Source organism: Thermobia domestica, chromosome 12 (assembly GCF_964235325.1).
Source record: "Thermobia domestica chromosome 12, izTheDome1.hap1.1, whole genome shotgun sequence".
Lineage (NCBI taxonomy): Eukaryota > Metazoa > Arthropoda > Insecta > Zygentoma > Lepismatidae > Thermobia > Thermobia domestica.
In genome coordinates this window covers 165,077,184-165,221,362 of record NC_137465.1, presented here as the reverse complement: position 1 = coordinate 165,221,362, position 144,179 = coordinate 165,077,184, and the positions used below count along the sequence as shown (strand labels likewise).

General features: G+C 37.3%; 2 protein-coding genes, 1 long non-coding RNA gene and 1 pseudogene across 3 annotated transcripts; 2 read left to right on the top strand and 2 right to left on the bottom strand.

Moving 5' to 3' along the window:
* Nucleotides 1-14,337, top strand: part of LOC145666171 (NADH-ubiquinone oxidoreductase chain 4 pseudogene) — a 16,442-nt pseudogene extending 2,105 nt beyond the window's left edge.
* Nucleotides 14,338-24,593: 10,256 nt separating this feature from the next.
* Nucleotides 24,594-25,943, top strand: LOC145666170 (uncharacterized). Its single transcript, XM_081733248.1, has one exon. It carries the CDS (start codon nt 24,594-24,596, stop codon nt 25,941-25,943), a length of 1,350 nt encoding a protein of 449 aa, XP_081589374.1.
* Nucleotides 25,944-54,528: 28,585 nt separating this feature from the next.
* Nucleotides 54,529-128,371, bottom strand: LOC145665811 (oxytocin-neurophysin 1-like). The gene is made up of 4 exons (XM_081732923.1): nt 128,184-128,371; nt 83,482-83,624; nt 68,387-68,591; nt 54,529-56,465 (listed from the first exon to the last, which is right to left on the bottom strand). The coding sequence occupies exons 2-4, from the start codon at nt 83,620-83,622 to the stop codon at nt 56,332-56,334; spliced, it is 480 nt and encodes a 159-aa protein (XP_081589049.1). The 5' UTR covers nt 83,623-83,624; nt 128,184-128,371; the 3' UTR covers nt 54,529-56,331.
* LOC145665810 (uncharacterized) lies at nt 108,529-121,598 on the bottom strand. Its single transcript, XR_014127660.1, has 3 exons — nt 121,484-121,598; nt 113,373-113,511; nt 108,529-108,682 (listed from the first exon to the last, which is right to left on the bottom strand). It is a non-coding gene; the product is annotated as an uncharacterized LOC145665810 (long non-coding RNA).
* Nucleotides 128,372-144,179: the final 15,808 nt, after the last annotated feature.

The window sequence follows — 144,179 nt, the reverse complement described above, 5'->3', positions numbered from 1 at the left end:
GATTTGTATCTAAATACTAAAAGCGAGTTGACTGTTGACTTCGGTAGTCGTGAAGTCTAGGAGGGAAGGCATTATTCACGTGGTTCTGGGTCTGATTTCTGAAGGAGCAAGTATTTGGGCTCGAACCAAAAATCGTTACAAGTTAGAGAGCGCCGGCCAAACAAGTTCAAAACTGCTCGGCTCGGGTTTAGGGTTCTGAACGGCTCGAGCGGGTCGGCTTACAGCTCATTCACTATCGAGTCGAGCCGACAGCTCACTCAACAGAGCAGCCATTGGTAGAGATTAGAATTTCAGTATAAGGCAAGGTCATGGGAAAAGGAAAACTATCAGATTAAATCAGAGTATTTGTTAAAATATCAAAATATAAATTGCATAGTTGGTTGGCTTGGAATCTAGCGTCCCTTTTCAACATCAAAGCTGTACGAGATGTCGCCGTACGGTTTAAGATGGAATGTAAGCTACCGTTATGAGTAGAAACTTTTTAATGATCTTCCACCAAGATTCAAACCTGGAACCCCATGCTTCAAAGACATGTGCTCTGGCTATTCTGCAAAGTGTTGGAATTTATTTATTGGGGTTTAATGTTGGTTTTCGGTACCGAGGATATCTCAAACAAATTTCCTGTTGCTCAGGCTCTTGCGACTATATCAGCGGGGCCACATCAGATGCGAACTATAGCTTAACGTGGGATCCGAAGCACATAACCTGCAAGGAAACGAACCCGGGTCTACCACGCCAAAGGTACGTACGCTAACCGCTTTGTCAGGGAGGAGCTGCAAATATTGATCGAAACAAGACCGAGACTGATACGTTGTTTTTCGTATACAGACACATATATTAATATGGATGTAGGAATAAATTCAAAATGACAATATAACACCAACTAAATTATTTTCCAAGTTTGATTAAGATAAATAAGCTGTTTTGGTCGTTTACTTTGTTTATACCTAGTTCAACAAAGGGGAAAAAATTTCGTGACAAAGTTTCCTATATGCTAATGCTGTGGTGATAAATTTACCGATGACAAAATTACTGTGTAAAATTTTCCGGTGACGAAATTACCTATATGCTAATATTTTGGTGAAAAAATTACCACTGACGAAATTACTGTGACAAAATTTTCGGTGACAAAATTACCTGTTCGGCAAATTGCCAAGAATGGAAGTGAAAAATGGCCAGCTTTAAGTAAATTTGGTGCAAGTTGTTCGATGTCAAGTTGACATACAGCCCTTAAATGGGCCTTTTATCTAGTTAATTTTGAAACCAGATACACGATCATTATGATAGCGCTAAATTTGGACAACATAATTCAAACCATCTTCGAGAGAAATATCTGTAAATAAACGTTTACATGTGGACGCATAAGTTACATTCGTTCAGCTTAATAAAGCTTAGTTGACTGATTAAGTTTAACGAGGTTTATGAAAGGGAAACCTCTATATTAATTTGGAATCTAAATTAGATGACTTGCCAGTTCCCACTGGTGATCACACCACTTCTCCTGAACCCTAAGTCTTGTCTCGTCTTGTATAAATTCTCGAAAACTTCTTTCTTGTCTGGATTCTCGAGGATTCACTTCTCGTCTCGTTTTGTAAATTTAAGTACAAAATGTATTCCTTTATCTAATAGTTCTCAGAATCCTTCTGCTTCAGGAGAGAAGTCTAAGAAGGATGTAATTTAACAATATTTAAACCATATTTCTTATTGGAGTATATTGTGTAATGATTTGAATATCTTAGGCGTTCCTTCCTATATGCTCTTCATTGTGATCGTATATTTACTTTTATAATTTATAGGTTTTATATACGGATCATTTAGCACTGAAATGATGTTTGAAATCTAAGACTTGGATGAGCTAGTGTTGCTCACGAGACTCGAAAAATTTCTCGTCTCGTAGAGAAAATTGTAAGAGTGATAACGGTGACGAGGTTCAAAAAGTGTTATTTTCAACAGTAACTTTCAACATATTGTTTCTTATAATTATTAACAATAAAGAGAGATATAAAATTTATATAAAGGATTGAGTTAGTAATTTGCACGAAATTAGTTTAGTAAATTTCGTTTAAAATTCCAGCAATAATACTCTTTGTAATAGGCCTATATGGTATATATTTCTTATGTGGAAAATTCTTTGATCCACTTTTTAAAATTTGAATACAATACGCACCACAGAAGACACCTGCACTAAATTCAAAGAAATCTCTGCAGCACGGGACGAAGGGTCATTCGCCGCTCCCCACTGGCAGACCATCGCAGAAATCTTTCACTGCCCCTCCCTCCCAGGAGCCCGTCCTAGATCAGGGCCTAGATTTCAATAATAGATTACCTGTAGGCGTTATAGCTGCAGATAAAAGGTTTTCTTTGGGTAAAGTGAATACACAGAAACATTATGTTCGTTCTGATTGCTTTTCCAAGAAATGTATACAGCTTCGTGAGTAGGTGATATTGTTTAAGACAAAGATCATCCAGTACCGTAAGACGGGGTTACTTTGCAGCAGATGTAATGATTTTTAAAGAAAATCGCATGTAACTTATAAACGTAATGATTTAGAACATTATATTTTAAACATATAATAGCTAGATATATAAGGAAAACATTCGTGCAAATGCATTTGTAAACATTCACGATGACCGTGATTACTATAATATAAACTTTGGTGCAAAGTAACATCATAGGTCAGGATACTTTGCACCACATACAAAAAATATGTTGAACATAGGACCATAATGTTTCTGTGCAATGTTTTCCCTTCAGTATTTATACATTTCACTTCCTACACAAAACTGCATGAAATCTACAAATATTGATATTAGAATCATGGTACTGGTATCAGTACTCAGTATGATTTATCGATATTTGTAAAGAAAATTGTGTATTTTCTGGACAGGCACAGGAACCACATTCTGATTTTTTAGCATATATCCAACAAAAATGTCAACTCAGGAACGAAAAAAAAAATCCCCGTGAACTGATTTCCCTTGGTAGCTCTTTGTGCCCAAGAATATCATCCAACCGTAATCATTGGAAGGTTTACGGGGTTTGGGGATTTCAGGCTGAAGCCTAGCCAAATTTCAGGATTTCTTTTTTTTTAAAAAAAAATAATGTTAGTAAGTCCTATGTGTGTAAGCTTCAAGCCCCCCAAAACGTCCAGCGATTAAAAACAAAAAAAAAAAAGAAAAAAAGAAAAACAAAGAAAGAAAAAAAGAAAAGAAAGAAAGAAAAAGCTAAGCCTTACTGAGTGAAGCGAATGAAGCGGATCCGCCATTGTTCGCAATTTATTTTCCGACAAGAAATTAATTCCAACATCTACCTTTATAGGATATTTACCTAAAATTAAAAAGTAGGAGGTGCCAGTAGTAATAATTCCCTCTCTAAGCTATATTTTGGACCGGTGGAAAGTAACCCCTGATTAAAGGCTGAAGCCGCCTACTCCCAGTTTTATTTTTTCTATGTAAACTTTGAGTATTTCTTGCGAAGATTATTTGCAAAATACATCTCCAGGAGGAAAGTACAGAATAGAAGACTTTCGCAAGTATAAAAATTACATATGTTAATTAGTCTTGTTACATTGTATGTTCTAAATAAAAGAAAATTTAATATTCGAATTTTACGTTCCACGCTTATAGGCTACTGTGTAGGGTACAGAAGAGGGCGACGATGACATGAACGAAGAGGAGTAGTGATGAGCAAATGCAAGACTAAGACCAAGACCCAGGTGGTCTTGGTCTTGCACACCGAGTCTTGGTCTTGGTCTTGCACTGGCACACTTGATCTTGGTCTTGGTCTTGGTCTTGCATCGGGATTCCTGGTTTTGGTCTTGGTGAAGACTCTTGTAAAAACTGCAAGACAAAGACTCTTGCGCTCATCACTAAAGAGGAGGAATGTAAAAATAATAGGAGGAAACGGGACAATCCGAGAAAACTCACGCACGCGGTGTTTGTCAACCACAAACCCATTTTGCACAAGCTGGAATCGAACCAGAGACTCCACTCGCAAGAGATGATCCCTCTACTACTGACTCACCGCGATCTAAATAAAGTTTTGATATAATCAGTGAGAGATGGATTATTCTTTCTTGCCTTGTTAAATATTAGCTACTTCTTTGTCCAAGTATGTCTATTTCTTTATTCTTTTTCTCAACAACACAACATTGATAGTACCTGCATTTAAAACCATTGCTTCAAAAGTAATGTTTGAAGGACACTTCATGTTGTGCTAACTTTAGAATATTTTCTGCAAGCCTATGTAATTGGTTGTTTTTTAAGTCAATAATTTATTGAAGTAAAGTAATATTTAGGGCGTTCAGAGGACAATGAATCCAAGTTCATTTTCAATAAAGTTCAATTTTGCTCAGCAAATTAATTTTATTTAAAAACCTAATGTCTTCGCAGTCAAGAGTCCGAAGTAAATGTAACTAAAACCATATGAAAGGGCGTGGAATAGCTTCATATTGCAGCCGCTAGACAGAGGTGCCAGTGGGGCAGGAGGGCAGTCGCCCCACCCCCACTCTGAATTTTAGATTTTGGGACCAGTAAACCAGTTTTAGAAATATTTTGATAAGCGAAGTCCAACAGAAAACGGTTGGAGATAAATAAACATAATAAAAAGTGAAACAGGAAAATGACACGGGGCCACCCAAAACATCGCGTGGACAAAACCTCGCCGCCAAAACCTCGTGGGTCCTGAGATCAAGCCAACGTTCAAGAATTATCCAAACTTCAACACTCCCTTACGAGGAGTATTTTGCAACATACCTTCTTATGGTACAAGGAGAAGATTTGTACCAAAACGTAAAGGTTCTATGCTTAGTAGTTTTTTTAGATCTGGAGAACAGCAAAATTCATTCAAGGCATTCCATTCCATTCCATTCCTCCTTAGGGCATGCATTTCGCAAAATATTGTCTTATCTGGAGCTAGTGCTCTTGTGGAGCAAGAAGATTTATACAAAATGTCAAGTTTCAAAACCTAATAAGTTTTGTAAATCTGGCGATAGAACATTCTACATTGAAGAAATCGTCGTGAAGAGGTTTTATCCTGACAACATTTCTTCCCAGGCGACACTACGTCTCGCTTAATTTAGACCAGGCGAGATTCTGTGTCGCGCGATCATTACAACCAGGTTTTGGTTAGGCGAGATTTTGGGTATGGCGATATTTTGGGACGCGAGGTTATGGCAAGGCGAGGTTTTGGCCCGGCGAGATTTTGGCCCGCGAGGTTTTGGCCAGGCGAGGTTTCGGCCCGGCGGGATTTTGGGCCGCGAGGTTTTGGGAGGCGAGGTTTTGGCCAGGCGAGGTTTTGGTCCGCGAGGTTGTCGCCGCGAGTTTCTGGCCTCGAGGTTTTGGCCAGGCGGGGTTTTGGCCCGGCGAGATTTTGTCCCGCGAGGTTTTGGGCGGCGAGGTCTTGGCCGGGCGAGGTTTCGGCCCGGCGAGATTTTGGGCCGCGAGGTTTTGTACCCAAGCCGTTCCCTCTGTCTTTGGGTTCTTCCCAGTTGCGGACGCTGCTGTTATCTGTTAAAATCTTTCCCAGTTGCGGACGCACAGGTGTTGCTTGGAATTTCCATGACTCGATTACGAAGCAGCCAGACTTGTTAGTCCCAATTGCGGACGCGTGCGGGAAAAGAGGTAAGATCTATTGATAACAAGCAGCAACGTTGCCACATTTTTCATTTCATTACATTTACTACCCTGCCCTCAGCAACGAGAAGGACTTTTTGGTGCAAGAATACAATTTGCTGAAATGAGATAGATTCATTCAGGAGTGTAGCTAGTAAGTTCTTATAGGAGGCATGACTTTTTCAGCGGCCTTAGTCTTTTTACAATGTCGAAATAAAGTGGGAACCGCTCTCCACACACAAGATTTCGTACCCTCTATGCAACTTCCCTTCACATTTAACCAGGCTTAGGACTGGCAGTGTCAATGTTGAAACTATTGGCACTGGCGTGTTTACAAGTTGCAGGAGAATAGCCACTGTCGAATATTATGCCTATATGAGAATGAGCTTGCAGTTCTTCTTTATCAGGTAGTGAATTATATACAATATTTACACAAACCAATTATATACAGTATTTACACAAAGCTACTCAAGTGTCTGAACATATGCTATGCATCGCAAACTCTTCTTGATGTTACCAGTATCCTGAAATTCCACAAGAATTCTATGCATTCTTTTGTCTAATAGTATTGCCGATTTCTTTCTTCTTTTCCCGCCAAGTCGCTGTGCCGAGCTTCATCCGTGAGAACTCGGACTAACTCTGAGACATTTGAGTGTGCTTTGTTTGTAATAGAACGCACTCTGTTGTGCCAGCCTTCGAGTGCGTTGTTCGTCCAGTGCCTTGTGTTATGGCATTCCAAATCGCTGTAGTAAAAGTCGAGTTCTCCAACCACTGGGCGACGAAATAATCATAAAATTGCTGCAATTTATTGTTGCATGGTGTGTCTTCTTGAATACACAGCCAACCATCAACGACTTTATCTACTGGCAAGTGTGCCAAAGCAGCACACATTCTAATGCACAACCTAACCTCATCATCATTTGTGTGTTCTTGTATATACAAGCTCAGTGCAGGAGGAATAAAAATGGAAGTGTTATTTTGGGCTAGCATATACAAAAATTTCTCTCACTAAAAATTTGCTGGGATAAATGAAATTAAATAATGCACAAATCTGCAAAATAATTACAGGAATTCTGATGTAATTTACATGTATTGCATATGTAATTAATGGATAAACTAGTGGTTAGCAGTATCTCTAATATTACATAGCTTTATAATTATAGATGCTCGTATACTGACAGACTTGAATTCTTTATATCGAGGCAGGGTAGTAAATGTAATGAAATAAAAAATGTGGCAACGTTGCTGCTTGTTATCAATAGATCTTACCTCTTCTCCTGCACGCGTCCGCAATTGGGACTAACAAGTCTGGTTGCATCGTAATCGAGGCATGGAAATTCCATACAACACCTGTGCGTCTGCAACTGGGAATGATTTTAACAGATAAGAGCAGCGTCCGCAACTGCGACGTCCGCAACTGGCACGGATTCCTGTCTTTACGGTGTATCTGAATTGCCACAACCAGGTAGTATGGTTGGATATACACACCAACAATTGACCTTCGCCTTATCTCCACTCGCATTCAATTCACGGTGTGAGGTCCAATTGAACACAGACATCCACGAAAAGGGACAGAACTTTCTTGGTTACCTTTATAGTTATGCACAAAAGTATAGCGTTTGGTCCCGGACAGTAGTTCTTGATTAAGCATAATAAAAACTATCTTGAATATAATTTATGGATAATAATAATAATAATAATAATAATAATAATAATAATAATAATAATAATAATAATAATAATAATAATAATAATAATAATAAGAAGAAGAAGAAGAAGAAGAAGAAGCTAAAATAGTGTTTTTAGTTTTCCAGAAGGAAACCAAAATTTTCCTTTCTTTCAGGCCTCAAAAACACTAGCAGTAACACATTTTTTTGGCTTTATACATTGTAGCTGCCCCCCCCTCAAAAACGACGGACCCCCCTACACAAACCTGCTGGCTACACCCCTGCCCATTTGATACGAGCTGCGATCGAACCAGATACCTCACGCACCAGAGATGAACCTTCTACTACTGAGCCATCACAATCTAAATAAAAATTTGATATAATCAGTGAAAGTTGGATTATCCTTCCTTGTCTAATATTAAAATCCTATTCCTTGTCCAAACATATCTATTTCTTTAGCGTCTTTTCTTTATTCTTTTTCTCAACAATATAACATTGGTAGTACCCGCCCTTAAAACTTTGCTTTCGATCGATCCATTCTGCAACTGCTTTCCTCAGCTTATATGCGTAAATTCATGCACAATGCATGAACTGCATGACGCGCATAAACTCACATCGTTAGTTTACGCGCGTAAACATACGGTAGTGTATAGCTGAGCTTATGTTGCAGACCGACATTAAACAGGTGTTTGCTTCAGGAATAAAATATAAGAAATGTATTCCAAGTCCAAACGACCTGCAAGATTTTAACCGCTATGCAAACGAAAATGAAGGAAAAGTGCATTCTGTACTATCTGAAATGTATTATATTTATCCACTCGACGAATGTTTGACATCTGACCTGTGATCTCATTGTCGAAACATCTTTGGGAATGGAAATCCCATTTTTTCATACTTATTATCAGTGGTGTTTGAGGCTGGCATTTGTTTTTGTTTTGCAAATTCCATGGCCATTTTCTTTTTCTAATAGATCATAGAGTAAGGAAACTTCTTGACCCTACAAGGTAAGAAATTTATATATAGCAACTAATGTGAAGCTTACGTTCATAGAAAAGTCGAGCGAAATATGTATTATTTTAATTGTAGGTTCTTTAAATCTCAACAAACAAGAGTAGCTCTTAATAGTGTTAAATACATGTAACATAATTTTTTCTTAGCTTATTAATTTATATTACGAAACATTTTATTTATTCTTAAAAAAAAAAAAAACAGTTTTAGCAAGTAATTTTACTGAATTCTTCTTGAGATCTTTAAATGTATTTTACGCGAAATTTAATTACTGCACTATGTAATTTTAATATTTATTTTTAAAAAACTGAAGCAATATTATATTTATATTTTAGAAAATTTGAAAGCAAGGGACACTTAAATAGACCAGAAGGAGAAATATACAGGGTGTCCAATATACAATGCAACCCGGAGTTTGGGATAGAACTTTTGAACCTGAAGTAATACATGAATAATGGTTATACCAAAGTGAAGCTTTGTTCATGCATATATTTTTAAACTAGGAAGCAACGATTGAAGTACACTAGAAACCACACAGTGTTGCCAGATGTAATTAAAGGTGTAATTTTTTTTTTTTTTTTTTTTTTTTTTTTTGCAAAACATGTAAATTGACACATAACTCATATGTTTGGATGTTCTTCGTTAATTTTCAGTTTGTTTAGTTGGAGTAGCTTGGAAAGTATGGAGCAGAAAAAAGAATTTTTCATTACCACCGATAACTAATCGGATGAGACCTCTGTAAGGGGTAACTAGGGAAATCGTAGTTTTCATAAATTAACACTCTGAATTGGCAACTTTACTGCTGTTTCAGTGCATCAAAAGGTGTGTTAAGGATCTAATTACATTATGCAATTCCTGAAAACAATGAAAAACAAACTTTGAAATAATAATGAAATTTGTTTTTACTTATATGCATCCGGCAACACTGCTATTCATTTCTATGGGGCTATTTAAAGGAAGAGGCATACAAGAACAAATCTCGAACTATTCAAGACCTGGAAACGAACATTCGCGGTGCCATTGAGAACATTAACACTTCTAATCTTCGTAAAGTTGTTGCCAACCTGGTGAAACGTGTGAACCAGTGTTTGAATCAAAACAGAGGACACTCCCAGCATCCGCTGTAGAGCTGGTAACTCATTTCTAATAGTAGCAGTGTTACCGGGTGCATGTAAGTAAACGTTTTATCATGATAATTTCAAAGTTTGTTTTTCATTGTTTTCAGGAATTGAATAACGTAGACAGATCCTTAACACACCTTTTGATGCATTGAAACATCAGCAGTTGCCAATTCAGTGTGTTAATTTATGAAAAATACGATTTCCCTAGTAACCCCTTACAGGGGCCTCATCCGATTAGTTATCGGTGGAAATGAAAAATTCTTTTTTCTGCTCCATACTTTCCAAGCTACTCCAACTAAACAAACTGAAAATTAACGACAGAACATCCATACGTATAAGTTACGATTCAATTAACATATTTTGCAAAAAAATTGATTTACACCTTCGGTTACATGTAACAACACTGTGTGGTTCCTAGTGTACTTCAATCTATGCTTCCTAGTTTAAAAGTATATACATGAACAAGGCTTCATTTTGGTATAAACATTATTCGTGTATCACTTCAGGTTCAAAAGTTCTACTATCCCAAACTCCGCGTTGCATTGTATATTGGATACCCTGTATATACATACATACATACATACACACTTCCTTCCTTTAAAGTCTTTTTATTTTATTTTTTATTTATTTATTTATTTTTTTTTTCGAAATCTACTCTGAAACGATAGCATTCAGTTTGCCACTACTCGATTTTGGTGTTGTTTGTCACAATATTTTCATACGGATTTATCAGATCATATTACAGTGAAGTTTAGCACATACCTAACTAAACAGCTAAGGGTTACCAGGCATTTATATTCATATTGATTTAATGTGATTAAGTGGTATGTATTCTCGTCTTCCGGACAAATGAGGTATCGTATACTAATTGATAAAAAAAAAAAAAAAAAAAAAAAAAAGAACGCAAAACATCCTAAATTTTACGATAGCTTCGTCAATTGACATAATTGTTTAAATAGTAAGGTAGTTAGGGATCTCTTGCCTGTCAGATGTCAATTAACAGATTAATAATTTTTTTCTACAACAAGCAAGACTTTATTTTACATGAATTAAAGACCAAATACAAATTCAATTTATGCTCTTTCGCAGGAGACCAATTCGACAAGCTTGGAGCCTTATATAAATGACAGCGTTTTGGTACTAATGAAAAATACAACTTACGGTATAAATGTTAATTTTCGACCCATGTTGTGTAGATGCTGGTCGATTACTCGACGAGATGCTGGTTGGTTGCTGAGATGATCCTTGGTCCTCTCCCTTACCTTTTTATATTGTATAAATTTCGTCAGTCAGACCCTGAGGTTCTCCATAACAGCCTTGTTAGTTCACTTAATTACTTTTTACGCTACGTGACTGCCGGAGAACCTCATTAATCCACGATAAGTGTGACTGTTTATTCAAAAATTCTTTTGTAACCTAATTTAAGTACACATACATTTTTTACATATAATTACTAGAAAACAATGCTAGTTATTTCACTAAACTTTTTTGATATATTCCTTTTTGCAATATGTTGAGCTAACTTTTTTTTTTCAACTCATGTCATAGTTTCAATACAGTCCCCCACTGATGAGGAACTGTTCCTGAACATCACCGTAGTGTGTGTCACTTCTTTTTTTTTTTTTTTTCAACTACAGTTGTGTAATGAAACTATGACATGAGTTGAGGAAAAAAAAAGGAGTGACACACACTACGGTGATGTTCAGGAACAGTTCCTCATCAGTGGAGGACTGTAATGGAACTATGACATGAGTTGAGAAAAAAAAAGCTCAACATATTGCAAAAAGGAATATATCAAAAAAGTTTAGTGAAATAACTAGCATTGTTTTCTAGTAATTATATGTAAAAAAAAATGTGTATGTGTACTTAAATTAGGTTACAAGAGAATTTTGGAAAAACAGTCACACTTATCGTGGACTAATGAGGTTCTCCGGCAGTCACGCAGCGTAAAAGGTAATTAAGTGAACTAACAAGGCTGTTATGGAGAACCTCAGGGTCTGACTGACGAAATTTATACAATATAAAAAGGTAAGGGAGAGGACCAAGGATCATCTCAGCAACCAACCAGCATCTCGTCGAGTAATCGACCAGCATCTACACAACATGGGTCGAAAATTAACATTTATACAGTAAGTTGTATTTTTCATTTGTACCAACTCGCTGTCATTTATATAAGGCTCCAAGCTTGTCGGATTGGTCTCCTGCGAAAGAGCATAATCTGAATTTATATTTTGGTCTTTAATTCATGTAAAATAAAGTCTTGCTTGTTATAGAAGGAAATTATTAATCTGTTAATTGACATCTGACAGGCAAGAGATTCCAAACTACCTCAATATCTTAACATAATTGTATTTCCTGTTTTAACGCAGTTCGTAAAATTACCTCATTTTATATAATGTAGCTACTATTTTTTCCGTTATGTTATGCGATTTAAAAACTGGCATTTATATACTTAAAGAAATGTAAAGATGAATCGAAAACTAGAACCACATTATGCTTATCATTATCATTATCATTATGCTTATCATATATAACTTCTTGACTCAAAGTGATATTATGATGTAAGTTTCATATTCACAAACATCTTGCTTGACCTTTCATTAACTTGTAATTTTCTTTGATAGGTGTTGTTTTAACAAATTACAGGCTATAATCAACGCACAATTTCAAAAATTCAGTTTTAATACTCTTAAATTTGACTTAAATTAAGAAATGTTCATATTTACTGTATTGTAACAGGACAATATGCCTTCAAACAGCAAACACATAATTAAAAGTAGAGGCTGCTCCGGAGGGAAGTCACCGTTAAAAAATTAGTTTTCTTTCTTCAAGTGAGAGAATAAAGATAACCTAATGGACTTACAAGACGTGGGACTCGATTAGAAACACTATTTTACGGGCCCCAGGTTTCCAACTAACTTGCATATATATATATATGAAGGGCTTGGAGTAATATAACTTTAAGCCACATTTATACGTATTGTGCAACGAAATTTATCGCTGCACTACAATACAAATTAATGAAGGCAAGAACACCATTTACGATATTTACTGCCATCTAATCTCAATTTTTGCAAATTTGTCAACAGCAACGGGTAGATTTTGTTTTTACAAATGCGGCTTAGCACTATATTGCCCCAAGCCAATTATTTATCTATCTATCTATCTATATATATATATATATATATATATATATATATATATATATATATATATATATATATATATATATATATATATATATATATATATGTAGGGTGCAAATTACCGGGAGAGATGAGGGGGAATTTCCCCCTCAATCACATTTTCTTCCCCCCCAAAGAAGTCAGCTGAAGTATATCCACCGGGGATGCTCGCTTCCCCCCCAAACTATGCTCAGTATAACTCATGATCGGAATGATCGATGCAAACTATTCAGTTTTGGTCATTTCTACTTAAACCTGATTGTCCACTATTTTCAACGTTGTTTAATTGAACTATATTATTATGACTATGGTTGTTACTTGCAACTGTACCTTCGTACCCTTCAGTTCGTCATCGTTCGTGAATTTGAATGTACTAATTGCGTATAACAAAGCCACATATGGATTTATAAATGTTCGTAGCGGTTGGTCAAGAAGAAGTAAACAAATAGCTTCTTCCACCATACTTGGCGAAGTTCGGACATGCCATATTCATCCTCTACATTTGTATCGATTATCATCTTATTTTAATTTTTGTTATAACATGTTATTTCATTTTCCAGTGTACTCTTTGTTAGTACATGCTCTTCATTCCCTAGTAGTTTGTGTGTATGCAACTCAAAAGTTGCAATTAATTTGTGATAGCATAGCAATTACTGCCTTTACAGCTTACGGAAATGAACTTTTGAAACTGTACTCAAAATCTGAGTACATCATTCGTCGTTATAGGTATTCTCTCGTAAGTATATGTTAACGTACACGCTGGGGATTCGCTCCTAGTGAGCAGACATGTTAGTGAAGGTGATTTTTAGGTGAATAAGCGCATAATTGAAGATTTGTTTCAGCATTTGTTAATACGACTGGTTCTCCGTGTCATTGTCCGTGTCTGTATCATAGGTGTCCAAACTCGCGAGCCCGACGCTCGTGAGCTCGGCACTCACGCTCAACCGGGCTCGGGCTCAATAATTGAGCGCGAGCCCGAGTGAGCGCGAGCCCACTTGAGATTAATGAGCGCGAGCCCCAGTGAGCGCGAACCCAATCGAGAGAAGTAAGTGCGAGCACGAGTGAGCGCGCGCCCAGTTGAGGGAAGTGATCGCGAGCGCGAGTGAGCGCGAGCCCAATTAAGAGAAATGAGCGCGAGTGCGAATGAGCGCGAGCCCAGTTGGGAGAAGTGATCGCGAGCCCGAGTGAGCGCGAGCCCAGCTGGGAGAAGTGATCGCGAGCTCAAGTGAGCGCGAGCCCAGTTAGGAAAAGTGAGCGCGAGCCCGAGTGAGTGCGAGCCCAGTCCAGAGAGATGAGCGCGAGCCCGAGTGAGTGCGAGCCCAGTTAGGAGAAGTGAGCGCGAGCGCGAGTGAGCGCGAGCCCAGTCCAGAGAGATGAGCGCGAGCCCGAGTGAGTGCGAGCCCAGTTAGGAGAAGTGAGCGCGAGCGCGAGTGAGCGCGAGCCCAGTCCAGAGAGATGAGCGCGAGCTCGAGTGAGTGCGAGCTCAGTTGAGAGAAGTGAGCGCGAGCGCGAGCGAGCCCAATGGAAAATGGCCATCTATGGTTAGCAGACCTTGGTATCAGACACATTACTTCTACTCCATATTATCCCCAGGGAGAGATGGCAGAAGTAGCAGTAAAGGCAACCGTACGTTTACTGCGTAAATTGTGTCATGATAACCAAAGATTGTGGCCCAAACACTTAGAGAAAATAGAGAAGTGTGAATTCTGCGAAACACTTGACCACTGGCGTGTCAGCCTATGAATGCCATTTTGGACAGTCTATGTCTAGAGACATAGCTAGGCTCTTCGAAATCCCAGAAGTGGATGAGCGCCATGATGTGCAGTACTACATTGATATTGCTAAGAAAAATCACAAAAAGAATGCTGCTGCACGAAAGAGAAATTTCGACAAGTCACACCGTACAGTAGAGTACAATGTGGGTGATCTTGTATTATCTAGAGTTTTCCCGAAGTCGGATGCTCTAGCAGGTGTTTCTAAGAAACTCTTACTCTTATTTTCTGGACCGTGGAAAATTGTCGCTACCACGGGGAAAAACATGTACACGCTAGCGGATCCTGCGACAGATGAGGTCAAAATGACCAGAAATGCTTACCTACTCAAAAGGTATGTGGCTAGAGAAGAAGCAAACAACGATGGTACTGGTGCAATAGAGAAGCAATAGAAATCACACATGACGCATCGAACCCCGGACTTGACAATTTGTGTAAATAGTGTAGTGCTATAGTGATATGTTAGTGTATTAATGTATTGTGTGTATTATGGGGATCTTAAGTAATTCAGGTCAAGTAAGTTAGAGCTTAATGAATTCTCTGCATTTAGGTTTGTTTATTTTATTGTAATTATGTTTATTGTGTTTTACTTTGTGATTTACTTTGTATGTTTAATTTTTTCTTTTACCTATGTAATATTTTGCTTAAGTTTCAGGAACATAAATGTGCCCTCATTATGATCTACGTCCTGTATTAGCAAATACAGCACCTAGTATCATAGGGGGAAACTGTAGAAGGCCGAGTTCCTTCTCCTTCATCTGCATATCAAAATGCAGATGAGGGGCACATTTACATATTATTATGTAAATAGATTAATTTGTGGTTAAATTAATTGCTTGGAAATTAGTGTGCAATTTAAATATTACCTTGTTATTATGAATAAAAATGGGTAAACACCGAGCGTAGTACGGAAATATTAATACAATATTGTTGTATATTGTATTTAATCATGTATGTTATTTCCTTTATAGGTAAATGAACTTTTACTGTATTGCGTGCATCTCATTACTGGGACATTGTATTGTACATACTACATATGGAGATGAAGGGAGATGGTTATTATACTATACTACATTTGGATTAATTAAAGAAGGAATAAACGCATATTCTACGGATTCATGCATTAAAGTTGGAACTTTGGAAGACGGAGCTACGTTGACAGAGATTTTTTTTTGCCGGCGACTCTTCGCCGCCTGGAGAACTGTATGTAAGGTCCATGACAACTCACGCTTGCAGAAAACACCAAATGAGCATGAGAATATGACTCATTACATACAGGAAGGATCCTGTTCACCTCCTCTAGTAAAGCAAAGCTGGATTGGAAATATTGCTGACTGGCGCTCAACATCCTTTGTTGAAAATGTTGTAAAAATTTTAGCGTCAACATGCTAGATTTTGAATTTGTATAGGTGTGATTTCTTTGCGTTTTACCAGAATTTCTCGAGTAGCAAGCTCAAAGCGTCATTCCAACCCCCTTCTCCAATGTCCGGTACTCCGTCAGCGAACGGGCCTAGGAAATTTTCCCAGGATGAACAGCAGTTTTGAAAATTTGTACTTTATTTTGATTCATGTTATATGTAAAATATTAATATTAACGTATTACGCTCACTAGTTCTTGGAAAGACCGTTCTAAATTCATGACTACTTTTGTCAACGTGTTTCCCTTTCGATCAAGACATTTTGCTCTTGTAATTTTCAAAATTAATAATAACAAAAGATGTTTTCTTCTCTCTCTCTTACAAACATGGCTGCGGATTGGTAGCAGACAGTTTGAAGGGAAGCCAAAGGAAAATGGACTTCCTTCACATACTACGAGAGATGACAGTTTATTACAATAATAAAAATGTATTCTGTGTATATCTTTCTTTATGTTTGTATATAATATCATGTGTTTCTATTATCCTAAGTGTTCGTTTTAAGTGAAAATAGTTATGTTTATGTGTAAACTCTATGGACTTCTGTTTTGATCAGAAGCTTTTAAAATGTTACCGCCATTGCAACATGAGAGCAGCACTTATCAAAGGATCCTGGTGAACTATGCAGTTTTAAGCAAGTTTCCGTGGTCTGTTTGCGGAAGACCACCCAGTAGTCATAGCCTGCGGCATCAAACCCTTTGTTGGAAGACTCAAAGATAGAGCGAGTCCTGCTTTTCTTAGAATTGGTATAGTTTAATATACTTGTTCAGTGGCTGAACAAGGGTAGTTGTTTGATAGCTCGAAGAGAGTACACATCTTACGATCGTGTTGGGAAGTCTCCTATACTTCCCAAGTACCGGGCAGTTTGACCCAGGAAAAGTGTGAGAATCGTTCTCCCGTGGATTCCTGTGAAATACATGGACCGACATGTATCGGGCACTATTTTGTTTTAGTGACCAGTGCTACGACTCATCAATTTTATTGTGACTTGCATCAAGTGTATCGAACAGTGCTAACCTTAAAAATTTCTAAAACTGAGTCATACTCAATTGCGACGTCTGAACATGACAGTGACGATTAGAATTTTAAATATAGCTCCTTGCTATCTGTTAAGCAACAGTGCTAAGTAGACATTAATTGTCTATAAACTTTCCCAGTAGCACAGTGGTACAGTTATTAACTTCTAGGATGGAAGTAGAAATATAAATATAAAAATCTCTATCTAAGAGATTACAGGCCTGTCAAGCTATTACGGCAGTTCCTCCTTGGACTTTAGTACAAGGACACAAGCATTAGTTCAGTTCTTGTTTACTGACATTCTTTATGTCAGCTTCAGCATAGCTGTATCGTCCAGCCGATTAAAATCGTCAGAAACATTTCCTTGGTTTTCAGTGGAATAATAATGTGGACATACCCGTGGTGATTATCAAGTAGGAACTGTGTATCCCGTCTGAAGATGAACAGTGCAACGAATATATATAAATATTGATAAATTTCTTTTATTTTATTCTACGTCTAAAGTGTGTATTATTATGTTTGTGATCTTATCATCCTCCTCTCTGAGAGACTGTCAGAGACAGTAAACTAAAAATAATGAGGAGCTCATATTTAATGTAGAATATCCAATCATTTCTGAGATCAAACAGATCTCCTGTGTAAATCAAGTCAACAAAATCTTCTTTTAATTTTTTTTATAAAGCTATCAGTGGCAATGTTGTGTGAAAATTTAAATTCAAAGTGTGTGTGAGTGGTGCACCATAAATAAGAGAAATTCAATATCTGTTGTGTTAAAGAAGTGTAAGTGTATCAACATCCACCAATGGTCTACCAAAACCGAAATAAACCGCCATCTATCCAAAGTATTCATAGAGATCTGTTTTTCCTGAATGGTGAGTACCTGGTACTAATTCCAATGTTTTGTTTTCAGGAGTGTGAGTCAAGGAAGCATTTCCCCTTGTCTTTGTACATCTGACATCTCCCTGAATGGGGCCCAGGGAGAATTACGCCCATAGAACTAACAGAACTCAGTCATGAGTATAGTGAGTAATTAAACCGGCTGCTACCTGTTTGTTTATAACTAGATTTTTTTTCTTATGTTTATTTTGAAAACTCACTATAATTAGCTGCCAGACCATGACTGTAGTACAGGGTGCCCTGAGATTATTTGTTTATCTATATTAATTTTCATATTGCTCTACCGACTTTACGTGTGGCAGTGGCGGCTTCTACAGGAGATCAACTTTATCTCCAAGCAGGGAATCAAGTATTCTAATACATCTCTTTTGCATTTTATGTAAATTTCTACATTAATTTGAATATTCCCAGCCACTCCACCTCATTATTATCATTTTATTTGTGGTGGTGTTTTTTTTGGTATGCTTAGTTTCGGCTCTGGCTACCTGCACCTCACAGAAGAGGGGTGTAGAAATGCGCAGGAAGGAAAAGTGGGGGAATTTTCTAAACTAAAATAATTAGCTAACTAAAATTACTGTAATATGTAACAATGATCGAAGTTGAGTATATTTTACATGCAAATCAAAAGGAATGAATGGAGCACTATTTCTTTTAAAGGGTTTCCCTCGATCTATCTGTCTGTCTGTCTCTCCCTCAAAGTATATGAGATCTATATATATTACGTCCTAACCTAGTTAAAATCTGTACATAATCTGTGAAAATATTTAGAAATAAAATAGCATCATCATCATTATTATTATTATTATTATTATTATTATTATTATTATTATTATTATTATTATTGGTAACTAGTATTTTGCAACATCAAAAAAAGTGAATTGTGAAAAGGATTATAATTTTAATAATATATATAACATATTCAAGTAGATATAGATATTTTATAGGAATACCTTAATTGTCATTATATATATACATAGCTTATATGTTGTAAAATTCGTCTTATTTAACCAACAGATATTATTATTATTAATAATAATAACACTATCAGTGGTAGAAATGTAGTTTTATGCAACATTATTAATACCACCACTGTTATATCAAGCCAAGATTGCGATAGAAATATAAATATTCGTATTCCAGCAAGTAACATCTGAGAAAATCAAATTAAATTGTCACAAAAGAATATAATATTTAATAAATCAGGTTTAATAAATATTCAAATCTATATTTGAAAAAAAATTCGTAAGCCATTCACATTTGTTACTGGAGGATCATTCTAAATTGGAGTACGGTAACCTCACCAGGGTGTCTCTGGCTAAAGAGGGTGACTTTGAAAAAAAAAAAAAGAGAAAAGGGGAGGTCTTTGTTAAGAAACAGGAGAGAAACCAATGAAAAGAGAGGGTGGTCAAGAAAAGGGAGAGAAAGCAATAAGATAGCAAATGAAACAAACTAAAAAGAACATTATTGGGTAAATTAGGAAAGGGGTGTGTCAGTGCGTAGAAAAATGGTCAGAGTGTGTAAAGGACAAATAGAAAAGGAGAAACAAAAGTGAATACGTAATTAGTGTGAAATAATAAAAGAAGAGGACAAAAAGAGGACATGCAGAGTTTTTTGGCTAGGTTCAGAGCAGTTAAGTGGTTGAGATCATCGTACCGCGAAGTCCAGACTTCAATTATAAGGGTAACAACCCGTCGAATAAGAAATCTTCGCGCCCTGAGAGTTCGAAAACAGTTTTAGTGGGGCAACTGGCGGTAGAAATGCGGGAGGCCGCAAGAGTACGCTATTTCGGGCTGTGATAAAAGGACAGTAGTTGCAATTCCATCTTATAACGGAAGACCAGATACTAAGTATAATATTTTAATCAACGTTTTATAAAAGTGCAACATTGCCTGTAGTGATAAAACTCACAAGTAAACCTTACGTTTGGGTGAATCGAGTTGCTGACTGAGACACATATAAGAAAGTAGTACTAAATGTGGTCAGTATTTCAGTGAAGTTGTAGGTGCGAAGCTCCAGGGGTTTAGGAGATACAGCTACCAGAACATCACATGGAAGTACAGAATAGTCTTCATACAGTTGGAGGTAAAAGCTCTGTAAGACCTCTTGTAACGACAAAAGGTGAATAACAAATATATGGGTGTATATATTAGGACTAGGGGAAGTCATATAGTAAGGGTATACCTGACGGCGGCCATCTTGAAATCCGCCATTTTGAATTAAAGTTAAGTTTTTAAAATAGGAATAGGGTTATGTGATACATGATTTAAGGCGCAAATTTATTCAGAAGAACAATGGTCACGTTAATTTTGAGTTACGCACAGTTGGTAAAATGTTACAAGGAAATTAAATATTATTGCAGCATATGTATTAGTCCTTTACCCCACCTTGTAAATGTTGTGTTAATGATAATAATTAAATAAAAAGCAGGTGGATAAATATTAGGTCTATGGTAAGAGATGTTCAAATCTGCCATTTTGAAGCAGACAAAAGTTTTAAACAAAACGCATTACATTGACACCTTATTAATAGCAAATTTTACCATAAATCCAACGGTATAACCATTTTTGCTTTATCATGAACCAGCATTTGTTATCGCATTCACAAGTTGCTAATTTAAGGAAAAGTGACCAAAGAGGAATTGATTCATAATTGAACTTGGGTCTTTCTTCCAGAAAAGTTCTCAATTAGTACAATCAATATGTAGTTCAGAAAAGAGTGCATCACTTGCACAAATGCTCTGCTGACAGTGAGCACACCTGACAAAGGCAATCGAGTTACACTTGACACATCTGTCGTTAACAATTCCGTCAAAGCAGTAGTCGTAAGGAGCGATCCATTTAATTTTGTGCTGGTTAATGATAAAGCAAAAATGGTTATACCGTTGGAGTTATGGTAAAATTTGCTATTCATAAGGTATCACTGTTATGCGTTTTGTTTAAAAATTTTGTCTGCTTCAAAATGGCGGATTTGAACATGGCCACCATCAAGGCAACTCTTACTATAGACATAATATTTATCCACCTGCTTTTTATTTAATTATTATCATTAAAACAAAATTTACAAGGTGGGGTAAAGGACTAATACATATGCTACAACAATATTTTATTTTCCTGTAACTTTTTACCAGTTGTGCGTAACTCAAAATTAACGTGACCATTGTTCTTCTTATTAAATTTGCGCCTTAAATCATGTATCACATGACCCTATTCCTATTTTAAAAACTTAACTTTAATTCAAAATGGCGGATTTCAAGATGGCCACCGTCAGGTATACCCTTACTATATGACTTCCCCTAGTCCTAATATATACCCATATATTTGCTATTCACCTTTTGTCGTTACAAGAGGTCTTACAGGGCTTTTACCTCCAACTGTATGAAGACTATTCTGTACTTCCATGTGATGTTCTGGTAGCTGTATCTCCTAAACTCCTGGAGATTCGCACCTACAACTTCACTGAAATACTGACCACATTTAGTACTACTTTCTCATATGTGTCTCAGTCAGCAACTCGATTCACCCAAACGTAAGGTTTACTTGTCAGTAAGCGGAGTTAGCGTTTGGAACTCGGAGGACTTTCCAGGAGTGTGAACTGTCTGAAAACTTTCCGGGTAACGGGTCAACAAAAGCAACACGGAAACCTTCCACAGAGAGACAGCGAAGCTACCTTGCTGGAAGAAAAGGAAGATGTTCAATGGACAGTAATCAGAAAGGAGGTAAAGTGGCAGACATTTTATTAACTGAATTTTGAGTACAGTGTGCGATAAAACTAAAAATCCAAATGACACACCCTCGATTTAAAGTCATTTATAATTTGAGTAAAATTAAATTTCCTTCCTTTTGTTTTGCAAAATCAATGTAATTATTGGTGTTAAAGAAAAGGCCAACTTAAATTCTTGTGTTAGGTGCAGTATAAAATATTTTCAATCAACTTGTAAATTTAATAAGAGTTAAATAGAATTTTTCAATTAACATAAAGCTGTTATTCTACAAACAACACTATTATTCAACATCGTGATAACTGTATTTATATTTGTAAATTTTATTTTATCTCTAATTTCAATTATTAAAGTAGCTAAAGTAAACAATGGAGTTTTCATTAACCATAATTTATTGTTGAGCAAATAAAGAGTTATGGTACAGGCAGTGGCGTATTTACGATTTTGTTTCGGGAGGGGCTTTGCTAACTTTCGGGGGGGGGCTTTGCCTGAAAATGTGAAAATTCTGCAAGATATTTCATATACTTTACTATAGTAAGTAAGATTTCGGAGGGGGCTTAAGCCCGGAAGCCCCCCCCCTAAATACGCCACTGGGTACAGGTAACTTTAGATGGAAAGCTAGCAGCAAACGGAGGCTCGACAGAAGCCCGAGGCCATGAAACCCTGAGATAAAAGTGATTAATGTATTACTAGCTGAACCTGCGCTCTCTACACAACACATCATTCGCATATGAGCATAAATCTCCTTCTCATTCCTCACAACATATGTACATGTCCCTTTACAGACACAAGTGAAAGACGTCTTGATTTTAAAAAAATCGGCAAGGGGTTTCATAAAGGGGAGATTTTTTCGATTATTTTTTCTCAATGTCTCGCACCGTTTGCAAGATTTGAGCCTACTTCCGGTTGGAGTTTCTAATTCATGTATGACCATTATTGTCATTCTTCTTGCATGCAGTATGTAATAAGCAAATACATTACATATACATTTAATTATAATGTCAGTTATAGGCCTATATGGTGTTCATTGGGCAAAACACTCAAAAAATAAAGATTTATCTTAGACTCGAGAAATGGTTATCCTTCCTTTTTCATTATTATTTAGCCATGAAACATACGCCTGAGACATATACAACTCCAATATACAACAATGTGGTGTTCGAATATATAACGCGTAGGATATGATGCTTTAGTTTTTTAAAATTTCAACGCTTCCAGTGTACCCTAAAAATGTAATAAAGAAATAATGCCCATGTTTTTTTAAATATTCAATTAAAACTGGACAATCTACGCAAAATTTCCAATCGATCAGTGAAAACGTCATCTTTCTAGAGCCTGTAGTTTCCGAGATCTCATTGTCGAAAGGATTGACCACAAACATATAAATATCCTCAACTTATAGTTTAAAAGAACTCGGAAGATGGAAGCACAACTCACATGCATTGATTTTAGAGAAGACTTATTAAAATACAAAGGCTTTGAACAGTAATTTTATATCATAAACTTTATGAAAAAGATATAGTTAATTAATTTAGACTATTTAAAGTTCAAATACTTAAAATGTTTGTCTCTGTTAAACGTGAAATCACACATAACCGTAAATGAAAGAATTGGAAGCCAAAGTTATAGGTTGGAGCTCAGGCATTTTTAATCATACTTAACCAGCTGGCGCAGTACAGCTTTCGTAAGAAGTCTAGACTGTTTTCTTTGCATACGTGTGGACGCACGGCGATCGGAATTCAGTTTCGGGCGATAGATTACAAGAGATCGAGGGTTTCACCCAAGTGGAAGCCTGCTGAAGTACACTATTTGTGTATTTTTTCCCTCATTTCTTATTATTACTTCGTTTCGCTTCGCTTCCATCACTTCAGCGTTAGCTGTGTATAACTTCTCATCGCTTATGGTATCTGGCTATGGATACCGGACAGGCTTCAGGACCATCAGCTTCCCGACCTTCTACTATCTCGACGAAGACGGAAAAGCGGAAGCCTCGTAGGGAAAAGTCTACAGCAGAAACAAGCCCAGATCGATCTCGCTTACCTCTTAGCTGCCCAGTACCGTCGTCAAGATCGCCACCATCCAAGAAATACCATGCAGATGCCCACAGCATCTCTAGTTCAGACGATGACCGTCTCATCATTGACGAGGAATTTCCTCCTCTGCCTCCTCCAAAGCTGCAACCGGACATATAAAGCTTTCTTCTTAAAAATTACGATCCTAAGTACCGGAATTCGAAACTCCTTCTTCAACAAATTCTGAAATACCGACCACGCTCTGAGATATCACAAATAGTAGAAACCAATAACGGCTTCATCATTAAGTCATCATCACCAAACTTTGCTACAACCATCCGAGATAAACATAGCTTCGAAATCTTCGGAAAAACCGCAACACTGTCTCCACTCACTAACAATAAGCAGAAACAGCGCCCACCCCCACGCCAACCACCTACCATGTCGGTAGTGGTCCGCGGGGTTGATCCGTCGACAACAGATGCAGAGATTGAAGATGAACTACGAGAGGAAGCCTATTCCTTCAAAAAATGTATACGTATTCAGAATAACCAGGGGCCTACCTACATGGTCCGGATCTTGACCACTTCACAAGAAACGATCAACGATCTACTGGATAATGGAGTATTCATCTACAAAAAGAGACATCGTGTAGAACCGTCACGAACACAAGCACCACTTCCTCTTAGATGCGAAAGATGCCAGGAATACAATACGCACTCCACTGATCGCTGCACAAATCAATTCAAATGCGGCTATTGCTCTGGACCTCATCCAACTCGCACCTGCACTAATCTTCAACAAGCTCCTACTTGTAATACTTGCCACGAAAGATCTCATCCAACTTACAGTTATAAATGTAAATCTCGGCCTACTCCAGAAGAGAATAAACCAGAACTAGTAGTACCATTACGTACTCACGACGTTTAGAATCAAACAGTGGATACACCACTGGAACCCAATCAATATGTCATCCTTCATCAATTATTAGCATTCATCACTTTGACCCTTCAGAACGTACATCCTTTTGCACGGCCACTCATGTTACAGCATGTTCAACATGCCGCTCGCAACCTTTTCCATCTTGACTTCCATGCCACCTATAATGGCCCCTACGTACATTTCCATGCCACTCCACTTACAACTGCTGTCTAAATCTATCTTCACTATGGCTTTTATCATGGCCCTCATATTCTTATTCTTCAACATCCGCTCATTTTTCACTCATAAAATTCTGTTTGAACAACTTCTACTAGAAGAAAAAGTCAATACTTTCCTTCTGAATGAAACGCACCTTACACCCAAGCTCACTTGCCGCCTTCCAGGATATCGCATTCTTCGCCAGGATAGTACCATACCAGCCCGACGTGCTAATGGCGGCGTTGCAATAGGTTTTTCACCTCATATACCTCATCGTATTCATTCTGCTCCGATTCAAAATCTACCAGAACATCTCATTACTACTCTCTATTATAAGTCATTATGTGTAACAGTAGCCACCATTTATGTTCGTCCCGGTCACACAATTCCACTCTCATTCCTTTACTACATCTCTAACAACTTCCGTCATTACATCATTTTAGCAGACATTAACTTTCACAGCCGCTCTGATAGAGATAAGACAACTTTCACGAATTTCATTGTCATAACTACGACCGGTATAATTCATCCTTTACCTAAACACGCCCGCCCAGAATCCAATACTCCTCCAGACGTCGCCACAACTTCATCCTCTTTATCACACCGTATTCACATAGATATCTTAGATCCAATAGGAAGCGATCATGTCCCAATTAAACTCAGCCTCCGAGTATCCACTACCTCTATCACCAACACACCACCCCCTCCCAGACTCATTCCCCGCTATGATAAAGCAGATTGGTCGAAGTATCGCACTTACTTAAGTCACTCTCTTGAGCAATGCGTTGCTCCCAGTACGGAAGATGAGTTATACTCTACCCTGGATCATATCACTAAACATATACAAATTGCCTCCGAACAGTTCATTCCTAAATCTACATATTCACCCCATAAACCTAAACTACCCCCACACTATCTTACTCTCATACAGCGCTCCCGTCAGTTTTATAAAGAATATGTGCGATCTGGAAACCGTGAAGCTCTTCAACACCATCGAGCCCTCCACCGTACAGTCTCAAACTATGTTAAAGCTTATAAATTACGACAATGGATCAAGGCTTGCAATTCTCTTTCTGATACATCCCACCCTACAAAATATTGGAAGCGTTTCAACGCACTCACCGGAAAATTCACCAGAACATCCTATCCTCTCATTCATCAAGATCAAGCACTCCACTCAGACCAAGATAAAGCTAATTCCTTCGCTACCTATTTACAGGATATCTTTACGCCTTTATCAGCTACACGTCATTTTCGTCATCATCCTACAGAGCACTTTAACTTTTGGTCTCCACATCTTCAACCCAACGTGAATCACACAGTCTCTTCTCACAAAGCTCTCACTGCCCCATCACTCCTCTCGAGATCTAGCATGTAGTTACCCGCAAACGCAACACTGCACCTGGCATCGATAACATCTCGTAACGCCATGTGAAAGAAAGCCCAACTGTTCTGATAAATATTCTTGCCCTGATCTATACTTTTATCCTTCGTACTGGCTATATACCCGCTCCGTGGAAAACGTCTAAAGTTCTTATGTTTCTTAAACCAGAGAAACCTCCCGACCAAGTATCCTCTTACCGTCCGATTCAGCTAACCCCGGTTTTCACTAAAATTCTGGAAAAAATCATAGTACAACGCCTTCATCTCCATCTTTCACGCTACAATCTCTTACCAAGCAGGATTCCGCCCACAGTTCAGTATTAACGATCAGCTCATGCGTCTTCTAAACTACATTACTAATCACTACAATACGGCAAAACCATCCTGCCTGGTCCTTTTTGATCTGGAAAAGGCATTTGATAAAGTTTGGCATCAAGGACTTCTCTCTAAGTTACTCAATTTTCGCCTTCCTCTCGCACACATTCGATTCATTTATAATTTCTTGTCTGGACGCCTCGCATACGTTTTCATCAATCAACAATCATCTCATCCTATCTTCCTACATTCCGGTGTACCACAGGGCTCTTCGCTCTCTCCCCTACTCGACCTGCTATATGTTGCGGATATGCCTCCACTTCCTACCAACGTTAATTTATTTCAATACGCCGACGACACAGCCTTGCTTGCCGTAGGTCGCACTGTTCACCAACTAAACACAGCACTGCAGGAGGCGATAGATACATTTGTCCTCTGGTGTGATAAATGGAGGCTTAAGATCAATGCCAGTAAAACACAAACTACAGTATTCCTACCACCCTATAAAAGCGCCAAAGTCCACCGCAATCCATCTCTATTAAGTCTCACAGTTAACGACACTCGTCTTCAGCTTTCTAAAACAGTCAAATACCTGGGACTTACATTGGACAGACACCTTTCTTGGAAAGCACACCTGCAGGATGTTACAGCAAAAGCTTACCGTCGACTTAACTTACTTAAACGTCTAATTGGTACCACTTGGAGTCTTCATTCCGAACTTCTTTTAAACACCTACAAAGTATTTCTTCGCCCAGTGCTGACTTTCGGACATCCTGCCTGGATTGCATCTCCCCCTTCCTATTATCACAAACTTAAAGTTCTCGAACGACACGCCCTTCGTATAGCATACCGCATCAAACTTCCCAGTCCAACTCAGATTCTATACGACCGACTGCCTTTTCCTCACATCTTATTCCATCTCGAACAACTTCGCCTTAAGTACTTTCAGACACGTCTCAATCTTCATCACCCGCTCCTCCGAGCGCTCATACCAACTTCGATCTTCCACATCCCATCACACATTCTCCTCTTTCCCTCCTTTTCACACTGTATCATTACTCTCTACCACCCGACCACCCTGATCTTCCACTGACTCGTACTTTTCTCATCGACCATCCTCCACCTCGTATCACACCGTCATATTCCGCACAGTAGTCCTCTGTTCCTAACAGGGCTTCCCTTTGTCTCTCACCAATGCTTGGAGCAGCCCCCAAGCGAGAAGATTAACTTGCATCTGTCCTCTAACAATCACCCTCGTGTTGTATTGTCTAGTGCACCTCATCTCATAGTCATCTCATTCTTCTCTTCTCCCATATAGAAAGTCTTCTCCACTCTTAAACTCAATCTTGCAATACCGACATTCCCCTACCTCATGATTGCTATCGCAAAGATAGCAATATCCACCTGCTGAATAATAATAAATTTTATGGAATAAAGTGATAATAAAATAATGAAAATTCCCTTAGACCATCTCCCAGTCCTTTCCTCCCAATTCCCAAACTTCTCTTTCCCCATGGAAGGCGTAACCCTCGGGCGGGTAGCAAAAAAAAAAATAAATAAATAAATAAATAAATAAAACACAGGTATTGTAGCATTTTAATAGATAGATGGTAAGTCTCAGCAATATTTTGACTTTTAATACAAGAGCTACTCTTGTTTATTGGGATTTAAAGAAGCTACAATTAAACAATACATATTTCGCACGACTTTTCTATGAACGCACAGCATCATTAGTTGCTAGTATATAAATTTCCTACTTTGCAAGGTCAAGCAATTTCCTTACTCTATGATCTTAATAATAAAAAGCTTGGGTCATGGAAGTTGTTACTAAAACAACAAAAACAAATACCTGTCTCAAACAAATACCATCCCCTCATAATAGCCATGAAAAAGTCGGTTTTCTATCGAAAGGTGTTTGAAGTTCTTTGGACAATAAAATAACAGCTCAGACCTCAAGAATGTGGTTTTTCTTTTCGTAAAGTTGTTTCAATCTTCCTTTTCTATTCTGCACATGAAATGCGTTTCCTATCTTTTTGACTCTGAACGAAATGAGTCCACGTGAGTGCGAAGTGAGCGCGCTCGCTCAGGCTCACGCTCAATTCTCTCAACTGAGCTTGCATTCACTTGGGCTCGCGCTCATTTCTCTCAACAAGGCTTTCGCTCACTCGGGCACGCACTCATTTCTTTCAACTCGGGCTCGAGCTCACTTCCCTCAACTGGGCTCGCGCTCACTTGATTTAGCGATCACTTTTCCCAAGTGGGCTCGCACTCACTCGGGCTCGCGATCACTTTTCCCAAGTGGACTCGCGCTCATTCACACTGGCGATCACTTTTCTCAACTGGGCTCGCGCTCATTCGGGATCACGATCACTTTCCTGAACTGGGCTCGCGATCACTTGAGCTTGCGATCCCTTCTCTCTACTGGGCTGGCGGTCACTCGGGCTCGTGATCACTTCTCTCAACTGAGCTCGCGCTCATTCGCATTCGCGATCATTTCTCTTAACTGGGCGCGCTCACTTGAGCTCGCGATCACTTTTCCCAAGTGGACTCGCACTCGGGCTCGAGCTCACTTTCCTCAACTGGGCTCGCGCTCACTTGATTTAGCGATCACTTTTCCCAAGTGGGCTCGCACTCACTCGGGCTCGCGATCACTTTTCCCAAGTGGACTCGCGCTCATTCACACTGGCGATCACTTTTCTCAACTGGGCTCGCGCTCATTCGGGATCACGATCACTTCCCTGAACTGGGCTCGCGATCACTTGAGCTTGCGATCCCTTCTCTCTATTGGGCTGGCGGTCACTCGGGCTCGTGATCACTTCTCTCAACTGAGCTCGCGCTCATTCGCACTCGCGATCATTTCTCTTAACTGGGCTCGCGCTCACTTGAGCTTGCATTCACTTCTCTCGATTGGGTTCGCGCTCACTAATCTCAAGTGGGCTCGCGCTCACTCGAACTCGCGCTCAATGCGCGACTGCCGAGCTCACGAGTGTCGGGCTGGCGAGTTTAGACACTTATGGTGGAGAGAGGGAAATACTTCTTTAACTCTACTACTATTGTAATTTTTTGAGTAACACTAAATATCAAATGTTTACCTGAGACTTCAAGTGCATTTAAATACTTTTTTTTAAACATTTTTACAGTATTATATTCTTGTAGTAAATACAATGTTTCATACATATTAGATTCTAATTGGTAAATGTATTGTTTATATATAGAAAATACACTGTTTTTAAAGCAGAATAAAGCTTTTTGTGCAGTATTCATGAATTTATCCACTCTCTCTCTCTCTCTATCCCTATATATAGTCTTTTAAACTTGGTTCCCCCCCCCCCCCCGAAAAAAGTGGCTACGTGCTTGGGTGCGGAATCTTTCTTGAATCTACTGTGTATGCTATGCTCAGTTGTGTCTAGAAATAAAGGCAGGGGGAACTAATCCTGGAGGTGAGGCGACGCCGAGATGTCAAGTTCCACCAAAGTTTGCTTGGACATCCCTAGGAAGGATGTCTTTGATTTAATCGTTACTAGGTTTTCTGAAAAGTAACACACATCCTCGAACTGGTCTTCTCAAAATTATTCACAAATCGGCACCACTGGATAAAGGTGATTCGTAGCATATTAAGAAGTGGACATCAAGTTTAGGAAGAAGTAATTTTAATATTAATATTAATATTTTAGATTTTAATATTAATATTTTAAAAAAGTAACTTTGAACTTCCCAATGAATATTTCGATTATGCCCTCAATATCTCAGGTTTCAGAACTCAGTCTTCTGTGTTATTAGTTCTGAACAACGGTTATTCTCACGACCGAACTGACGATTTTTTGTACATGTTTGGCCAGTTATGAAAGACATATGAGAGAAGTAAGAGAAGAAAAAATAAACATACTACTTACCCAGGCCTGCTTTAGCGGCTAGAGGCTGATTGGCAGACACAGCACCATGTTTCACAATAAGGTTAGGTCGCCGCGACGTAAAATGTTGTAATCCATCCATTACGAACTCCTAAGTAGCACAAGATAAGCGACAACATAGTATTAATGAATGACTAAGCGTCTTTAATTTATCTCGCATTCATAAGATGTTTTCTTTCAGAGACAACCACAACCTACTACACACATGATTAGAGTTCGCTTTGCGTGAGAACATCGTTAAAGAGACATGTGTACAGCAGCACATATGATTAGTGCGACCTTGGTGTGAGAATCACATACGCCGAGAAATACTAACATAACTAATAGAGCTATGAGGCTTCTAGATCTCCTATTAAGCTTTAAAATGTAGTATTGTGAAGTTATTATATTATCATTTCTTAAAGAAAAATATTGGCACAAATATTGTTTACGTTTGAATCTTTTTTTTTTTTTTTCTTTGAAACATCTGAGACATATGGAACATGCCCAAGTAACATTTTCGTTGTCAAACAGTGTTCCAACCGTTGTCTATTTGTAGGCATCATTGGCAAAGCCACTATCAAAATGCCAACGTCAAATTCGACAATCCATCAACCATCGATGCCAACAAGCGAAAACAAAATAGTGGTTCAACGTAGGTGCATCGTTGTTTCGGCAATGCATCGAAAGACGATGTTCTATTTTGTTGTCACACTGTTGGCGTTATGTAGGATAACGATCGTTGGCCAACAGTTTTTTTCACGTTGGTGTATTGTTGGCATTCCATTGGCCCAACCACACCATAGTTGGTAGATTGTAGGGTAACAATCGTTGGCTAACTGTGATTTTCTCGTTGGCATTTTGTTGGAATTTCGTTGGCCCAACTACTCCATGGTTGGCACTCTGTCGTCCATTGGTTAGTTGGCCAACTGTACACAATCTTCTGTTGGCCCAACATTGCAAACATTGCAAATAATTGTTGGCATAATGATTTGCAGTACCGCCAAAATCACCGTTGGCCAACCAACTATGGTCGGTTGGCCCAACCATTTGCCAACCCAAAATGCTTCTTGGGTGTGGTCTAAATCACGGTTAGAACTTCAATGATATGCAGTTGGTGCGTGCACAGACCATCATTCAAGCTCACACAATATTTCACCTTCAAGAGAATTTGTTTAGAGAACTGCGTCACCGCCAATTGTTTGAATAAAGTGTTAATTTTGTTTTCGGCACCAAGGCTATATGTGACATGAACCTATACTTTAAGATTGAATCCGAAACACTGAGTTCAAATTTTAATGCTGTCACACCGGAGAATGCACTAACCACTAAATCAGCGGGAGAGGGTGAATACAGTATTTATCACAAAAGGTAAAGTAGTGAAAGGATGTGTGAGTCCTGTCCCAAAAGTTATTTGTTCGTCTTCTTAAGGCCGTAGAACTACTTACCCATTTTCGTTTCTCAGTTTTTTCTTCCTTTTCCAAATAAATTGGAATTAATTAATGGTTACACTTTTCTGCCTTGTCCTACAAATTCATTTGAATATCCTCTTTCTTGTACATTTCAGCGGGAGCGCACTTATCTCTCGTGCGTGGTGTCCCTGGTTCAATCCATGTCTAAGTAAGTTTGTGGTGGAGAACATTAAGTCTGAGTTTTTCGGGGTACTTCTGTTTCCTCCCATTTTCTCATTCCACCAATTTCTTCCATCATCATTCACTCGCCTTAATCATCGTCTCTTTTAACCTAAAAGGGCATAACCGTGGGACGTTAAACTGAGAGATTTAATTTCATTTCAAAAAATTAAATTTCATTTGAATTTAAGAATGCATCTCTCTATATAAAAAGAATTGGTAAGTGAGTGACTTATCAAAACTTAAGCCAAACTTAAAATTTGAACAAAATACAGGGTGGCCCATATGTCTTAGTACAGTGGATTATTTTGGAAACAAACATGATTAAAGCAATCTGACTAGCGGAGGGCGGACTTGGATGGAGGAGGTACTGATTGATGTATGTGTGGTGAATGGCGGCCATCTTAGATCCAGATTATTTTTTTCAAATAGGAAGGTAGGCATGTGACACATCAATTAACTCTTTTTTTTTTTTTTTTTTTTTTTTGCAGGGGAATGCAGTCCGCAAGAGAAATGCGTTATCATGTCTCGTTCCAAAGTTATGACGCCGCAAAGTTGACGGTTTTCTGTTTTCTTGTAGGGAGAGCGACATGGCACTAAGGCTTCGTAAAAGGCGTGAGCCCCAGATTTGACAAGTTTTCTTTTCGTTGCAGATAGAGCGAGATGGCACTGACGAAGCAGATAAGAATTGAGATCATCCTCATGTATGGGGAAAGAAGTAGTAGTGTGATTGCCCAGAACTTCAACGCGCGCCACCCCCAAAGACTTGCAATAAGCCACAACACCGTTAGCTACCTCATTAGGAAATTCAGTGTAACTGGTAATGTTGCTGACAGACCACGGTCAGGTCCTCCAAGAACCGTGATAGATGAGGAGACATCCAATGGTGCTTGCTGCGTGTGTGAAAAGTCCGAAGCGCAGCCCAAGACAACTATCAGAAGCGTACCACATGTTTTCGTGATGAGGATTCTTCATATGAACAAGTGGCATCCCTTCAAGTCGCAGTTTGTCCACAACCTTTCAGAGGATGATCAAGACCAGCGCATGGAATTCGCCAATTGGGCTTTGCCAAAATATGACCGAGATCCACATTTCCCAGCCAGCGACCTCTTTACAAACGAGGCAAACTTTCATTTGGATGGGGAAGTGAATCGCCAGAACATGCAATATTGATCGGATGCAAACCCACATGCGATCAATCCCTGAAAGAGGGTTACCCTTGCTCGTATCATGGTGTGGTGTGGCATATGGAACACGTCGATCATAGGATCCTTATTTATACCTAGTATCCTAAATGCTGTCCGATATCTGGACATGTGACAGGAGTTGATATTTCCGTTGCTTCTCCGCCCTGATGCCACCTTGCCGCGATATTTTCAGCAAGATGGTGCAACACCGCACTATGCGATGCCTGTGCGGGAATGTTTGGATCTGCATTTTCCTGGATGTTGGATCGGTCGCCGAGGCTCTGTGGGGTGGCCAGCTCGGTCGCCGGACCTCACTCCCTTGGATTTTTTTTATCGGAACACTTAAAACATCTGGTGTATCAGGAGAAAATTCGGGATGTTGCACACCTACAGGGACGTATTCAGGACGCCTGTGATAGCATCAACCTTCTGTGTTATTACGGGTTCAGAAGGACTGGATTAAGAGACTCCGGTTGTGTGTTGCAATGGACGGGCAACAGTTGGAGTACATCCTGTAGGTGGGACTTTAGGGCGTCATAACTTTGGAACGTTACATGATAACGTATTTCTGCATGCCGGACTGCATTCCTCTGCAAAACCAGTGTTAATTGATGTGTCACATGCCTGCCTTCCTATTTGAAAAAAATAACTTGGATCCAAGATGGCTGCCATTCACCACGCATGCATCAATCGGTACCTCCTTTACCCAAGTCCGTCCTCCGCTAGCCAGATTTGCTTTAATCATGTTTGTTTCCAAATATTCCACTTTACTAAGACTTATGGACCACCCTGTACACAGAATCTGGGTACCAGTAAGGAAGGATTTTGGGAAATTCGACGCAGAAGAGGGGAAAATGGTAGCTGCAAGCATTATAGTAAAATGTCAGTATCCCAAAATTCTTTAAGCTAAGAGACAATAAATTTTGCATTTGTACTTTCATTCAAAATAATTGAACACATGCTTCTGCGTTTATATATATATATATATATATATATATATATATATATATATATATATATATATATATATATATATATATATTCGTCCTTGAAAACGAGAAAAGAGGTGGGGTTGTAATTATAATAACAACATGTCGATATCTCGGAACTCCTTAAAGTTAAAGACATGGACTTTAGTATTTACACTTCTTATTTAAAATATTAAACATGTGTTTCAGCGCTTTTGAATGACTTAGAATCGAAGAAAAGATGTGGTGGTTTGCTAAAAATGCCCATGTGAAGCGTACGAATTTCATGCAAGACTTCGAATTCAGACGAATTTTATATGAGAAGTAAAGAAGAAAGGATGCAAAACATTGCCCGCAGTTACACATCAGGACATTTGCTAGTTTGTACATAAAACAAATTTATTTCAGCAAATAAGGGATTTGGTGAAGAAAAAAGTAAACTTAAACCATAAAAATCAACGTTCATTTCACAGAGAGAACAAAAGAACAGTTATTTAAGTAAATTAATAAGCTAAGAAATCAAGTTAGCGTAGGGATTCAACAATCTTAAACCAATTTATACCTATAGCAAAACGTATGTCTCGGCAACTATTCTTTACAATTACTGGGGTGACTAGTGCAGTTGTGACGAGAAGGAGGACAGAGGTCGGGTTAGGACTATTGTCGTTACTAGGAAACGTAGGAGGGCGTGGTCCTAGTAAGAATTGCAAGAAATTACCATAGTTTCAGTCTTTAGTCCAACTGGATTGTAGGAGATTAACAATGTTCTAGGAGGGTCTCCTACCCCTGTCGCCTTTTCTAGTTACGCCTATGGTCAGAACTTGAGAGCAAATTAAGTAATTTAGTTAACGTCACTTGAAATTAACAATATATTTGATAATCAGAAATAAAATCTTTCAGTTTAACGTCCCACGACTATGCCCATTAGGTTAAGGGTGACGGATAATTAAGGCAGGTAAATGATAGAAAAAATGATGGAATGAAATTGTGGGAGGAAACAAGAGTACCCTGAGAAAACTCACGGAGAGGATGTTGTCCACCACAAACTTACTTAGCGGAAGATTGAATTAGGAACCCCACGCAAAAGAGGTAAGCACTCTACCACTAAACCACCGTGATAATAAAATTTAAATATTATTCGTAAGATAGACTCTACATACAGTTCACAATATCCAGGCCGGTATCCACTGGAGGTCTAGGATACCCCCCCTCTAAAATTTTCACGATAGGCTTGCAAATGAACTATAGTATGGTGATAAACTATAATATGGTTGGATTCCTCCCCCCCTACATTTTGGGGCTTGCTACCGGCCTGACAATATCAAATAACTTTTATATAAACTCGGAACCTTAATCAATGTGTGTCAGGCCATTCCTTTACATGAGTTTGCCGCGGTGGCTCAGTGGTACCGGTGGCAATAGCTAACTAATCTCGAGCGCAATCCATAGAGGGTTCGAGTCCTTCTGAAGAGCATGGGAGGAAATGAAATCTTTAAGTTTTACGTCCCACGCATATACCGGTTAGGCTAAAGGAGACCATGAATGAAATGGTGGAATAAAGAAAGTGGGATGAAACGGGAGAACCCCGAGAAAACCAACCACAAAGTCCACACGGTGCGAGCTGCGATCGAACCAGGGACCCCAAGCACCGGAGGTGAAATCTCTACCACTGAGCCACCGCGCCCCCCAAAAGCACGGGAGGGTAGTTTTTCATAACAAATATATATATATACCCAGGTTTTCAGACTAAAGAACCGAGACGGGGACACCATAAAAATTTACGCTAAAAACCGGAATATTCTCCAAAATATACAGTTATACACTTGCTTTTTGTTGAAGTATCAGCATTAATGAAATAATAAGTTAAGGCTCAACAAAAACGAGTGATAGTATTTCTATTAATTGAGTACCGGTATCGATAACTAATAATACCGGTAAGTCGTGTGAATAATACAATTCGAAAAAAAGAGGTCATATGGAGTTTTGAACAATTGTTATTGGTGATGTAAATTCGGGATTGTTCCACCTAATCCGGGACTCTGGGAGCCCTAGGCCTATATTTTATATTGGATATCGTCCTTTTCCATATTGGAATCTCCTGATTTCGTTGCTGGTACGTATGGGGAAAATGAAAGCAGTATCAGCGCGAGAGAACAGAAATACAATGGTCGGTTTTCGAGACAGGGAACATTCTTATGAACTGTCCCTACCTCAGCACAAAACTAAAATTTGGAATTATTTGATATTTTGATAATTTCTCTGTTCTGTCCGTATGGATGGGCACGAGCGAGTTCGAGCGAGTTTTCATTGAAACTCGACTCGACTCGAAAGAAACATCTTTGAGCTCGACTCGAGAACTCGGGTCGAAAAATTTCATCCAACTCGACTCGAATTTGACTGGAGTTTCGAGTCAAGTCGAGGCAAAACAAGCCAAATGCTGTGTGTAGTTTCAAGTATTTTCTTCAAGTATCATACATAGACAACATAATTATTACCAATGATACTACTACTATTGTAACATTATTATTATTATTATTATTATTATTATTATTATTATTATTATTATTATTATTATTATTATTATTATTATTATTATTATTATTATTATAACAACACCGTGTATAAACATGAAAGATAGGTGGTTTGTATCTGAATACTAAAAATTAGTTGACTGCTGACCTCGGTAGTCGTGAAGTCTAGGAGGCAAGGATATGGTTCACGAGGTTCTGGGTTTGAGTTCCGGAGAAGCAAGTATCCAGGCTCGAACCAAAAATCGTTAAAAGTTAGAGGGCCACGGCCACACATTTTCAAAACTGCTTGGTCCGGGTTTAGGGTTCTCAATGGCTCGAGCAGCTCGGCTCACATCCATTCCCTATCGAGCCGAGCCAGCAGCTCACCCACCCAAACCGATACGAGCCGAAACAAACCGAGCTGATGGCTCACCCCTACTGAGCCGGCTCGAGACGATGGCTCACCTGAGCCGAGTCGGTGCTTCATCTTAACCAAGCCGGCTCGAGCTGTTCGCTCAGTTGACCGGAGCTGGTTAACATCCCTACACGCGTTAGGTTTCTGCTTCGGCTCAAAACTTTCACCGTCCAGGTCTCAGCCTTGGTGGTGAGAACTACAGTATATACTTACAGTATGTTAGTGCTCACGACATTTGAGGCTGTCTCATTATAAAAATCCATTATCGTCTTGTTAATCGAGACGAGGCGAGATGCGAGTAGTGTCTCAACTCGTGAGCAACACTAAAAATATTCCACATTACTGCTTACATTTCTAATAGCTTTCGCTTTCCAGTCTAATCAGGCAATGATTTCAAAACGAGTTAAAACGAGCTAAACGAGCGAGCCATTTTTCAAACTGGACTCAACTCGAAACTCGACCACAAAACAATGACTCGACTCGGAACTCGACTGGAGAAAATTACCTTTGACTCGACTCGAAACTTGACTCGAATTCGCTTCGAGTTTTGAGTCGAGTTAAATTTTAGCTCGACTCGTGCCGATCCCTATCTGTCCGTGATAAACCCTTAGGACTATTTTACAAAACCTCCTTAATACTTTTCCCACTTAGAAAATAGGAGAGTCTGTGAGTCCTCAAGCTACGACAAATCCACAAGCTACGTCTTGTATTTCTGGTATTTAATATACGTGGTTTGTTATATTATGTACACATTTTCGCGAGCCAGTGGGAGTGGCCCCCATCCTGCCCCCACCTTCGGGCGCCCATGCTTACAGCCCTAACTATACTCCGGATTGTGTTTTGATCCAAACATTCAACAATTTCTCTACTTTGCCTATAAAGCAGCTATTTTTTTTTTTTTTTTTTTTTTTTTTTTTTTATATATAGATGGGTATAGTATTATTTTTCTAATTAAGTCTTCTTACGTCTCAACTCGTCAATTTCAGGTCTCCAATAATTGAGACCTCAACACTAGGCCCATGCACATAAGCAGAAATTTAATTCGGGAGGATTCAAATTCAATATGAAGATAATTTATATTACAATTTGTAAAATCACTCCCGGGCCTAAAATTAAACTAAATTTATAGAAAAATCAGGATTTCGGAGGGGGGCTGGACAATCAAGATCCACCCCTACGTACGTTCCTGACTAGGCCATTACTGTGCAACACAAAGATATTTCATTGATGCAGTATTAATTCCAAGATGTGTTATTATAGGTTTCGGTCTCCTCACCTATTATTGAGACCAGGCCCGTAGCCAGCTCAAAAATTTAGGGGGCGCCGGTAGAAGTTAGGGGGGGCGACCCAATCATATTATACGTCACCATATTATAGTTCATTTGCAAGCCTACCGTGAAATTTTATGGGGGCAAGCCAAAATTTAGAGGGGCCCCGCCCCCTCTTGCCCCCCCCCCCGTGGATACGGGCCTGATTGAGACCACAACCTAGGCCGCTACTGCACAAGGGCAATCTATTGAATATTACTCAGAAATGTAGTGATAAGCTACCGGAAACAGGTTTCCTTGTGAGCAGAATTCTAAGTTAAAAATACTTCCATACAATTATTGCCTTTAGCATCATTATTCAATATTAAGTTAGTAACTTCTTACTTACCTGTTCAGAAAATTTTAACAGTGACAAGAGTGTAATCAATAAAAATCGAGGGTATCTTCGTTGCAACATTGTACGATGATATTTCTTACGATACAAATGCAACAATCAACAATTTTGCACAGAGCCACCTGTCGTAATTTTCTTACTTGAAAATACTTGATACTACGTCATCGTCTATCATCCTTCATGCAGGACTGAGCTGCTTCTATAGCATAACTGTCATTAGCTTGATTCAGTCACAGCAAAAAATCATTATTATTACGTATAAGCTTCCCGCCATCACCATCAACAGCTACAAAAAGCAATTGTCACTCGCAATGTTACATGTTGTGCGAAAGAAACTTAGTCTCCACAGTAGAGTCAGATGTCACACGGCTGTGAATAATCTTCCTAGCCAGAGTGCGGAAACTACGAGCAGCTGTTCCATAGCGTCAGTGGCGTAGCTAGAATTTTTTCAGGGCGGCCAATGAAGGACTCAAGAAAATTTTGAGGGGGCCTTCTCCAATGAATGAAAAATGTTATTCACATACACACACATAACACGTGTGTTCAAGGTGAATGTTTTTACTCTTTTAGGTCTACTGTGAAAATGTAAGAATTTACTACCTCAAACAACTAAGATACAAAAATACAATTGATTTCTAATATAACTAAGTAGCTATTTAATCACTGCGTTTAAAATATGTGTGGCTGGTTGATGATGTAAGTGGAAGCAGAGAAATACGCTTTTACAGGTAAAGAAAATAACTTATAGGTTCATGCCTCTACTTAAAAGAGAATCTTTCTATTCTTGTGGACAGCAGAAAACTTATCAACAACTTCTTCATGATCTAACAAATTAGAAATGTTCTTCAATATAAAGTAATCCTAAGTTTTTCAACCTATCATCAGTCATTGAATTGCCTATAAAAAAAAAAAAAAAAAAAAAAAAAAAAAAAGTATGTCGTTAATCTTTTCAAACACGAGAATGGCCTTTCACATGTAGCACTAGAAACTGATATAGTCACAGAAATTATATCTAGCTTGTAGGTTTCTAGAAATGCGTTTTTGTAGACGCAAAGATGAACGAAATTCATCAATGAATCAACTTTGGTTTTCTCTCTTCATTCAACTTAATTGTGTTTGGGAGGATTTTGAGTTCACATTTGAATATTTCCAGATCACTTCCATAATACTGGGCTATAGGATCCACAATGTTGTAACTTAGGAAGTTTTTACTTTTTGGATGTAGAGTGGTGATTGATCTAATGATTTTGCTACATGATCCAAAGCGTTTTTCCGTCTCAGTGATTGCCTTATCAATAGTACGCAGAAAAATGTCTCTTAGTATATTATCTTTAGAAAATTGTTTTCCGTCTCCAAGGAAGGAAGAGATTCATCTAAAATGAATTTATGATATTTCGATGGCGAATGTTTAGTTAGTTCTACGAGGAATCCCTATATCCTATCTGTTTCTGTCTCTGGAATTTCAAGACCATTTTCTTTGCAAATCTCCAAACATTCTTGATGAATTTGTTCGAATGTTGTTCGTCGAGACATATTCTCCAGACATCTTCGACAGCGTTTCAACTAGTGATCTACAAAAATAAAACCTTCCGACATGTCTGCATCTACTTGAGATAAGGCGAAGCTCAAAGTTATAACATAGCAGTAGTCATCTCAAATTTTACCAGCCCGAAAACATTTCTCTCGCACAGATCATACTAATTTGCCGAATGGAATAATGGAAGTAAATAAATATCACAAGTTCCAGATTTGGTTTAATACCGCATAATAATATAAATAGTTGTTTGTTGATAAACTTTATTATTATTATTATTAATAATAATAATAATAATAATAATAATAATAATAATAATAATAATAATAATAATAATAAAGTAAAACGTGATGGACAAGGACAAACGTTATTAAGAGACAAACGTCGCACAGAAACAGTAACTAATCTCTAACAGGACACTAATTTGTCGCCCCAGCCCACTTTAAATTTTAAGCCTTGCTCTTGATCTTAAGTTTCTTAGTATATTACTAAGTATATTAAAGTAAACTGCCAATAATTATCATGTATTCTTAATATTTCAGAAAATATCCCGATTTCACGCTCTAAAAATATGTAGTCTAATCAGCGACGAAACTAGACATTGGTACCCAGGGGTAAATTTTGCTATTAGTATCCCCTTGATCTACATCTACACCAATAAACACACGTATTAGTTTGCTGTCGCCCTTTGCAACTGCCCGTTGCAGCATATTGTTTGATCTGGCCATAGTTCAATTATTTTTGGTTACTTTTACCCTTGAGCTCTAAAACTGAGTAATGAATGTGCCTTTACTTTATTAAAATGATGAAGTGACTCTTTGAAACAAAAAAAAAAAAAAAAAAAAGTGCTTTTCCTTTCCCTAATATCAAACAGTGTTAGAACAGACATTCATCGGACTCCTTACAGCAAAAGAAGTATAAGTTGCCTTTTTCTTTCTTTCGTTTGTTTACTTTCACTAGTTTTTAGAATTTGACGTGAATTCAAATACACAAACACTTCACACCCACACCGAATGGCCCAAGCTCAGCGGTAGAAGATTAGCTTAAGATTCCGAAGATGGTGTGATCGATCGCTCGTGGATAAATATTTCGACTGAGGAGATTACCAAGATTCTTCCTCGGTGTAACTAGGAAAATTTTTATGACCCTATTGCTCATTTCCCTCATTTCTATCCTCTGAGCTTCGGATGTTTCAAAGCCTTAAAATAAATTCAAATGTAGTTGAAATAACTTAACGCTACTACCTTGTAGTCGATGCTAAATAAATATTGTTAGTTTTAAGATTAGATTTGAAGGAAGGGCATTAATTAGCATATCCTGTTGAAAATTCATTTCACCACTGATTTACTATTCCTACAATGCAATTTTCTCAGAAGTGCTTAATGTTTAATTTTTTCAGAAATGCATATTTTGACGGAGAACAAATATAAATCTGTGACAAAAATGGGTATTCACTGACTGAACTTACTGAATGGAATATCTGTGGACCAGTCCCACAAACTCCTGATATATCTCTGATTACTAAACATCAAATAACGGGATGATACAACCTGGTCACTGGAGTACCTACCATTTTTACACAAAATAGCATTACTGCCTCGACCAAGTTGCATCATCTCGGTATCTTACCTGATGGTTAGTAATCAGGAGATTGTAGATATGGCTCTGTGATAACTTTCGGAATTTCTCTAGCAGTAGCAGTTTTGGGATTAAGCTACAGTTAGAATCGTTTAAAAGACAATACTTCTGACCGATTCTTATGTATAAAAAATCACTGATTTTTGTTAGCCTCATTTCCCCAGGCTTTAGTTAGTAGTATAAGTCCACCAAGTGCTGACTTTGTTTTCCTTGGAGATCTCTATTACCGCTTATTCACAGTGCAGCAGGTTTCTACTGAGTTGCCACGGCCAAGAGCGTTAGGAAACTAGACGTACTAGAGACAAGGAGAACCGGTATCAGTAGCAAATACAGTAGTAGGTGTTGGTAGTATTCAGTATCTTAATTTTCTCAAACGATTGAGATACGAACAACAGAGAGAATGACAGAGATAATAAAAACTTCTGCTCTCTTCTTTTACTGTGTATTAAACAAGACGGCTCGATATTATTTAATAATAATAATAATAATAATAATAATAATAATAATAATAATAATAATAATAATAATAATAATAATAATAATAATAATAATAATAATAATAATACCAAATGATTTAATGGGTGCTATGGATTTGTTCTATGTCGCCATAATAGATGGAAATTAATTACTTAGTGTACGATGACTTCTTTCGTCCAACACAAGTGTAATGTTTTACTGCAGTGCATGCTAAGGATCTCTTAGCTAATGAGAATGTCGACTGAGTTTGCTTTCTTTTCTGATTCTTTGTCGAAAACAAAGAAGATAAGCAGATAAGGGACAGAGGTTAAAAAGAACGTTCAGATGGTGAGGTAAATGCATGCATTTTACTGATTTCGATGAATTAGATCTTGCTGTACTACAAACAAAAACGAGCCTGGAGCTTTTTACTTGGAACGCAGACTATTGCAACATACGGTATTCTGCAGTTGGTAACTCTGTTGTCGAGACAAGTTTCGGTAGTAGTTTCACTTGTGGCCACTATCAACACATCGTTTGTCGACCTATAGCAATATCACTGTGTGTAGGGGGGGGGGGCAAGAATTTGATCAAGGGGGCCTGGCCCCCAGGCCCTCTTTTGGCTCCGCCACTGCATAGCGTAAATTGGTTGAAGTTTTATATATATATTTTACTCGAGAAAAAAACTTGCGTGTTTAATATGAGGACTATAGAAAAAGGGAGGCAAATGGAGTCATCTTCCCGGGATGACTGATCCGTTTGTTCCTGTCTAAACTACTTGTTTCTTTCTAATCCCAGTATATTTTAGAGATACGCAACCTTTATTCATTATGCCCTCATCAAAATCATCCTTATTTCGATGATATCATGATGATGAGGACAAGTGTTCGTAAGTTTCCTTAAGGAAATTTCCCTCGACTGACAGAAAATTTTCCCTTTTCTTATCAAATTTTCCCTAGTTTTGTTGAATGTCCAATTCCTATGACAGTAGTTATGTGATGATAAGATTAATTTAGTCATATTACAGGAAGTGCCAACCACATTTGAATAGTTCATTTGTTTTTTGCTTCTATTTATTTTACTATTTTCTTCATTTTTTGCAAAAATAAATACAAATATACAGGATATTCCTCATTTTCACGTTTTATCGAAAAATATCCTTTTACCTTTTTGCTAAATTTACCTACGAAATTTCCCTAGATTAGGGAACTTTCCCTCAAACTAGGAACACTGTAAGATCATCAATATTGTGGTAAAGCTAAGGCAGTGATGCCAGACTGGAACCCTATAAAATCCCATCTTGAAAGGCAGAAATTCCAATTTCTCACGCATTATACTAATTACATTTTTTTTTTTAATTGTAAAGTATGGAAGTTGAAACCACAGTATGTCACTTTTTTTAAAATTTTTGAGTGAATTACTCGTATTTTCCCTAAATAACAAAAAAAAAAAAAAAAAAAAAATTGAAATTAATGATGAAAACAAGCCCATTTTATTGTCAGAATTTAGTATTTTCATCGCGCTTTTATGCCATAATGTTCTACTAACATAATAAAACTAGACAAACTTCATTCTCCAATTATTCCATGTGGGATATTTTAGAAATTGGCTGTTTCTCTTTTGGTAATTTACTTTTTTTTCGTTAATGATTAAAAAAACCTCCAGAGTATAATTTACGTTCCTTGTTCCTTCTTTCTTGAGATTCATAAGTTTCTGCATGAATCACTTTCACACTAACATGCAATTTCCAATAACAAACATTCACAGTTAGCACTAACTTTACCTTTATTTGTCATTAGCCTATTTCCCGCTCATACATAATTTCGTTGGCATCAATGAAATAAATATATGAGAAATCACACATGTGCTGCCAATTTTCATGAAAATTCTCTTTATCCCTATTCTCAAAATTAATGTTTAAAAATCCCACAAAATGGAATTTTTTCCATGGGTTGGCATCACTGAGCTAAGGGCGAGTGTGTGTGATTGTATGAGGGTGAGGGAAAGTGAGGTTTAGAGAAAATGGCCATCTCTTGTCTATTGGTATTCTTTTCGTAGCTTTATGATGACAAAAGTACTACAGATATACCACATTGACTTGACACCTAGTCTTACCTTCCAAGCACTGCTATCGGCTGAAGGAATTCCACTGCCTTTCGCTAAGGCTTAGCAACAACTGAACCCTTATTGGCTCAACGCGTGGGTGTCAAGGATGTGAGCTTTAGTTCGCATTTTTGCCACGGCTCAAGACATTTTGGCAGCACTATAGCTCTCTGCGCGTATGATTGCGGGATCGTTTGGATGTAAAATGTTTGGATATAAATCGAAAGCAGTAGATGCATCTCACTTTAATAATTAGTTCCTGTTACATAACTTCATAGTAGAAGTAGGCTTAAAAACGTAAAAACCAAATCACAAATAGGCCTATGTTTTTATCTTTTGTTAGTTGAATTCGACTTTAACGTCCCTTTTCAACACCGAGGCTATATGAGACGTGGACCTACAGCTTAACGAACGTGGAAACCAACCCACATAAGCTCCAACCAAATTGAACCCGAGTCTGCCGGGCCAAACACACGTATCTCGTCGTTATACTCTTTAATAAACCAAAGGAGGCGGATGAGTATTGAAAATGAATAATTATGAGAGATCAAGTGGAGTGAAAATACGAGAAGCAACGGAAAACTCACTTCACCTGGGATCGAACCAAGGACTCATCGCAAAGAAATGAACACACTTCCACTTTTTCTTTTTTTTTAAATAACTTTTCTTACTCTAGTTTCATTTTCTTTTACCGTACTTATGACTACCACACTCGATAGGGACATAAACACAGAAGCCCCGTCTCATATAGCCTCGCTGCTGAAAGAGACGTTAAACTCAAAATCAACTCAACTCAAGCAACACAGAAGCACCGACAGTTAAAAACGCCCATGCTCTTTAGAGGAAACCGAATCCCGGATGGATTGTACCCATCACTTCAGATTTGCTTGGGGAGTGAAAAGAACCTTCGATGTTAGCGGTGTTTACCGCTTTTGATTGTTATATTATTACCCTATTGATTAAAATGTAGGTCTATGTAAGTCTCAAACTCAGAGGTTTAAAGGAGCCTCAAACGGCGCCACTGATTGCACTTCATGATTCGAAGTCGAACGGCAGAGACCTCTAGGGCTTTTTTTTTTCACTAGTCCACTGAACCACTGAGCTTCTCGTAAAGCCAAATTACAAATTGGTCTGAAGAAAGCGAGAAGAAGACCAGAAAAGAAAGATCTTCAGTACGCTTTAATTCTTTATCACCCAGACCTGTTTTAGTTTGAGAAAGATATGTTGATATTTGATTGACGAAGAATAACTTATGTCATTGCTGGATTTTCTTCTGATTCCCAATCTTAACTTCTATATCTATAATTTATCATGTATTTACTGACGTTTCTGAAACACGTGTATTTAATTGGAACTTACCTTAGTTTGTATACAATTGCTCAACTGCTACTGCGCAAAAATTCATCCGATACAAGGTCGTCTTGTCTTCTACAACTTGCCACGTACTTCGCGACGCATAGTGGGATATTATTTGACCAATTTGGGCGGCTAAAAATCGATTTCGTAAAAATCAATGCAGGAAGGAAAACAAAGCATAGAAAACAGAAGCCATCAGAAGGGTGAAACGTACTTCCTGTTAGACAGAAGTTGACTATTGCATCTTAGATATACAGATGTTTTGAACGTTTAAAGTGCATATTCGTGTTTCAATTTACAATTGTAAGTAAATGTTATAGAGAATACAGAAGAAGTAAGTGTGTATATTTTTCAATGTCTTGATAAGAGAAAATTAGTCATAGGTGTGTAATAACAAAAACTATTTAATTTATTCACATTTTCCAAAATCCGATTCAATTAGTTAGACTTCTCAGCAAACATTTTCTTTTCATCAATGAATCTATTCTTCGTAGTTTATGTTCTGTTAAAAGTAGCCATCAGTGTTTTTTTGTGAAAGAAATACTACACAAGAATTGAAGATGAACCCTTTTAAAATTAGGATTTTCGAGATGAAGTCTGAGACTTTTATTGAAGAAACTGTTGATTATATCATAATTACCTTAGGTCCATGGCCAATACATTATTATCTTTAGAATGATTTTACGCTTCGGTATTATACATGCATTTCGAAGAGAAAAGTCAGGAGAAATTCGGTCATTTTCAAATTAGGTCAACTTTTATCGAGATCCAACAGGGAGGGAGGCAGGGCGTGGGTATTTCCACGAATAGCATATATATTCGTGGTATTTAGTATAGGTATTCTGCCATTACTGGTAGGTATTCTGCCATTATTGGTAGGTATTCTGCCATTATTGGTAGGTATTCTGCCATTACTGGTAGGTAACTTCCCACAACTGAGAAGCTTTCATGAACAACAGTCTTCGATTTTCAAGTAGCAATTTTGTTTTAATACCGTTCATGAATTGCAGCGTCTTTCGCTTCCTCCCTCTTTATCCTGCCATCATACCTTCTAGCACATTCCTAGTACTTCCTTCTCAGTCAATGTCACAACCACTTTCTCTTCCTCATTCCAATTACATTTAAAATCGTTCTTTTCTCCCCCAATATTTATAACACCTTATTCGATTTCCGTTCTCATCATTCTTCTCCACACCTACATTTCGAAAGCTTCCAACCTTTTTAAATCGCTTTTGTTTAATGTCCATGTTTCGATCCCAATGAATTTCCGAGAAATGTATACATGAATTTGATGTATCACTTACACCTATTCCCATTTGATAAAACGAAAGTTGAGTCCAATATGGCGGATCCAAGATGGCGACCGTGGTAAACAACATGTGTCAGAGAAGCAGTACTTGATCCAATTTGTTTTGCAAATGCCACATTCATATCCAGTTACATCTAAAGAAACTAAAAGCAATTTTGTGTCCGAGCGTTATTGTAGTGTATGATTGAATTTCGGATATATGAAGGCCCATAAATGTGCAAATTACCGGTATGGACCACTAAAATTAGTACAATACACATTGGGCTGCGGTGAACTCTGCATTTGAATCAATTTTACACGAATCCCGAGGGGACACTTCGCGAATGTACAGTACCTTGTCAGACAATGTCAGATTATGTAGGAAGTATCAACATTCTGGCTAAATATGAACAGGTGTTACTAGGAAATTGTAAAATGTTCTTTGCCTCCTATTATGTAGGGATTTCATAAGGAAAGAATTATTATTATTATTATTATTATTATTATTATTATTATTATTATTATTATTATTATTATTATTATTATTATTATTATTATTATTATTATTATAAGACCTTTAGTATCCTTTGTTGAGAAGTAGGGGTGGAGGAAAGAAATTTTATCTTGGTTTCTATTGAGTCCTAAAGGATTGTTAGAACCTGTTTGGTGGAGAAATAAAAAATCTACATTGAGGATATTCGTAGAATAGGAGCACCTATGAGACAAATATTCCTTACTTTGTCATGTTTAAATGTAGTTAATTTGGAATTACGTGGTATACCATTTTTGGCGAGGTTATATTCTAAGGCAGTGGCGTAACTAGTTTTACTGCGCCCTGGATCGATGGATCATCGATTTACTCAAACCCGCTCCCTGCCCCCTCGCATTTCAGCTGCTGCGTTATATAACAGTATACAAAGTTATCTTTATTAAGAATCCTGAAGTTTTTACTTATCCTTTTTCATAAGTTGAGGTGAGGTGATTTTGAGTTTTACGTCCCGTTCAGCAGCGAGGCTATATGAGACGTGGAGCTACTGATTAACGTGGAGTCCGAACCACATGAGCTCCCGCCGGGAATCGAACCCAGGTCTCCCTCGCCAAAGGCGCGTACGCTAACCGCTTAGCCACGAAGGAGCTCGTTTTTAATAAGTTATCACTACATACTCAATATGAATTATGTTCATAGAAATTAAATTAAAAATGGTTTACTGTACTTAATCCAATTGAATAAAAAAATTACTCATTATGCAAAATTTTCACTAGGCAGTTAGCTAGATAAACATTGCAGTGACAATTGTCCGGGTATCGCCCAGTGGGGATCCAGAAAGGAGGCGCGGGGCTCGCGCATCCCTCCATGAGGAGTAAAATATATAAATTAATCCCTAATGAAGCGCTTGTTCAAAGGCTGTGGGAAAAGAAAGTTTTAAAATTTCTCTCAAAAGGAAGATTCTGAGTGCATTCTCCACAATATTGCAGATAATCCATGCTTTTCTAGTTTATGGTAATCCTGGATTCTCTCGTGTTGAACAACATACCTTTCCTCAATACCGCCTTCAGGAGGGCGGAGATAAATAAGTATTATGAAGCACTGCAGTCCACATTTTTATTTAATGAGCCAAATGTCGAATGCAAGGTTTACATTTAAAAAAGATTTGTAATTGCAGTGTATTATGTAATAATTGTCGTATCTTTTAAACGCTGATGCTATTTTAATTTAATTACAATCATTTTATCAATTTGTAGTTTTTATTGCGTGAATCACGTAACAATAAAACGTTGTTTGCAATTTAAGGATCCTTATAAATCTTAAATAAAGTTTTGTAGATACGTACATCTACAACTAAAAGAACAAATCTTCTATAAACTCTTTTGCTGCCTCATAATTCAGTTAACAGAATACATGGCACATTCTGCTAATTTCCGCTGTTAATGATATCCTATGATAGTAGATTAAATGAACATCCTCCAAAAGAGAAATGTGTCTTAAACTCCTAAACACAAGATTATAATACTTCCGACTTACAATGTGTCTGCAGACATTTTAATAGTGCAAATCGTGATAATGTGCGGCTTCATCACAGTTGTATTCATTCAATCACACTCAATAACAGAATGCGCTATTTCCCGTTTTTGGTACTTTGAGATAATAAACAGGTGAATTATCAACGTGCAGTTTTTATGGACCCGTGAAGGTCGTAATGTCGTAACACTTCACACTTATTGTTCAAGCTTTCATGAGGTTTTTTTTTTTTTTTTTTTTTTTTTTTTTTTTTTTTTTTGTTGGTCTCGTGGTTCAAGTAATTATCTCAAAAGAAGACAGAAAACAAAGGGAAAGAAAACCAACAGTCTCACGTTATTTCCTCTGGTATTACATTGGTGCGAAAGAAATGTCTGTCTTGGGCGCACCATTTCCGAGAGCCAAAATATATATTTAATACGAGTTTATTGAGTCTTATTCCCCTAAAATGGTTTCATATCAGTCCAAAGTAACCTATGAGAAAAATTAACACAATTGAATAATACAGTGTGTTTATAAATTAATTACGCGGTTTTAAAAATTAATAATAAATTTATTTATTATCTTCTATGGGGGGGGGGGGGCACGCCTTACAGCATAAGCAGCAGCAACTACCCAAGTTTCTGATGCATTAATCACAATCATTCAATACGTGCACCCTTGATCATACGACACACATTTACTTGGGTAATCAAATTCTTCCCCTCTAGGTGTAGATCGTCCGCTGTGATGATCTGCAGTGAATGCGTTATCAGATCACAAACTTTTTCAAAGGACACGGCAATTGGTGGTACATAAACTCTGTCTTCAACAAACCACGAAAGAAAGATTATCGCATGGTGTTAAATCTGGCGAACGGGGTGGCGAGGGAAGAAGGTTGTTGTCTTCTGTTGCAGCACGTCCAATCCAACGGTTGTGCGAAAAACACGATTAAGAAGCTCTCGTACACTCCCGGAGCACCGTCCAGTTGCAAAATGTAATAATCATAATTAGTGTTCAGCTGGGGTAACAACTAGGTTTCCAATATGTCTAGAAATGAGTCACAGTTTCTTGTTCGAATTAAAATGGGCGGGACAACTTTATCGCGGGACAACGCACAGAAAACGTTCACTTTTGGAGAGTCACACAGATGCTCTATCTGTGTACGTGGTTTCTCGCTTATCCAGATACGAACATTGTGTTTGTTCACCTTGCCAGTTACATGGAAAGTGGTTTCATCACAGAAAAAAAGACTTTCTACAAAACCATTTTCCTCCATTCTCGTGTTGCGACACCATTTAGGAAACTGACGCTACGGTCCCGCACTAAGCATGATAAACAAACATCAGGTAGCGCATCAGAAAATTGGAAAGTTGCATCAGAAAATTGCTACTCCTTACGGTGTGTGGTTTACCCTTGTAAGGCAATAAATAGATTTATTATTAACTTTTAAACACGAACCATTCATTTATAAACACGATGTATTCAATGGTGTCCCATCCCAAGCGACCTCAAGTTTTGAATACGTACACTCGAGGCAAAGGTACCTTGTAAGTTTGGAAAGACAGTTGCAAGTTAATAAACATATAAATAATTAATCATTATGAACCTTATAATTATTAATCGATTGTATATATATATATATATATGGTCTAGGAATTAATTCGTGCGGGTGGACAAGAGATGGCGCAACGAACGGAGCGTCCCACAGTTCCGTGTATCCACACATGTGTTGCAAACCCCTGTCATCGCGTATCGTTCGTAGTATAGGGCAGTGGATTAAAGCGTCAACAACACCAGTTTGTAGTTAAGTGAACATGGCGCAATTTGTGCCTGATAAAGTGTTTTTGGGGGTGTCCTGCTGCATTACTTTAACATGCAGAAAAGTGCGACTGAAAGTCATCATATTTTGGTGGAAGTGTATGGTGACCATGCTCTAGCTGAGCGAACGTGTCAGAAGTGGTTTGCACGGTTTAGAAGTGGTGATTTCGGCTTGGCAGACCAAGAGCGAGCTGGACAGCCAAAAAAATTTCAAGACGAAGAATTGACAGCATTGCTCGAGCAGGATTCGTGTCAAACGCAGGAACAACTTGCAGCAGCATTAGGCGTTGATCAAACAACAGTCTCCAAACGCTTGAAAGCCATGGGAATGATTCAAAAGATGTCACATTGGGTTCCACATGAATTGAAAGACAGAGACGTTGAAAGACGATAAACCATTTGCGAATTGCTGCTTCAACGACAGAGCAGAAAGGGGTTTCTGCATCGAATTATTACGGGTGATGAGAAGTGGATCCATTACGAGAACCCTAAACGAAAAAAGGCCTGGGTGAAACCAGGTGAACCAGGTCCATCACAACCAAAACGAGATATTCACTGTGCAAAGGTTATGCTGTGCATATGGTGGGATATGAAAGGTGTGGTGTACTATGAGCTGCTGCAACCGGGTGAAACTATGAATGGAGAACGTTATCGACGACAATTAATGCGTTTGAAGCAAGCTCTGGCCAGAACACGACCAGAATGGGAGAACAGACATGATAAACTTATTGTTCAACATGATAACGCTCGCCCACATGTCGCAAAACCGGTCAAAACCTATTTAGAAAATGTCGGATGGGAAGTTTTACCCCACCCGCCGTATTCACCAGACGTTGCTCCTTCGGACTACTACTTGTTCGATTGCATGAACAACGATTTGATTGGACAGCGGTTTACTTCTTCAGAAGATATCGAAACATGGGTCTCTGACTGGATCGCTTCCAAGGATGAGGACTTCTTTCGCCACGGAATCCGTACATTGCCTGACAGATGGGCGAAAGTGGTGGCTAGCGATGGACAATATTTTTCTTAAGGTATTTATGTATTTTGTGTTTGTACTACAGCTTCAATGTGTGCGTACCAACCGCACGAATTAATTCCTAGACCAAATATATATATATATATATATATATATATATATATATATATATATATGTGTGTGTGTGTGTGTGTGTGTGTGTAAAATAATCCGATATAAAGTAAAGGGGACCATCTCAATGTTGGCAATGATTGCGATATATTTTTACATATACAGTGTAATATAGCCTTTTTCTTGCTCTGGAAAATTACTTCAAACTTGAAAAGCATCTTATAACATAACTCGTTATACACAGGTCCTCAGTCACAACTATAACTAGATTATATCACTAAAACCATTTAAAACAATTTACGTGACGTTTAGCTTTCCTGGCTCTTACTGTGGCACACACCTATTGAAATAAATACACATCTTTATGATTATGCGTACATCCTTTTTATATGATGGTTCCTGAATTATATCGTCTATTTACAAAACATTGTTATGACAACGTAAAGACAAAAACACATCACAAATCATCATATTAGAATCAATTTTAATTCTCTTTCCTTTTCGTATTTTCTTCTTCAAACTGGTTAGTACATATTTTAAATCATACATTGCCCGGAAATATAAGAAAAGATAAAATTACACGGAAAATACAAGATATCATTGCAATCTTCAAATGGTCCATATAGCTAACTATGTTGATTTTTTCGAGGTTGGGACGATGTAAACGCATTTTCTGTCATCACATCATTAAAAAAATTCATAATGATCAACCACTGGATTTTTTTTGGAGGGGTGGCTTAGGAAAGGAAGTAATTTATTCAATTGAAGCAAGGTCAAACGTCAATGGTAGGGAAAAAAGTGACAAAAGTTAAATACTGTTTCAGACAGAAAAATTATAGACTGAATTTGATGCCTTTTTTTTTCATATAATTGTAAGCAATCAGTGTTTCTTCCAGTCACCTGATTGGGCAACCACTACCTGGACCTAAAATAGAGTAAATCACAAGTTACTGTTGTGCAGGGCACGTTCTTTTGCACGTAATATCAAAACAACAATCATCTACCTAGGTATATTCTTTCTCCCAATATACATGTTAAAGCCCATATTTGAGAATTTTCAATATACCTCGACATACGTATGCTATCTCTCAAAATTAAATGTGCGTCTGTTTGTGATCTGACACCCCTGCACCGAGTGGTGTGAAGAATGTGAGAATTAAATCACTGAAATCTGTAGTTTAGTGGGAATAGGCAATGAAAGTCTGAAGCAGACGCTTAAATTATTAACGTGGGGATTCAGCAGATCCCCCCAGCCTACAAGGGCGCCCATCAGGGGGAACAAGGTGAGGCGCGTGCCCTCCCTATAGGAAATTGTACTTGGGAATATCGAAAACTCAATAGAATTTTTACTTTAGTTACAGCAAAATTTGAAACTATATTTGAAATACCGCTTATACTTACCCCCCTTGGAAACCACAACATCGGCGCCCTTGCCAGCCTATATATATTTTAGACGTTTTTGTATGAAAAAATGGTAACTCTGCTATCTATCCTCTTTTTCTTTCTTTTTTCTTTCAGTAATTAAAAGTTCTTTTGTTATTTTCACATAATATTTGTTGGTTTGCAGTTATTAACTTGCGAGCTGCTCAGAGATCTCCACTTTAATGTATTTGTTATAAAAAGTTAACTACAACAAATATAAATGAAATTATTGTATTATTTTTCCATTCCAAGTGTTCATGTCCAAAATGATTGTCGCATATCTATAACGGTCTTGTTGTAGAAATATAATTTCTTAGTGATTTTGCAAGGTACTATGCTACTATGCATATAATCGGGAAATGTATATTTGTGGTGAATTGCATGGGAAAAGAACTATAAATACGAAAATTAGAATAAGTAAAACAAAATGTTGCTAAATGGCCACGAAAGGTTTTTCTTTCGTTATATTGTTCTTATTTACTGCTCTCCTGACGTGAAATCTATCACACACATGTCTTTGCCGATTATACACATACTAACATTATAAGAAATATCAGGCGAGATCGTTGTCAAATTATATTTCTACAACAGAGAATATGTATAGATATGCGATAATCATTTTGGACATGATTGTACATCTTACTAGCTGAGTTCGTGTGGTTCGATATCATCCATGAGGGAGCCGTAAAGAAGTTAGTGATCTTATAGACGAAGGAATTTATGCTAATTTGGATAGCTTCTCATCTGGGTTTGAGACGTATTATTGCATAGCAGGAACAAGCTAAGCGAAGATGCATTATCTGTCTTACAAATATGTATGAGAATATTCTATTTACTTTCAGGGCTGTAGAAAATGTGTATTTTAAACATTTGCGTTCAATATGAGAGCAGTGTCTGAATACCTATAAGTCATTAGAAGAAGATGGAAACTTCTGAATGTTCTTGGAAATACGAATGGATATTCAATATTGTTCTGAGGAATATAATGTTGTGATGTCATTTAATGTTGTCATCTGACATCTGTGTGTGTATATTAATGTTGTGATTTAATGTTCATTGTCAATGGATACGAATGGTCATATCACATACATAGTACTTGTGCTTGTCTTCATTGTCATTGGTTCCATTTTGTAGTTACTGAATATGTATTTGATAGTAAAATATACAATGTCACTGATGTCACTGATGCTATGTGCGAATTACTTTACACAAGATAGAAAATCCGTGAACTGAAAAATAATTAACTCTTTGAAAGACATTTTTTACTTTATTTGAAAACAGAGCGTACATGTTTTGGATACACAAAGAAACATGCAACATAAATAATATATTACGTTCTTCACTGAAGAATATATATATGTATAGTACATTTAATTACATTTATGTAATCATAATTTTTCATGTAAGTGAATCAATAACATATATTTTATTTTTAAAATTCGTATCGATTTAATTGATTTTTACTTTTTTTTTTTTTTTAGAAATTTACTCTAATAACTATATTTTTCAAGTCAAACTATTTTAAATTTCACTACAATTTCTTAAATCAAGTATAATGTACATTATCATGTAAATAAAAATGTTACCAAATTATGATGAATTAAAGCCAAATGAATACATTATAATTTCTAATTTTGTATGTTCATGAAAATGTTAACTCTTTTGCTAATTTCGTACACGTTGCTTATTTATCGTTATGTAAGTAAAGGTAACTCATCATTATCTTAACTCAAATTGAACTCCCCCTCCTGCTAGTAAATAGTAAATATTAATTTGAAGAACACATTTTAAAACTTCATTTATAGGTTTAAATCAAATAGCAACTTTGATTAGCAAATTTTAAGATTTTTACATTCTTATTACGACATAACATCCCAAATTTTGCCTTATAAAAATAATAGTATATAATTACAATTCGGTTGAAACTAACTATCCTGATTTTTTAATTTCACTTTTGCAATGCAACACTCAAGAGCAAAGCTTTATCGCTGTCAGTAGCAAAACAACCCTCAACCGCTATAAATTACCTAGACTTTTGGGAAATAAGCTAATACAGAAAGTATAGGAAAAATGCAATTCTATACCTTTAAACAATTTGTTTTATCAATGTATTCCTTAATTATTTCCAAATTATAATCTACATTTTAAAGTCTTATCACAAACTAAATCATCGTAATTAATCGAATATACTGTACAAAGAATAAATTGCAACAAGAAAATTATCATATAAGTAAGATGTCAGTCTTGATAAGCTGAAAATGAGATTAAATGGTGTCGGGTAAGGAAGATTCCACTGAACTTATAACTTTCAGTCATATAAATTCGATGTAAATATAAACTAGGGGCGATGCTAGGAAATATTTCAGTTTCCGCAGGGAGTAGGCAAAATAACATTAAGCCAAAGTCAAGATTCAGAATTAAATTTTGTAGAAAAAAATGCCAATTAAATTGTGGATATCAATAATGGAGCAAGGAAATATTGTGCTCTGGATGGCAATTGCACCTGGAGCGAAGAGCAAGAGCATCGCTGCAGGAAATATGACAAGTGTATTATTTAGATCTTATCTAGAACCGCTCCTGGTAAAAGCACTATTTTATTTTATCACACATCTAAATTTGTTGCTATTTCTGATTTCAAAGAGTGAAATAAATGTATAATAGAGTAAAGAACAAAAATCTCGAGGTAATTCTGAAATAAACAAGTACTTATAAAGAAATCTTGTTGATTAAATATTTCTAGCGAGTGAAAAAAACAACGTACTCTTATTTAACAGACATTTGTAAACATAAAATCGGAAATGGAATTATTAAACATATTTGGTTTGTCAGCAACACACTAGATATGTAGTTTTATTTGTAATGATTACTTTATAAAGTTATTATTTCCATATCCTCTTTGAAACGGACATCAAGAGAAGAGACAAGTAATCGAATGGTAGTACACCTATATAAATCATTATCGCCAAAAATTTAGTAAAATGTACAAAGAGTTATTATTATCGGTTTGAGTTTGTGATTTATAAACAAAAGTTCCAGCCATCAATTTTTCTTCTTTGTTTTCCTGTTTGCTGTTGTGCTTGAAGAGAAGAAGGAGATTACATTCATCTTCTATCAATGCTCAGATGCGAAGGCAATGAGTCGTCCGCTTCTTCCACAAACGAATTCAAATTCAGCGGATATGACACTCTGGATTCCGAAGGAAGAACACGGCACGTGGGGTCTATTGTGCATGACTCTGAAAAATAATAATAAGAAGAAACTGTATAGAATATAGTAAATGTAGTGCGCAATAAACAAAACAGTGCTTGAAAAAAAAAAAGCCCTGGTTGTGTAAAATGAAGAAATGAAGGAGTGAGCTTTCTAGTTTAACCCACGATTATGCACCGAGAATAAGGGAAAGCATAATGATTAAATGGATAAAACAATGAAATGAAAAGGTGGGAGGAAATCAGAAGACTGAAAAAAAAAAACGATGACCATTGTGCCACTATTAAGTTAACTTGAAACAAGCTAGGAACGCACCAGCAACTCCTTGTACCAGGCAGAGATGCTCTACCAAACTACTAACTAACTCTATGACCTATGGAAGCCAGACGTCCAATGACGCGTTCACAAAAACTCTCCATTGACTTCTATTCTTAGCCAACTGGACCAAGTTTCTATTTTGTATTCCTATTTCTGCAAGATCCATCTTAATATTGTCCTCCCGAATATATTGATTACGAAACGTTGTAATTTATATTATAGGCAGAGCCGTAGCTAGAGATTTCTGCGCCCGGGGCGAAGTAGAATTCAGCGCCCCTACACTCACTTTAGCAATATATATATATATATATATATATATATATATATATATATATATATAAGAAAAGCAGCTTTTGTTGTTACGCTGAATTTTTATTAATTTTCTTGGAAAGACCATTACAACAACCAAAAACGATCATTATGTATCCTTTTCCAAATAAGAGCTGTTTTCGAGAGTCTTATTTTGGACTTTTTGTTAAACTTGACAAAACTACCTTTGGTTGTATACAAATTCGCGAGGAGAACAGTTATGGAAAATTACTACTATTTACAACATTTCATACTATTGATAAGAAATGAAATTTTAATACATTAAAAACTATGTGCTTTTAAATTCTTCCAAATGGGTGACAGTATTAATTTCCAGTAATAATTGTAAATTTTTAAATTTTATTCTGTATGTGACCACATCAATAGTATGTTAATTTCGATCTCTTAACGGTAAAAAATATTTTGTGAAATGTAATGGAAATTCAGAAGGATCCTTCTTTGTGAATTTCTAAATATTGATCGATGGAGGTGAAGAATATGTTCAATGTTTATACTTAAAATCCAAAATATACTTTGGCTACTACATATGTCTGAAATTATAGTAATTACTTAATTTCTTAATGAATGAAAGTTCCGAATTTAAGGTACTTATTATTAATTAACATATTAAAATACACTAACACGTACATATATGAAGAATGTGTGTACTTATGTTTTGTATGTATGTAGATAGATAAAAACATCACACAACTAGACACGCATACACAAAATAATATGGTGCCGATATAAAAAGTTGATGAAAAATGACCTCAATAAATTCCTCCAAATTGGAAGCATTTGATATGTCAATGGAATTTTAAAATAAATCATTGGTAGTGATTAGTGTGTGTAAAAAAGTCGAACTTCGTCGGGCTAAGTTCTGATCCCTTAAGCCCTTATTCTACAAATGCTTGAAGTTCGAAAATGTTATTGTTTCCCTCGTTTATTTTATTTTTAATATTCCCGCTCAAACAGCAGCTTGAATGTGTCTCTTCACTCTTCTCACTTTCGTACCTTCATTCTCAACGTCGCACAGTGGGGCCAAACCAGGCAATTCTTAGCAAAAACTCGAAGAATGAAGTAAAAGATTGACTTGATATAATTTGCTATAATGAAACCTTAATAGTGTACACATAAGATAGTGTGCAGGAAAAGAAGTGATAGCTATTTACAATGAATTCATGGGACGTGTAAATTTGGTTATCCACCGAAGCAGGAAAGGTGCTGCTTAGTGACAGAAGATAGGAAATTGACTTTGAATGTGACTATTCCTACATTGCGTGTAGATATTCCGTGACTGGTAAACATGGTGACCCGACCGACATGTATGTATCGTTTTGTATATTTAGAATGTTGAGGTAATGTGTAATCAATAATCATATTTGGAATGATGTTAATATCAGTATCATATCCTTATGGTAATCCCCTACCTAATATCATATTTGGAAAATGCTGTGGTACTGAAAGCATATAAACTGTAGTCAATCGATAGAATGGCATTTTAGTAGAAAATATGGCATAATAATGTTATGTCTGTGATTTTTTAATATATCGTAGCGGAAACATTGTTCTTACTGTATGCAAAGTGAAAACCTGCACATATTTGCACTTTTGGGAAATATAACGCATGAAAATGTTTGAGGAAAACCGCATTTTGGATGCAATGCTGCTTTTGAATTGAGGTGGGATGAATGTGACAGCAAGTGTTAGATTATTAGACGTGTGATCCCCATGCACGCAGTGACAAAGTTGAATATAGATCGATTCTGGGAATTTTGCAGCCAAACCTACTTGGTGCTTCGCCCCCTTGGACCCATCTTGTTACCAACATCCAATCATACTTCTCTGGCATTCGCCAACAGAACTAAACTCTAGTCAAACATGTGTGATTAATGGTGGCGATATTTTGAAACGTCAATGTTTGCCAAACAATCTATGGGCCATAAGGTAGAACCATATTTAAAATGGTGTTGATCAATTCAGTATTGCGTTTTTCTGTGATGTGATGCGTGCACAGAAGTGACATTGGAATCAACGGTAATGAGCCTCCGCTCGCTCCAGCTCAGAGTGTTCCAATCAAGCCCTGAAATTAGCCCACGTAATGCACGATGCAATATATGAAACAAGCTGAACAGGTTACTCATGCTTGTAAATCATAATATGTTTAATACATCTGATAATATATCGAGAACTTGTGATGAGATAATTTTTATGTATTGAAGCGTCCTTGCATCTTCATTGTCATAACGAATCCTCCACAATTTGGAAATAATTTTGAGAAGCAAGAACTTTTCTTCAATTTTATTACTCTTCAGTTGTAAAAAGAATAAATACACTTTTTCCTTTCATGCGTAAGAATGTAAGTCAATCGTAAGTTGCCAAATCAAAGCATATTGCCCACGCGTTTGTTTATGCCAATCATATAATCTGTTATATTATTTAGACGCGAATATAATGAATATTTCCTTTTATGATGTAACACTCTATGTTTTTGATAAAATAATGTCGAAATAACATTATTGAAGCCACTGCACACACCAAGCTAATTGGTTTTCTTTCAATTTTCTGCTTCATATTGCGAATTCTTATTTTTGCCAAGAATTCAATGCTTTGGCTCCACTGTGCGTCGTGATTAATTGGATTGGATAGGGAAAAAAATGAAATGAAATCTTTGATTTTTACGTCCCATGGTTATGCCGGTTAGGCTAAAGGAGACGGTAACGAATGAAATGGTGGAATGAAGAAAGTGGGAGGAAACGGGAGAACCCCGAGAAAACACACGCATGCGGTGTTTGTTCACCACAAAGTTCACTTGGCGGGGCTGGGATCGAATCCGGGACCCCAAGTACCAGAGGTGAACGCTCTACCACTGAGCCCCCAGGGGTAGAAAAACGTTTTGAACTAAGCAAACTCATCACTGTCAAAACGCCGAACACGACTTTGCTCGTTTCTGAGTTTGAGCTCCTGCGTACACTATAAGTCATTACTCGGCACCTTGTATACCACATTTCATTAAGAAATCATCTATAACTCTTTAAGTAATAAGTAAAAACTTGTTGTGACTTATTTAAACTTTTGGATTGCGAGCGAAGCGAGCAAGAAAATTTTTAAGAAATCTACGTATTTCATTGATAACCGACAGCAATATTGATCTAATAGGGCGCCAATACTTTCTGGGGGCGACTCGTCTTTTATTCATGTCCAACACAACTTTTTCTTTCTCCTTGCTCGTTCGGCGCCCCTTGTTGTCGGCGCCCGGGGCGGGCGCCCCGCTGGCCCCCCCTTAGCTACGGCTCTGAAGGTAGTGAAGCGTGGGGACCCATTGAAAAAAATAAAGGTTATCGCCTATGTTGTACACTATCATCATGCTTATACGAAGGTAAACTACGAGGGCCATCCGGAAAGTGGTACTCGTTTGTGCAATAAAAACACAGTAGTACATATTAATAAATATACACATTTTTATTCCAGCGTCATAATCCTCCGCCGCCAGCGTATTGAGATACGTACTCACGTCTCGTTTAAGTTCTTCATCGCTGTCAAATTTTTTTTCCACCAGAAAGTCTTTAAGCTTCGTACAGAGATGAAAATCCGAAGGGGCCAAGTTCGGGCTATACGGTGGATGGTCGAAGGTTTTCCACTTCAATTGCTGCAGAAGTTGTGTTTTCGCAGCTCCATGAGACCTGGCATTGTCATGAAGGAGAATGACGCCTGTAGACAACAGACCTTGCCGTCGATTTTGTATTGCCCGCCGTAATTTCTTTAATGTTTCACAATAAGCATTAGCATTAATTGTGTCTCCACGGGCCATAAAATCAATGAGCAGTACACCTCTTCGATCCCACAGTATGGTTGCCATGAGTTTCCTGGTGGACGGAACTGTCTTGAATTTTTTTGGTTTGGTTGGTGAATGAGCGTGATGCCACTCCATGGACTGTCGTTTACTCTCAGGTGATGCATAACAAACCCATGTTTCGTCCCCTGTAATGATGCGATTCAGGAAAGAGTCTCCTTCATCGGAATAACTTCCCACAAACGTCAGTGCTGCAGCCATACGCTTGGTTTTGTGCTCATCTGTGAGCATGCGAGGGACCCACCTTGCACAAATTTTTGAATAATGCAGATGATCTTTGACAATTTCATGAACAATTGTTCGATACACATTAGGAAAATGTTCACAGAGTTCATCAATTGTGACGCGCCGATCGTCCCTCACGCATTCGTCTAATGACCTCAGCAGTTCGTCTGTAATGACAGATGGTCTCCCTGAACGCTCCTCGTCGTGTGTACTCCCCCTCCCCAGGTTGAAGTTCCGACACCAGCGCCGAACAGACGACTTTTCCATCACATTGTCATCATACACCTCCTTTAATTGGCGATGAATTTCACAAGGTCGAACGTTTCGTGCATTAAGAAATTTAATCACGGCCCTCTCTTCACAACTGGCGGGGTTCTCAAATCGTTTAATCATTATAAACGAACACAGGCACTGCTAGCGTCACGCAACCTCGCACAGAGCAGGCAGACAAGCCACTGACGCGGTGTGGCCTTGCCCAGCGGCTCCCCGAGTCATCAGTGCTTCATGCGGCGCAAACGGGTACCACTTTCCGGATGGCCCTCGTATATTACATTTAGAAACATACATTGTATTTTTGTTACTATTGGCGTATTGTAGAATTTATCCAGAGTAAAATTTACCTATGAAAAGCATAAGATTTCTTAAAAGCAAGACTTGCAAGACTCTTGCAGCAAGACCAAGACCAAGACCAAGACTGGGTGTGCAAGTCCAAGACCAAGACCAAGGGTTCCAGCACAAGAACAAGACTAAGACTGGATGTGCAAGAGCAAGACCAAAACCAAGACCACCCCGGTCTTGGTCTTGCATTTGCTCATCACTAGTGTAGAGGTGGAAATTAAACTTCTTCCGAAAGTTTTGAAACGTTATGAGGAGGAAAAGCAATGCAAAATTACCTCCGTTTCTCAGTTTACTGAAGTGATGGATCGTTTCAAAATTGCTTTTCATGAAATTCACAAAATAGCCGTAATTGCTGTCACCATTCCTGTACCTAGTTCACCATGTGAACGTTCTTCCTCGTGTCTTAGACGGGTTAAAACATATCTAAGAAATTGAATGGCAAACTGACGCCTAAGCGATCTTTGTTTCCTTTCAGTAGAAAGAAAACTTGTAATGAATATTGCTGTAGAGAATGTGGTAAAATTATTCGATGTTGGACATTACAATCAACGCAATGTACTCCATTAAAGTGCAGGTATAAACGTTTATTGTAAGCTTGTTCGTACCATGTGATCAGCCCTTCATAGTTCAAAATACATTGTTGTTTCTGTGGATCATGATGAAGTTTTGTTAATTGCTATTTACTTCTTTATCCAATTTATAATTGTTTTATTTTTTTCAACTTGAGTTTCAATTTCAAAGATTTCTGTGTAAGGTATGATCAATTATGCTGTCGAATTTCCCTATTCTTTTAGTAACATAGATCTTTGCTGTTGCATATAGAGATCACATCAAAAAATCTAATGTACACAAATTAAGGATATACGAGAGAAAATATAAATGATTTATATTTTTTATCTCTTGCTTTTTTGTAATCAATGCTTCAAAGATAAAAATGTTTGCAATACCCTATTTTATTCTTGTTTTACTTTACTTACTTATTGTGTATTTTATGATATTAACGAATGGTAGAATATTATTTGTTGGTCTGTTGTTTGAACCTTCTTTTATTTCTATGCATTCATGTGCATTCTTGGAGGAAGAGAAAGTAAAGCTATTTTGAGCTTCATCGACCACACAGTACACACCGTTATTATTGTTTTAAAAAACTGGAAGTAGAAGTATTGTGTCTGCCATGCGGAGTTTGGTAGGTCGAGAGTATAGCCACGAACTCCCGCAGCCCATCCTAAGTCCTGCATGTCTTTAGATCCACCAGGCGAATGCCGGAATTGTACCTTCTATAAGGCCAAGACAACTGTTTTCCACATCCTTGTCCCTCCCCTCTTTCGGTCTGAGCCTTAGCTAACTAAAGAGTTTAAAGATTGAAAATTATTGTCCAAAAAATGTCTACATTGCCCAGTTTTTATTTTCATTGTCCGCCCACCCAGCAACTAGGCCCTCCTCTTTCCGCCCACCCCATCAAACGTTTCTGGCGCCGTCCCTGCTATAGCATGTGTTACTTTATATGGTAGGATATCGATGATACGATTTTTGTTACGAGAAATGCTATGATAAATGCTTCCTTCTAACACTAGTCTAAGACTTAAAAAAAGAAAGAAAGAAAGAAAGATTAGGCGCTCTCCCTAAACTTGAGGTCTTAAGCTTTAGTGGATATTAGGAAAGTGGTTTCCCTTTAGTAGTGAATATAACGTAAATTCTAAAGTTTTGTTTGCGTTTAAGGGGGAAAAGTTGTCCACAGTTCAGACATATATCAGTCGCTAGATCTTACCTAGCAGAACAAAATAAAAAATAATGAAATTAAATGAAATTTTTGAGTTTTACGTCCCACGTTTATGCCGGCTAGGCTAAAGGAGACCGTGATAATAAGAAATGAATGAAATGGTGGAATGAAGAAAGTGGGAGGAAACGGGAGAACCCCGAGGAAACCCGTGCACACGGTGTTTGTCCACCACAAGGTTTACTTGGTGGGAGCAGGGTTTGAACCCAGGGCCCCATTGACCAGAGGTGAACTCTCTACCACTGACCCTCCGCGGTCCCCAGCCCTAGAACAAAATGATGTAATCTGTGTAAAAGCGTATGCGTAGTTTAGGAGAAAACGGTGAAAAATAAATATCTTTGTAAACTTAAAAACTGATTCCGTACGAGAATCATGTCACTTGATGATGTGAAACTGATAGTGAAAAATATCCTCTTTAAGCTCTTGATTGATTTGATTCCCAGCTTAGCGTTCCTTTCAGTAGCGAAGCTAGCTTAACATGAACTTCCATCAGGAATCATTCAACTCTTCATTATGACACTAGCAAGACGACAATACGTAATGAGGTTAATAAGATATAGTATAAAATGGTGATTAAAACCTTAAATTTTATTTTTTGTTTAATTACATTTTCGTATAAAAATGAGACAAATGATGGCATTTAGGCTATAGATAAATGGTATCAATCGAGACGAAGAAAATGACATACTTGAGGGTAAATTCTGATGCGAAGATTTCGAGAGAATCAAGAAAAAACAAATTTTTATAATACTAAAAATATGACATTTATTGCCAATAATATAATTGATTTTATTTGCTTGAAGTAATTGTTTATTTATTTATTTATTTATTGTGTATGTAAAATATACAATTTGTATGGATACACCGATTAGCTAGTAAATACTTGGTATAGTTATTAGTAGAGCAAAACACATTATGCTCTATTTTTGTTTAATTATGTTTTTTTTAATTATGCTTTATTATGCTTTATTGTTAATTTCAGTCATTGTAGTTTATTAATCGTGTATAATATTTACTATACATTAAATATTCTAAATATCTTGATCGATTTATTAATATTTTATGCAACCAGTTTCTTTCTTATTAATGAACTTTCTACTTAATGCACTGTAAAGAGATATGCTTTACTCGAGTCAGTTTTTTTTTTTTTTTTAATCTCTTGTGTGCGCCTTAGAGGTGCGTATATACAGAAAGAGAAAGTAAAAGATGCCACCAAAAAGTACAGAAAGTGCTCAAGTTCAAGAGGTACACATAACAATATAGTGTGGACTTCTTGTGTACTACTCATCGTTGACGGAAAGTTTTCTTCTTTGCAATTTTTCTTTTCTCCACATCAAATGATTACACCGAAAAGTTTGCAGAAATAAAAATAAGCTTTTCATTGTTGCATTGACATGTTCTCAATGGTTTTGCATTGTAAATATTGGTTTTAAAAAATATTAACACAGTATGTCAAACTTGCAGTTAAACAGAATTTTCCAACTAACCGGCATAACCGTGAGACGTAAAATTTAAAGATTTCATTTCATTTTTCAGAATTTTCCAAGAATTCTGCTATATATTTTAAATTATGCTTTTTGCTTTATTTTCTAAAATTATGCTTTATTATGCTTTTAAAATTGGTTTCTTCTGGACCCTTAGACAACCACAACAACGTTCAAGGTACCAACCATACCGGTATGTGTAAATTGCTGTTAAGCTTTTTATGCTTTTGGGTTGCCCTAGTTGTTAGCTATTATTTCGACTAATCCTCCTCCTGTAATTGCAATTTCAAGCTTTTTTTATTTTTTAGCAGTAATTGGATATTTTGTTTTCAATCAAAATTTATTTTAGAACATTATTTTTAGCTTGCTATTTTTTGTGTAATTCTACTGCTTAGCAGCAACATTTATTTATTTATTTATTTATTATTTTTTTGCTACATTTGGGTATGTAACTACCTTGTATCGTTCTCTCACGCGTTAGTCTCACGGTAAATTGTTGTTTTCCGGAAGGTCTTGATTTCCCAGAGTTAGGATTAACGCGTTGTTAATTACTGTAGAAATAATTTGTTTCTGCTGTTTACGGAGAAAGAGAAAAAAAAAAAGAAAAAAATTCAAGGGATTTTAGTAACTTTCATCAATGACGGACTAAAACACACTTTAAATAATTTAAATGTAGATGACAAAAGTGTTGATTTCGGACTATCAAGACGAACATTATAGCATATTTTAAGTTAGCTAACTAAAGTTTAGAAATATTTTTCTTACTTTATTGTTAAATTCTGTTACCTACACCCTCCATTCCAAAAGAAACCGAACTTTTGAAAGCAAATAGTACCACTAGTGCCATCTGTTGTAATATTTTACCGGTAGATGGCGTAGTCCCTCATTGACAACTGGTATAAATGTCATGACATTTGGATGCACGGCAACAAAGTTATTGCGTTTCAACTGTCAGTGTGTTGTGTACATCGGTCGGAAAATGAGTTTCAAACAACGAGCTGGAATTGAGTTTTGTGTTAAACTGGGTAAAACTTTTAGTGAAACGCACCAAATGCTACAAAATGCATATGGTGATGAGTGTCTATCCCGTACGCAAGTTTACGAGTTGTTCAGGCGATTCAAATCGGGTAGAGAGACGCTGGATGATGACGAAAGATCAGGCCGTCCCAGAACCGGATTATCGGAAGAAAACATCGAAAAAGTGCGTGAATTCATCAAACATAACAAAAAATCGTCGGTGAAAGTTATTGAAATGGAATTAGGCATTCCTCAAACAACCGCATACCGCATTTTGACCGAAGTTTTGGGCCTTAAGAAGGTTAATTCGCGGTTTGTACCACACAAACTCACCGAAGACCAAAAAGTTGATCGATTGATTGATTGATTTTGAGTTTTACGTCCCGTTCAGCAGCGAGGCTATATGAGACGTGGACCTACTGATTAACGTGGAATCCGAACCACATGAGCTCCCGCCGGGAATCGAACCCGGGTCTCCAAAAAGTTGATCGAATTGCGCATTGCAAAGACATCGTTAAAATTGCTCGGCAGGATCGAAACTTCTTGAAATCGATTGTAACTGGTGACGAGACGTGGTGTTTTGAATATGAGCCCGAAACAAAGCGGCAAAGTGCTGAATGGAGAGCGCCGGATGAAGGAACACCCAAAAAAAAGTCTCTTGGTGAAGTCAAAAGTTTAAGGTGATGCTGATTTGTTTTTACGATTCAAAAGGAATTATCCACAAAGAATTTGTTCAGACCGGCCAGACAGTCACTGGAGAGTTTTACTTGGGCGTCATGAAACGTTTGCTGGCAAGAATTCGTCGTATTCGGCCCGAATATCGCGAAATCGGCAGTTGGACTCTTTTGGACGATAATGCACCATCACATCGTTCGCGACTTGTAACTGAATTTTTGGTCAAAAATCACATTATTCGGTTGCATCATCCGCCCTATTCACCAGATCTCGCTCCGTGCGATTTCTATCTGTTCCCGAAACTGCATTTGGCGATGAAAGGAAAGTGGCACGCATCGATTGATGCCATTGAGAAGGCGACGACCGCCGTCCTAAAGACCATTCCAATAAAGGACATGGAGAAGTCGTTTGACAATTTGTTGGAGCGTGCAAATATGTGTATCGATGCAGAAGGGGAATACATTGATTAATAAAAATGATTTGTTCCAAAATGTACATTGCTTTTTTGTTTTTTTTAAACGTTTGGTTTCTTTTGGAATGGAGGGTGTATAAACTTAGCTATATTTCTAGATAGGTTTGGACATTTTTAGTTAGATTTTGTGCGTCATTTAACTACTCTCTGAACGAACCTGTCTTTCTAACTACGATGCGCATACTACTTATATAAAGGCATTGTTTTAGAAGCTTTCTTTTTTTTAAAAAAAATGGTTTAGCAATTTGCTAATAATATGGGGACAAGATCACTACATCCATCTATGCCATACATCGTAAATATTCACTAATTCTATAATAAACTAATTCAGATTAAATATTAAATCAAATACAACCTTTGCTATTCCTATAAGACAATTCCGATCACTCATATGAGTATTTCGAGAACAAATAATGCCAGCCAGAGATATTAAAATGGATTTTCAAAGACAACGTGAGAGAAGGTATTGCAGGAACCGAAACGCTGAGCGCTGTTGTTAACATAAGAGACAATCTTTCTGTCTCCTGAAGACCCTGTAACTAATCTTTTATGTTTGCTATGGCTCTCTATGAAAACATTCATCTCTCATGTGTAATTAGCCTATTTACGATTTTGTTTCGCGGGGCTTTGCTAACTTTAGTCCTGGAAATGTGAAAATTCTGCAAGTTATTTCATTTACTTTAATATAGTAAATAAAATTTCGGAGGGAGGGCTTAAGCCCGGAAGCCCCCCTAAATACGCCATTGATTATTATTGTCTTAATATAATTACAAAAAAGGCATTCTCCGTGCAATTAGCAGGGATCTCAAAATGTGTGACAAAATTTTGAGCTTCGTACGTCACAAAATAGCTTCACAATTTTGTCTTTCTTAAGTGCTCGCCATTTTTCCACTTTCCCTAAATGGACACAAAACAAACACTGATGTTTTGTAAAATCTCACTTATGTTGCCTTGACTTGCTGTTAACATTCAGAGATAGCCTATAGACTGAGATAAACTTGTACACTTTACACCAGTAACTATAATTTAAGGCCAAACGTTGTAGGCTTTGGACTTGTATTATTGCGGCACTTTGTCTTCAGAACTTTTACTTAGATCGGAATATTTTTTTCGATCCCTGGAGTTCACTGCATTTAATAGTCCGCAAGTTGGTGGTAGCTAATAACGTATCAGTTTAAAACATACCCATTCAGTTATTTACCTTCAGTGCAGCAGACTCCATGTGCAGCACATCTTCCAGATTCTCCAGCACAAAGAGGTCCATTGTTACTGCAGGGAACGGGATAAAAATTTTCAGTTTGGCACACAGCAGCCTCTCGAGTTCCTACTAGGCAACCAATCTGAGGACCACAGCAGATAGAAGGTCCAAAACAGCGACCAAGCTTTGCAGGTCCACAACTGGTACACTGTTGAAAAAAAAATGTTTTAACATTGTCAGTTTAAATTAATTCGAATATTTCTGTACTACATAAAAGACGCAGATAATGTAACATACATGATGCAACATTTTATACCATATTACTGTATTAGACAATTCTTATACTGTTCACTTTCTTATAAAACTATTGCAATGAGTATGCGGATCTTGAGGAATGACACACCGATAAAAATTAGACTTATGTTGCTACATGCTAAAGAAAACAACACTTACCTAATATCTCAATTCTTATATATAACAATTAGGACATTAAATAAATTTTCTTTCCTTCGTTTGTACTGATATATCATCCCTCAACATCCGCCACTGGTTTATTTCTAAAACATGTTTGCATGTTTCTAGCAGTTAAAATACTGGAGATATTCGACACATTCATGAAATTGTATAGCAATATTCAAGTTGATATCCATTAATAACTTCAAAATCAATGAAGAAATTCTCTTAACTCGTTAAACAAGCTATAAAATTTGTTCCACTTACGAGTGCAACTCATTAATATTATTTTGTGTTGATTACATGAACCTACAAACGATGTCATTTTCATCTGCTGATGTATTATTATTGCTGATTACACAAATTAATACACAAATTAATATACCACAGTATATACTGAATGTATGAATCTATTTCGCTATGCTACATCAAGTTTCTTTTGCTATGCTGCATTTTCTTCAAAAAAGTATTGGACCAGATCAAGCCCTAAATGTGGTACATAGGAGTGTAAACTGTTTGCCGTCTCTTCTACTATTTGCCTTCAATGATCCCACTGTATCCTCTACTGAAAACGTTTGGGTGAATTCTTTCTTCAGTGAACCCGCCATCCCCTTTATTGACAAGGGACGTATGCGACCGTGACAGATATTTAGATATTTATAAAAATTGGTACCCTGACTAACTGTGGATCGCTAATCATCATGGTGATAGTCACTCGGTGCGGAAATGACTAGTTTACCCGCTACGTATAATACATATACCAAGCCAGCCCTGCCCACGGCGAGCAGATAGTGGAAACTCTCCTCGTGAACGCTCACGAGCATTCTACGAGCAAATACCATTGTTCGTGCTTCGTGGATCTTCGGGTTTTGTCCTTAGAGGAGCGGAAGTGTTGTCAACCTTGGCGGTAATCACTAGCTTACCAAAAAAAAAAAAAAAAAAGTATGTATGGTAACTGATTGCCATTTAGTGTAAAGTGTTTTTTTACAATGTGGTAACCGTTAACTATAGACAATACAAACTTGTAACAGCAATCAAATGATAAACTATGTACGTTCCTTTTCTTCTTTTTTCTTTCCTTTTGTTAAAGAGGGATGTGGGTTTGTTATATCCGAGTGTGGGTTTGTTATATTATGTTGTTTCGCTTTTTAGGAAAAGAGATAATCTGTTGATAAGAAAAAAAAACTGTAGCACTTGTTTGTAATTATCTAAGTATATCTCCAGAAAATTAGCTTATGCATGTATGTGTGTACGAATAGGCTTAGCAAGGGGTTGGTTGTGGAGATTAGAAGCCACTATTACACTATCAATAGGAAGAATAGTATTTCTTACTCCACTTTTAAAGTTACTTTGATCGCAAAGAATCAAACAAAATATTAAGAGAGCCAAAGAGATTTTCCATTTTTAAGTGTGACCGTTAGTGACTGCAATTAGTTTTTTTTTTTTTTTTTTTTTTTTTTAACAAGGAGTGTCTTTTTAATAAGGAAAAATGTATTGTCCCTGGCTGGTTGCTTGCCGGTGGCTTGTTAAAAGTGAAAAAGAATGTTAAATCATTTCAACGACTGAAGCTACACGCTTGTCTTTCTTCGATAGTTACTGACTGATTTTGAAAGTCACAATGTTGTAGGCCTACTGTAATAGCGTAGGCCTACTGTAATAGCGTAGGTCTACTGTAATAGCGTAAATTTGAAAGGAAACGTTCCAACTGAATGATACGAACAATTATTCCCAATGTCTTGAACATGAAACGTGGGTTGCACGGATAACGCTTAAAGTAGGCTGGACTGCACTGGAATTTCCTTCCGGCAAATTAGTGTTTGGTCGAAACTCGGTTCTTCTGTGTAATTGTCTCTTAACAACATTTGAACATTTCTTTTAGATAATAATAACTAACTAACTCTATGGTCTATGGAACCCGAAGGTTCAATGCCGCGTTTACAAAATATTTCCACTAACTTATGTCCTTAGCCAACTGGATCCAGTTTCTACTCTGTACTCTTATTTCTGCAAGATCCATCTTAATATTGTCTTCCCATCTACGCCTAGGTCTTCCTAGTGGTCTTCTTCCAATTGGGTTTTCAGTTAAAATTATGAAAGCGTTTCTAATTTCTTCCATTCTGGCTACATGGCCTGCCCACCTGAGCCTTCTACACTTCATAACCCTAATAATGTTAGGTGAGCGGTATAAACTATGCAATTCCTAGTTATGAATTTCCTCCAATCCCCATTTTCATCCCTCTTTGGTCCGAATAATAATAATAATAATAATAATAATAATAATAATAATAATAATAATAATAATAATAATAATAATAATAATAATAATAATAATAATAATAATGCGTATTATTATTATTATTATTATTATTATTATTATTATTATTATTATTATTATTATTATTATTATTATTATTATTATTATTATTATTATTATTATTATTATTTTCAACCTCCCGTCGTTCTTCTATCAATCTAGCAACGAAAGGCGTTTACAACTTAGCAAACGTGAAGCGAATGACAAATTACAGACCGAGTGCTAATGTAATACAACGTCACGAATTGTGTAAGCAAGCTAAAAAGGTCTGAAACAATTCGTTTCCGATTTTTGCAGTCGTTTTTACGTCTGTAAGATGACATGTTTAATATTAGTTTCTTTCTTTCTTTCTTTCTTGTTCATTTGTTAGTTACTTCAACGCTAACTGTAACCTCTATCATGCGTCTTCCTCAACCAAAAAACGTACCAATTTTATTTCCTGCAGTGTTTTCGCGTCACTGCTTTCGAAATGGGGAGGGGGAGAGCACACCTGCACATTTCACGCTTGCGTCTGCTCAATGCTTATCATCGTGCGAATTTCTGGCCAGGCTTGGCCATAGGTTTTTTGCCATCATGTGTGGTTGGCAACACTTATCGGATGCAGTGGAAGAAGCGAAGCTAGCAGCACCTGTGCTCACCTGTTCTTATCTTCGCTCGTGCCCGCTCACGCTTTGGCTCCAGGAGCCAATTCATGGACAGGCCTGTACCAAGCAGTGAACGGGCGAAGCTGTGCCGAGTTATACCCCAAAAACGCCAGAAAAAGGCAGAAAACGAGAAATGTGAGCAGGTAACCTGATACCTACGGGAGGGGGACACGTGACCAAGAACATGGCAGTACTGTCACACAAGCAGCGTTGTCATCCCAACACAAAGCTATAATTTTTCAAATAGAACGTATACCATTTTATGGCATTAAAACAATTGATGTAAAACGTGAAAGAAAATAAGCAAAAGGTGAGTTGCCAAATAGGGTAGATATGAGGCAGTAAAGTTGAGAAATTATGGGGCCCGTACAGAGACATGAACAAATGTACAACAACAAGGCTCCAGAAGAAACAAATGTACAGTAGAGAGTAAACTACAGAATGCACAGCATCCAGTGACTAACGGGTTTGATACAGGATTCACCCAAAAAGGGCACATGTTAGAGTAGCCGTAGAAAGAATTCTCATGTGACAATGCGGAAATGTGAACAGCAAGTCTTCGTGTGGCACAGCAATTCCAATGTTGTTTGTGTGGAGTCGATATCGTGAACCGTTCCCGTGAACTATAAAACGAACTATCTTGGGGTTGCAACACTGCATAGAATCCTGTATGCATTGCAAACGACAGAAACGAGGCGTAGCGCCTGAAAATAGTACAAAAAGTCTGTGGCACGAAAGGTAACAAATATGTGACAAGAAAGTACGTCAGAATCGATTCGCAAAGATTAATGACCTTTGATAGGTGTCAGTCGAGAGTATAGGAAACGTTAGCAGGTGAGACAATGATGAAGATAAAACACACTGCATTCAGGTTACTAGTAATATACAGGCGCAAATTATGTTAACATAATACACCAATACATACAACAGACAAGCCATAGACAGTATGATAAAATACGTAAATTTCTCGTTCTAGCCGCACAATCGATATGACATATCAAGCCCGTTAGTTACTGGATGCTGTGGTTTATTCGCTATTTATTCCTTCTGAAGTTTTATTGTACATTTGTTCGTTTCTCTGTGTGGAGCCCATAATTCCTCAACTTTACAGCCTCATATCTACTTTATTTGACAAAACTGATAACTCATCTTTTGCTTTTCCTTCATGTTTTATGCCAATTGTTTTAATATCAATGGTATACGTTCTATTTGAAAAACTGTAAGTTTGTGTTGGATGGCAACAGTGCTGCCATGTTCTTGGTCACGTGTTCCCCTTTCGTAGGTATCAGGTTGCTTCGTTGCTTGCATACATTTTTTTCCCTTTTTCTGGCGTTTTTGGGGTATAACTCAGCACAGCCTCACCCGATCATTGCTTGGTATATGTATTATACGTAACGGGTAAACAAGGCATTTCCGCATTGAGTGACTATCACCATAATGATAAGCGACCCGCAATTAGTCAGGGTACCAATTTTTATAAATACCTAGCAGTCACGGTTCGCATACGTCCCTTGTGAGAACGTTTGAATTCTTCCTTCAGTGATTCTCACTGTCACTTCGGCTGGAAACGTTTGGGTAAACTCTTCCTTCCAAGTGATCTTCACTGTCGCCTCTACTGGAAACGTGTGGATAAACTTTTCTTTCAGTGATCCCACCGTTTCATCTATTGGAAACGTTTGGATGGACTCTTCCTTCAGTGATCCCGCCGTTCTCTCTACTGGAAAAGCGAAGGTGAACTCTTCCTTCAGCAATTCCACCATCACTTCTGCTGCAAATGTTCTCAAAATACAGTATTAGACAGGTAGTGGTGGTGGATTACTCTTCAGTTCTTATCTCTGGCAGTCTGGGACATTTTAAAGAGCTTCTATCTAAATATATCTCTACCTGTAAGTTAAAAAAACAAAAGTAAATTAACGAAGTAATAGTTTCAGGTGGGAGATTGTGTGATTTGGCATAAAGCTGTAGATTTATTTTTCATATAGCCTTGTTCCTGAAGGGAAAGGTAAACTCAAATCAAATAAAAAAACAATAGGTTGCAGTACATAGTAATATAAAATAAGCTACAATAGTATTTATAAAATTATAAAAACAGTTGCATACGTTAGTATTTTATTAAATAAACAACAAAAGAAGTTACATAAAAAATTAACATAGGTTTCTCTAGGGATACGAAAGAGAGATGTCATTTGGAGACAGCAAAGGGTTCATTGCCCCCCTGAATTTGAGAAATAAGTTACATATTTTTAAAATAAATTATACGTTAATGCACTAAAAAAAAAAAAAAAAAAAAAAAAACTTAAAGCTCTTGTATTGGTGAAGAATCTTCTCTTCTTTTCCCCCGAAGCAAAATCTGAAATGGAACTCAGGATCGTAACTTGTGGGGGCAGAGGGCAATTTCCCCCCGGGAACCTCCCCGCCTTTCGAGGAAGCCCCATTTTCAGACAAAATTTTCTTACTTCATATACGATACGAATATGAAATTAACAATGAAACATCAAACAGGTTCAACCAAAGCAGCATACAAAAGGTCAATAAACAAAAATGAATCGTAGGCCAATTTCAGTAAAAAATGTCTACTGTTAGGGGCCCTTAAACTAATATTTACTCGTATGGCTTTGAGATTTGTCAATATTGTCTCCTTAATTAATTGTCCCACACGCTCCAGGGAGCCCATAAAAAGTAAGAGAAAGATGGAAAGAGGGGGCCCAAGAATTAGAAAAACAACTTTTCTGGAGAGCCCAAATACGCGTATTAATGCTTGCCCCCCCCCTCCCTCTCCAAGATATAAATCTAAGTTACGGCTCTGATGGAACTGTTGACACGAAAATATCCAAAATGCACTACCAGTGCTCCGAACAAAATACAAGCTTCACTTTACAATAAAATGAATACATTTAACAAAATTATTTTAGTACATCGAGCAAAATTTAATACATTTTGTTTTCAATGTTCCAGATGAGCGACATGTACTCATTTGCGTGCGCAGGACATTCGGAATGTGGGTGCCAGTTCTAAAGTACCACCATATGGAATGTCGTCGCCCCCCCCCCCCCCGCCGCCGCCTTTTCCCTAAGAAAGCGTCATTGAACCCGATGCTGCGTCGGTGACGCCCGGCACACATGCAGACGGGAAATACTTTACAGTAATTATTTTGTAAACACCTCTTCTTCTGACATTCAATGGTATCTGATATTCAATCGTTACACCTTACGAACATAGCGCATACATTATTTATCTTTCTTGATTCACAATAATAATAATAATAATAATAATAATAATAATAATAATAATAATAATAATAATAATAATAATAATAATAATAATAATAATAATAATAATAATAATAATAATAATATAATTGTACTGTTAACTATAATAAAATTAACATGTCATATTTGGCACGCGGAAGTTAAATGTGATTTTCTGTAGCAGAATGTAGATCATTCTCTTCTCAATTTGTAATAATTCTACATAAAAAAGTTTGTCTAATGGGATTGCCAAGGCACCCAGGTTGCGCATGCCTGTGCATGTACGGTTGCCAAGTTAAACTAAAGGCAAGTCCAAATTTAAAACAAATTTAAAACTGAAGTCTTCTACATCTTTTAGTGTTTTCGCAATCTTAAACGAAACAATTTAGGGGGGGAAATTTTGAGTGGCTTCTATATTTATTTTTGCTTATTACTTCCTTGTTATAGGTTATAATAGCTTATGTTACATCAGCTCGAACCATATAAAAAAATATATCGAAAAAACAAAATAATAATGTGAATGTCTAGGAGCTAGAAGATCCCTGTTGGAAGTTTGAGAACAATAGAGCAGTGTTTATGGTCGGAGTTGAACTAAAGTGAAAACCTTATGTGCATCGAATCCTATGATTCTTAGGGTAGTAGAAACCATCAAGTATTAAATGTTTACACCATTATTATTACTGGACCAAGATTATGTTTTAAGGATGTGTTCAGCATGCAATAGGGCAATCATGTGATCATTATCCTTTTCCTTGATCATTCTTGTTCTGTAAAATGAAAAGAATTCGCTGAAAGTCAATTTTTTATAGTGGATGTTTCAACGTTTCTTTCTATTGCTATCCTCCCATGGATAATGGTAGCATGTGTTTCATAGCACCTAAAAGCAGATATCATTACATACCAAACAAGATATTATTTGTATCTCTACGGCAGTTACAGCCGGACCTGGAATATTTTTTGTGTGCTTCTCGCTAAAGCTAAAGATCGTTAGCTAGACCAAAATCATAAAATGCAAGACATTTCCTTACTTCTTTGCTATGGAATTAATCAAGATGAAACTCAGTAGAACATTCTCATATAACAGAATTTCCAGTATATATTTATTTTTCTCTTTTTCGTCTAGAATCCAGTGTCGCCACATAACAATTGGAAAGCATCAGGAAACGGAAAAATTTTGAGAAATTTTCAAAATTTCCTTGCGTTACTTCTCTCTCGATTTAGTAGTGAAAAATAAATGTCAGCTAAAAGCCTACAATATTGCAAATCGAACCAGATATAATTAATATCTCTGCAACAATTTTATAGTTCGAGCCAAGGGCATCCATGTTGTGGTTTCCAAGGTGGGGGGCAAGTATAAGCGACATTTCAAATGTAGTCTCGAATTTTGCGGTAACTATTCTAAAATATCTATTGGGTTTTCGATCTTCCGAAGCACAATTTCTTCTAAGGGAGGGGGGGGCGAGCGCCCCCTTGTCCCCCTGATGGGCGCCCTTGGTTCGAGCTACATATAGGTCTAATCAAAAAGATCACAGAAAAATTTAGGAATACGAAATAACTATTCAAGATGGTGGATATTACTCAAGATTTGACATGAATCAGAATATGTAACTTTTTTTTTTTTTAATACTGAAGTTAGTAGAACTAGCTAAAAGAAACAAAACTTCTGGCTCTCAAATACTCAATTGGACTCTTCTAGTTCCTAGAGTATACAGCTGTTCGTTCTACTGAATTAAGTAACAGAAGACATTTGTGATTATAGAAAGAACAGTGGCTCAGTGGTTAAGCACTTATGCCTACTTCTGGTTCAAGGAGTTCTTGTATCGATCACCAGCTGGTGTACAACATCGTGTGCATGAGTTTTCTCGGGGTTCTCCCGTTTCCTCCCACATTCTCATTCCACCAGTTATTCCATAACCATTCACTTTCATTAATCCTCCGTCTCCTTTAGTTTAAAGAACGCATTCGTGGGACGTGAATTACCCAGATAGCACGAATACTTGCGGCAAATTTTTGCTTCGTTTAGTGGAGCAAACAATCTGAAAGTTTGCGAAGGCAAAATTTCTTAATATTTATTAAAAGCTTTCAATATGATCTGCAAATTTTCGCTGATTTATAAAAATAAATTCACCACTGCAATTAATTTGCATCTTTTTTGAAAATATAGCGTCGAAGGTTTGCCGTCGCAAACAGTTTGCAACTCTGTAAAAAACTTGTTTCGAAAAACTTGCTGAAAGCAAATATGGAATTATATTACCGAGTGCGCGCGCATGGTACCCAGAATTCACTGCGCTACATCAACTGTGACAAAACAAGCGGGAAGTGAGAATCGAGAAAAAACAATGCATCAGAGGACTCCAGAATAAACTCACTGGTCTCTTATCAGATGTTTTTATTGACCCAGGCAGCCTGACGTTATTTTGTGAATGTGTGTGAGAGTAAGTACAGGGATATGATCGTTGAGTAAGTAGATAAATTGCGATATCCTTTGTCTGTGCGTTTATCGTTCGCAAGTTTCTTATCATTGGCAAGTAGCTAAAGATGTTTAATGCTTGCCACTAAGAAAAGACGGATCCACATTATAAAAATTTTGATGTTTCATAAAGTTAGGTTTCACTTTATAAATTTGCAGCAAACATTACCTGATGCATTTGCAGCAAGCATTACCTGATACATTTGCAGCAACCATGATCTTGCGATCGTGAAAACACTTTCTGTAATATTGCTGCAAACCTTTTAATATTTTCACCAAATTCATCAGCTCATTTTCGGAAATTTTGTCAAAGAAAATTTGCACAAAATATTTGCAGCAAAGTCCTGGTAAACTTCCTTGCTGTGCAGTCGCAAACATTTCGTTTTTATTGGCAGATGTTTTCATTTTCTGAGGCAACTTTGCTGCAAACTCAGCCAGTGTCAACTTCGTTATTTGCATTGAACTTCCGGCAAATTTTCTCATTTGAAAAGGCAAGTTTTTTGCAAACATTTTAGTTTGCCTTTGCAAATTTTTAAACATTTTTAAAAAGTTTTCTGTGCTATCTGGGTAGTATCTATCGCACGCTCCTTTGGTGCATAGGATCGTAGGTTCAATTCTCACTGACAGAGCCTTCAAAATTTGAATGTTTTACGTTGGTCTGGATTCTAATTTAAACTGGAAGTTCACGTTTCTATAACCTCGGTGATGAAAAGGCGCACTGAACTCCGACCAATGAACCAGCTAACTGGAAATTTCATTTTATTACTGAGTACAGACGTCTAGCTTATTATATACATTCTTTTAGCTCCTCACTGCTGTCGAAGTGCCAGATTTTTTAGTTGTAGAAATACTGGCAAGTCATTTTCCAAGTGCATCTGCACACAAGTTTTACTATCTCAAGCAGGGGCGTCATTTCAGACTTCGCTTGAGGGAGGCAAGAGCACCACCGACATAAGATTTTCACGTTATGTACTAGTATATTAGTAGACAATCGATTAAAGCATATGTATTTTTCAAATTCTTGGGGGTGGGGGGAATTGCCCCATCCTGCCGTCCTAAATGACGCCCCTGATCCGAAGTACTATTGATATTCAATTTCTATCATCGGATTATCAAGTCTGCATTATTAGGGTTATACCAACTGAACTATATTTTACCGGCTGACTGGAATTTTTGCTCGGCTTAAGATTTCAAGGTTTTAAATACAATCTGTCCTAGAATGCCGGTGGTTTTACTTTTTTAGAGTTGACAATCCTATTCATTGCACCAAACTCTTGTACGACATGTGAATTATTGAAAATTTAGGGAGAACATATTCCATTTAATTTGATCAAATGTAGTTTAGTTGGTTTCTCGAAAACCACATTTCATATATTTTGAAAATTCTTTGTACATTCATAGCCATAGAAATTAAATGTCATCCCCATCAATGTTGGCGCTTTGTTGGCGCTTATTAAATGAATACAATGTTGGCGCTTTGCGATAATACAGGCGCAACAATGAAAATACAGTAGAGCGTCGATTATCCGAAGTAATTGGGGGACATGGGTGTTCGGAAAACAGGTTTGTTCGGATAATCGAACTGTACATGTTTATTTGCCATGCGCGGAGCGGCACGCCTCAACTCTAAGCTGGCGCAGCTGTTGCTGTGAACAGCTTTGATACTGCCGCTACTTCTACAGCCAGTGCCAAACCGACAGAAGTGTGCTGATTGTTGAAACACAGCGACTGGCGGCTTGGCCGGTCAGCAGCGCCTTATGAAGGCCCCATTAGAAGCAATGTTCCGCCAGGGGTGGCTCAGTGCGGCGACTACTGTAGGAAACTTGGTTTGGGAGTGAGGGGGATGATGGACGGTAGGGTGGGAGAGTAACAGGGTGCGAGCGAGTACACAGTTCAGTTAAGCGGTCGTTCGGTTGACCGACGTTCGGATAATCGACGCTCTACTGTAATTTAAACTAGCCGTTTGTCACAATAAGAAAAATAATTTTAAATTAAGTACGATGTCGACCTATAGAATTTATATTTCAATTTATATTTGGCACCACGTGCAGTGCCGGGAGATCTGACAACTCTAGTGACACGTATATCGTATCTATACAAGTTTCACCTAGATTAGCTTTTGAGCACTATCGGACTACGCGTGCTAATGCAGGTACTATACATTCACAGGCAGCTGAATGTCTTATAACCTGAAATTCTGTCTATAAAATACTCATGTAATTCTACTATGGGAGGATGGTTGTTGCAGATGCGGAACCTAGATGTGGAAGAATTTAGCAAAACAGGTTCTGTTAGAGAGCCTTAGCCGATTTAACACTTCTAGATTCCTATTATTGACAGTACTTGGAAAAGACAGACTTTTGACCATCGTTTGCAGAGGGGAAGACATTAATCTAATCTGAAACGCGTGCGGTTTCTTATGACACGATTGTACGAGCATAGGAGCTTTGCGTTGCCGTCTTCAATATGCATTCATGTAGGCAGACATTCCGCAGAAACAGGCTTGAGTACCACATTAAGTCAATGGAAAATCATTACTTTCACGGTCAACTACAGAAAAAGCTACAAGTCTATGTATTTGCTGACTCAGTAGCTTACTTGAAGAGGGTTTGTCTGCCTGGTGCTATAGGTTTTAGTTTCGATGCCAAACCTATTTGTGTTTCTGGTGGACAATATCGTATCTGTGAGATCACTCTGGGTTCTCACGTTCCCTCCTACACTTTCATTTCATCATCTGTTACACAGTCAGCCATTTTCGTTAATCATCTGTCTCCTTTTAACCTAAATGGCATAATCGTTGAACTCAGAACTTCAGATTTAACTTCAGTTCCTACACAAATATACATAAATACAACATTTTTTTTTTAATGGACTATCCACTTCTCCTTTGAAAGTTTATAAATGTCATTTCTAACTGGATTCTATGTGGCATCACAGTTTGCCTCTCTCTTCTGAGTAAACCACAAAGAGAGAGAGAGAGAGAGAGAGAGCGCAAGAAGCAGAAAAGAAAGCAGTCACTGATAAAGACAGTGGAGACAGGAAAACAAGAATATCAATAGCTTTTAGAGATACATTACACAGGTTAACGTCCAATACTTGTTTATTGCAATCCTCTACATCCTTTCCTCTTGTTTTATTCTCAACCTGCTTATCTCTGTCACTTCTCTGATTCTAAAAGCGTGTTCCTATGCCATAAAATATACACCACTAAAGACAATAAAAAGAATCACGTTCAATATACATTTACGAATAAATGGATTTGCGTTTACAATAAGGACTAGTGTCAATTACCCGCTTCGCTGGGTTGAAATAAGATAAATTAGTAATCTGTTCCTTTAGTCATTTACTTTTTTAATATTATTGAACCAATCTCTGATATCGGTCATTTTTGATCATTTTTATAGATCTTCCCATTCCCCTCCTCCAAGTTGTAGGACTGAATTTGGATTTAAACGGCATTGCAAGTATCACTGTTCATTTCAGCGACCCCGAAAATTATGGATTCGGCACTAATAACGGTCATTTTAAAATATCTACTCTCTCCCCCTTCCCTAAGTTTCACTGTCAAAATGAAATCATAAAAGCCATCCCAGGTCCGAATCTTATCTATGTTGAAAATTTGATCAAGATTGGTCAAGTGGTTCAAACGGTACGAAGTCACAAACATAGTGACTTTCATTTTTATATAAGGAATATTTAAATCCTTTTGCCTAGATGTGTATGCAACCTAAAACTTATGTTTCTTTCTTTTTTTTTTTTTTTTTTGGATTGCATATTAGCTTTTCGAAATGTACATTCATGTCCAAAATTACGTGGTGTGATTGGAAAGTTTTAAGACAGTTGGCAACACTGCTCTATCACGTATCTATCAGTGCACGTATCTATCAGTGCTTGCTTCGCTGGCCGCACACAGTGGCGTTATCTACCGGTAGCGCTCTCTACCGCGAGCTGAGTGTAACTTTGTTGTGCAAGAGTCGTTGAAGTGGAAGCACTGTTACGGAGATATATTTCGTGTTTCTATTCCGAAATGGACCCAATCGAAGCAGCCGAAGAACAACAGAAGCGGAAGGGACGCAAAAGAAAGGAAAATTGTCAACTTTAGCAAAAGATTGTTTGAAAAGGCCCTCACCTTCAGGGCAATAAAATGGTGGAAAAACTGTGCTAAAAACACGTTTGTTTTCAGTTTTATTTATTTTTGACAATGTTGCCATCACTTTCAGGCCCCGAAAAAAATATATGTTACACCTAAGGGTATAACAAATTTTTAACAAAAAAATCAGCGACGTGTCCCCCCCCTTCCCCAAATTTTTTCCTACAATTTTTTGAAATTTTTAACACACAAAAGAAAAGAAAGAAAGAAAGAAAATACGCATCGATGGTTTTGAAAAAAAATACACATTTACATCTAAATAGTATCTACAATCTGTGAAACTTTCAAAATTTTTCGATCACCCCCACCAACATTTTAAAAAATATTCAATTTTGAGCATGTATGATACGATAATTCCGTAAGGGGAAGGGGGATCAAATTTTTTTTAGGTAGTTTTAGGTCAAGGGTAACCTTTTGGGTCAATAGCGACCCAATTTAGATCAAGGACCGATTTCACTATCTTATTAGGATAGACCCTTTCATGTCAAAAGAGCAGTAAATAAGAACGATAAAACGAAAATAAAACTTTCTTGTCCATTTAGGAACATTTTGTGTTACTCATTCTAATTTTCGTATTTATAATTCTTTTCCTATGAAATTTACCATAAATATACATTTCCCGATTGTACACATAGTATCAGTATTTAAAGTACCCTGCAAAATCATTATCAAATTATATTCTTACAAGAAAACAGTTATAGATATGCGACAATCATTTTGGACATGAGTGTACATTTATGAATGAATGCATGGGTTATATAAATAGCCACTATTAAAGTCACCATTATCCTAGCGGATTGACACCACTAACGAAATCAACCGAGACAATCTATTACGAATAACAAATTCAAAAATTCCTTTTCGTTCAAGAGTTATCGTATAGAGTAACGGGTATACGTACGTACATTACAATCTTGTAAGACCCACTAGCGTGATCCTAATAACTTCCTTATATGCTTATCCATGAAAAGAAAATAATAAGTCAAAGTTATTGTGACTCTTCTTTCGCTGTCCTCATGATTGTGAAAAATATGAGCTTAGTGCATTATGCAATTTTTCGTGTTAAATAGCATGCAATATGGACATTTCCGGACATTACTTAATGTAAATAGCGTGCAAACTCAGATGGAATGGGATAACAAAAATAACATTGGGACAGATTGCATACAATGGTTATGTACTGTATAAAGAACCTGGAAGCTTTTCGTTAAACTTCCCTCACCAGACGCGCACTCAGAAATATTTGTTGGGGGTCCAAGCTTTGGGGTAAATAATTGTAAAATACTCTAAATGCTTTTTTTTTTATTTTTTTTTTTATAAGAAGAAGAGTACAGAAAAAGTGTAACATCAAATTTTCATGCTACATCAATCATTTCTCTCTTAAAGAATTATAGTATCTTTAAAAAAGTGTACAAATTTATGTTGAGCTAGAATTTTTTTTTTGGGGGAGGGACCCGGACCCGATGGACACCTCGTGGGAACGCACCTGCCCCTCACGCACCCACCCACATTTTTTTTTCAAAACTTTATTGAATAACTCAAAGACGATGATTTACATTAAAAAATTAATTAAGTGAACCAGATTAGTGTCTACACATTGCTATTACAGGAAATAATAATTGGTTTTCAAACCTTTCCTATGCCTAGTAGTGTATACAATTTGGGTGCCACACAATAACATTATAAATTGCGCTCCGAAATTTCTAGTTTTAGCTTTAACGTATGAACTTATAACATGCACATGCACTTATTTTCGAAGAAGAAACACATTAGAAAATATAATAACAACTGCATAAAAACTTATTATTATCTATGTTACCTGTCTAGTTGTATGAGGTCCTATCTGGCTCATGGAGCGTTTCCCACCTGGTGGGCAGTTCGTTATGAAACAGGCTGGTGTAAAATTCAATACCATTAACAGCACCACAAATGAGAGAAGACTTTTCACCGGCAACCACATCTCTGTAAATAATAATAATAATAATAATAATAATAATAATAATAATAATAATAATAATAATAATAATAATAATAATAATAATAATAATAATAATAATAATAATAATCTAGTTTGTATAAAACTATTGAGATAAAGTGAACTTCATAAATTCTCTGAATGACGAATTAGCAATCTATAGTAATTTAGCATAATTATAATTATTGTGCTTTCGTTCCCATGAACGTAATAGGGCTACAAAACTTATGGACTATTCGCTTCCAGACCTAAATACTATCGATATAAATCCGTCCAGGCAATAGCAGCGTCACCTGCCGAGGAATGCCTGCTACTCAGACACACGTACGGTATATGTAGTATCAGTGAGAGTGGTGGCCGTGTGTAGAGTGGGGAAGGCACGCGATCTATCTGAGTTTGACCGAGGGCAAGTTCTAATGGCCGGGAATCTCGGCACGAGAATTTCGGAAACTGCAGGTCTTGTCGGGTGTTCGAAGAGTGCTGTGGTGAGTGTCTTCAACAAGTGGCGTAACCAAGGGGAAACGACGTCCAAACGTCGAGGGACTGGGCGCCTCCACCTCATTACAAATGTCGGAGGTCATAGGCTGAGCAGACTGGTTAAAATAGGACAGGCAGCGAACTGTGGCGAAACTAACATGAGACTTTAATGCTGGACAAAGTACAAGTGTGTCTGTACACACAGTGCACCGAACACTCCTAAGGGTGGGTCTCGGCAGCCGACGACCCATTCATGTGCGAATGTTAACACCACGACATCGGCAACTACGACTGGAATGAACATGTGACCATCGCCACTGGACCTTGGCGCAATGGCAGAGCGTTGCTTTGTCTGATGAATCCCGATACCTTCTTCATCATGACGATGGGAGGGTACGAATCCATTGTGTTCCAATGGAACAGCTACTTGCGGAACGGAGACAAGCTTGCGGAGGCTAAATTATGCTCTGGGTAACATTCAAATGAGTATCCATGTCTAGTGGAGATCGAGCAAGGCACCATAACGGCCGAGGCGTATCGTACACTGTTTGCAGACTACGTACACCCCTTCATGACGACCATGTTTCCCAACGGTAGTGTCATTTTTCGACAAGATAATGCACCATGTCACAAGGCCAGTAGTGTGATGGAGTGGTCAAGGAACACAAGGGCAAGTTCCAAGTGATGTGCTGGCCCCCAGCTCGCCGGATCTGAACCCAATCGAACACATTTAGGATGTGATTGAACATGACGTCAGAGCGCATCGCCACCCTCTCCGGAATTTACGGGAAATAGGTGACCTGTGTGTGCACATGCGATGCGAACTCTCTCCAACGACCTACCAAGGTTCATTGCGTCCATGCCAAGACGCGCCGTTGTTGTTATCCGTGTAAAAGTGGGCATACTAACAATTAGGTAGTCATCATGTTCTGGCTGACGTGTGCGTATATTTTAACTCGTATATTTTGTCTTGACTCAAATTCGAGACGTCTCGAATTCGAATTCGAGTCGAGTCGAGACAGAAACATATTTTCGAGTCGAGACAACATTTTCATGAGACGAGTCGAGACAGGTTTAAATCTCGACTCGACTCGACTCGTGCGCATCCCTATATATTGTTTCATACATAGGATACGTACAGATGGAACACTTATACAGAAAGTATTATAAAACATGCGTTTTCAGTTATACGTCTGCTGTACGTTAAGTCCAAAAACTACAGAAATTACGCATGTAACCTACTTTTTTAGTATGCCGCTTACAATTTTTTTCTCAGTGTAAGTGGAAAATCAGTTCCAGCAGAATGAAAAATTTGCATGGGCTCCTTGGTTCGATCCCAGCTCGCACCAAGTAAGCTTTGTGGTGGACAAACACCGTGCATGTGGTTTTTCTCGGGGTTTTCCCGTTTCTTTCTACTTTCTTCGTTCCACTATTTCATTCATTTCTGATCATCACTGTCTCCTTTAGCCTAGCCGGCATAATCGTGGGACGTAGAACTTAAAGCTTGTATTTCATTTCATTTTCAGAGTGAAAACTGAAAACAAACAACATGACATTTTAGTACTACAAAAATTCATTTTTCTCAAAAAGTACGTATGAGAAGTTGACTCCAAGCATGGGCGTCTGTGGCATGTAAAAATTGAGGTGGACAACAACTAAAGCAAAGAATTATTATAGAAACCAACTAAATTTACGTCAAAAATCATAAAGTAAATAGGAAGAAACAGAATGAGGTTTCTATCTCTACCAGTATAATTAACCACATTTTTCTTCTGTCATTGATAGGTCAGTTGCTACATATTTAAATGTTTCTATATAGGCTAATATAATCCGTATAAGGACCTTCGTCTTTATATAGGAATTATACCATTAATATTATTCATTTACTTTATATTTCTCTACCTTAATTATCCACCCTTATTCATCTTTTATCATACCTTCTACCACGTCACACAAAGTACAATTTCTTTTCTACCAATGTCTTAATATCTTTTTTTTTTAAAGTAAGTTCACATTATATTCTTTCACCTCTATTATTCTTAATATCCTTTGTCGTTCCAATCAGCAAATTTTTATTATTATTATTATTATTATTATTATTATTATTATTATTATTATTATTATTATTTTCATTCTCCTCAACATACAATTTTCGAAGAACTCAAGTACAACATTTTTTGCCCTCTTTACGTTATGTCTATGTTTCTGTTCCGTGTTACAGAGCATTTAATTTCTTGTTGTAACTCTTCATTCAATGACTCAGATTCAATGACTTCTGATCATTAAAACTACAGCCATCTTAAAGATGTTTCGCTATTTCCCACGTTGCTTTTTATTTATCGTTTACATTTCATACCTTGGTTAATAATATTACCTAAATGAAATGAAACGAAAACTTTTAGTTTTATGTCCCACAATTATACCAACTACGTTAAAGGAGAATGTGATGATCAGAAATGAATGCAATGGTGGAATGAATAAAGTGGGAGGAAACGGAAGAACCCCGAGAAAACCCCCACACCCGGTGTTTGTCCACCACAAAGTTAACTTGGCTCGAGCTGGGATCGAACCAAGGACTTCACAAAACAGAGGTTAACGCTTTACCACTGATCCACCGTACCCCCTAATACTACCTAAGTATAGAAAACTAGAAACATAACTTCTACTATTATCACACTTTAAATTTTTTCATATTTATTTAATCTCAATATTTTTTTAAATATCATGTTAATTTTTGGTTTGACTTCGGCAACAACAGCCATATTATCTATATATAAAGAAAAACAAATATACTAATCCTTTTAGTATGTATCAAATTAACTTCTATCCTAATCAAAATTTTATTCGTTACTGTTCTAGATAGTATAGTTCCGTAGCATCCTCAGCGCAAGGAGACATTCGTAAAACTCACCTGCCAGTATTTTCTTAACATTGAATAAAATATAAAAATTCGAAGAGCGACCCTTAGTTGAAGACCTACTAACATCTCATAGTTATGTCCTCAATAGGAATATAGCTTCCTTCAGAAGAAGATATGTAACGAGAAGTTTATGCTTTGAAATACACTATATATGTCATTTAAAGGGAAGATTTTTTGTACAACGTTTCTTCCAACATCACTATCTTATATCACTTTTTATATCGAACTTTTAACAATGCGTTCATATGTAAGCTTTTTTTTTTTAAGTCTGATCTTTCATTTCATTCCAGCGTCTATTAGATTACTTAAGTCAAACCTTTTTTAAATCAACGAATACTACGTACTCTTCCTTTCCTTTAGCTGAAAAGCTTTCACGTACTTTACCCGATACTTTATTAATTGCATCTTTGTATTATGTCTCCTTCCAAATAATAACTGTTGAACTTGTTTACTTTTTCACCCATATAATCTAGTTTATAATTGAAGTGGAGTGGATTTTGAGTTTAACGTCCCTTTCAGCAGTGGTTCTGTATGAGACGAGACCTACTGATTAACGTGGAATCCGAACCACATGAGCTCCCGCAGGGAATCGAACTCGGGTCTCCCACGCCAAAGTCGCTTACACTGACCGCTTAGCCAGTGGTGCCCACCCCCCCTTATGTCTATGACGCACCCCCCGAATTGTCTATCCGTAGGTGTTCTTCCATGAAAAAAATCTTTTCGATTAATTTTACCCCCCTCATCAAACATATTTATATAGATTTTAACCCCCCCCAAATATTTCAATGACGCAGTTTGCGTCATAGCCCCCCCCCCCTTGTGGGCACCCCTGGCTTAGCCAGCTCTCATATTTGAAGCTGAATTTTTGCTGTCGTGAGATATGAAAGTTAAACATTAATAGAAAGCATTTTTAAACTAATCACTACATTGCTCATCGCCAGATTCCAACAAAATTCCCACCAGGAACATCTACAGAATGTGTGTCTATAGGGGGTATGATGATCTTAGTTTGATGGCCCCAACACACCAGCTTCTGTAAACGACAGACTGATCGTAGTAGCTATAAAGGACATGCTGTTACAAGTTTGAAGTTGTTCAGGCAACAAGACGAGCATACTTGAATGTGGATCACATTGTGCGTGTACAATCCCAAGACGACGCTAACAAACGTATATTGTGTAATTAAGCTTTTTCGAGCATGGCCATATACTGAGGCGCAAAAGATCTGATATTTGTTTCCTTCAGTAATTGCCATTCTCATGTTATGCGGCAGTGATCCGTCGGTATATAGACTATGGTAGGCAGAGGATTTCCATAGTCGATATGCCCTCTTCATTGCTTCTGCAACATACCAAAGTGCTCCTGGAAAGAAAGATAATTCAGGCCACCCTAGCTGGCAGGACGGCAATCGTCAGTCAGTGCAACCAGAACCATAAGAACACTAAACACAGTGAGCGGATGAACACTAAACAATCGATTCTTGAAGATTGATCTTACATCCTGCGTTCCATTCGCACGATTACTTCTGACATCTCCAAATCAATAACAACCTTTTCTGTTTTATTGATGCGATTGTAGTGCCTAGGCGAATGAACGATGGTTTTATTCAGTGATGAAAGTTTTTTCTATCTTAAACACAGAGACGGTCATGTGCTCGTATGTAAATTTGCAGATGAGTAGGCAAATCTAGACAATCATCCTGCTTGCCTCTTGTCTTCATTCAGGGGAGCATGACTATAGTTCGTCATGCATTCGTGCTGCCGTCAATTATGTTCTCTAAACTTATCTGGACATTTTCTGGCACCCCATCTTCCAGCAGTATATCGCGAGTATTTATACCGCAAGATGAACCCAGCATATTCTTCCCGATATACGTACTCTACTCTGTTCTGATATATCTCCGAACTCAAGAGCACTTGTGGGACATAGTAGGGCGCACCTGATCATCAACCTCTTCGACAACTACCATTTCTCAGACCAAGAAAGCTTAAAGCATTTGACCTGCTACGTGCCCGAACAGTTCTGTGGCGCTTTGAGTAGTTATCCGTTCTGTTAACACAAGTACTGTATTTTGGAGCATGTTCAGGATATGTCATGTTGAGAACAGTATCATCTATCAATACCTTCTTCTTGTGTACCAACTTTCGGCTAGATCCACGGGTTCCTATAGTATACTGGGTGTTCTTACACGTTGTGGGGGTGTAGTTCTATAGTCCTCATATATTTTATTTGATTTTTTCTGCTTATGAAATCTTAACTCTATGTAATAAGTCTGATGGCGTCTCTCGCGTCATTTGGTTACAAATTCCGGATTCTTTTCTTCTTCTATATTCTTTAAAAAGAGCACTAAGTATATTATCTATCCTTCATTCTTCTTTTCGCTGTATATTCTTGAACTTGTCCGTTAGTATCGGAATTTCTTTGTCATTCCCATTCACTTCGTTTTATTTTTTAATGCCCAAAATGTACAGTTTATTCTTTTGATCATACACCTGATCAATACATCCTTTACATCTACTTCAAGCTGCATTTCTCTCATTAAAAACTCATTTCGATCCTTAATTTCTATTTGTCATAGTATTTTTCGTTGGTACCTTCCTGTTTCTATTGAATTTACCCCATATACATTATTCTAATTTTCCCTTTCTTTTAAATTATTCTTGCTATCTTTATGTTTTTCTTCATATTCGTCCTTAATTCATAGTTTAACTTTCAACACATTATTTTAGTTTCATCAGTCCAACTTTGTTTAGGTACTTTTCTTTCGTAGTTTTTCGAAGTTTCTACTATGATCCACGCTTCTTAGCTGTGCCACTCTCATGATACCTTATCTTACTCGCAAAGTTCAAAATACTCCCACAATTAGTTCCTGTATCTACTTCCTCTCAACTCACATGCTTTTCTTCGAGATTTCAAACATTTTTTTTATTTTTTAAAACTCTCTAGTATCTAGGTTCTTACCTCATACTTTCCTTTCTGGTTTGTTTTTCATCGGCGCTCATCATAATTTTATATCAAACCAATAGATTTCTTGCTAACAAAAATCATTAGATAACTTACGTAACGTCTTTGCCTTGACATAGGAATTATATGCTTTAATACATACTTTAATAGTAGCTTCTCTCGCTATTTCTCGTGTTTAACTATACAGGGTGTTTCAAAACAACACCGACAACGTTTGGGAGGTGATTCCTGACACCAAGATAAGACGAAAAGTATAGACCAACCTGGGTGCACAAATGCTTCCTTTCGGAGTTATAGGCTGCCAAAAATATGACAAAATGAACTTTAATGGTCCACAGCTCCAATACTATGGGATCTACCGTAGTCGGGTTAAGACTTCACTTAGGAACTAATATGTACGCTATCCAAAAATACATGTTTCAGAATCCTGCGCTACTCACGCAACAATTTTTGTAGGAGTTTGGCAACGGGCATATAGTTTCAAGTACTCACCAACTACCTCTATAAAAATTGTTGCGGAAGTACCGCAGAATTCTGAAATAGGGATATTTGGATAGGGCATATACTAATTCCTCAGTGAAGTCTTGAGCCAACTACGGTAGGTTCCATAGAGTAGGAGCTATGGACCTTTAAAGTTCATTGTTTTCGGCAGCCTATAACTCTGAAAGGAAGCATTTGTGCATCCAGGTTGGTCTATACATTTTGTCTTATCTAGGTATCAGGAATCACCTCTCAAACGTTGTCGGTGTTGTTTCGAAATACTCTGTATAAGTAGATACACAATGTAATACTACTATTTTATAGCAAATATAACATTTATTTATTCTTCCATTTTTTTACTTATTTACTTTAAGTGCCTTTAGACTTCATTCATTTCCTCTCCTACACAAAATTTTGGAGGAACGCGTTCCGCCCCCTCCCCTCCAGAGACACAGTGCTACTAAGTATGTCACTTTAGTCAACTCGATATGACCATTTATAGATGTCGAATTTTTGTACAATATTATAATTAAACAAAAAATAAAGTTTAAAAGTTAATAATTTTGAGTTATATCTTATTAACTGTGTGATTATATTATTAGTGTCAATAAAAAGCTTGATGAATTGTATATACTTTAAGATTAGTTTTACCTTAATAAGGGGCGTGGTTTTACTGCAGCATTAATTTCCACGTCCCCCAAAGAAATATGTTTTTTTCAACTATAAATGAGGTAACTATCCTTTTTTGCATGAGTGCATTGTCGTGATGAAGAACCTGATGTTGACGGCCTCCAAGCGGAAGCGCATGATTGTTCTTCAGCTGTTTAAGGAATTCCGCGTATGAAATGCGTTGTCCTTTTGTCCAGGTAGTACGAATTACTTACAGTCAACGCCTTTAAAGTTAAAACAAACGACTAGCATAGATTGAATTCTAAATTTGCTCAGTCGAATCCTTTTTGGTTGAGCGGACTCGATAGTGTGCCACCGAAACATTTCTGATTTCGATAAAGCACCATTCACGTAGGCTTTCTATACGATAACAGGCATCTCAGTCGCAGATTTTTCATGTTCAATACAAAAGTTTATCGTGCTGCTCAACATGTCTATTGTATTTTCACAATTACAGGATGCTCAAACTGTTGTTCACTTTGCGAGCGGTCCACTGTCTCTTAAAGCTCAGAACCAATCGACGAGACATCGATCCTTTGCCTACTTTCTCCAATCAACAATTACACTCGGAGACTTCACCTCTCGGCCATTCTGATTGGCCCAAGAAAACAAGATTACTTTCCACATTTGTCTGGTAGGTCTATAGTATAGTTCTACCTTCGGTCTGGCGTCATTTAAAGAGAAACCAACATTTTCTGCACATTTATTCTTCGAGATTTGATACCTCTTCCATCCCAATCCTCCTAAACTATACTTACGCTGCTGTTAATCCAGGCCTGGCCCACTTGTTAACCCTTGCTGACCTAGAAGCACATAGGGCTAATGCAATGCCTCAGTTTAGCGCATATCCATAAACTTCCTTAGCTGTTTAGCTTTTAGTTACTGAGGTGACGTGGCAACTGCCGAGTGCTTTCAAGAATAAGAAGTTATCAGCAGCTAACGACAAACGCGCTGTCTTCTGCTTTAGACTGTTATGATTATTTTATTGAAATATTAAAAAACTTTTTTATATGAATGTACGAACACGAACTTTTAAATAGTGTAGTACTAGAGAAGAATAACAAAATACGTCATGAGACAAATAACAAAATACGTCATGAAACAAATAAGTTGTTTGTCACGTAGTTCACTCTCTCCAACCAGTATATAAGCTTCGGAAAATTAGAACTATTTATGAATCAGGAATCAGACATCGACTCAGATCTTACATCATACTTTGCGTCTCGAATTTGGACTAGAAGCCACGACGAAGATGGTCAACATTGAGTTGAGAGAGAGACCTCCGAACTACACATGTAAGTTTTATCCTTTCGAATAATATCAGTCTCTAAGAAGAAGTAATTTCTTCTATGGCAGTCTCCTGCTAAAGGCCTCATAAATAACATATTCTAAAATTTTGCTTTATTTGTTAATTTCTTTATTGTAAATCACTGCAGACAAACTTGAGCTCATTTATTATTAACATTTGATTTATTATGTCTGCATATTGTAAAGTAACATTTTATTCTTTGTAGTAAATTCATATTTTGAAAATTCTATTCTTTTCACACATACTACTGAATTTAGCAATTTTACTGTTATTATGAGAAAGATACTAACCACTATACTAAAAGGTAAACACTCAGTGAACTAAAACCTTTTAAATTAAACATGGCTATCCCCGCAAGAAATAGAGACTAAAATATTCAAGCAGCACATTAGCTTTTGCTATGCTAAATAAAAGAGGCCTAGGTTACGAAACTACTTCTTCATGAGCATTGAAATACAACATATATGCGATTTCTGCATGTCTTAAAGATTTCTGGCTTATATTTCTTTTGGTTTTTAAAGTACTTTGTAAACAATGGCTCGTAGACAACAAAATAACAATACTTCATCAACTCCTCCTACTATAGCTTTTCCCATGTTCATAGATACCTTTGCAAATTCCAAAGGTCAAGATGCGGAAACATTCATTCAGAAATTTGAACGATTTTCTTTATTGCATAAGTTAAATGAAGATACCCAAAAACAAGTCTTCAAACTTTCGTTGACCCAATTCCCAGCACTTTGGCTTAACAGAAATGAGCAATTTCTAAATTTATCGTGGTCAGCCTTGAAAGCCAAGTTTTTGGAACAGTTTTCTCCTTCTTCATCCTCTCTTGAGGCCACACTTTTGTTTCAGAAATGGCAACAAGAAAAAGATGAAAAACTCATTCCGTTTTTGTATGAGAAATATGACCTCTCACAACGCATTACACCTCCCATGCCTTTTAAATCGTTCTTATTGCAAACAATTATATCTCTGCAGCCTAGATTTGTTCCTTTGTTTGCTCAACATCAGTTTGAAAATTTTTCACAGTTAATAAACAAAGCACAGATTATAGAACATTCAGATACTTTAATAAGATACAGGACGGAACAGGAACACAAACACGTTGCATTCCAAGACTCTGCTACCTCCCCTCCCTCCGCTTTGTCTTCCACGGATGAACAGTTAGAAAAAATATCAAAACAGCTTGAAGCATTGCAGGCAAATTTAGCAATGCTTGCAGAGGACAGTCAGGTTATTGCTTCAGTTTCTCAACAACAAGGAAACCACAAACAGTATTACAGGAAATCCCGTAGTGTTTCTTCTTACAAGAATAAAAATCAAAACAATGGTCAAGGTAGGCAAAATAACTCACAAAACAAAAATAAGAAGAAACATAAGTTTTCCAATGGAAAACAAAATTCTAAGAGGTTTTATCAACAGTATTATGCTGTTCCCCCTTTTCCATATTACATGCAACCTTTTGGACAGCCATATGGTTCCTACTTTTCATCTTTTACTCCACAAAATAACTATCCTGCGTTAGAATATGGACCATTATCAAAAAACGGGAATCAATAGGGGATGGGCATAGTATGTTTTTTCGGACTCCCACCCCGCAATTTAATGAATTAATCCCAATATATTCTCTGCCCACTATAACAAATTTTGTATATTCCCCCTCAAATTTAAATCCGGAAGCACCATCTTTTATACCTACTGCACACACAAGCTTGCACGTTCCTAGAGAAAGTATCGATACTTTTCATGAAAGGCAATCATTTCACTTGCCGTCCAAGGCAACAGCAAGTCAAGAGTCACATACCAGTTTATTATACTCACAAACTAATTCCCTTGCAAGTGATATACCTAAAGCTACTACTATATGTGTGAAACAAAACAAGCATGAAACACATGCCGTTCAGCCTCAGCAATCACATACTAAAGTAACAGTCCCTTTAGTATTTAGGAATCAACTTCCGTATGTAACTGGTACCATATCGAATCAACAGTATAACTTCTTACTGGACACAGGCGCTATGACATCTCTGATACATTACTCCTTAGTGCCGCGTAATTGTAAGATATTTCAACTAAGTACTAAAGTATACGGCATCAGTTCTACTCCATTACATTTAACAAAGCAGCATACATTCCGATAGTTATAGCGGGTAAAACTTTTCAAGTTTTATTCCGTATTTCCCCGATTGCCAATATTCCTATTTTACTTTCTTACAGATTTTTGACAAATCATGAGGCTAATATTTCATATAAAGCTAACACTGTTACTCTTACCCATTATGGGGACACCCATAGATTTCCTAGGGAAAGTGACAAAGAAACATCATTGTCAGCTAAAGTGAGTAGAAACTGCAAATTCAATTTCTATGTTAGACAAAGTATAGCCATTCCTCCAAATTCAATAAGGTATGTTCCTCTTACTCTTGATACTCCAGTCTCGAATACTGAATTTATTGTTCAAAATCCAATCATTAGAAATATGCAAGGTTGTGTATTCATGCAAACAGCAGTAAATTCCAATAATATGTATTTACCGATAGTAAATCCGGGAAATACTAAGAAATATTTGCAGAAAGGAACACATATAGCTCAGGGCGCTTTATTACCAAAGGACACACAGAAGGCTCATGTATATCTCATACGTAAATTTTACGAACCAACGAAAAAACAAACACATGATAAGGTGGCCAAACGTCTTGAAAAAATCAAACCATACATAGACCACAGTAAGTTTAATATTAATCCTGATTTAACTCCAGATCAACAAGAGAAAATACTTTCAGTTTTAAAAAGACATCCAACATGTTTTTCTTGGCATAATAAGGATTTTCAAGTTATAGACTGCTACTCTGCTACACTTAATGTAGTAGACAGAGAACCGTGGACAGTTCCTACATATACCATTCCTTTTCGTCTTCGTGCTAAAGTCAAAGAAAAGATACAAGAAATGATTGACAATGGAATCATATCAAAATCAGACAGTTTCTATACAAACAATCTCATTGCAGTTCCTAAACGAGATTCGAACCAAGTACGTCTCGTCTTAGATCTCAGAGAACTTTCATCTCGTTCAAAACCGGTCAGCGAATTATCCCCTGGTGTTCAGGACATATTAGACCAATTAGCACAGGCTCGTTACTGTATAAAAACTGACATGGAGCAAAGCTTTCATCAGGTCAAATTAGACGAGGCAGATCAAGAATTAACCAGTTTCAGCGTGCATCAATTAGGGTTACCTCACAGTCTCTTTAAAATGAACACTTTACCCCAAGGTTTTCGGACATCAACTTTAATTTTACATAGGTTAGTTAAAGATATGTTTAGAGATTTCTCCCCCAAAGAATTTCTTTCGTATGTGGACGATTTAATTTTCTTCGGAAATACGTTTGACGGAATGCTTAGAGTCTTAGAAAAAGCATTGCAAACTGCAGAAAAATTTGGTCTTTTGTTTAGTTTAAACAAAACTCAATTTGGAGTACAGAAATTTAAATTTCTTGGATACATAATAGATCAGGGCACCATTTCACAAGACCCTGACAAAGTCAAGGCATTAACTTCATTAGAACGTCCGAAAACTCCCAAGCAGTTAAAAGCATTCTTAGCTGCATTGCAGTATAACAGAATGTTTTATAACAAACTGTCAATAGTTGCCGTCCCATTACACAAATTTGCTGCAACAAAAGAAAAGCTGTTGAAGTGGACCCCAGAATTAATTGAAGCCTTTGAGAAATTAAAACAAATGGTCACTTCAGCCTCCATGTTACAAATTTACAACCCGTCCGCTGAACATATGCTCGTCACAGATTCCAGTTCCATTGGCTGTGCTGCGGCGCTTCTGCAGAAACTTCCAAATGAGAAACATTGGTCTATTGTACAATTTGCTAGCGCTACTCTCCCACCTAGAGTAAAAGCATACCCTATTTATTATGCTGAACTTTTTGCAGTGTTTTTCGCTCTTCGTAAGTTTTACAGATATCTCATAGGTGGACACTTTACTATTTTGACAGACAATTTGGCATTAGTAGCTGTCAAGAAAACTACAAATCTCACAGCACAAATGGTCAGGTGGTTAAGTTACATACAAATTTTTGATTTCACTATTCGCCACATTAAATCCAAGCAGAATGCCCTTTGTGATTATCTTTCACGCCATCCTTTAGATTTATCCCCGGAAGAATATGAAGAAATAGAACCAGAAGAACATCCCTATGCTTTCTTGGTTTTAGATAGTAATACTGATATAGCTGAATTACAACGTTCAGATCCGAAATTTTCTAAAATATACAGGGTGTTACAAAATAAGGAGACCACTCATCCTAAGTATGCACTTTGGTCCAAGCAATATCAAATACAAGATCATAAATTATACAGAATCATTTATACACCAGCAGAAACTAAATTACGACTATGCATTCCAGATTCATTGAAAGATACAGTCTTTCAAGAATTTCATTCAGACACCCATCCTGGTTTTCATAAGTTAAAATTTCTAATCAAAGATAGATATTATATACCTAACTTACAAAATTGGCTCCGTTCAAAATTAAATGGATGCATAGAATGCAATAAATTTAAGCGAAATTATCGCCCTAATGATATTCACATACAAACACATCAGCCGTCAGTACTCTTTGACACCTGGTTTGTGGATGCCATAGGCAAATTACCCACGTCAAATGGTTACAATTATATTTATGTGGCTACAGAAGCAGTAACCTCCTATGTAGTGGCTAAACCTGTCAAAGATATGACTACTGATACATTTCTCCAATTTATATATGAGAATATCATTTTGCAGTATGGTTCGCCAAAATGCATACATATGGATAAAGCTCCGAACCACACCGCCATTAAAGTACAGGAATTTTTTAAATCACTAAATATTCAGGCAAGATATGCGCTTCCCGCATCACATCGCTCCATTGGCCCTGTAGAGGCAGCAATCTCCAAAATTCAATCTGCCATTAGGTTTCTATCTAAACTAGACCATTCCACATGGTCTCAGTATGTCCAACAAGCTGTAAGTGTTTGTAACAATACGCCACTGACTCAATCAGGTACAGCTCCTTTCACATTACTTTATGGCCAACAATACAGATTTCCCATACATAATATCTTACAGATACCTACAAATAAAGAGGACCAAGACAATAGACTATTACAAATTGATGAACTCAGGTCTTTGGTTCATTTCCATAAACATAGGATCTTTCAGCAATTAAAATCCAAAGCTCAAAATAAGCCCAGGGATTATCCTTTAGGAAGTCAGGTTATGGTTAAGAAAATGCACACAAAGAAGGGTGAGTCACCATCAATGTCTGCACTCTATACAGGACCTCATACAGTGAAAGCTAAGTCCTATCACAAAAATGAGTATATTATAGACATTAATGGTACATTGCAACCCATAGCCATAGATCGTTTAAAGTTTTACATCCCTGATACATCTCCAGATCCTATTTTTCAAGCCAAATATAGAAAATACATGGCTAATAGTGTACCCAAGTAGTATTATAACTATAATGTACATATATCTCATTTCTATGAGTACTTCTTATATCTTTTATAATTGCTATATATATGTATATTTACATGTAACATTGAAATGTTATACATTTCCTTTAGGTTGAGATGAGAGATGAAAAAAAAAAAAGTTAGTCATTCTGTTACGTTATTGTTTCATATGCTTTCTTTCTAATTGCATATCACAATATTAATATTTTAATGCACAGACATACTTATTTCAATATATATATTCATATTTAGTATTTGTATATTTAGTAATATATTTAGTTCATACATAAAATTATGACAGTATTGGGTTCAATTCCCGTTGGTTCCCGTTCGGGAGAAGCCGTTTATAACAGTAGTTTGGTCCCTGTGAAGGGCTTAGCCATTTATGACAGTATCGGGTTCGAACCTTAAACGTTCCCGTGAGAAAACCATATAGTACAGTCCTGGGCTCGATTCTCGTCTGTCCCTGTCTGTTTTCCATATATAACAGTACTGGGTTCGATCCAGGTACGTCTCACATAGGGATCAACCATATACTAGAGTATTGAATTCAATTCTACTCACTCCCTTTCGGGATAAACCCTTTCGTTACTGTACGGAGTTTGTGTCCTACGGTTCCAAAGTGGGCTTGCACTTTTCATGGTCTGGGTTCGATTCTTTACCGTTCGAATGTCTTCTTTAGCATTCACTATCGGGTTGCATCGACCATTACTACTGACCATATAGCCGTCGGACAACAGGTTCAGAGTTCGGTCAGAACGTTACGGGGAACCGGCACAAAGTTAACTCTAATTGTATTCTTTAGCGCTGATGCAATTTATTAATGTATGTATTACTAAGTTACATAGGCGCTACTCACTCGTGCTGTAAAGAAAAATGAATTAAGTTGTTCCTTAAAATTAACACATATAAACCTAGATTATGATTATTATTTTCAAAGGATACTCAACTTTTGGATTTTTGCTTTTAATTCACAACACTAAAACTTTACGAACAAATATTACATAACCAGTGGCACTTCGCTTTTAATAACCAATAATTTTGACCCATTTAATACGAAAGACGCGGATGTCGCGGTAGACACGAATTATTCGTTATATTTCGTCACATGGTTGATTATTACTTTCACTAGCACTGTGCACTTGCTTTGACACTAAAAGGTGGATTGCATTGGATATTCTGGGGTGATGTCCTGTAGATTGCGGGTTGCTCTCCTTGCATCTTCCTTTGATGAATAGGTGGTTTTTGCTTCTTAGCTACACCATGTCGCTACAATGATTATTATAGTTACTTACAAGCGAATGTTTTGGAATTGTCAATTATCTTTACTATCACGACATTGATTTCAAAATTATGTTTTACACTAACGAAAATTAAACGTTATTTTAAATTGTTTCTTCATTTTAGTTGCGCGCACCATACTCAACGTGGTTGCTTCTTCGTAGGTGTAAGTCAGACTACTGCACCTTTTCTTCGTTCCGTCCCCTCCCGTTGCTAGGCAAAAGAATCGGCTTGCTACGCAGTTTGGTGATGTCAAGAGCTAAAAATAGCCATGACAGCCCATAGACAGGAATGTTTTGAGACGACGATTGTCCATTGTGCTGAATTTTAGGTCCTTATATGGGAAGGAGAGAGGAACTCTGTGATTTCCGTTGGAGTCGAGACGTGCATACATATATGCACATTCGTCTGTTGGCTGAGAGAAAAATTCTTGGAAGCACTATTATGCGAGGTTCATTTGAAAAGTTAAAAATTTCTTCTTAAAAATTGACTGAGCCAAACCGTATAGTTACAAAATATGTCTGTAAATAGTTTAGAATATAGGTGTAATAACATCCCCCCTACTCTTACAACCCTCTCCCCTATAATTAGTACCACCCACCCCAATATAGGTCTAGTACCTACTCTATTCCTCAATCTTTCCTATGACTCAAACAACAGAGTTTGATTGACAAGTTTATGGGTATTTTAAGTCTAAAAAAGAAATTTGGTTCAAAGAATCGAAATTAGGTTAACATTACTTTCTAAAAGGAATTTTTAAAGGTATTACATATCTCAATTTATTTATTTTCAATAATATGACAGAAAGTCCTTCAATTCTTCCATATTCATCATATTGCAGAAATTAACATGCCAATAACAAGTCAGGTTATTCCTCCTTCTTATATATAGTTTCCCACTCACATCACTTCAATTCTGTTATTTCTATATTTCTATTTCAACGGCGTTTCCCGTTATGCATATACTTCAATGAAATTTCTCCGAAGTGTGCGTGGTTTATTTCAGAGCCAGTTTTCTTTCAGATCTGTTGAATAACGTATGTATGTAATAAATCCTCTTTCCCCTTATCCCATTAAATTCGCGTTGTCACGCCCTATATCCTAATCCCTCTCACTCATGTATATATATTATTTAAAATATCAGTCATTAATCTCTCTCTCATCTCTCCTCATTCTACACGGCTCCATGCCATCGCTCAGCTGTATCCAGCCTCCGAGATGATCTCGCTTCCAGAGATCACAGATGTCTACGTAATAAGGACGACCAGTCACGATGATTGACCGCAGACAGCAATCTACACAGCATTCCTGATACTTCAATTGTCATCAGCAGCATCCCAGGCAGTCAACGTTCCAGTTTCCAGCAGGTGTTTCCAGTGGTTCTCCAGCAGACGCCTCATCGAAGTGGACTCAGCATGGACACGAACCAGTCATCTCCAGTGATCCAGTCCTACCTGATGGACCCCAGTTCAATTTCCCACCCCACCCCCATGTGTTTCACTCATTCCATTCACAACAAGACGCCACAAACTATCGTCTTCGACTATCGTTTGTGTTACATCTTGAGTTCATCATCTCTCTCCAGCATCATGGTTTGGTAGCTAGCACCCTTGCAGATGACCAGCGGCAGTATTGACATCTTAAGACACCAGTTCGCAGCCAGGGTTTCCGTCATCCGACATGATGTTCAGTGCAGTCATCCCACGAAGAGCTGGCCTCTCAACAAGGATGCTCCCTGTTACGTCGCCCCTGCCTGATACGCAGTCAGCGTGATTCTATGGAGTCGCGACCATGAGAATCAGCACGCTCCTGTCCAATGGTTTCGTCTCTTACCAGATGCTCCATTTCTCATGTCACCAATCATCACAGTTTATCATCAAAGGAAGACGCTCCTTCTCAGCCGATCCACTTTGCTGTTTCTTCACTGTCAAGGTCAACTTTCTCCAAGACAATGAACTCGGTTTTCAAGTCACCGTTAACCTTTATGCTTCTATGTTTATAAACACTAGTGAAGTGCTTTTCAGAAAGTGAATGTGTTTTCATTTTCGTTTTCTCTTCCCAGTGTACTCACTATATACAGTATACATCCATCACTTCGAATTTTTTTTGAAATATTAAAAATATTATTCTTTTTTTTAATTTGATGCTAAAACATTCAAATGAAAGAACAATTTTAGCAGAAGAGGCTATGTTATGATTATTTTATTGAAATATTAAAAAACTTTTTTATATGAATGTACGAACACGAACTTTTAAATAGTGTAGTACTAGAGAAGAATAACAAAATACGTCATGAGACAAATAACAAAATACGTCATGAAACAAATAAGTTGTTTGTCACGTAGTTCACTCTCTCCAACCAGTATATAAGCTTCGGAAAATTAGAACTATTTATGAATCAGGAATCAGACATCGACTCAGATCTTACATCATACTTTGCGTCTCGCATTTGGACTAGAAGCCACGACGAAGATGGTCAACATTGAGTTGAGAGAGAGACCTCCGAACTACACATGTAAGTTTTATCCTTTCGAATAATTTCAGTCTCTAAGAAGAAGTAATTTCTTCTATGGCAGTCTCCTGCTAAAGGCCTCATAAATAACATATTCTAAAATTTTGCTTTATTTGTTAATTTCTTTATTGTAAATCACTGCAGACAAACTTGAGCTCATTTATTATTAACATTTGATTTATTATGTCTGCATATTGTAAAGTAGCATTTTATTCTTTGTAATAAATTCATATTTTGAAAATTCTATTCTTTTCACACATACTACTGAATTTAGCAATTTTACTGTTATTATGAGAAAGATACTAACCACTATACTAGAAGGTAAACACTCAGTGAACTAAAACCTTTTAAATTAAACAAGACGGTATTTCTACGTAATTGAAGGACGGTCCATACAGCGTCACGAGTATAATACTTGTGTGCTGTGATTTCTTAGAATAAATCACAGAAGCGTTGGAGATCTTGGTTCAATTCTCAGCGGGATCTCATGTTGCTCGGATCTCACGTTAAAATGTAGATCTACGTCTCATTTAGCCTCGGTGCTGAAAGAGAAAATTATGTTCTAGGAAGAGACGCCAAACTGAAAATCAAATCAAAGTAGTGATTTTGTGTGTGTGTGTGTGTTTTTACCAAGATTTTAGTAAAATTACAATGAATCAGTGGCAAATATTTGTCATTCCATTCTTCTTTGAAAATTACAATTGATGCTAAACTTTTAAGGGTAATAAATCGTTATTAAGTATTAGTTTAATATGTTTCGTAACTACTTGAATATACTACGTACAGCCTGTGGAGGCCGCGATGGCTCAGTAATAAAGCACTCTCCTCTGGTGCGTGGGAGCCCTGGTTCCATTCCATTCTTGCCAAGTGGGTTTTCCAATGAACAAACACCGTGTGCGTACGTTTTCTTCGTATTCTCCTGCTTCCTCGTTCTTTCGTCATTCCACTATTATCATCTATCTCATCATCACCGTCTCTCTTATCCCCGGTGCTCAAACGTGGGACATTACATTAAAAGAAGTACTTCTCTTGTTGCTTGTCTGTGAAATTTAACAACGATAGAATGGCAATGAATTTACATTGTCCTCATAAAGTTGTAAGGAGCAATTAGAATAGTCATGTGTATATCAGTGTTGTAGGAGTTTAGTTTGTATTGCGTGATATTTTCTCAAATAATTCAGTGTATTAGTAGAAAAATGAAATGAAATCTTTAAGTTTTACGTCCCACGATTATGCCGGTTAGGCTAAAGGAGACGGTGATGATGAGTGATGAATGAAATGGTAGAATGAAGAAAGTGTGAGGAAACGGGAGAACCCCGAGAAAACCCAAGCACACGGTGTTTTTCCACCACAAAGTTCACATGGCGGGGGCTGGGATCGAACCCGAGACCCCAAGCACCAGAGGTGAACACTCTAACACTGAGCCACCGCGGTCCTTACACACATTCAATGTGTGTCCACCACAAAACTCACATGGCAATAACCGAGATCGAATCGAGTACCACATACACCAGAAGTTGAAGGCTTCACGGTGTAGCTACCGTGACATTTCTTGTCTTGTGTGTTCTGGGTAATACTTGTAACTTAGTTGTATCTTGATTAGCATGGTGCAGCCTGCTACATTTTACTTTCGTTCCCATGGTATGCTGCTATATTTTACGAGACAAACGAGACGAGACGAGACGGGACGAGCCCATTTTTTCGAGACGGGACATACTTTGCAGGAGACGAGACAGCCTGAAGTCTCGTCTCGTCTCGTCTCGTGGCAACACTACTTATGGAATGCTAAACTGACTACAGAGGAATGCTTCTCGTTATCTATTTTGTGCATGAGGTCGCTGGCTCGATTTCCGAACAAGTAAGTTTGTGGTGGAAAACATCATGCCAATGGGTCTTCTCGAGGTACTCCCGTTTTCTCCCACTTTTTCATTCCATCAATTCTTCCATCATCATTCACTTGCTTTAATCATCGTGTCCCTTAGACTAAAGGCATAATCATATGATTACACTTAAAGATTTCACTATCGTTTTTATTCGGTAGCGATCAATATTAAAGTTGGAAATAGAAAGAATAGCTTAGAGAATCTATTCTTGGGATGCTTAATTGATAGCAGAAAACCGCTTCTCAAAGTTTAATACCGCTTGTACTATGTAACGATCAAAGTTAAAAGTGGAAATAGTTGATCTCTTTCACGTCTGTTTTATTAGGAGACTTGTTACCTATTCTTAGAAAGTCAACTCCATTCACCCCCAATAAAGACGATTCACGCTATCTCTTTTACTGCTTTTGCTCTATATAAATCAACATTAGAAAAATAAATACACTGCTGAACAAGACTGCACTTATTTAATATAAAAACACATTTGCACGTGACGTTTCGATCTTCTAGCCAAGATCCTTATCGGTGTACGTCTGATGAGGATCTTGGCTAGAAGATCGAAACGTTACGTGTAAATGTGTTTTCAATTTGCAAGAGTATGACTGTGTGTCAAATCAACATTGTAACCAGAAGTTTTAATAGATATCTATCACTTCCGCTTTTAATAAAGAATTAAGGGTAGACATTAAATGTATCCTTGATATTGCTTAACTGATTGCATGAAATCACTTTTCGCTGCCTATTGCCATTTTTGCTCTATCGTGATTAAAATAAAAACCGGAAATTGTTAATTTTCTACCACTTCCGGTTTGAATATGACCTCCATAAACCAAGTTGGTTCCTAACTTTTGATCGTTTTCATCCTGACCAAAACTAATGGTTGTCCATCAAGAAATCCTTGACATCTTTGGTCTCCTGAATGGACGGACATATGAAGAGTAAATACATATCAGATAAAAGAATTTTGGTAAATCAACTTTAAATCCTCCCCACTAATCAGAAAGAGAATTTTGGGTTGAACATTTTCCTATTTTTAGACTCACTATCGGTTTAGTTAATCTCTCATAGCGTATCCTCAATATATTCACATAATAACAGCTTATCTTCTTCTCTAGTCTTCCGCATATGCCTTTGGTGCATGAGATCCTGACTTCGATTCCCGGTGAGAGTGTATCGAATGCACTTCAGTACTACTGAGCCGCCGTGGTTCATTAAAAATAAATGAGCTTCCTCGTGGCTATATGGTTACCGTACGCGTTTTCAATATGAAAGATCCGGGTTCGATTCCCGGTGGAATTTCATATTCAGATCTCACGTTAAGCTGTAGGTTCACATCTCGTATAGCCTCAGTGCTGAAAGGGGTGCTAAACTTCAATTCAAACCACACTGAGAAAAAAAAATGTAGGTGGCATACTTAAAAACGTAGGTTACATTCGTAATTCCTGTAGTTTCTGGACTTAACGTACAACCGTATATAGCATCCTGCAGCAAACGTATAGCTGAAAAAGTATGTATTATACGTACTGTCTACATAAGTGCAATGACGTCATTCGTGTGACGTCATCTACAGTAACAAGTATATACGGAGGTAATATCTAGCTTTGTGACGTCAGGATCGTATGTAGCATGTGGGTTAATAATGACGACACTCACTGACTATCGGGACGGAGCGTAATTTCAAGAAGTATGCAATATACGTTCTGTACGTGTGTTTCTTGCGTTCAAACCTGAGACAGCATCTATATTGTACTTGTGCCCCGTACGTACGACTAGATACAGTGTACGTATTGTACCTATGTATTATACAGATTTTCCTTATGTCGCACACAGCTTGTCCCGATACAGCATACAGAATATCCGTATGCACCATACAGAGTGCACATATGCAGCTTACAGACTGTCTGCATGCGGCATATAGATTACACGTATGTCGCGTACAGGCTGGCCATACGTAATGTATGGATTGGATGTATGTAGCTTGTAGATTGTCCATATGAAATATACGGATTTTACCTGTATCGCATACGTATTGCCTTGTTGTAATATATGAATTGGACATATTCAGGATCTAGATTGTACGTATAGTGCACCATTATTGAAGTGCTGCAACATACTGAGAAATGCATGATACATTCTTCTGTAATGTTGCCACATATTGTTTTTCTCTGTATGGAAACAAAAATAGCTTAAAATATGGTTGATCTCCTTTGTGCCAATAATAATAAAACTAAAAATACTACACTTTTCAAATCTTAGTTTGGAGCAGTGAAACTGTCCAGAGAAATGTATTTATCTGCAGGGTGTAAGTTTGGACTTCCTGCTAATTCTTTGGAAAGCTACTGCAAAGCCAAGTGTTGAAAAGTGGCACAAGAGTTAATTTTAAAATTATTGGCACAAAGGAGGGTAACCATACGTTAAACTATTTTAGTTTTCGTACAGAGTAAATCAATATGTGACAATATTACTGTAAGAATTTATCATACCTTTTGCAATAACTTAGTTGCAGCACTTCAATAATAATGCAAAATGCACAGCCATGTACAATCCTATGTTCAAACTAAAAAAAGACTCAGGTACAGTCATTTATTAAGCCGTTATCATCCATTGCTTGTACAGTCACGAAAGAAAATATTCTTCAGTTGACAAAATTTGTTTTCCTAAAAACTCAACAATAAATTAACCTATCAGAGTACCGACTTTGGCAGGTTGTCAAGTTATAACTATTCGAAGAATAACAACAAAAAGATCCAAATTAATTAATTTGTTGCCGAGCTATTGGCAAAAGAAAATTTGTCAACTGTCAAATACTTTCTTTTCCGTGTGTACTATATAAAGACGACTTTACCTCATTCTTTTCCTTAATAATATCCTCTTCCAAAATGCAGAAGTTGTTACCACAAGAGGCGTGAATAGGATTTTCCAGAAATAACTTCTCTGAACATTTTAATTAACAGATAAGTTATTTTTTAAATGAAGCTATAATTAAAAACATGGTGTCAGCTGAAAACGTTTTTCCTCACAAGATGATTCCTAAACAGTACTCCCCATTAAAAATGCAACTTCAAGGAGACAGGGTAGCTACGCCAAAGTTCCCAAGCCGATATCTAATAATAAGTGTCGAATATGCTTAACCCTTAACATACCAAGCGGGGTACTCTAGGGACCCCAGAGAGTGATATTTGGTGATACTGCCGCAATTATAAGAATCAATTTATTCTCGATTTTTATATGTATCCTGCAACCCTTTGAGATATCAATTACATGATTAGATCAACGATGCGTTTCTTTAAAAAATACAAAAAATAAAAACACACTTCAAAATGTAAAAACTCCATTGTTAAACCTGTGTTTCAGATTTACGAACACACAAGTGTGAAATTGTATGAAGAACTGAATAGTGTTCAAATATACATAATATTTGACGTCAACAATGTTCATTTAACTTAAGTATGCTTCTAGACATCCAAAAAATAATAGTTGGAGTAACCCTCTGCAATACTATGTTGAGAAATTAAAATAATACTTGGGGTTCCCAGAAGACTCCAGCTTAGTAAACAACTTTGACGACTTAGGCTTGCTACGTTAAGGGTTAAACTTACCGCTGTATTCGCTGTGTGACAACGTGGTGATAGCAAAGCAGAACTGACCCAACATTGACAACCAGAATGACTGTAACACAGCGAGACATCGAGAGGATGTTCTCTTCTGGTATGGTAAGCCATGCGTCTTACGATCCAATGCCACAGCTCATCAACTGTAGCTGGCGGAGTTCACAGGTATGAGAAGCTGTGCAGCCATCGACCAAACATATTTATCCTTCCCTGCTCTACACATTCTGCAAATTTGGACTTTCCTGGATGTATCCTTCTTAGTTCAACATTTTAAGTAACGAGCAGTGTAATAGTCTCATACACTATTTAAAGAAAGAGCGATGATTCTCAGAATTACTCGGAAGTTTCTAGTTTACAATTGTATACATATATAGATAGATAGATAGATAGATAGATAGATATAGATATAGATATAGCTATATAGATAGATAGATGTACAATAATTTAAAACGGTTATATCAAAGTTGGCATTCAGAGCACAAAAAGAAGTATAGCTCTCGGAACATTGATTTTAGCCAGATAATACCACTAGTAAACTCAACCACACTCAGTACCGTTAGTTGCTTGGTATTGTCTATGAGGCAAAGATCATCGTATCTCATTGCGTGTAGATTTTTGTATTTGTTTAACACTAAAAATTGTTTGTCGCTAACCGAACCCAGTAACATATATATACCGACAGGACGTACGTTAGTCACAAGGTTACATGAGTGAAACACTAAATTATTCGATTGACACTTGCGGCCTTGTCAACACTAGAGAAAGGTACAAAGTGATTAAATAAATACGAAACACAGTACATACAAAATATAACGATGTATGAAGTCTCCTTTTCATACGATTTGGAGAAAGGATACATCTGTAGAGAGCAACATAAATGATTTCTTTGGATAATTTGGATTAGTCCAGAATTCGAATAAAAATAATTTTGAAATTCGTTAAGTCCAACATTTTTTTCTTTCTTTCTTCGGATTCTCAATAAAGTTGACTACTGAAAAGCTGAGTTACAGATTTTATGTTAAAACATATTCACTATACCATTGCCTTATTCACAGAACAATACATTAGTTATTAATGTATGACTGAAATAATAGTGCTTCGTGCAGATTTACTTTATCCAATCGGAATTGCACAATGATAAAAAAAAAGTTGCAAGGTATAATGTTCTTATTTACAGAGAAAAAGAGTTGAAAAGACTTAACGCTAACAAATTTTTTCTTTAAACAGACATACATTTATTCTAATTTATGGAAGAAAGAAATAATTTGCGGAGCAGTATATTTATTAAGGTTACATATTTGTACAAAATAATGTAAATACAATCGGGTCTGTCTTCAGAAAGGACGTGCTTTTAGCCACAAATTACACTGCTTCTTTTCGCTGTCTTTCATGCAGAATCCTGGTTTTGTTTTGATACATGAAATACCTGAAACAAAAATCCAAAAATATTTAAAATGTTACATTTTAAAATATTTAACATTTTTTTTAGATTAAATGGACAAAATCTGTTCGGTCAGGTATGGACTTTTGGGTTTCTGGTAGAAAAATGATGAATTAAAAAAAAGTGTTTGTTGATGCTGAACAACTCGAAATGTATTACTATGCAAAAGTAAGTGTGTACCCACTGGCGTTCGAGGTACCATGGGGTACCTAATATGTCTGCATTTTTAGATATGTGGAAATATATGTCTCTAAAATGTAAAGAACTGATATCTGTTTAGTACAGAAAACCGCAACTCGGTAAGCCTTATGGATACCGAGGTATGGGAAAATAAAGGACAACACCATAGAAGTGTGAGTTTTGCGTACTAGATTGTGCAGTTTCGAAAACGTAATTACTGAGGGCTAACAACAACTTCAAAAGTAGTTTCAATTCAATACACTACACACACGTCCTTATGGGGTTTTCGGGTACTATGGCATTCGCAGACCTCCCATTTCTAAACATTCTAAAATATATCTTAATAAACTTATAAAGAACGTTACAGGTGTGTGTTTACCGAAACCGCAAGTCGGTATGTTTAACAGTTACCGAAATATGGTGAAATAAATAGGAACACCATAGGTATGTGGGGCTTCCATACTTGACAGTAGTTTAGAAAATTAATGAAAATATGACTAATGGCTATCAAGATATTGTCAAATAAAGGGAGGACCCACACAGTTATGGGGTTTTCGTGTTAGGTGGTGAAATTTCCGAAACCGATCATGAAATTTGAATAAGCACCAGTAGCAATTTCATCCTAAAGTAACTGGGTATTTCCATGGGGTTTTAGAACATCATGGGTCTAAAAAGATTAAGTTTTAAAAGCTTTGAAAAATATAATTTGACATTTGTAAAGAGTATTAGAAAAGAGAATAGAGTTACCCAAAACTTCCAGCCAGTACATCTTACAGCTAGAGAGACACGTGAAATAAAAGAGTATTAGATCTTGAAATTTCATAAAACAACTTTTGATCTTAATAAAAGTTAAATAAGATGGTACTTATATGGGTTAAGTGAGTACCTCACACTCGTCAGGGCAATTCCGATCGAAAGATTAATTCAGCTCGAAGTTTTCTTCGGGTAAATCCAAGCGTGATAATTCCTAGCGTACAAAAAGAATGAAAATTCTTTGTCAATATCTAATATAGCAACCGAGATATAAGTAATTATGTATTTTACGACGTCGTAAAAATGGAGACCCACATGGATTTGTACTGTTGAGTCTTTGCTGTAAGAAGAAGAAATTTCAGAAAACTACCGTATACACCTTAATAGACAATTAAATGGGTGGAGGCACGGTGGCTTAGTGGTAGAGTGCGTACCTTTGGTGTATTGGGTCCCTGGTTTGATCCGTGTCCAAGTCAGTTTGTAGTCGACATTGTATTCGTGGGTATTCTCGGGGTACTCCCGTTTCCTCCCACCTTTACACTCCATCAATTCTATCATCAGCATTCACTTGCCTTAATTTCATTTTAAAATTAAATGGGCAGTTAAGTGTGATCGTATCTCTGGGAATTAAGAAAATACTCCAGTGTAGTTTCTGCAAAACATACTAGATACACACCCCACCACTAAGTTACTGTGTCCTCACTGATTTAATTGCATATTAAGGTATATACAGTAGGTTTTTGAATTTCTTTCTTATAGCAAAGACCCAGAAGTACAAATCCTTAAAGATCTCTATTTTTACGTCATAAAATAAATGACTCGTTATATTTTGGTTACTATATTAGATATTCACAGGGAATTTTCACTCTTTTACACAGCTCGATGAACCTTTGGAACTGCCTGAAGAAAACCTAGAACTAATCTTTCCATCGAAATTGTACTGAGGTACTTACTTAACCCATAGAAATACCATCTTATTTAATTTTGTTGGGACCAATAATTTTTCCGAAGTTTCAACATCTCATACTCTTTTATTTCACGGTGTTTCCCTATATGTTAGATGTACTAGCTGCAAGTTTTAGGTAAATACATATTTCTAATACTCTTTACAAATGTCAAGTTATATTTTCAAAAGCTTTTAAAATTTAATCTTGGTAGACTGTAAGATGTTCTAACACCCCATGGAAATATCTAATTACTTGAAGATGGAATTGCTACTGGTGTTTATTAACTTTCCATGACCGGTTTCGGAAATTTTATCATCTAATACGAAAATCCCATACCTGTATTGGTCCTCTCTTTATTTGACAATATCTTGATAGCCGTTAGTCATATTTGAATTCATTTTCCAAATTGTACCTTCAAGTAGCAAGCCCCACATACATATCGTGTCGCTTTTTATTTTCCCATATCTCGGTATCCGTAAGGCTTACCGAGTTGCAGTTTTCGGTAAACAAATATCAGTTCTTTACATTTTAGACACATGTATTTCCATATATCTAAAATGCAGAAATTAGGTACCCCATAGTACCCCTCTACCCCATTGGGGTACCCACTTACTTTTGCATACCAGGGCAAGAACACCAGTAGTCGTTACTTTAAGATTGAAAACATACTCTTTTGTCTCTTCTGTGAGCACCGTGAATCGGTCGGAGCTGTACCATAGTTGGAAAGAGACACTGATCCTTCCTATATGACCATGTAGTCAGAATTCAAAATCGAATAGCCGTTGAAGGAAAAACAATATTTTAAAATCCCTTGTATTGCACCGGTAGTAGTCATCTCAAAATCGAAATGTTCCAGTGGTAGTTAGGGTTTTGTACCAGTGTTCGTCACTCAAATAACTTGACATAATTTATTCAGAAACGCACTGTTTATCAGTTTAAAATTAAGAATAGAGTATAAAGTACTAATCTTAATAACTGTGCATCACTTTTGGCACTCAAGAAAGAAAATAAAAAAGTTTTTACATACTTTTTAAAGCAATTTCAGTAAGAAAAATGTTAACTGAATTCAAAAGTTAACTGTATATTATTTTAACGTTAAGAGTACAATATTAATTACTATGTTTAATAACTATAGTGACTTTAAGCACTCAAGAATGAAAATAAACATGTTTGTACATACATTTTTAATACAATTTGAGAAGCAAAATAAGTTAACCGAATTCAAAACTTAATTATATGTCACCTTAAGATTAAGAATGGACTATAAAATACTGAGGTTAATAATAATGCATTACTGAAGAATGAAAACAAAAATGTTTTTAACTACTTATATTGTATTTACATGTTGTTATTTCTCATTAACATGCTTTTTGATAACGCACGATATGGACTAGGGGTACGCACGAGAAATGATTTGAGACTGTCACCTCTCGCAAAGGTGTCGCGAAAGTTGTCTCGTCTCGAAAACTGTATCTGTTTCCATTGGAAGAGCTATGTCTCGTCTCGAATTTCGTAACAAAAATTCGTTACACATGCAGTTTTGTGTAAAAAGTGAAATGTATAAATACAGGAGAGAAAACATTGCAAACAAACATTATGTTAGTATGTTGAACATACTTTTTTGTATGTGGTGCAAAATATCTTCATCTATTTTTGCACCAAAGTTTATATGAAATGAAGTCTTTGAGTTTTACGTTCCACGATTTTGCCGGGTATGCTAAAGGAGACTATAATCATGAGAATGAATGAAATAGTAGAATGAAAACTGTGAGAGAAAACGGGAAAACCCCGAGAAAACCACACACAGTGTTTGTCCAACACAAAGCCCATTTGGCACGTGCTGGGATCGATCCAGGAACTCCATGCAGGAGAGGTGAACGCTCCATCACTGAGCTACCACGTCCCCAAAAACACAACCTCAGAATATACTTCATATAGAGTAGAAATGAAATGAAATCTTTGAGTTTTACGTCCCACGCTATGCCGGTTAGGCTAAAGGAGACGTTGATGATGAGTAATGAATGAAATGGTGGAATGAAGAAAGTGGGAGGAAACGGGACAACCCCGAGAAAACCCACGCACACGGTGTTTGTCCACCACAAAGTTCACTTGGCGGGGACTGGGATCGAACCCAGGACCCCAAGCACCAGAGGTGAACGCTCCACCACTGAGCCACCGCGACCCCTTATATAGAGTAGAAGTAACAAGATGTTAAAAAAAAATGGCCCGTCTGGAGGACATGTAAGCTAAACACCAATACAATTGTTACAGATTTATTTACTTGCACTGTTTAGGCTGAACATCGCAACACCAATATCATTATGTCACATCCTTAACTATGCTAACTACAACGTAGACCTGCTTTGCTTCGTAATGTCCAAATAGTTGATTATTGTGCTTGAAAGCAGGCAAGTAGCATACAAATTTATGATGTTGAAGGCGTTATTTTTCACAGCTATGGAGAAAATACATGAAAACGAAAAATAAAAATAAATCTTTGTTTTACTTCCTACGGTTATGCTATGTATGCTGACAGTCACAAATGAGTATTGAAAATTGATGATCTTGGAATACGATTTGGTGGAATAATGAGGGGGGGGGGGGGAATAGACATTGATTAAATATAAAATTGAAAAGAAATAAGGGCCTGACGCTCAAATATTTATCTATCTGGCAGCCATCTTGATCCCTCTAAAATATCATGAAGTACTTGATTGATTCTAAACCCAATAATAGTAATAGTAATAGTAATTATAACAATAAACACAGAATATACCTAGATATAATTTACGCACCTTGAAGTGTAGAAATTAATGATTGCAATCCTCAGCATTCCAATAGTTCTTTGGTTTCTCCAAATGAAGATTCGGACATCGGTTTTCTTCTCAAGCAATAATGGGGTACAATAATCAGTTGCAGTCCAAAGCAAAGTCACTAAGTTAAGCATGAATATAAAAGATTTTGTGTTAAATATTTCAATGTAAATTTCATGAAATAGAATTCATTAGTTAGTTACATACAAACTCTTACGCATGTAAGTCAGAATCTACTTGTAATAACTTGTAAATTTAAACAAACTAAATTATACTACAGTTATAGGGACATCAAACATATATTCCATAAGATATATAGGGTGTCTCAAAAGTCCCCTGACATAAAGTAACTCGATTATTATCAGAGTTACAACAAAATGTAATTGGGAAACCGTCTCCAAATATGATGTTTCCAATGTAAGTTGAAGGAATTTTCAAAATCGGATGAGCCGTTTGGCTGTACACTCTTTATGCGTCCAATGTTAAATGAAAATGCAACGTTGCCATTTACCTGGACCCACAACATAAGTGAATGAAGTTACTGATTTTTACGCTAACATGTCGATGGCTAGCCCCCATTTCAAACAGTAACTTCATTCACATATGTTGTGGGTCCAGGTAAATGTAACATTGCATTTTCATTCCACATTGGGCGCATAAAGAGTTTAGCCCAAACGGCCCCTCCGATTTAAAAAGTGTTCACTTTAGATTGAAAACAACATATTTAGAAATGGTTTTTCCTCTTACGTTTTGTTGTAACGTCAGAGGACTTTCGAAACACCCTGTATACATCATACGAAGTTCCTTTCTAAATTCTACACGGGTGTAGTTTAATTGAATGTGAGATGGGTGATACACATTAGGCCGTTTGGAAATACTCTCACAGACGGCCGCCATTTTGGATTCAATTTGTTTGTTATAAACTGGTGGGTAATGTGATATATATATGGCCACGGGCTAGAATTTTCTCAGTATGTCAAATATGCAATCAGATTCCATGGAGCTTAATTTGGTGAAAAGTTATTGCCAATTGAACGTTGTATTTACCTCTTTCTTCTAGATGTAGAACCATACCGTTAGCACGTGAGGAATGCATCGAAATATTCAAACTGTGGAGCGGGAGGAGTGCCTGTACAGTGGTTACCGATTGCAAACAGAATCATCCACAATGTGACTGTGTTACATGTTGCAGTGTCACAGTAATTAACTACATTTGAGGAGACGGGCACATTCGTGGACATACGTCGTAGCGGACGATCGTAGAGAGCTATAGATGAAGCAACGCCTACGGCAGTGCTGACTTCTTTCTCGATGTGGCCCCAGAGGAGCACACGTCATTTATTAATGCAATGTGGGTTGAGTCATAGGGTCTGCGCGTGTATAAGTGCATCCGCACAAGGTGCAAATGAAGCAACATCTCCACGAGAACGATGTTGATCGCCAAGTGCAGTGAGTAATTATGGTTAACATTTTTATGCAAATACTCTTTTCAGATGAAGCTGACCTCTACGTAAATGGGAAGGTTAATAGGCAGAACATGCACAATTGGTCACCTGACAACCCCGCGTGCAAGACCCCTCCAACATGACCAGCGCAAAGAAAATTAATTATGTTGTTGGCAGATAAATGAGGAATACGTCTAATCAGTCACTTTTTCATTCCATAAAATTAACTGCGGAATAATACCTCACGCTCGTACAGGGATAGATATTGCGAGCTGCGATGCCCGAGGATGGTACATTCTCGCAGTTTTTTCAACACCATGGCGCTTTCTTCATTATGGATTCGTATTGCGTCACTACTTGAACAATTCTCTAGAACATGGGTTGATCGACGAGAGGCAGTTGAATCGCTGCTCGATCACCGGACCTAACGCTGTTCAATTTCTAGCTAAGTGGAAAAGTTAAGGCTATGGTTTGTGCAGTAAATATTCATAATTTTTATCATCTAGAACAAAGTATCGCCATCGTCTGTGCACAAATTTGACCCTATATCCTACTTTGTGTCCACAGCAATTGGAAGAAGCTTCTGCAAATGTTTATTGCTCAGTAGGAACATGTGGAACATATACTATAACCAGGGGTAAAAGTGGACCTGAAAAGGTGGGGGGACGGTAGGTAGCGGCATCACTCCACGCCGTTCCTCCTGCCTATCTCTGCCCATTGTACCATTTTAGGATCTGGGGGACGCCCTACATATTTTTCGAGGTGGGGAACTGCGTCCCCCGCGTTCCCCCTCGCTTTTACCCCTGACTATAACAGGGAAATGTGTTCGAAGTGGGAAAAATCAGAGGCGGTGTGTTTTATTACGATTTTGACTCGACATATCGGCTATCTAAATGTTCAAATGCAGTGAGGTGTGAAGCCTACAAGATTGCATTTCTATTTACATAATGTCTGAAAACCACTGGAAAGCTTCTTTTAGTTACAGAGAAAAAAACGGAGAGACTGATCCATCCATCGTGAACAACTTTCTGGAAAAAAATAAATAAAAATAGCCCTTACCTTGTATCAGAGAATTATACACGAAAGTGCTCAAAAACCGACTTTTAATATTAACAATTTCCAGCGGGAAAACTCCTGGATCACACACTCGAATGAGGGGTATTTCAAACTCCCGTAAGATCTGCCCCCACAGCAATCCCCTAAATCCGCCCATGCTCAAAACACGACGCTTATAAGAATTCAGACAAGACGACACATACATACATACGAAAGAAACAATTCAACACGGCACATCAAAATATAAACTAGATGAACTTCTTTGAAAACACCTCATTTTACAAACAAAAGGTAGAAAAAGGTAAAAATGTCAGTATTGTCAACTTAGAATCTACATAAGAAATAAAATCTTTTTATGTGCAAAGCTATTCGTCAATACGTATAAAAAAAGGATTTATTAATGGTATTTAGCATTTATTCTTCCGTGAAGGTATATCTTGATCACTAAAAAGCCAGAAACGGTATGTCTCTATCACGGGGGGGGGGGGGAAACAGAAGGGTATGACATACCACTACATATAGTCTCACTTGGTTCACTGCCAATAACATTTCACCAGAATAAGTTACATGATATCTGATTGCATATTTGACATCCTCAGAACATTTTAGTGCATGGCCATGTATCACACTACCCACTTATCGTCCGTATTACAATTTCGAATCTAAGATGGCGACCGTCCGCGTGATGTAATCCGAAAGTATCCCTCTGGGCCTAATGTGTATCTCTTATCTCGCAGTCAATGTAACTACATCCCTGTAGTTTTCAGAAAGGATGACAAGGAACTTCTGATGCATCCTGTATATAATAGTTGTATCAATAATGACGGGTATACCGGCTAGGCTAAAGGAGACGCTGATGATTATATAATGAATGAAATGGTGGAATGAAGAAAGTGGAAGGAAACGGGAGAACCCCGAGAAAACCCACTCACACGGTGTTTGTCCACCACAAAGTTTACTTGGCGCGAGCTGGAATCAAACCAAAGACCCCAAACACCAGAGGTGAACGCTCTACCACTGAGCCATCGAGGCCCGACAGGAATATTTGTTGAAGTCTACTGTCTTCTTCAGTACCAAGGTTACACAAAAATGAGCCTATGGTTTTGATGGAATTCGAACCAACATTATATGTATACTCTCTCAGTGAGAATCAAAGCTCGCACCAAGCTTACATATGCGCGCGCATTGTATTTTACTTATATAGCTCACAGAGCTATGGGCGAGCAAGCAAGGCACGTGCCCCGGGCGTGTGGTTGGAGGGGCTACTAAAAGAGAGGTTATATATTAGTACTTTTCCATTTTGGTGTTTAATACTTTTCATCAGAGTGCGAAATCATGAAATCAAAGTGGGGGGAGACTGAAGGACTGAAGAGAGCGAGAGAGAGGGGGAAAAAAAGCTGCGCAGTCTTACACTTCAAAGAATTGTAGTGAAATGAGAAGGTCAGAATTCAAGATGACATTCGGATGCTTGGCACGAAGAAAAACATTGCAAGCAATTTTGAAAAAAAAAAAAAGAAAGAAAGAAAGAAAGAAAAAAACTTAAATAATGTGATATATTTTGTAGGCTTTGGATATGTATGTTTTAGTTGGCATCAACAATTATTGGTGTGTTTTTGTCACAATTGACAGTTTAGCGAGAGACTAGGCTAACTGACAATTTTAACTTTCTGAAAGAAAAGGAAACAAATGAAAACAGCACGTTACAAAGGATACGACTGATATTCATAGTTTGGCTTAGTATACAACAGGGGTGGATCCAGGATGGACTACTGGGGGGCGGTGGGTTGTAATGCCACTACTTACAAGATAGAGCTACTTTTAAGAGATTCAACTCTGGGTGGGTTTTATTTTATATTAAAATACACAAAGTTTCCTCTTCTTGGGGGAGATAGACCCTCCCTGGATCCGCACCTGTCTCAGGACAAGCCACACAGACAAGTGGTTGAGGCAAAGGTCAATTACTGACATTAGTATGCTGTTCCGTCAAAATCTCAATCTTGACCTGGATGTAAGTTAGCCTGGTCTCTCACTGAACAACTCAATTGAATGTTTCATATGTAAATTAGGCACTTCTACATCACAAACAGTAAATATAACCTACCTTATTCTACGTTTTTAAATGCATTTCTACAACTGATTGTAACTTTAAAGGTTCTCGTGAAGATTAGTTGGCGGAGGTTACCTAACATAGCCATGAGTTATCAAATTAATAGTTGTGCTTCGTGGGTGATGATAATGATCCTGAGGTTAGATGTTAAATTGGACTCGAGAGCGGAACAAGGGCTGATCTTATTCGTGTCTCAGACGGGGCGTGGAATGGAACGAATATGAAAATAAGGTTGCTGTAATAGTTTTTCATAGGGTTTGTAAGATTTTCGAAACACTTGGAAATTTTTTTTTTTATCAAGACTTGACATTTTTTTAAGATAAAAATCAAGACTTGGCAATTTCAAGTTTCATCCCCCTCCCAATCTTGTAATGCTTCTACGCCGCTGTAAGCAATACATATTTTCGACAATATTCGTTGTTCATCTGTTTCCGCTGGGTTCCAACGTGGTGAGCTGCATATGGGACTTTTAATAGTGTTATTATAATGAGAAAGAATTGCAAATTATGTTGATGTTCCTAAAAGAGGGAAATTGAAAGAGAAATTAAATTAAAAATAAATAAGGGAGAGAAAAGTAATTACCTGAAAATAAAAATAAAGTCTTTGAGTTTAATGTCCCACGATTATGCTGTTAGGCAAGGGAGTCGGTGATTAAAGCAAGTTAATGATTATGGAATATTTGGTGAAATGAGAAAGTGGGAGGAAACCAAGTCCCCGAGAAAACCTACGAGCACGTATATGAAAATGAAGTAGAACATACACTGGACTATGCTTTCTTTGTCTAGCAGAGTCATAGTTTGGAATCGAAAATGTGTTTTGAATTTTTGTATTTAGAGATGGAGAGTGTAAGTAACGAAATCACTTAATACATCCATTAAGATTTCGGAAAGCGAAATCTAAATTTAGGTAAGCTAACTCCATGTATTAACTGCTTGCATCCGCTTCGTACATTGTTCGAAGGGTCACGAAACAAATCACCTCATTTAGTCTACACATACCTAGTACTAGCGTTAATTACCTGCTTCGTTGGGTGAAAATAAGAAAACCAGTAATACATGTATGTTACGTTAGTCAGTCACTTTTTTTACTATTACGAAACGCTCTCTCATATCGGTTATTTTCGATCATTTGTAAGATCCGTCTCCCCTCTTTCCCTCCCCAAGTTGCTTGGATGAATTTTGATTTAAATAGTATCGGAAGTGTCACTCTCCATTTCTGCGCCCCCGAAAACAATGGATTTAGATTAGGATTAGTTCACTTAACTTAGTAAGCCTACACAGCTTTGGCGCGGCTCGACTTGTTGGAAAGCAATCCAAAATCTAAACAAATATATCGATGTCACTGGGGTTTAGTAAAGTGTATCGTAAGTCAAGAAGATTGAGAATCACTGCCTCTATTATTCACTTCAATTAATCATCAAACTCCTTTAACCTGAAGTACATAATCGTGGAATGTTTAACTAATATTATAATTTTATGGCATCTAGAAAATGCACATATCGTACATTACGTTACATTACCATTCAATCGCAATAGGTTATTACAGACGTGTGGTTGGCTTGAAGCTTAGCATCCTATTCAGCGCCAAGACTGTGTACGACCTACACCTACAGCATAATATGGAATCCTACTCGCATGATCTTCGACCAAGATTTGAATCAACGGGAGGATGAAGATTTTCCCTCTCGTCAAGTAATTTCCCCAACTCGCCAAAGAATTTCTCCCTTGCCGGGAAAATGTTTCCCTCATTTCATATTTTACATATTATATATATATATATATATATATATATATATATATATATATATATATATATATATATATATATATATATATATATATATATATATATATATTATATCTTGCATCACTGAGAAATAAAATGCTTGGATTGTATATCTGAAAAGTCGCCCCCTCCCCGCAGGCACGTAGCCATGATTTCGCAATACGGGAGGTCCGTGACGAAATACTGTGGTTATCACACCAGGGGTTCGATCAATCTAAACTATTTTACTGACAACATATCCATATTGATTTGTTAGGACAATAAAATGAGGATATGTTAGTAAGTATTTTAATTAAAGAATTATGAAGAAATCTTGCGTAAAAGAATAGAAAAAAGTATTGACAAAGACATAGTCTTCCGACGTCATTCGAACTCGGTTCTTCTCGTCTTCTTTCTATTTCTCTTATCTTAGTTCAATGCCGTCAAGGATAGTAACGAGATCTCTTTCGGGAGTAAAGACATCCTATAAAATGGATTAGTGTTGCCGCGAAATTCAAAATGGTTCATATCATTGGTAATTCTGGGCATTGCTTAAGTTCTGACAGGCTATCTGAAAGAACCGGTTTATCGATCGTCATTTGTAGTCCATAGGGTTACTGGCGCAAATCCCGTGGGGATGAGGACATGTCTCCTCCAATCTTAGAACTGGGGGGGACTTTCCCCTCAATAATCCGATTTGAAATGCGTTTTTTGGAGAGAAATGTGATGATTTGTGTCCGATTGCCACAAAGGAAAGTAAGATGAAATTGATGTCCCCACCCCAGAATAAGCCTTAAATCTGCCCGCCTCACAATTTTGAAGACAACTCTGCTTCCCTGATTCTCCGCAGCATTGTTTTTCAACTTCATAATTTGAACATCCTTAAAAAAAATTATGAGAACTGTCTTACCCGTCCCTCCCAATGTTGAAGACAGATTTGCGCCGCTGCATACGGTTAACATGGAGCTAGATGGAATTCGGAATGTTCCGTTACAATAATATCCAATTTCAACTTGATCCGCCCCCCCCCCTCCCGTTTCCTCCACACAAAGCTCCTCGTAAGAAAGAGTAACCAAAACGCTTATTGTAGCTTTATATTTTTGAGGCTGATTCATCTGTTTCTTTCTGTTTCATCTTTCCTTAATATTTTTCATTTCTGGATCCGAAGGAGGGGGGGTCTGGACCCACCCCTTGGCTACGTGCCTGCTTCCCGTAAAAAGCATCATTCGAACCCTGAATCAAACAACTCCATCTGTAAAGCAGTGCTGAGTTGATTTTAATATCCTTTTCTGCAACGAGGCTGTATGAGACGTGGACTTACTGATTAACATGGACTCCGAACCACTCCCGCCAGGAATCGAACGCGGGTCTCCCACACCAAAGGCGCGTACGCTAACCGCTTAGCCATGAAGGAGCTCATATCTATAGCAGTGTAAGCAACAACAACAACAACAAAAAGAAACACACACACATACTAGAAGTTTGCGCGATTGGGGATCAAAACATTCTCAATGAAGTATGAGAAATAGTAAACGTCAAAGTGGGCTTCTGCTTATTCTTTACTTCATTAATACTTAATTCCTTCTAGAAATAGTGAAACAATACTATGAAGACACAGTACTTAAACATAATCGAAAGAATAAGACAAGGAAACAGAGTAATTTTCGACTAATTAAACTAGTCATATATACTATACCTAACTGTTACATTGTATTTCTTACCATATTACGAAAGCGATATAACTTTTTTACCAGCCATAGAAGCTGGACGCAATCCAATACTGCAATTTAGACACTGTAACGAAAGCTGCAAGTCAAACGCCTGACACTCCGCCTGCCTGAAACTCTTCAAATAACTGTGTAATAGCTGTTTCAAGCGGCCTACAACTTATGACCTTGAAACTATGTGCTAGTAACCAAATTAATGCCAAGGTACGATAAAACACCCCAACTTGCCACAATGACGTCAACACAAGGAAAAAAAGAAAAACATCTAATTTTTGGTTCGAAAATTATGAAACAATAATAATAATAATGTAATTCTCAGGAACTCAAACATTAGTTAACTAGAGAACATAACAAGCAAAACAAAACAAAACAAAACAAAACAAAAAGAATCTTAAACGTGAGCTCTCCCTGACTGCTGTTTTTAAATTTCAGTGAGGCTGTAAAATATGTTTTGTTTTATTGTTAAAAAACAAAAAGAAAAAGAAAAATAAAGAAAGAAAGGAAATAAATTTTGTTGCAAATATCCTAGTAAAAATAGGTTTCCTAGACACAAGTGGCTCCGCGTAGCGTAGTTGTAACGCTCTCGCCTTCGGTACGAGCGGACCCAGGTTCGATTCCGGTAGGGGCACTCGGTCGAAAAAGTATCAAAAGCTTTTAAGTCCAGACATCCTGAATGAGGCTTTCTTGGGTTTTCCTCATTTCATACCAGGCAAATGCCGGGTGGTACCCAACATATAGGTCCCAGGCCGTTTGCTTCCTTCCCTTTCCCCGGATAGTGTGCTCACCGAGGGACGTCATAACTCACATGTGACGGGCTAACAAGGTCATTGATGCCGAAAGCCCAGAAATCTAAATCCTAAATCTTCACTACACAAGTAAATGTTCGCGCTGAAAACGGTTTCTTAGCAATTATGTTAAGCAGTCCTGTAGTAAATCTCCATCAAGTAATAAACCGTCACATATAAAAAGGAAAGAATAAACACATAACATTCATTTTGCGTACCTTGAAATGTAAAAAGTTACAAAACATTAATATTCAAAGATTTCTCAAAATTCAGATTAACCCATTTCTTTCTCCTCAACCATTAACGAGCTACAATAGTAAGAATTGTAGTCATAAATCACATTACTTGTTTAGTACTATATTAAAGCAACTTATACTAAAGGAATATATAATTAATGGAATATTTAACTAAAGTGATAATTTACTATTGCACTTACCCAGGCTTTTCTTTCCTTCCGCTATTCTTTTCCGTTTGTAAACAACCTCGTTTATAAACCAGCTCGCAAGCATACGACAGTTGTTTCATGACGTCATCTATGGTGCAAGAAAGAGGTGTCTATAGGCGGTCAGGATCTTACACACAGATGGACGTATATAACATATAGCTGAAGTATTTAACATACGTATACGTATATAAAATACGGAAGATTGTTAGATGTCAGACAGCCTGCAGCGGCATGATATAACATCCAAGCGCGTTAAAGGCAGTAGCTGTGTAGCATATGGATAAAGTACGCTCCGTACAGATTTCCTTAGTAAACATAACGAATCCTTGTATTTGTACAATATACCGCTGTCCGGATAATGAATTTTTCTCAGTGCAGATCCAAAAATAAAGAAACAAATTCATTGAACTAATCAATAATTGCTACCGAATTTAGAATTAGGGATGGGCACGAGCGAGTTCGAGCGAGTGTTCATTGAAACTTGGCTCGAAAAATTTCATCCAACTCAACTCGACACTCGACTCGAATTTGGCTCGAATTTCGAGTCGAGTCGAGCCAAAACTAGCCAAATGCTGTAGGCTACGTAGTTTCAAGTACTTTCTTCAAGTATCCTACATAGACAATATAATTATTACTAATGGTATACCATAACATTATTATTATTATTATTATTATTATTATTATTATTATTATTATTATTATAACATCGTGTATAAACATGAAAGGTAGGTGGTGAATACTAAAAATTAGTTGACTGCTGACCTCGGTAGTCCTGAAGTCTAGGAGGCAAGGATATCGTTCACGAGGTTCTGGGTTTGAGTTCCGGAGAAGCAAGTATCCGGTCTCGAACCAAAAATCGTTAAAAGTTAGAGGGCGACGGCCACACATGTTCAAAACTGCTTGGTCCAGGTTTAGGGTTCTCAACGGCTCGAGCGGCTCGGCTCACAGCTCATTCACTATCGAACCGAGCCAGCAGCTCACCCACCCAAACCGACACAAGCCGAAACAAACCGAGCTGATGGCTCACCCCGACCGAGCCGGCTCAAGACGATAGCTCACCTGAGCCGACTCGGTGCTTCATTTCAACCAAGCCGACTCAAGCTGTTCGCTCAGTTGAACCAAGCTAAGCCGGTTAACATCCCTACACGGGTTAGGTTTCTGCTTCGGCTCAAAACTTTCACCGTGCAGGTCTCAGCCTTGGTGGTGAGAACTACAGTATATACTTATGTTAGTGCTCACGACATTTGAGGCTGTTTCATTATAAAAATCCATAGTCGTCTTGTTAATCGAGACGAGGCGAGATGCGGGCAGTGTCCCAACTCGTGAGCAACACTATCCCACATTACTGCTTACATTTCTAATAGCTTTCGCTTTCCAGTCTAATCAGGCAATGATTTCAAAACGAGTTAAAACAAGCTAAACGAGCGAGCCATTTTTCAAACTCGACTCAACTCGAAACTCGACCTCAAAATAGTGACTCGGCTCGGAACTCGACTGAAGAAAATTAACTTTGACTCGACTCGAAACTTGACTCGAATTCGCTTTTATCTATTTAGAATCTTGGGAGCACAATGAAAGGAGATCTGCAAACAGCAAACATAACCATTATAAAAAATTTCTACGCGTATATTGGATATTTACTTCCTCTTCTAGATTTCCTACGCCGATTATTTGAACCTTTTAGTATTTGCGCCATGTACTCCAAAAGTTTCTAGGTATTACAATATTCGTAACGCAATCGATTTTATCTTTTCTTCACACAGTTTTAGTTTATTTATTTCTTGCCAAGTTTCGAGAATTGAATCACACCCAAAATAATGGAAACAAATATACAAAAAAGTTGCTAATAACAACTTTGGATCAGAACAGGATTAACTCATCTGGAGGAACGGGACTAGAAAAAATATGTGGTTCATGCTAACTTCACCTAATACTTCTCCGTGAAAGTATAATAGGAAAGCTACGGGAATATGTTTCATATGTTTGGCCTTGGTCATATTTTATTTTATGATCATGATTGTAGGTTTATAATTCTTTTTAGATGGCCAGTTGGGATTTTGAACAGAATAGAGGCTCCTGCCCACCTGGAGGCCCGGAGTTTACAGCCCCTCTAAGACCCCCTTTAATCCGGCCCTGCTTTGGGTGAGAATTTATCCAAATATTGACGCTATAATATGCTAGAGGATATAGTTGAGCAGTTTGAAGCGAAACTAATTTCAGGTTGGAATTCCGCTGAAGAGCTTGGGAAATTTTAACTGTTCTCGATGTTTTTTGTATTCCTATCCCTGTCGAGTGTGTTCAAGGTAAAATATGAAATGAAATGAAGTCTTTAAGTTTTACATCCCATGGTTATGCCGGTTAGGCTAAAGAAGACGGTGATGATGAGAGTTGAGTGAAATGGTGGAATGATGTTTGTCCACCACAAAGTCCACACGGCGCGAGCTGGGATCGAACCAGGGGCCCCAAGCACCGGAGGTGAACGCTCTACCACTGAGCCACTGCGCCCCCAAGGTAAAATACGAGTTAAACAAGAAAATTCCAAGTAAAATTAAAAGAATACTAGTAATTATGGTTACACACGAGACAAGACGAGACATAATTTTTGTAACATGACAGAGCTCTTCCATTAGATACATTCACGATTTGAGACATCACCCTCAAGCACAGGATAGTCAGCAACTTGTTCTTAGAAAAAGGGCATGACGTTTTTCTTTAAAATGGGATGGACATTTTACGTACTAAAAGCAATCCAAAATACTCTTCCTTTAGACAAACTCCACTTTAGAGGGGCCAAAAATTCGTTTGGGGACCGGACAAACCAATTGCCCCCCTTGTGGCAACAGCCTTGCTTTTACACCTTTTCAAAGCGAAACAAACTAAGCTGTTTCTTAGTAACCTTACTAGTGGCGAGATTCCCGATTATGCAAAGATATCTTTATTCATTGGTTTTAGTAACTCTTTAATTTTATTTAACGTTTAACTAAAATTAACGACTAACATATTTGTTCTTTGTTTGTTGAAGTTGAGACTCCCTTCTCAGTGTTGAAGCTATGTGAGAAATGGACCTAAATTTTAAAATGGAATCCGAACACGTTAATACATTCAAATTTCAATGTTTTTCGACCAGGATATCGCATCCGGGACCACGTTCACCAGAGGCGCGAATGCTTTAAACAGACTAGTTCTATTTTTTTCCCCCTTGATTCTTGTTCTAAAATAGCAGTTAGTGATTTTTATCGCGAAAATTTTGCCAAAACCAAACCCAACCTTGATTGCCCAAAATAGGCCATGGTATATGTACCTCAATGCAAAATTTCTTCAAGATCGAGTAAGTTCTTAGTTCGCATTTGAATGAATAAAAAAACAAAAATAAAACGAACAATGAAAATAAGAAATACAGTTTTCTGAAGAACATTGAGAGAACGATTAGGGACCGCGGTGGATCAGTGGTAGAGCGTTCAACTGTGGTGCATGCGGTCCTTTGTTAGATCCCAGCTCGCGCCAAAGGAACTTTGTGGAGTGGTCTAACATTATATGCGTAGGTTTTCTCAGAGTACTCCTGTTCTTTTCCACTTCCTTCATATACCATTTCATTCATTCTCATCATCATCATCTTCTTTAGCCTAGCTGATGTAATTGTAGGAAGTAAAACTTAAAAATTTCATAGAAAGAACGATTATCCCACATATTTTCGGTGTACTCGAATCCTGATTAAGTTTCTAAGAAGCTTGATTTACCAAAACCCTTCTATATATTTACTAGGTTTGTTCGTGTGTCCGTCCTTCTATCCGGGAGACAAAAAAAAAAGTAACTAATTGATGTTTCATCATCAATTTTGGCCGGAAACTGGAGGGTCAAAAGCAAAGAATCAGGTACGTTGATGGAGGCGATATTCCAACCGGAAATGATAAAAAAGAACCATTTCCGGTTTAGGATTAATCACCATAGAACAGAAACAACAATAGATAGCGAGAAGAGACTTTCTGCAATCGATTAAACTTCCAATAATAGATGTCATCTCTATTATTAACTATCTACTAAATTCGGAAGTAATAGAAATCCACTTCAACTCTTGGTTTCAATTTTGATCTACTTAGAACAAAAACGATAAGAGATAACGAGAAGTGTTTTTCTGGAATCGATTTACCCTTCTAAGAATATGTCCCATAATCTTTCTTAGCCCCCTATTCAAACAGGAAGTGGCAGAAATCTAACAATTTCCGGTTTCAATATTTTTTAATGAACTAGCACGTCGTAAAAACTAAAGTTCTTCACATGTAAACATGTACATGTGATGCTCTACTGAAATGTTTACTAACATTGACTACCATGTGTATGAAATTTCATACACATGGCGTCTTGCTGGTGCGTGGGGTCCCTGGTTCAATCCCAGTTCGCGCCAAATGAGCTTTGTGGTGAACAAACACCGGGTTTGTGGGTTTTCTCGAAGTTCTCCCGTTCCCTCCCACTTTATTAATCCCACTATTGCAATCATTTCTTATCACAGCCGACGTAGCCGTGGGATGTAAAACTGAATGATTTCATTTCATTTTCACATGGCGTCTTCCATCTGGATCGCTTATATGCCATTCCATACACAAGAAATAGTCTTTTTTCTTTTATCTTGTGTATAAAAATTCATAAATAGTTGTATGATATATGACCGTACAGCTAAAAGATCAACAACTGACAAGTTTTAATTGTTATATCTTATGCATATACATTTCATTCACAGTGGCGTACAAGAGTAAATATTCAGTTATATGATGGGGGGCGCGGTGGCTCAGTGGTAGAGCGTTCACCTCTGGTGCTTGGGGTCCCGGGTTCGATCCCAGCCCCCGCCAAGTGAACCTTGTGGTGGACAAACACCGCGCTCGTGGGTTTTCTCGGGGTTCTCCCGTTTCCTCCCACTTTCTTCATTCCACCATTTCACTCATCTCTCATCATCACCGTCTCCTTTAGCCTAACCGGCATAACCGTGGGACGTAAAACTTAAAGATTTCATTTCATTTTTTTTTTTTCAGTTATATGATGGTAGTCATTGTGTTAAAACTCAAATAGTGAGGCAACTAAAAGGTACAGTACGCATACTACAAGCTTATGTGTAAACATTGAGAATCAGAACGGAAGAAGCCAACGTTCTGATTAAAAAGCACCTAACTGATACCACTTCCTAAACTATAAACGAAATTCTCACTTCATATGTTTTAATGAGCAGAAGATTCTACAAAACTTATTACAAAAATTCAATGCTTTTAATAATAATATACCTAAAATCACACATGCTCAATACGAAATTTAATTTTTTTAAAACAATTCTTATTTGGGGGATATTTTTTAAACAATGCTTTGTGTAGAATTATAGCTTTAAAATCTGAAATATAATCACCATTTCCAGGTATGATTTTTGTAAACAAATATCACTGATAATTATTAAACACAATCGCCAAAAGCACAGTCTTACCTTTGTTTCTTTGCTATTCTGTTGTAGATGTAGCGCTATCTCTGTTTCGAAATTGTCATAGAAACACAATTTATAGGTGTAGCGAAGAAAATAAATTAGACTAATTCCTCAACAGAAACCCAGATGGCGCGCGCGCAGTAAAAAAATATTTGAGGTTTCCACTAAAAAGCTTAAAAGAAGTAGGTAGATCTCTGTTTTCATTGTCGTCTGCTTTCTCTCTCTCTTTCTTTCTTCCAGGAACATCACATATACACACAAGAACGAAGATACGAAATCACGTTTAGGGAAGATGTGGGTTGACATTTCAATGCCGTATTGATGAAAAGAGAAAGATGAATATAATAGTATTAAAACCAGCATAAAAAATGGCAGTAGAATCTGGCTTCCATGCATTAGTGGTGCCAGATCAAACTAGGTTAATCCTCAGAATCGCCGGAAAGAATATTAAAATAACTCAGTATCAGAGATTTCTTCTTAACGTTTGAAATTTTTAGAATATTCTCAATATTTTTGCTTAGTCTCAAGAACTTATTTCTAAAATAGTAGTATTCCCTTGTATGCTTTTATTTATTTATTTATTTATTTTTTTGCTTGTTATAAAGAATACTTATTTGATTAATGGTCATGTTCAAATATATTTTATGTTATTTCGCAAGAATTTTAAGATCAAATAAACATTTATAAATTTCCAACTATAATTTTATAACTGGCAAATAATCTCTCCAGCTTAGATTTTTAGAATATGTAGCGTGAAGTGCAAATTGCAGGAAAAAAAACTGTTTTATATATCAATATTTTAATGCAGTAAGATCTCCATTGAAAATATTAAACTAGGAAGATTTCCCTATCAATACTGAACTTTTTGGCTTGTAGTTTGTGTAATATTTACGTAATATAAATACCTCAATGCAGATGATTGTACTTACCTAGTGTTTAAATTTAACTTATTACTTGTGTATGAGAAAAGTATGTTCAATCCATTTAAACCAATTTGTAGAATATGGCATATTTAATTGGACAACAAGATGCTAGGAGCAATTTATAACGACAATAATAGCTTATAAACATATTAATTCATTATTATTTGGAAACAGCTACAGTTACATATAGACTACAGTTACAGGAAACAGCTTCAGTTACATAGTAAACATATAGGAAGAAGTTAGCTTCGAAGAAAAGTTTTTTTTTTTTTTCTTTTTTCTGGAGAACGAAGGAAACACAGTCGTGTGAATTGGTGAATTGGCCAACGCATTAATTTAATGTTCACCGAGTAAGGTGAAAAAGATACCTTCAATACTATAGGAAGAGTACATAATTATTGAAAATGACAATAAGTTAGCACACTGTTCTCTGGTCACCACTGAGTCACATTTCTATTGTTTCCACTATCAGAGGTAAAAGTGAGGGATAACATCGTTCCCCAACTTCCAAAAATATCTATGGCGTCCCCCACTTTCTAAAAGAATTACAATGGGCAAAAATAGGTACGGGGACTGCGTGACGTCAAGCGTCCCCCTACCTTTTCAGAACCACTTTTACCCCTGCCACATATACCTTCTTTCCTAGCACATTGATGCTTGAAAATGCTTACCAAGAGCTACAATTGGCACATTTTGAAATATGTAGAGATTTTTCTAGCCAAGTGTTCGTTCCCACCGAAAATATATAGCGAAAATTCTATCTGCAAATCATGCTCTGTTCAAATTTGTTGCCTAGATACGGTCTTGCTCTATGGTTTGGGAAATTGATCATATACATACAGGTGTTGGACAAAAAATCTAAAACTTTTGCAAAAATGTGAAAATCACATCAAGTATTGTGTGAGGCCTCCTTTTGCGTCCAAAACAGCTTGGATCCGATGTGGAATGGACGTATACAGCTCCTGAATCGTGGTGTATGGAATTTTGTATCATTGTTCCTCCAAAACATGCTCCAGTTCTTTAAGGGATGCTGGTGGAGGGTAATGAGACCCAACACGCCTTTCTAACTCAGACCGCAATGGCTCAATGATGTTCAGATCTGGTGATTGTGGGACCCAGGGGAGGTGTGATAGCTCCTGGTCATGCTCCTCAATGCATGATTTCACCGTTTTTGCAGCGTGACAGGGTGCCAAATCATCTTGGTAGATGCCATCACCATCAGGGAACAATATTTGGGCCATTGGTAGAACCTGGTACCCCAAAATGGCCTCATACGCCTTAGCACTCATCATTCCATGCAGGGCTATGATGGAACCTGCAAGAAACCACCATATCACTGCCCATACCGTAACAGAACCACTCCCATGCTTTACAGTTGGGAGCAGACAGTTTGTATCATAGGCCTGCGACGATGTTCTCCATACGTAAACACGACCGGTTGTTGGAAAGAAGGTGAAGGTCGATTCATCGGACCACATTACGTGTTTCCGCTGCTCAGAGTCCACGCCTTGTGGTCCTTTCACCAGTGGATACGCCTCTTCGCATTTACTGCTGTGACCAGGGGTTTGGCGATAGCGGCCCTGCCATGAATTTTAATTTTATGAAGTTCCCGTCGCACTGTTTTCGATGAAACCGGGTTCTGTAGGCCAGAATTGAGTTTAGACGTAATTTTCATTGCAGTGGTCTTCTTTTTAGCTGTTACAATCCGTTTTAATGCCCTCCGGTCCCTATCTGACAGGATTTTCTTCCGATCACTGCTGTGCTTTGCAGACGTCGTTTGCCCATGAATTGTGTATGCCCTCGTGACATTGGACACAGTGCCTTTCGATACCCCCACAATGTTCGCCACTGTTGCCACTGAAGCTCCAACCAGATGGGCACCAACGATCATGCCTCTTTGGAAGTCGCCCATTTTACTGCACCACGACACTCACAGGTGAACTGGTTACTGCTGACGGAAGAGGAAGGTCCACATGGCACATTGAAAACGAAAAAACGATCGGCAAACGCAACACGTGTAGTACAGTGGAGGGCCAAACTTACGTGTCCTGTATGAAGTGTTTTTAGATTTTTTGTCTACTCCATATATATATATATATATATATATATATATATATATATATATATATATATCACCATTATCTATAAAAGGTAGTGTATAACAGAGGAATTATCAAAATGCGATACATGCCAATTGATATAACTTATTGAACTTTAGCAAAATTATATGACTTGAGAGTAAAGGCTCATGTAGTTTTCGAGAAAAGGGAGGGAAACGAATTTCTTTGTAAGCTTAAAACATTGATGTCGTACGAAAACCATGACATTTATTGAGGTAAACTCAGCGGTAAAAGTTAGGAGTAACGTCACTCCCTCACTTCCAAAAAGATCTATGGTGTCCCCCACTTCCTAAAAAATACAATGGGGAAAGATAGGCACGGGCGACGGCTTGACGTCATGCGTCCCCCAACCTTTTCAGATCCACTTTTACCCCCTGGGTAAAACTGATACTTAAATACTCCCCCATTAAATTCTTCATTATGACATTGGGATAATGACAATACATAGTACGGAAAACAAGATATGTAGATCTGATGCGTGGAATCCCTAGTTCGATCCCGACCCAAGTAAGTGTGTGGTGAACACATCATGCCCATGGGTTTTCTCGGGGTACTCCCGTTTCCTCCTACATTCTGATTTTATCACTTTTTCCATCATCATTCGCTTGCCTTAATCATTCGCCTCTCTTAGCGTAAAGGGCATAATCGGGGAACGTTAAACTTAAAGATTTCATTTCATTTGATCTTGAGAAAAGTCCGTGCGGTGCAATCTTCGATACAATTACTACAGGGTGGTCTGGAAGTGGGCGTACCCGCCCTTTAGTTTCAACAGTATAGTGTTAGTTGTCTGTACACAGTCCATAGAATGTCAGTACACAGTTACCTTAAAGTCTTAAGAATCTTAAGAGTTATAAACATCGGAATGATCACCATCCATGTCGTAACACAGCTAAATTATACGCCAAGTTCTCCCAGATTGTTTTGTGAAGATACTCCGGAGTCAAGAGGTTGAAGGCGTGTTCCACAGCTGCTCGTAATTCCTGCATTGTGTGATATCGAGTGTTTCTTACCTGTAGCTTAATGAGACCCCAGAGAGCATTGTCTGGTGTCGTCAAATTGGGAGTTCTTAGAGGCCAGGCAAAGGGAGCTGGTGAAGATGCACAACCTCTTCCAATCCAGCGGCCAACTTCACTGCAAATAACTGTTACCAAGCAGAAAACAAAAGAACATGGATAGAAATGTTGCCAGATAATGCCAAGCAATGTTACCAAACAAATGTGGGTAAAACCTAAAACCATCAGAAAACACCAATTAGGGATACGCCCACTTCCGGACCACGCTGTACAAATCCAAATGATGATTTTCTTATGTCCGTGAACCTGGCCCCACCAACATCGGCACTAATTTTAAAACATATGCCAAAAATTAGTGCCCAATTAGTGCTGACGACCTGTAATGTTAAAAAAATTGTGCCGTTACACAGACTTCAAAAAAAAAAAAGATTCTGGGTGGGGCTAGGGTCACGATAGCCCCACCCACTCAACCGATTGAGATGAAACCTATACCAAAAGTTAGTGTTAAATTAGTACTGTCGATACCGCATAAAAAGAAAATTAGTGCTATTATCAGAAGGCCAAAATATATTCGAAAATGTTCAATGGCGGCATCATCAAAGAAAACAAAAAATCACTCATTTTTATGAAAAGATATATAGCACTAATCTTCTTTTTATGCAGTATCGACAGCACTAACTTAGCACTAATTTTTGGCATAGTTTTCAAAATTAGTGCTGTTACACAAACGTCAAGAAAGCAAGAATATGTGGGTGGGGCTAGCGTGAACCTGGCCCCACCCACTCAACCGATTGAGATGAAACCTATGCACAATGTTAGTGTTAAATTAGTGCTGTCGATACCGCATAAAAAGAAAATTAGTGCCATTATCAGTAGGCCAAATATATTCGAAAATCTAATATGGCGGCATCATCAAGGAAAACAATCGATCCTCATTTTTATCATACTATACATAGCACTAATTTTATTTCTATGCGGTATCGTCAGCACTACTTTAGCACTAATTTTTGGCATAGTTTTCAAAATTAGTGCTGTTACACAAACGTCAAAAACCAAGAATATGTGGGTGGGGCTAGCGTGAACCTGGCCCCACCCACTCAACCGATTGAGATGAAACCTATGCACAATGTTAGTGTTAAATTAGTGCTGTCGATACCGCATAAAAAGAAAATTAGTGCCATTATCAGTAGGCCAAATATATTCGAAAATCTAATATGGCGGCATCATCAAAGAAAACAATCGATCCTCATTTTTATCATACTATACATAGCACTAATTTTATTTCTATGCGGTATCGTCAGCACTACTTTAGCACTAATTTTTGGCATAGTTTTCAAAATTACTGCTGTTACACAAACGTCAAAAAGCCAAGAATATGTGGGTGGGGCTAGCGTGAACCTGGCCCCACCCACTCAACCGATTGAGATGAAACCTATGCACAATGTTAGTGTTAAATTAGTGCTGTCGATACCGCATAAAAAGAAAATTAGTGCCATTATCAGTAGGCCAAATATATTCGAAAATCTAATATGGCGGCATCATCAAAGAAAACAATCGATCCTCATTTTTATCATACTATACATAGCACTAATTTTTTTTCTATGCGGTATCGTCAGCACTACTTTAGCACTCATTTTTGGCATAGTTTTCAAAATTACTGCTGTTACACAAACGTCAAAAAGCCAAGAATATGTGGGTGGGGCTAGCGTGAACCTGGCCCCACCTACTCAACCGATTGAGATGAAACCTATGCACAATATTAGTGTTAAATTAGTGCTGTCGATACCGCATAAAAATAAAATTAGTGCCATTATCAATAGGCCAAATATATTCCAAAATCTAATATGGCGGCATCATCAAAGAAAACAATCGATCCTCATTTTTATCATACTATACATAGCACTAATTTTATTTCTATGCGGTATCGTCAGCACTACTTTAGCACTAATTTTTGCCATAGTTTTCAAAATTAGTGCTGTTATACAAACGTCAAAAAACCAACAATATGTGGGTGGGGCTAGCGTGAACCTGGCCCCACCCACTCAACCGTTTGAGATGAAACCTATGCACAATGTTAGTGTTAAATTAGTGGTGTCGATACCGCATGAAAAGAAAATTAGTGCCATTATCAATAGGCCAAATATATTCGAAAATCTAATATGGTGGCTTTAAGGCTTTATAAGAAAAAGAATCTGGCGCATGGTTGCAATCAATTCCATCGAGAAATATTGGAACTTTCATGGATAACAATTCTTTTCGTCTTTGTGTTGCTCTACGCCTTGGCATGAACATGTGTAAAAAATTTACATGCATTTGTCGGGAGCAAGTCAATGAAAAGTGTTTGCATCCATTGAGCTGTCCCAAAAGCGCAGGCAGAGTGTCCCGTCACGCTGAATTAAATGATATCCTAAAACGTGCTTTGGCCAGCATAGACGTGCCTTCAATTTTAGAACCATCATGTTTATCAAGGGTTTATGATGGGAAAAGACCAGATGGCATCACGTTAATCCCCTGGGAAAATGGGCAATGTCTAGTATAGGATGTCACTTGTGTTGATACATTTGCAGCTTCTCATATCGTATCAACATCTAAGGAAGCTGGAAGTGCGGCAGAAACAGCGTGCAGACGAAAACATTTAAAATATAAATGCTTAAAAGAAGATCATTTTTTCATTCCCTTTGCTGTTGAAACAATGGGTGTTTTCAGCAAAGAGGCAAAGAATCTAGTGAAACAAATAGGTTCACAGTTGGTTGCGAAAACAGGAGATCCACGGAGCAAACAATTTTTAATACAGAGACTCAGTTTAGCAATTCAGCGGGGAAATGCAGCTTGTATTTTTAAATCATTCCCCTCTGCTCCTATTATGGAAGAAGTTTTTTATCTTAATAGTTAATCCGTTCCACGCTAGCCACATCTACCATCAAGTACTGCTATATGAAGGTTCAATTATATCACATTGCACAGCACAGTGTTGCCTGGAATTTCGTATATTATGTGATGCATTGATTCTTTGTACATCATTTTGTATATTTCGGTTAACTTTTTATCTATGACAGGTTGAGGATATTTCTTTTAATGTTTCGCATGTCTAATTTATTTTATGTTCTTTGGTTTGTTATTTAATTTACATTTTTATATTATGTATGTCCGTTTATAAATTTCCTTTTTGTTAAATTCTAAATGTAAAATAATTAGGCAAAAATTACATTGTTAATTATTTAACAAAAAAATTTTTTTTAATGAAACGGTAAATTATAACAATATCTTATTGTTATATTAAAAATTTAAAATTATATAATGAACAACAATTGAAAAAGTACGTAAATGATTTAATATTATGATGTCTCTATTGCCTACATTAATATGAACATATATATTCTCTGAGGAAGATAACGTTACGTAATAGAAACTGTTACGAAATATTTTAATTGTTAATAAAGAAGGTTATATAATATGGCGGCATCATCAAAGAAAACAAAAGATCCTTCATTTTTATGATAAGATATATAGCACTAATCTTCTTTCTATGCGGTATCGACAGCACTAATTTAGCACTAATTTTTGGCATAGTTTTCAAAATTAGTGCTGTTACACAAACGTCAAAAAACCAAGAATATGTTGGTGGGGCTAGCGTGAACCTGGCCCCACCCACTCAACCGATTGACATGAAACCTATGCACAATATTAGTGTTAAATTAATGCTGTCGATACCGCATGAAAAGAAAATTAGTGTCATTATCAATAGGCCAAATATATTCGAAAATCTAATATGGCGGCATCATCAAAGAAAACAAAAGATCCCTCATTTTTATGATAAGATATATAGCACTAATCTTCTTCCTATGCGGTATCGACAGCACTGGTTTTTGGCATAGTTCTCAAAATTAGTGCTGTTAAACAAACGACAAAAACGGCACTTATATTTTCGTTATTTCTGCCAAGTTAACGCTGTTTTCAAAGGTTTTGTATTTACTTGTAGCACCTACATTAATAAATCAGGAACGGTAGGTTGTTGTGCATTAAGAAGCACTAGCGATGCACTAACAATTGCGCTAGAAGGGATCATCAGTGCTTTGGATTTTGGTGGAAATTTAACGCAAAGAAAACTTCCCCTTGAATTTCCTATGGAGTTTCGTGACATGTAATTAGCCATATCTACATCAATAGTTAAGCATTTACGAAACTATGTGTGTTTTCTAGAAGCACAAACGATGCATGAACTAATGAAACTTACTTTCCGTTAGTGCTTAAAATGGGAGCCAAATTCACGCTGGTCTAAAATGTTTTTCTACTTGTAGAGCCTACACTAATGGAGCGCTAACGTTAGTTGTCGGTGCACTAGGAAGCACTAACGAATGACACTAAGTTTTTCATTACTACTTGAAATTTCAGGTGCAGCGTCAACTTGGCGCCACAAAAGGTTTTTATTTGTAGCTCTTATAGTAATAAAGCATTAACGATAGGCGTTAATGCACTAAGAATCATTAACGATGCACTAGCGATTGACACTAAATTTATCGTTAGTGCGTAATGTGGAGGTTATGTTCAGGGACGTCGTTAGTTCTTCTTAATGAAGGTGTTAGAAGGAAAACCCTTTCGTGGGACAATTTCTCGCTGCTACAGATACTTCAACCACTAACGGAAAAATTAGAGCCATTCGTTAGCGCATCGTTAGTGCTTCTTAATGCACCAACGTAACGTTAGTGCTTGATTAGTATAGGCGCAACAAGTAAAATACTTTGGGAAATAGTATGAACTTAGGCCCTACTATAAGCACTTAGGAAAAATTAGTGCGATTCGTTAGTGCATCGTTAGTGCTTCTAGAAAGTTTCGTAAGTGTTTATAAGAAATTTATGAGGAATTTCGCAGTATATCAAAGTTTCACCACATTTAAAAGCACTCATGACCTCTTCTAGTGCAATCGTTAGTGCAGTGTTAGTGCTTGTTAGTGTACCAACCCCTAACGTTAGTGCTTCATTAGTGTAGGTGCTAAAACTAAAATATATTTGGAAGTTGGCTTGAACTTTCCCCACTTCAAGAACTAACGAGTAAGTTAGTGTCATTCATTAGTTCTAGAAGACACTAACAGCTTGTATACAATTTGATATTTCTGTAGTTTGTCCCCACCGAAAGCCTTGAAGAAATATCAAAATATGGTAGCAATGACGTTTGTGCTTAGTGCGTTTAAGTATTCTAACAATGCACTAACGATTTGTAATTAAGCCCATGTTTCTATGTCAATTTGTATAGATTTGGATATTTCTGAAGTTGCCCTCACCAAAAATCTTGAATAAATCCCAATATGTGGTAGCACTAACGTTATTGCTTAGTGCGTTTAAGGGCACAACGATGCATTAGTGATTACCGTTGACCCTATGTTTCTCCGTCAATTTATATGGAATTTGATATTTCTGAATTTGCCTCCTCCAAAAATCTTGAATAAATCCCAAAATATGATAGCACTAACGTTAGTGTTTAGTGCATTTAAGTGATCTACTATCGATGTACTAACGATTGCCGTTAACTCCATGTTTCTACGTCAATTTGTATAGATTTGGCTATTTCTGAAGTAGCCCCCACCAAAAATCTCCAGTAACTCGTAAACGCTGATAGCACTAACGTTAGTGCTTAGTGCGTTTAAGTGCACTTTCCATGCACTAACGATGTGCGACGTTTGGTATAATTTGGGAGAGATGGGGGGCCAACTTCAAGCACGTGTATACATAGCAATATTTTTATTTCTATGCGACGTGTTTGAAGTTGCCCTCTTCCTACCTCTACCAAATTACAACAAACGTCGTACATCGTTAGTGCATCGTTAGTACACGTTAGTGCAATCACAATTTATGAGATATTGAAGATTTTTGGTAGGGGCTAACATCATATGTAGTTATTCTCCCCACTAAAGATGGATTAGTGATTGCCGTTAACCCCATGTTTCTACGTCCATTTGTACGGATTTTGATATTTCTGAAGCAGCCCCACCACCAAAAGTATTCAATAAATCACAAAATATGATGGCACTAACGTTAGTGCTTAGTGCGTTTAAGTGCACTAACGATGCACTAACGACTGCCGTTAACTTCATGTTTCTACATAAATTTGTATGGAATCTGATATTTCTGAAGTTCGACCCTCACCAAAAATCTTCAATTACTCGTAAACTCAGATAGCACTACCCTTTGTGCTTAGTGCGTTTAAGTGCACTAACAATGCCCTAACGATGTGTGACGTTTGGTGTAATTTGGAAGAGATGGGAGCCAACTACAAGCACGTTTATACATAGCACTAATATTCTTTCTATGCGATGTGTCTGAAGTTTGGCTCCCACGTGCATTTAAACGTACTAAGCATTAACGTTAGTGCTACCATATATTGTGATTTATTGAAGATTTTTATTGAAGGGCAAACTTCAGAAACATCAAGTTCCATACAAGCTGTTAGTGTTTAATGGAAGCACTATCGATATACTAATGAATATCACTATTTTTTTCGGGGGGGGGGGAGTTCAAGCAAACCTCGAAAGATATTTTACTTTTAGCACCTACACGAATGAAGCACTAGCGTTAGTGGTTGCTGCACTATGAAGTATTAATGATGCACTTACGATTGCACTAGAGGAGATCATTAGTGCTTTTGAATTTGGCGGAAATTTGACGCAATGAAAAATTCAACATACATTTCTTATCTGTGTTTTCTGACATGTAATTGGACATAAATACACTAACAGTGAAGCACTAACGAAATTGTTAGTGTTTCATACAACCACTAAAGATGCACTAAGGAATGGTACTAATATTTTCGTTAGTACTTGAAGTGGGGGCGCCAAGTTCACGCACGGCCTATACTATCGAAACACTAACATTAGGTGTTGGTGCACAAAAAAGAACTAAAAATGCATTAACGATTTCCTTACAAGAGATTATTAGTGCATATGAATTTGGCGGGAATCAATGCAATGAAAAATTCCCCATACATTTCTTATGTGAATTTCGTGACATGTAATTGGCCATAACTAAACTAATAGTCTAACATTATTGCAACTGTTAGTCTTTTGAAGCACTAACGAATGCCACTCATTTTTTAGTTAGTACTTGAAGTGGAACAACTAACTTCACCCTAACGTTCAAACCTATTTTATTTGTAGCACCTATACTAATAAAGCATTAATTTCAGTTGTTAGTGCACTACGAAGCACTTACGAATCACTAACAATTGCACTATTAGAGGTAATTAGTGCTTTCGAATGTGATAGGATTTGGAACAATAAAATATCCCCATGTATTTCATATGGGAGATTCATGACATGTAACTCACCACCTCCAGATAAGCAATAAAGGAAACATTAGTGCGGTTTTAGCAGTTTGCGTAATAGCACTGATTTTGTAAACTATGCCAAAAATTAGTGCTGACGATACCGCATAGAAATAAAATTAGTGCTATGTATAGTATGATAAAAATGAGAATCGATTGTTTTCTTTGATGATGCCGCCATATTAGATTTTCGAATATATTTGGCCTATTGATAATGGCACTAATTTTCTTTTTATGCGGTATCGACAGCACTAATTTAACACTAACATTGTGCATAGGTTTCATGTCAATCGGTTGAGTGGGTGGGGCCAGGTTCACGCTAGCCCCACCCACATATTCTTGGTTTTTTGACGTTTGTGTAACAGCACTAATTTTGAGAACTATGCCAAAAATTAGTGCTATATTAGTGCTGACGATACCGCATAGAAATAAAATTAGTGCTATGTATAGTATGATAAAAATGAGGATCGATTGTTTTCTTTGATGGTGCCGCCATATTAGATTTTCGAATATATTTGGCCTACTGATAATGGCACTAATTTTCTTTTTATGCGGTATCGACAGCACTAATTTAACACTAACATTGTGCATACGTTTCATCTCAATCGGTTGAGTGGGTGGGGCTAAGTTCACGCTAGCCCCACCCACATATTCTTGCTTTTTTGACGTTTGTGTAACAGCAGTAATTTTGAAGACTATGCCAAAAATTAGTGCTAAATTAGTGCTGACGATACCTCATAGAAAGAAGATTAGTGCTATATATCTTATCATAAAAATGAAGAATCTTTTGTTTTCTTTGATGATGCCGACATTGAACATTTTCGAATATATTTTGGCCTTCTGATAATAGCACTAATTTTCTTTTTATGCGGTATCAACAGCACTAATTTAACTTTTAAAAGTATTTAGATGAAGTTAAACAAAATTAAGTGAAATTACTCATGTAAAGTTAAACTGATAACATAATATTAAAATATAACAGTAAGTGTGATTAGCAAAGGGATTGATTTGGGGTTAAGTTCCAAAGTTGGGCTTCCGTTTCCAGCAAAATTTTTAAAATTTTCAGGAAAGATATGGATAATTTGATTGTTTTTTGTGTGTTTCATAATATATAAGGATCTCGAAAAATCTGTTTATTTTTTATATATAAGCGGTAATAAACATGAGACTATACGCAAGGAGGGAACTACTTGGCACAAGGTGACCGAGCGGTTGCATTGTGGGAAAGTAATGAGCATTTATGTTATCAATATGGCGAATGTGCAAGGACTATCAGGCTATCAGGCAAGTTCGGTATTTCCGAGTTCAGTGAGCTTTTTCATTTTCACAAACAATGGCAAAAGAATCCAAAGCTGTCAAATTGTGATTCAAGAATTGAACCCAAATTAAACACATTTCGAGTGGAAACCAATGCCAAACTCTCGTGATTTTTTTTTTTGAAAAGAATAACATGTAATAACTAAAGCATTGCTAGGTGCCATAGACTGTCGCAAAATATGTTCATTTCGAATACAAGATGATGTTCTGCGTCTTGTGGAATTATGACAGGATACTGTACATTCGAATTCTTTTTGCGTGGTGGAACCACCATGTACGTCGTGGTTCGGAATAACTTTCAGTCTCGTATTTTACTTTTCCTCTTTCCTTTTCCCAGCTATTCCACGGCGAACACGGTCCATACCCATGCCTACATCTTTGTCATATTGAAGCTGGGAACGCAATAGACTCGGATGCCGACACCGTAGAAGATATTTTGCTGTACCATGTGTAATTAAATCATGCATTAGATTTGCGACAAATGATAAAACTAAGGTTTAGATGATGAATGTATAATATCACTCAATAAACACACATATTACATGCACATTAACCAAGAAAATAAATGAATTAACAACCCTTTGCTTAATATATCAACGAAGTAGGTGGCTTGACATATGAACTAAACAACTCGCGTTAGTCTTCGGCTAGCCAATGGTGCTGTTCTATCACTGTCCTGAGGTCGAGTCCCAAATGCTGCTTCCGTAATTAATATTCCAGGCTGGCGTTTGTAAATGCAATTCTTAGTGTATATGGTAGCAGACGAGGTCGTGCTCCAGGGTTCCACTTATCGTCATATTTATCGCAATGAATAATAAATCGATCCGACGTAATCTTCACATTTAAAGTACTTCACAAATAGAACTGTTCGGCACTCACATTTAAAATACTACACAAATAAACTGTTCGACATAGATCAACTAATGAGGCGTTTAGGTTCGCCCCGTACAGGGATATATTATACGTTTAAAAAAAAAAGTGCTCAGAGATGCGCGCAATTTATGATTGCAGACAGCACGGGCGCTGCCTTCGAGATGGTGCGGGATGCACTGAAGCATTTCTTAGTTGAATATTGCATATGAATCCTTAGGCTGGAGTTTCCCGCTTATGGCGAATAGCGTTGAGTTCAAGCTGTTTGACTGAAGAGATGCGGATGCTTCAAACTGCCCAACCAGCAATGATCTGTAACAACATGTAAATCTAACTGCAAATGTCCCGTTTTCTGAACTCAAGAAAGCAATCACAAAGGGAGTCACTATTTCCACATTGTATGTCCATATATAGCCATGAAATCGGACCGAGGCTCACCAACACAAACGAAAAAACATACCAAAGCGATGAGGGAAGAGTTTCATAGGAAATATACAAGGCTTGGCTTGAAGTTTAAAGTCTAGCAAAGTTTTTTCTGATTCTCCTCAAATGCAATAAAACAAGCTAGGGTCGGTGATAGTGGAATCATCAATGGCAATCTGTCCATCAATGGCTACCCTACATTGATGGACAGAAAGTGAGTCTTATGTGCAAAACTTCATACCTTTCGAACGACCCTGAAAAACTCCAGCAATTTCAGCGAATTGAATTCATGTCATTCCCAACACTAGTCTGGACCTCGTGGTCTCGAATTATTGCTTGTTCCAATCCATGGCTCGCTTCCTGCAATCGCAATGTTTCAACAACGGAAACGAGATAGAAGCTGCACCGCAGGAATTTTTATCATCGAAGAACAATAACTGATATCGGCTTAGGATCAAAGAAGTAGCTGAAAGATGACTTAAAACAATACAACACAATAGCCCTCACTTTGTGCGCTAGGCTGCTTTCGTTGTAACTTGATACATAAAGCGACTTTTTTTTCACTGTTGTACTTTGCCATAGTGACTATTGTATTCAAATAATTCCATATTCGAACCATATAGTTTTTGAATATTCGATAATATGATGGATCTTCAGAGGTGAATTAACAACCTTAATTAGATTGGATCTAATGGGAAAGCATCAACGGGGAAGGGGGCAGAGTGTTAAAGCAGCAATGAACCTTGTTAATCATGGAGTTATGACGAAGTTTTCAACTTTTTAACAACAGAATTCCTATTTCTGAAAACAGAAATATGATTCTACACACAAAGTTTCTCCGGCAGAAAGTTACGTTGGCAGGACAGTATTATCATACTCTGATGCCCTAGGCTATACTTTCAGAACTCAGTCCCTTCCTCTCCCCCGAATAAAAGTAATTTAATATAATTTCTCTTTTTAACGAATTTGAAGGAGATGTTTTTGCTCTGGTCTGTAATGTTTCAATACGCGTCGAAAATCTTATATTTTGATCAAACTTTAGTCTTTAGACATTAGTTTCGGAACTATAGAGATTAAAAATGAAATGGAGATACAACAGGAGCGATGCGAATATAAACTATTCAGAAATAGAAAAGGTCAAATGTGCCGCATTACCAGGCCCGTAGTCAAAATACTAAAACGTAAAGCCGACATAAGTTTTAGGGTAGCTAACTTGAGTTCACCTTACACTCATATAGAGGGTGTTTCAGAACAACACATACAATGTTTGGGAGGTGATTCCTGACACCAAGATAAGATAAAAGATATAGACCAACCTGGGAGCACAAATGCTTCCTTTCGGAGTTATAGGTTGCCGAAAACAAAAAAATTAACTTTAAAGATCCATAGCTTCAAACTATGGGATCTACCGTAGTCGGGTCAAGACTTCACTTAGGATATAGTATGTGTCCCATCCAAATATCCAAGTTTCAGAATCCTGCGGCACTTCAGCAACAATTTTCATAGAGGTACTTAGTGAGTACTTCAAATTATACATATGCCCGTATGCAAACTCCATCTATAAAAATTGTTGGGTGAGTGCTTTTGCATTCTGAAACATATACTTATGGATAGCGCACATGTTAGTTCCTAAGTGAAGTCTTGACAGGCGTGTAGCCAAGGGGGGGCCCTGGGGCCAGGCCCCCAAATGGTTTCCTGCCCCCACAATTGACCAGCTTTTATAACATCATAGAAAAATTATCTCGCTTCATTCATTTAAAAGTAACAAAGTTTATTGACAATTAATAATTTATGGTAAAATAGTAGGATGGAGAAATATTGTTTTTCCATACCGATCGAAAAATAGTATAGTATTTCTTCCTTATACCGATCGAAAAATAGGATGCTTTTTTGTGACAGCAGATTACACAATTTACTGCGATTTATATTTGACAGTTTGAAGACAAACGTTTTAACAAGGAACTACAAATACAGCCATAAAACAAAGGTACTAAACTGATTTGTAAGTACAGTATATTT

Bases quoted from the DNA above. Each gene is read 5' to 3' on its own strand.
- LOC145666170 (XM_081733248.1), top strand. From the start codon at position 24,594: ATGGCTTTTATCATGGCCCTCATATTCTTATTCTTCAACATCCGCTCA.
- LOC145665811 (XM_081732923.1), bottom strand. From the start codon at position 83,622: ATGTGGTTGCCGGTGAAAAGTCTTCTCTCATTTGTGGTGCTGTTAATG. The intron at 68,592-83,481 runs GTAACATAGATA...TTTTTTCAACAG, and splicing joins GACCTCATACAACTAGACAG to TGTACCAGTTGTGGACCTGC. The intron at 56,466-68,386 runs GTAAATAACTGA...ATTATTTTTCAG, and splicing joins TGGAGTCTGCTGCACTGAAG to AGTCATGCACAATAGACCCC.